The 144,179-nt window shown below is 45.2% G+C and overlaps 3 protein-coding genes across 3 annotated transcripts; all 3 read right to left on the minus strand.

The window, feature by feature from the left end:
- Positions 1-639: 639 nt before the first annotated feature.
- On the minus strand, positions 640-19,653 carry TRUB1 (TruB pseudouridine synthase family member 1). Its single transcript, XM_056530066.1, has 8 exons — positions 19,494-19,653; positions 12,820-12,912; positions 10,193-10,248; positions 5,873-5,954; positions 3,312-3,384; positions 2,960-3,099; positions 2,481-2,537; positions 640-1,488 (listed from the first exon to the last, which is right to left on the minus strand). The coding sequence occupies exons 1-8, from the start codon at positions 19,609-19,611 to the stop codon at positions 1,289-1,291; spliced, it is 819 nt and encodes a 272-aa protein (XP_056386041.1). The 5' UTR covers positions 19,612-19,653; the 3' UTR covers positions 640-1,288.
- Positions 19,654-33,037: 13,384 nt separating this feature from the next.
- On the minus strand, positions 33,038-36,346 carry LOC130282009 (protein spinster homolog 1-like). The gene is made up of 2 exons (XM_056529834.1): positions 36,264-36,346; positions 33,038-34,635 (listed from the first exon to the last, which is right to left on the minus strand). The coding sequence occupies exon 2, from the start codon at positions 34,608-34,610 to the stop codon at positions 33,096-33,098; it is 1,515 nt and encodes a 504-aa protein (XP_056385809.1). The 5' UTR covers positions 34,611-34,635; positions 36,264-36,346; the 3' UTR covers positions 33,038-33,095.
- Positions 36,347-55,665: 19,319 nt separating this feature from the next.
- Positions 55,666-120,444, minus strand: FHIP2A (FHF complex subunit HOOK interacting protein 2A). Its single transcript, XM_056530898.1, has 17 exons — positions 120,205-120,444; positions 102,472-102,550; positions 99,270-99,439; positions 97,585-97,689; positions 91,468-91,590; positions 89,933-90,202; positions 89,646-89,842; positions 87,790-87,904; positions 86,456-86,532; positions 86,076-86,268; positions 78,188-78,357; positions 77,767-77,907; positions 76,198-76,288; positions 70,610-70,753; positions 65,558-65,698; positions 59,815-59,918; positions 55,666-56,823 (listed from the first exon to the last, which is right to left on the minus strand). The coding sequence occupies exons 1-17, from the start codon at positions 120,247-120,249 to the stop codon at positions 56,718-56,720; spliced, it is 2,271 nt and encodes a 756-aa protein (XP_056386873.1). The 5' UTR covers positions 120,250-120,444; the 3' UTR covers positions 55,666-56,717.
- Between the last annotated feature and the right edge of the window lie 23,735 nt (positions 120,445-144,179).

Consider the following 144,179-nt stretch of genomic DNA (forward strand, 5'->3'; position numbering starts at 1 on the left):
CTTTAAATGAATGAGTTGCAGGCCGCCGACGCTTTAAATGAATGAGTTGCAGGCCGCCGACACTTTAAATGAATGAGTTGCAGGCCGCCGACACTTTAAATGAATGAGTTGCAGGCCGCCGATGCTTTAAATGAATGATTTGTGGGCCGCCGATGCTTTAAATGAATGAGTTGCAGGCCGCCGACACTTTAAATGAATGAGTTGCAGGCCGCCGACGCTTTAAATGAATGAGTTGCAGGCCGCCGACACTTTAAATGAATGAGTTGCAGGCCGCCGACACTTTAAATGAATGAGTTGCAGGCCGCCGACACTTTAAATGAATGAGTTGCAGGCCGCCGACACTTTAAATGAATGAGTTGCGGGCCGCCGATGCTTTAAATGAATGATTTGTGGGCCGCCGATGCTTTAAATGAATGATTTGTGGGCCGCCGATGCTTTAAATGAATGAGTTGTGGGCCGCCGATGCTTTAAATGAATGAGTTGTGGGCCGCCGATGCTTTAAATGAATGATTTGTGGGCCGCCGATGCTTTAAATGAATGAGTTGTGGGCCGCCGATGCTTTAAATGAATGAGTTGCAGGCCGCCGATGCTTTAAATGAATGATTTGTGGGCCGCCGATGCTTTAAATGAATGAGTTGTGGGCCGCCGATGCTTTAAATGAATGAGTTGTGGGCCGCCGATGCTTTAAATGAATGAGTTGTGGGCCGCCGATGCTTTAAATGAATGAGTTGCGGGCCGCCAATGCTTTAAATGAATGAGGCGCGGGAAACGATTAAGTTGCAAGCTGGAAGTTGTCACCTCCCCCTGCAAGTGCTAAAAGCCACAACTCGTTCATTTAAAGTGCCAGCGGCCCGCAACGTAACCATTTAAGGCACCGGTGGCCCGCAACTCGTTCATTTAAAGCGCCGGCGGCCCACAACTCACACATTTAAAGCGGCGGCAGGCCCACAACTCGCACATTTAAAGCTCCGCAGCCCACAACCTAATCATTTAATGCACCGGCGGCCCGTAACGTAATCATTTAAAGCGCCGGCGGCCGGAAACTCGTTCATTTAATGCGCCACAGAGCGCAACTTAATCATTTAAAGCGCCGGCAGCCCGCAACTTAATCATTTAAAGCGGCGCAGCCTTTAAATGAATGAGGGGGGGGGGGGGGGGTGTTGTTTAGAGAAGCGGACTAGTGATTTGCATTTTTGGTCATACCGCCCAGCACTGTATACCGTATATCTGTGCGTCGGAGAGGAATATGGAGGCGACGCTCAGGACGCATTATTCTCATGTGATGACCTCAGGACTGGTCAGGGGCCGCACCGTCCTCCTGGGTCTTCAGTCGCTTGGACTCTTGCTCAGCCGGCAGGGCGTGCGTCTGCAGAGCCTGGGCGACATGTTCGATGTCCCAGCGCTCCGCCCTCAGGGTGCTCTCATCCAGTACGAACGGCCCCTGCTTGGTGCGGATCAGATCGTTCACACTGGCGCAGCTGGATAAAGCTGTGAAGAGATGGTGAGAATTCTTATACACACGGGTTTGTGATCAATCTCCCCCAATGTCACTAAATGACACCTCACAGAATACACGGCACATAAGAACCTTGTAACCTTATATGACTATGGGTAAAGACTCTGCCCGCCCTGCATGACAGGGAGCTGGGGGGGAAAGACTGCACTGGAGGAAAGAGAATGCACAGGCGGAGGAAAGAGACTGTGCAGGAGGAAAGAGACTGCGCAGGAGGAGGAAGAAAGAGACTGCACATGAGGAAAGAGACTGCGCAGGAGGAGGAAGAAGAGACTGTGCAGGAGGAAAGAGACTGCGCAGGAGGAGGAAGAAAGAGACTGCACATGAGGAAAGACTGCGCAGGAGGAAGAAGAAAGAGACTGCACAGGAGGAGGAGGAGGAAAGAGACTGCGCAGGAGGAGGAAAGAGACTGCGCAGGAGGAGGAAGAAGGGACTACACAGGAGGAAAGAGACTGCACAGGAGGAAAGACTGCACAGGAGGAGGAGGAAGAAGAGACTGCACAGGAGGATGAAGAAGAGACTGCACAGGAGGAAAGAGACTGCACACAGTGACTGGGCAGGAGGAAAAGAGAGCACACAGGGACTGTACAGGAGAAATACTGCACACGGTGACTGCACAGCTGGAAGGGACTACACATAGTGGCTGCACAGGAGGAAGAGACTACACATAGTGGCTGCACAGGAGGAAGAGACTGCACATAGTGGCTGCACAGGAGGAAGAGACTGCACATAGTGGCTGCACAGGAGGAAGAGACTGCACATAGTGGCTGCACAGGAGGAAGAGACTGCACATAGTGGCTGCACAGGAGGAAGAGACTGCACATGAGGAGGAAGAGACTGCACATAGTGGCTGCACAGGAGGAAGAGACTACACATAGTGACTGCACAAGAGAAAGAGACAGCACATAGCAGCTGCACAGGGAAGATAAAAAAAAATTAAAATCACAAAAAAGGAAACTGCTGTTACCTTCTCCGATGTCTCTGATCAGACTCCGGACATAAAAGCCGCCTCCACACTCCACGTCTGTGACAGAAGGAACAGAGGGGAAATAATCAGACATCTCACAGGACACCCCAATATCTTAAAGGGGTACTCCAGCATTTACCAACTTATTTATAAGTGTCTGATAACAGGGAGGGGGGGGGGGGGGGAAGGTCTGACATCTGGGACCCCCTGTGATTTCCATAACGGGGCCCTGAGAGCGTGGTCCACACTCTCCATGCATTCTCTTTGGGGGATACATGAGCTCTCGCCTATCCTGACAATAGGGGATAAGTTGTTAAACGTTGGAGTACCCCTATATACACAAGTGCACAACATACAGCCCTTTCATGATGGCAGAATATGTAACACGTCACTGATATGTACATGATGGAGAGTGGGGCTGGGGTGGGGTTGGGGTTCCTCACTTTAGGGAAAGACCAATGTAGGGACTGAACATGTACCAAGGGTAAATAGAGGAGGCTGGAAATCGGTCAGCGACAGCTTGTGGACGACCACCGGCCGCGCCGGCTTAGCTTCCACCTCCGCCCCCTCTCTGACCAGACACGACAGCCTCTTCCCGTTCTTCTTCAAGGCTGAGAAGCTGAAAGAGAAGACAATTAACCCTTTGTGTTACAGGCTCCAGCTGACATCATAGTTTCCCAAACAGAGTGCCTCCAGCTGTTGCAAAACTACAACTTCCAGCATGCCCGGACAGCCTTTGGCTGTCCGGGCATGCTGGGAGTTGTAGTTTTGCAACAGCTGGAGGCACCCTGGTTGGGAAACGCTGTGATACATAGTGATGGCGTGACTTACAGCGGGGGAACCTGCAGGATGTTCCCGGTAAAGGTTTTGAGCGCATTTTCCATGTCTTCTCTAGTGATGTGATCTGAGCAAGAGACAAGAAAACACTGTTTAGACTGAGGGGGGTCGTAGGGCATTGCTCCCAGTTATCAGCCATTTAAAGGGGTACTCCCGTGGAAAACTTTTTTTTTTTTTTTTTTAATCAACTGGTGCCAGAAAGTTAAACAGATTCGTAAATTACTTCTATTAAAAAAAATCTTAATCCTTCCAGTACTTATTAGCTGCTGAATACTACAGAGGAAATTATTTTCTTTTTGGAACACAGAGCTCTCTGCTGACATCATGACCACAGTGCTCTCTGCTGACATCTCTGTCCATTTTAGGAACTGACCAGAGAGCAGCATATGTTTTCTGTGGGGATTTTCTCCTACTCTGGACAGTTCCTAAAATGGACAGAGGTGTCAGCAGAGAGCTCTGTGTTCCAAAAAGAAAAGAATTTCCTCTGGAGTATTCAGCAGCTAATAAGTACAGGAAGGATTAAGATTATTTAATAGAAGTTATTTACAAATCTGTTTAACTTTCTGGCACCAGTTGATTTTTTTTTTTTTTTTTTAAGTTTTCCCCTTGTTTTTCCCAACAGGGGTGCCTCCAACTACAACTCCCAGCATGCCTGGACAGCCTTTGGCTGTCCGGGCAAGCTGTGGGTTGATCTTTTTCAAAAACTCAACACCCCCCTATTGGGACACACTGGTCTACTGTTTCAGCTAAAAGGGTTGTTTAGGATTAGAAAAGACATGGCTGCCTTCTTCCAAACCACAGCGCCACTCCTGACTACAGGTTCTGTGAAGTATTGCAGCTCAGATCCATTGACTTGAGATGAGCTGCAATACCAAACATGGCCTGCACAGGGGTGGCGCTGTTATTGCAGAAAAAAACAGCAAATCCGCAGCTGATGACGTCATTATCACTCTGGGGGCTATAGGAAATAACCATGAGCATACATAACATAATGGCGGACTGCATCGCCATGACAGACCCCATGGATCCCTTTAACCGCTTCCCGCTACAGGACATATGCATACATCCTGCGCGGGCTCCCGCAATATAACGCGGGGTCATATCGGGTCGGTCCCGGCGGCCATCAATGGCCGGGACCCGAGGCTCATACCGGATGTCACCGATCAGGGTGATGGGCGGTATTAACCCTTCAGACGCGGCAATCAACTTTGATCTAAAGTGAAAGCTAATCAGTGCTCAGTGGGCTGTTCGGGACCACCGCGGTAAAATCGCGGCATCCTGAACAGCCTGCAGGACACTAGGAGGATCCCTACCTGCCTCCTGCATGTCTGATCGCCGAATGACTGCTCTGTGCCTGAGATCCAGGCAGGAGCAGTCGAGCGGCGATAACACTGATCAATGCCATGTTAATGCATGGCAGTGAACAGTGTAAGAGATCAGTGTGTGCAGTGTTATAGTCTCCTATGGGAGCTATAACATTGCAAAAAAAAAGTGAAAGTAAAGTGTTAATAAATGTGATTTAACCCCTTCCCTAAAAAAAAAGTCAGAATCACCCCCCATTTCCCATAAAAAAAATATATAAAATGTAAAGAATAAATATAAACATGTGGTATCGCCGTGTGCGTAAATGTCCGAACTATAAAAATATATCATTACTTAAACCGCACGGTCTATAGTGTACACGTAAAAAAATTTAAAATAGTGCATTTTTGGTCACTTTTTATACCATAAAAAATAAATAAAAAGCGATCAAAAAGTCCGATCAAAACAAAAATGGTACCGCTAAAAACATCAGATCACGGCGCAAAAAATGAGCCCTCATACCGCCCTATACCGGAAAAATAAAAAAGTTATAGGGGTCAGGATATGACAATTTTAAACGTATACATTTTCCTGCATGTAGTTATGATTTTTTTCCAGAAGTACGACAAAATCAAACCTATATAAGTAGGGGATCATTTTAACCGTATGGACCTACAGAATAATGATAAGGTGTCATTTTTACCAATAAATGTACTGCGTAGAAACAGAAGCTTTTTCTTCAATTTTGTCACACAATTATTTTTTTTTCCATTTCGCCGTGGATTTTTAGGTGGAAAATTGAAAGTGTTATGATTCTTAAAAGGTATGGAGGAAAAAAACAAAAGTGCAAAAATGGAAAAACACTATGTCCTTAAGGGGTTAAAGGGATACTCCGGTGGAAACCAATTTTTTTTTTTTTTCTTAAATCAACTGGTGCCAGAAAGTTATACAGATTTGTTAAATTACTTCTATTAAAAAAGTCTTAATCCTTCCAGTACTTATCAGCTGCTGTATGCTCCACAGAAAGTTGTATAGATCTTTCCAGTCTGACCACAGTGCTCTCTGCTGACACCTCTGTTCTTGTAAGGAACTGTCCAGAGCAGGAGAGGTTTGCTATGGGGATTTGCTTGTACTCTGGACAGGTGTCAGCAGAGAGCACTGTGGTCAGACAGAAAATAACTACACAACTTCCTGTGGAGCATACAGCAGCTGCTGCTGATTTGCAGTGTGAGATGAATAGCGAAAGGATTTACCATACGGCTTCTCTTGCGTCACGGTCCCAGATGCGTCCAGGGTGTCCGTGGCTCTTCCCAGCTGCCCAGTGGTGGTGTACTTCTGCCGGTGACAACAAAAAAGTATATACTCAGTTTATACAGTAATATTTACTAGGGTGCATCCAGCTGGTGAAAAACTACAACTCCCAGCATGCCCAGACACAAGACACTTATCCTATTCATATCAATGGTGCACCTCCTATCCCCTAAGTCAGTGTTTCCCAACGAGGGTGCCTCCAGATGTTGCAAAACTACAACTCCCAGCGTGCCCAGACAGCCAAAGGCTGTCCGGGCATGCTGGGAGTTGTAGTTTTGCAACACCTGGAGGCACCTTGGTTGGGAAACACTGCCCTAAGTCCATGCGGCCTGCTTTAAACCATATCTCTTTATTGTCCTGGCGGAGCCATGGCACTCCGGGCTGTAACCACTCCTACTCCGGGTGATTGACAGCTTGGACATGGCCCCCATCACCGTTCTATTCCCTGAAGTCTCACAAGCCCAGAAGCGGATTCATTCACCAGGATAGCGCTGTTTCTGGGCCTGCGCATGATTTCAGGGCAGATCGTGAAGTTGGCGGTGACCGGGCTGTCAATCACACTAAAGTAGGAGTGTATAGTGCAAACAAGTAGTGCTGTCTGCTCTGCACCAACAACCTCCAATACACACCTGCGAAATCGGACCCGCCGGTCCCGCCCCGGCTTCACAAAAGTAATCCAAAAGAGAAAAGATGTCCGGCGCTGGAAATGCACTTATAAACTTGCTTTATTTGCTTGACAGGAGTCACAGTACAGGTAAGGAACGTCTGACGAGTTTCGCACTCACAGGTGCTTAATCGTAGACTCTATGATTCTACGATTAAGCACCTGTGAGTGTGAAACCAGTCAGACGTTCCTTACCTGTACTGTGACTCCTGTCAAGCAAATAAAGCAAGTTTTGAAGTGCACAGTACAGGTAAGGAACATCTGACGGGTTTCGCACTCACAGGTGCTTAATTGTAGAATTGTAGAGTCTACGATTAAGCACCTGTGAGTGCGAAACGCGTCAGCGTTTCTTACCTGTACTGTGACTCCTGTCAAGCAAATAAAGCAAGTTTTGAAGTGCACAGTACAGGTAAGGAACATCTGACGGGTTTCACACTCACAGGTGTTTAATTGTAGAATCGTAGAGTCTACGATTAAGCTCCTGTGAGTGCGAAACGCGTTAGAGGTTCCTTACCTGTACTGTGACTCCTGTCAAGCAAATAAAGCAAGTTTTTAAGTGCATTTCCAGCGCCGGACACCTTTTCTCTTGTTAAAGTAGGATTGGTTACAGCCCGGAGTGCCATGACTACCCCAGGATGAAGAACGCCCGTGGACTACTTACACCTGATTTATATACAGACAATCTATAAACTTATTTTCTCCAGGATCGCTGCCGCGCAAAATCTGATGACATGTTCCCTTTAAAATCGTTACGTAGTTTACTGCAGGTATGTAGATTTAAAGGGGTACGCCCGTGTAAAACTTTTTTTTTTTTTTTTTAAATCAACTGGTGCCAGAAAGTTAAACAGATTTGTAAATCACTTCTGTTAAAAATCTTAATCCTTCCAGTACTTTATAGGGGCTGTATACTAAAGAGAAATCCAAAAAGAAAATAATTTCCTGAGCGCAAGTTTTCAGCTGCCCCTGCCGTATGCGGTCCCGTATGGGACAAAACGTGATGTGAACCCAGCCTTACTTGCGTAAAGCAGTGGCAGGTACCTTGGGTCGCTTGCTGCTTCCTTGAGCAACTCCTGTTCTCCTATTAGACTGGTCAATTTATCGTATTAAATGGACACAAATTTTTTGATATTCCCCTCTTTATGGTAAATAAAAAATATTTCTAATGTACTTTGTCTAAATTTTTTTTTGTTTTCTATGTTTTATTTGTGTTTAAAAAAGCTGCCACTAGGTGTCTCGTTACTTGTCCAGAGCACATTTCCCCCCTATCTCTTACACAGACTTTGGACTCCTGCTGGCCTGGCAGAAGTCCAAACTCAGGAAATGCTGAGGGAGTGGGGGGTGCAACCTTATCCAATCATAGCTCATTGAACTTCGTTGAACACTGAACTTCTCTGGGCTGTGTGTAGCAGAGTGAGGGAGGAAGTTCTCCCCTGTCTGGCTTCAGATGATAACAATCTAAAAAGAAGTCCTATATACTGTGGTCTAAATAAAATTGGGGAAAACCCAAAACAACCACTAAAAAACCTATAAATACGCCACTACAGCGTATAGGGTAAACCCACCAAGAATAAAAATGTATATAATAAAATAAATAAAAAATATATATTAATCTGATAAATCAATAACCATCAAGTTTGAATAAATATAGTTTTATTTTACAAAAAATGCATATATCATACACAAGCAGAAAAGATTGATAATAATATATAGCTATATAGCATACATAAAAATATAATCATTAGCGCAATTTGATAATGTGTATTATTTAAAAAATGTATTAAATTATTAAATAATTTATATATATATATATATATATATATATATATATATATATGTAAATAAATGAACTTAAAAAATGCAAAAGATGGCAGGGACGGGAAAAGGATGTAAAAAAGAAAGGCGTAAATGTCGGGGTCAACTGATCACCAATGGATCATAAAAACACCTGTTGCTATAAAATACGTACAATGTGACACTCTATTAAAAGCATAAAAAATGTGTTTAACCTTGGAAATATAAGTATGCATAAAGTGCAATGTGCAACACAGAAATATAAGTGTGTACAATGGATGTAAAAAAGCAGTGCAAGAAAACAAAAAATAAGGTGCTAAAAGTGAAGGTGTCAGAATGTAAATACTTGACCCCACATGTAAAAAGAAGGTAGGTTCCACGTCCCTGCAATCACCTCCAACGCGTTTCACCGTGACCGGCTTTATCAAGGAGTATGAAGTATACTCCTTGTATAGTCCTTGATAAAGCCGGTCACGGTGAAACGCGTTGGAGGTGATTGCAGGGACGTGGAACCTACCTTCTTTTTACATGTGGGGTCAAGTATTTACATTCTGACACCTTCACTTTTAGCACCTTATTTTTTGTTTTCTTGCACTGCTTTTTTACATCCATTGTACACACTTATATTTCTGTGTTGCACATTGCACTTTATGCATACTTATATTTCCAAGGTTAAACACATTTTTTATGCTTTTAATAGAGTGTCACATTGTACGTATTTTATAGCAACAGGTGTTTTTATGATCCATTGGTGATCAGTTGACCCCGACATTTACGCCTTTCTTTTTTACATCCTTTTCCCGTCCCTGCCATCTTTTGCATTTTTTAAGTTCATTTATTTACATATATATATATATATATATATATAAAATTATTTAATAATTTAATAAATTTTTTAAATAATTATACACATTATCAAATTGCGCTAATGATTATATTTTTATGTATGCTATATAGCTATATATTATTATCAATTTTTTCTGCCGTTGGCTGTCCGGGCATGCCGGGAGTTGTAGTTTTGCAACATCTGGAGGTCCGCAGGTTGAAGACCACTGGTATAGGAGGTAATACTCACGTGTCCCCGCCGCTCCGGGCCGTCACCGCTGCCCTGGATGTCGCCCTCCATCGCTGTCCCCGTGTCCCCGGGGTGTCCCCGTAGCTCCGGAATGTCTCTGCTGCCCGGTATCCTCGCTCTCCGTCGCCGCCATCACGTCGCTACGCACGCCGCTCCTATTGGATGACGGGACGGCGTGCACGACGACGTGATGACGACGAAGGAGAGCGCCGGCCATGCAGGGGATCCCGGCACGGAGCAAACACCGAGGAGGCAGGTAAGGTCCCTCCCGGTGTCCTGTAAGCTGTTCGGGATGCCGCGATTTCACCGCGGTGGTCCCGAACAGCCCGACTGAGCAGCCGGGTTAGTGTCACTTTCCCTTCAGACGCGGCGGTCAGCTTTGATCGCCGCGTCTGAAGTGTTAATACAGGGCATCACCGCGATCGGTGATGTCCTGTATTGGCCGCGGGTCTCGGCCGTTGATGGCCGCAGGGACCACCGCCATAGGACAGGGTTTTAATGTGTATTTGCCTTATAAGACGCATCAACTTTTCCCCCCCCAGTTTTGGGGAAGAAAAAGTGCATCATATACAGCGAAAAATACGGTAGTTCCTGTCTGATTTTTTGTAAAATGTTTATTTTGGAAAATCTTTCATTTAAATAAAAAATTAATAAAAGTGGCAATAAAACAAACAAAACAAAAGCGTTATGTATTACGGTGTGGAGTGGAGGACAAGACGCACAGGCGCATACCTTACTCCCGGTCAGCATCGCTCCCAACATCTTGGTGCCGTCCCCGATACCGACCACTGGATGGAAATCAGCAGAGTTCATGGAAAAAGAGAGAAAATAAAGAGTACGGGGTCAGTCACATGGCTCTATATCGCCCCCCCCCCCCCCCCCCCCCCCCCCATGACCAGTCAATCTTGGGACGTTGTCGTGAACTGGAATAGATCTAGTCTACAGGACACGATGAGAATTCCTGGTAATAAGGAGCCGCTGTCTGCAACTCATCCCTGCACCTCCACAGAGAATGAAAGGAGAGCGCGCTGACTCTAGAAATTTCCGCAGTGTGAATAGTGCAGAAGAATCCCCCTGAAAAACAATGCGAGGCTGCTGCACTGGAATTTCCAAGCGGAATTAGGCTTGTAAAAACTGTAGTGGCCATTTGATCATATGACGATTTGATCATATGTCAGGGCCATCGCATGTCGGGGGGGGTTCCTGCATATTAAAAAATAATCTGCAGTTCCCATTCTGGCCACTAGGCCTAAAGCTAAGTTGAGAACCAACCAACTTGTGACAGGTGAGACCAGTGTATAGAAAAGACAATATATGATGTTCACAGCTCAGCCTCCCCCTCCCTGTAGAATGGCTTCTGAAGAGGTCACAGATCACACCCAAACACCTTTCCCATTTTTATCAATTGAACAGCTCCTCTCTATTGTCGCCTATGTCCAAGGTTCTTGCTGTAAGGCGTATCTCTGAATGCTCTTAAAAACAGCTCAGGCAAGATGGCCGCTCCTTTAACCCCTTAAGGACCAGGCCAATTTTATTTTTGCATTTTCGTTTTTTCTTCCTCGCCTTCTAAAATCCATAAATCTTTTATATTTCCATCTACAGACACATATAAGGGCTTGTTTTTTGCGCGACCAATTGTACTTTGTAATGAAACCTCTCATTTTACCATGATTTTGGAGGGTTCCGATTCCACGCTGTACACTTTAGGGTAAAAATGACATGTGTTCTTTATTCTGTGGGTCAATACGATTAAAATGATACCCATGGCTAGATAATTTTATATTTTTGTACCGCTTAAAAAAAATCTAAAACTTTTTGTACAAAATCAGTAATCTAAAATCGCCCTATTTTGATCACCTATAACTTTTTAATTTTTCCGTATATAGGGCGGTATGAGGGCTCATTTTTTGCGCCGTCATCTGTACTTTTTATCGATACCAAATTTGCATATATAAAACTTTTATATAATTTTTTTATAAATATTTTTTTGAATAAAATGTGACAAAAAAAAAGCAGCATTTTTGGACTTTTTCTAATTTTTTACGTTTACGCCGTTCACCATACGGGATCATTGACATTATATTTTGATAGTTCGGACAATTACGCACGCGACAATACTAAATATGTGTATTAAAAAAATGTACGCTTTTTGGGGATAAAATGGGAAAAACTGACAATTTTCATTTTTATTGGGGTAGGGGATTTTTCACTTTTTTTTTTTTACTTTTTATTTTAAAAATTTTCAACTTTTTTATTTTTTTTAACACTTTTTATATCCCCATAGGGGACTGTCTATAGCAATCCTTTGATTGCTAATACTGTTCAGTGCTATGCATAGGACATAGCACTGATCAGTGTTATCAGTCATCTTCTGCTTTGGTCTGCTCGATCTCAGACCAGAGCAGGAGATGCCGGGAGATGGACGGAGGCAGGTGAGGGGACCTCCGGCCGCCATTACAGATGATCAGATCGCCATGGCAGCGCTGCGGGCGATGCGATCATCTATTTTATCATGCGCATTGCCGCAGATGCCGTTACCTGTACAGATCACGGCATCTGTAGGGTTAATGGAGGACATCCGCGCGATCGCGGATGTCAGCCATTACCGGCGGGTCCCCGGCTGCTGATAGCAGCCAGAACCTGCCGTGTATGCCGCGAGCACCACTCCGATGCTCGCGGTCATACACAGGACGTAAATGTACGTCCTGGTGTGCGAAGTCCCGCCAAACCAGGACGTACATTTATGTCCGTGGTCTTTAGGGGTTAATAATGTACATGTACCTCCATGTTCGCTGCTGCACATCGTCTGCTTCACAGCAACCCAACCCAATGAGAAGATCTCCAGGATGGTGCCCCCCACCTCCTATATTAGTGGTCTTCAAACTGTGGACCTCCAGCTGTTGCAGAACTACAAATCCCAGCATGCCCGGACAGCCAACGGCTGTCCGGGCATGCTGGGATTTGTAGTTCTGCAACAGCTGAAGAGAGACATTCTGTTTTGTTCACTTATATAGTATTATGAGATATTGTTCATTATTAGAGTTAAGCACGAATATTCGTAATGCGCAGTTTTATCGCGAATATCGGCACTTCGCGATTTCGCAAATTTTTTGAATATAGTGCTATATATTCGTAATGACGAATATTCATTTTTTTTCACATGCAAATTTTTATGAATTTGTCAATATTCGCCAATATATTCACAAAATATCGCGAATTCGAATATGGCCCCTGCCGCTCATCACTATTCATTATCTCCCTCTGGGGGGCGCCCTGGTGATAGATCCATCACTTTTGATACCCCACAATGCGGACAGGATCCTGATTGGGCTGCTTTACCCTGTGAGAGCACAGATTACCCAGCAGTCCGGACGCCGAGCTGTCCAGGGTCCCTCCATGGCCGATTTTCAGCGTCTGCTTCTTCCTCTTCTTAAATTCTTTCAACCCCGCTTCTATAAAAAGGAACACGAATAAGTCATCAAATACCCAGTGCAAATCCCTTACACCCAATCAGATACACCCCATGGCAGAAACGTATTACACTGGGTGGTGCGCTAGGTACAGTTAAAGGGGTATTCAAGGAAAAAACTTTTTTTATATATATATATATATCAACTGGCTCCAGAAAGTTAAAACAGATTTGTAAATTACTTCTATTAAAAAAAAATCTTAATCCTTTCAGTACTGACGAGCTGTTGAAGTTGAGTTGTTCTTTCCTGTCTAAGTGCTCTCTGATGACACCTGTCTCGGGAACCGTCCAGAGTAGAAGCAAATCCCCATAGCAAACCTCTTCTACTCTGTGCAGTTCCCGAGACAGACAGAGGTGTCAGCAGAGAGCACTGTTGCCAGACAGAAAACAACAACTGAACTTCAGCAGCTGATAATTATTGGAAGGATTAAGATTTTTTTAATAGAAGTAATTTACAAATCTGTTTAACGTTCTGGAGCCAGTTGATATAAAAGAAAAGTTTTTTTTCCTGGAATACCCCTTTAAAGGAGAACTCCAGCCAAATGAAATTACCTTTTATATAGCTGAACAAGATAAAGTTCTATATCTTTGCAATGTGAAGTGTAATCTTTGCTGAGCACATACCCTGTTTCTCTCCAGACAGGAAGTCCAGGAGATCTTATCCCACTGATCCTCAGCTGACAACTTTAGGGTATGTTCACATGGACAGATCCGCAGCGTATTTTAAAGGGGTACTCCGGTGGTCAATGTGTTTTTGTCATCTTAACTTAACCTTGTTGTTATTTGTCCTTTGTGTCTTGGTTGCTATTTTTCAATTCTCTGGTGTTTTTTTTTTGTCTGCAAGTTGATTTTTTTTTAGCTTTTGCCGTTTCCTTTTTGTTGCTGGGCTCCAAACTACAAATCCCAGCAGGCCACATGCCCTGTTTTTTTCATTTGGGGCGTGTACTTTGCTTCCGTTTGGTTTCCACCCACCTTACTGTTTGTCCGCCCCAGTACTTCCCCTTTGTTTTTTGGTGACGCCTAGTACTGCCCATCTGTTTAGCATTCTGTCTCTCACGTGGCTAGGTGTTTGGTTGCCCTGTCAGTGTTTGCTTATGTTTGTGGGGTATTGACCAATCAGGAGTGTCTTTTGCACATGACACACACACACATGCAAACACACACACACGTACGCACGCACACATCAGTTTTTCATCGGTAAGTATCAGCTGTCTGCAGACTTCTGCAGCCGGGAGTACTACTACTACTCCCATCATGGAACAGACTCCGTTCCATGATGGAAGTAGTAGTTCTGTGGGACTCCTGGCTGTGGGAGTCTGCAGGCGGCTGGGAGGCTACATTAGTGTTTGTACTACTACCCCCTTCATGGAATAGAGTCTGTTCCATGTTGGGGGTAGTAGTACAGGCGATAAGGAATTGATCGCACCTCAGAAATGAGACCCGGTGCGGATCAGCAGTTATAAAGCAGGAGAGTGTATACTTTTTCATTTTTAAATCCCCACCGGGAACCCTGAATGACCAGCACCGAGGAGCCATTCAGGGCTCCCGGCGGGGTTTTTGAACTCAGGGGTGTGGAAATTTAATAAAAAACTACTTGTTCACGGGACTAAAACGGAGCAAAATCTTCTTGTCCCTCATGACGATCCACTTGTCCGGACCAATTTTCGCTCTCGTTTTTTCCTCCTCGCCCTATAATAGCCATAACTACCTACTATAATGATACCTTTTAATTTTTCAATAACATAAGCTCCGAACAAAAAATTTTTTTTTTTATATATATATGAAATCGGTGAAGTGAAATTGAAATAGTAATAAATAATTTCGCAGATTTGGTGGTTTTCTTTTCTACGCCATTTACCTTGTGCTTAAGATAACATGTTGTTTTGATACTTTAGGTCGCCTGATTACAGTAATACCAGATTTGTATAGTTTACGTCTTGTTTTACTAATTTTAAAAAATTCTGAACTTTTTCGAATTTTTTGACTACTGTAGCTTTTTATTTTATTTATTTTTTCGCATACCAGGCTGTATGAGGGCTCATTTTTTGCGCCATAATCTGTTTTTTGTATCGATACCATTTTGGTATTGATCTGACTTTTTAATCGCGTTCTAACTTTTTTTTTCTGGGATATTATAAAAATAGCAATTCTGTGGTTTGGTAATTTTTTTTTACATTTACGTCATTCACCGTACGGGATATATAATGTTATATTTTAATAGTTCATACAATTGCGCACGCAGTGATACTAAATATGATACATGTTTTTATATAGGAAAAGGGGGTAATTTGAACTTTTAACATGGAAGGGGTTAATGTGTGTCAAACTTTTATTAAAACTTTTTTTTTTGTTCTGTTTTATACTTTATTAGACTTTTAGGAGGAATCATTAGATTCCTCAAGCAGATCAATAGAGTTCTATTGAACTCCATTGATCTGTGTGCTCTGCGATCCATTCATAGAGCCTGGTCCAGCTAGGATCTATCAATGACAGAGCCGGGACAGGAGGGAACAGAGGTAAGCCCTCCGGCTACCTCTATAGTGGATCTCAACTCCCCCCCCCCCCCCCACAATCCACCCCAATAGCACACCAGGGAGCATTCACATGTCCCTTTAGACGCCGCTGTCAGCTTTGACAGCGGTGACCTAAAGGGTTAATAGCCTGCCGCGGCAATCGTTGCATGCTGGCTATTAGCGGCGGCCGCCAGCTACTGAGAACAGCCAGGGGCTGCAGAGTATGGAGCGGGCAGCCCTCTAAGAGCCGGAAAAATTAACCTGCCCGGCAATACATGTCCTGGGCGTCGGGTGATAGGAATTCCACATCCCTGGAACTACTACTGTATTAACCCCAAATTTATGCCCCCATGCATATTTATAATAAATTACTGGCCCCAGTGTGCAAAATAAGTTTATTCCCCCCCGTGTCCTTATGCCCGTTTCCTTATTCCCCCCGTCCTTATCTGTGAGAGCTCACCGCCGGGACCAGAGCGCACCGTGTCCATATCATCATCCTTATCTCCCGCTGCCTGATGCTCCTCATCTTCTTGGAGCAGGGCAGCAGCAGGGATATGTCGGCCGTCACGCCCCCTCCCATAGACTTGCATTGAGGGGGCGGGGCGTGATGTCACACACGGCGGAGTTGTGACATCACGATACTCCGTCCCCATGGTCGGGAGGCATTACACTGAAAGCCTCCAGCGCTTCCTGCCGTGCTTACAGGTGGGTGCTGCATGCTAGATTGCGGGGGTCCCCAGCGATCAGACATCTTATCCCCTATCCTTTGGATAGGAGATAAGATGCCTTGGGGCCGGAGTACCCCTTTAACCACTTTTGGCTGGATATTTCCTTTTAAAGGGGTACTCTGTTTGAAACATCTTATCTCCTATCCAAAGGGTAGTGGATAAGATTTTAGATTGCGGGGGCCCTGCCGCTGGGGACCCCCGCAATCTCCGGGCCGGCAGAGTCGGCGTCCGGAACATGGAGCGCTTGCAGCCTCCGTGTTCGTGACGTCACACCACACCCCCTCCATTCATGTCTATGGGAAGGAGTGTGACAGCTAGTACATATCCATCAAACCTCCTCCCATAGACGTGGGTGATAAAAATGCTGTCCCTGCAGTGTCTCTATGAGGAGTCCAAAAACAGGAAGTGAGGGTAGGACATGCAGGGATCTGTGCAGACTCCTGACTTGTCAATCCTCCTGATGTATGAGCCGGGGGCATGTTATAGAGCCTCAGTACACACTGTCCTGCTTTTTCGTAGTGCACAAATCCCTGCTCGTCCTCCCTCACTTCCTGTATTTGGACTCCTCATAGAGACACACGTGCAATAGCTGCAGGGACAAAAATATACACATTTTTATAACCAATGAATATTACAAATATGCACATAATGGTACATTACATCTACATTCTATAAAAGGTATTTGTTGACGACAGGTACACTTTAACTGTTTAAATGCTATGATCGAGCGCAAACCTGGTGGTCAGATTGTACCAACCATGATGTAATCGAGGGGCACCGAATGATACAGCCCGTCTATGGCAGAGTGTACTAGTAGAGCACCGATAACATAGATCAAACAAATGCATTCATTTATATAAGCCAGTGTTTTCCAAACAGGGAGCCCCCAGCTGTTGCAAAACTACAACTCCCAGCATGCTGGGAGTTGTAGTTTTGCAACAGCTTGAAGCACCTTAAAGGGGTAGTCCAGAGGTGAAAAACTTATCCCCTATCCTAAGGATAGAGGATAAGTTTGAGATCGCAGGGGGTCCGACCGCTGGGGCCCCCTGCGATCTCTCTGTACGGGGGCCAGGCTCTCCGGCCAGATAGCGGGTGTCGACCCCCGCACGAAGCGGCGGCTGACACGCCCCCTCAATACATCGCTATGGCAGAGCCGGAGATTGCCGAAGGCAGCACTCCGGCTCTGCCATAGAGTTGTATTCGTGCGGGCTGTCGGGGCCCCGTACAGGAGATCGCGGGGGGGCCCCAGAGGTCGGACCCCGCGATCTGCAACTTATCCCCTATCCTTAGGATAGGGGATAAGTTGTTCACCACTTGTTCACTACTGGACTATTCTTTTAAAGGGGTACTCCGGTGGAAAACTTTTTTTTGGGGAGCGGAGTACCACTTTAATCCTTCCAGTAATTATTAGCTGCTGAATACTACAGAGGAGATTCTTTTCGGAACACAGAGCTCTCTGCTGACATCATGACCACAGTGCTCTCTGCTGACATCTCTGTCCATAGTAGGAGAAAATCCCCATAGAAAACATGTGCTGCTCTGGACAGTTCCTAAAATGGACAGAGATATCAGCAGAGAGCACTGTGTTGCGATAAGAAAATAATTTCCTCTGTAGTATTCAGCAGCTAATAAGTACTGGAAGGATTAAGATTTTTTAACCTCTTAACGACGCAGGACGTATATTTACGTCCTGCGCCGGCTCCCGCGATATGAAGCAGGATCGCGCCGCGATCCCGCATCATATTGCATCGGTCCCGGCGCTCATCAACGGCCGGGACCCGCGGCTAATACCACACATCGCTGTATTAACCCTTTAGAAGCGGCGGTCAAAGCTGACCGCCGCTTCTAAAGTGAAAGTGAAAGTGACCCAGCTGCTCGGGCTGTTCGGGACCGCCGCGGTGAAATCGCGGCGTCCCGGACAGCTGACCGGACACCGGGAGGGCCCTTATCTGCCTCCTCGGTGTCCGATCGACGAATGACTGCTCCGTGCCTGAGATCCAGGCATGAGAAGTCAAGCGCCGATAACACTGATCACAGGCGTGTTAATACACGCCAGTGATCAGCATAGGAGATCAGTGTGTGCAGTGTTATAGGTCCCTATGGGACCTATAACACTGCAAAAAAAAATGTAAAAAAAAATGTGTTAATAAAGGTCATTTAACCCCTTCCCTAATAAAAGTTTGAATCACCCCCCTTTTCCCATAAAAAAAATAAAAGTGTAAAAAAAAATAAAAATAAACATATGTGGTATCGCCGCGTGCGTAAATGTCCGAACTATAAAAATATATCATTAATTAAGCCGTACGATCAATGGCGTACGCGCAAAAAAATTCCTAAGTCCAAAAAAGCGTATTTTTGGTCACTTTTTATACCATTAAAAAATGAATAAAAAGTGATCAAAAAGTCCGATCAAAACAAAAATCATACCGATAAAAACTTCAGATCACCGCGCAAAAAATGAGTCCTCAGACCGCCCTGTACGTGGAAAAATAACAAAGTTATAGGGGTCAGAAGATGACATTTTTAAACATATAAATTTTCCTGCATGTAGTTATGATTTTTTCCAGAAGTCCGACAAAATCAAACCTATATAAGTAGGGGATCATTTTAACCGTATGGACCTACAGAATAATGATAAGGGGTAATTTTTACCAAAAAATGTACTGCGTAGAAACGGAAGCCCCCAAAAGTTACAAAATGGCATTTTTTCTTCGATTTTGTCGCACAATGATTTTTTTTTCTGTTTCGCCGTGCATTTTTGGGTAAAATGACTAATGTCACTGCAAAGTAGAATTGGCGACGCAAAAAAAAAAAAGCCATAATATGGATTTTTAGGTGGAAAATTGAAAGGGTTATGATTTTTAAAAGGTAAGGAGGAAAAAACGAAAGTGCAAAAACGGAAAAACCCTGAGTCCTTAAGGGGTTCATAGAAGTCATTTACAAATCTGTTTAACTTTCTAGCACCAGTTAATTTAAAAAAAAAAAAGTTTTCCACCGGAGTACCTCTTTAATAAAATGGCAGCAGTGTTAGAAAACTAAGCCTAAACACATTATAATCCCATTAAAATAACCAGCTGCCATCTTTCCATGTAAAACACACTACAGCCATTCAAATGGCTGCGTTGCCCATGGCAACCAATAAGCTGGCAGCTTTCGTTTTCCCAGCACAGGCCAGGATAATGAAAGCAGTGATCTGATTGGCCGCTGCGTGTCACGCGTCGACGTTACGTAAACACGTCCAGACATGGCGCCCTGCGTGGGTAGAGAGCGGAGTTAGGCGCTACCCATCCCGTCCGCTGCTTCCCCACTCCCCGGGCTCTGACCTCTCAGCAGGCGGCTCTTCAGGTCATTGAGGGCCTGGGCTGACGTCACTCCCGGGGGTTTGTACACCGGGAACAGACCGTTCAGTGACAACAGCCTAGAAGCTTTCTCCGCAGCCATGCCCGTTCCTGACAGGCGCCGGCAATGACGTCATCACCCGGCGACACTGGGGGAATTCTGGGAAATGTAGTTGTGAAGTAGATTCCACGTGTATGGTGTTTACAGATGTTTGAAACGTCCTATATACAGCTAGGACACAAATATATTATCTCTCTGTGCATTTTAACCCCTGAGGACGCAGCTAAAATCAATTTTTAAGTGTTTTTCCCTCATCATCTTCTAAGGGCCATAATACTTTTATTATTATTACATTTAAAGACCCATATAAGGGCTTGTTTTTTGCGCCACCAATTGTACTTTGCTTCCACATGACTCATTTTTACCATAACATATTATTTTTAGGTAAAAATTGATAAATATAAATGCACATTTGTGTTTTTTTTTACCCAGTGCACTATAAGGTAAACGTGACACGTTTTTTTTTTATCCTGTATGTCCATACGATTAAAACAATAGCAATTTATATAGGTTTTATTTTATTACTTTTCCCCCCAAAAAAGAAAAAGAATATATGATTTACTTCGTCTTCTTCTGCACCCCATAACTTTTTATTTTTCCGTATACGAGGATTTAATGATCTGTAATGTTTCGGGACTTTTTTAATCTCTTTATTTTTTTATGAAATATGATAACTAAAAATCAGCAATTCTGTTTTTTTTTTTTTTTTTTTTCAGTTTACGCCGTTCTCCGTGCAAGATTGTTAACATAAAATGTAATAGTTTGTTCATGTGGCAATACTATATTGGGGAGATTTATCAAAACCTGTGCAGAGGAAGAGTGGTGTAGTTGCCCATAGCAACCAATCAGATTGCTTCTTTCATTTTCCACAGGCCTCTTTAGAGGCCTGTGGAAAATGAAAGAAGCAATCTGATTGGTTGCTATGGGCAACTGCACCACTCTTCCTCTGCACAGGTTTTGATAAATCTCCCCCTATATGTTTCTATTTTGACATATTTTTTTTTTTAAACACTTTTCTTATTGAAGAATGGGAATTTTATTAGGGCTTATTTATATATTTTTTAATATTCACTGTCAGATTCAAATACTGTTTATGATGTTGTACATCTTGGTAATACATTAACCTAACACTTCATTAAAAATATGTATCTACTGTTTATAGAAATCATGGCTTATTAAAAAAAAAAAAAAAAAAAAAAAAAAAAAAAAAGACCACTAGAGGTCCCCATACTATCCAAAACATAATCCTGTCCGGCTGCAGCACCATCTTTGTCTCAGCTGAAGCACAGGCTGGGGCAAAGTCCAGGAAGTTATGGGTGGGACTAGCGCTCCTCTGTGCTCACTCCTGTCCTATCAGACCGCAGAATGAAAACAGAGAGGAGGGGGTTACAGAGCAGCCGGCAGTGATTGGATGAAGAGACACAGCACAGCAGACTCAGGGAGGAAATTAATTCATGGTGAGTGAGGGCGGGCTCAGTACTTAGCTTGGACACGCCCCTTTCTGAGCAGTGGATGTCAGAGCAGCATAACAGAGGGATTTTTGAGCCAAATACAGGAGACAGACACATAATAAACATGTAAAGAATCTGCATGATCTGGTGCGTACTATATAGAAGTATTTATTTCTGTAATATGGCAGGTACGCTTTATATAAGTGTTATTATTTTAGGCAAGGTATATAAATACTATATATATACTGATCCCATAGAGATAGCAGCAGTATACAGATAGAGCTGGAGTAGAGGTGTATAGCTACTATATATCCAGATCCCATAGAGAAAGCAGCAGCAGTATACAGATATAGCTGGAGGGGAAGTGTATAACTACTATATATCCTGATCTCAGAGATATCAACAGCAGTATACAGATAGAGGTGCAGTGGTATAACTACTACATATCCTGATCCCATAGAGATAGCAGCAGTATACAGATAGAGCTGGAGCAGAGGTGTATAACTATTATATATCCTGATCTCAGAGATACCAACAGCAGTATACAGATAGAGGTGGATGGAGGTGTATAACTACTATATATCCTGATCCCATAGAGATAGCAGCAGTATACAGATAGAGCTGGAGGGTAGTAGTATAACTACTATATATCCTGATCCCATAGGCATCACCACAGCCTATTCCCTGGAAAATCTACGGACTAAATTAGGACCGGCCACCGAAGGGGGAGAAGACAGCGCGGCAGAGAGCAACGGAGAGGTCCAGGTGGCTGCAGGCCAGGTCTGGCAGGAGCTAAGGATGTAGGAGAGCCAGGCTGCTGGATCATAAGAAGGAGAGCATGGAGGAACACTGGAGAATAGGTGAGGGAGCATGGAGGAACACTGGAGAATAAGTGAGGGAGCATGGAGGGACACTGGAGAATAGGTGAGGGAGCATGGAGGAACACTGGAGAATAGGTGAGGCAGCATGGAGGAACACTGGAGAATAGGTGAGGGAGCATGGAGGAACACTGGAGAATAGGTGAGGCAGCATGGAGGAACACTGGAGAATAGGTGAGGGAGCATGGAGTAACACTGGAGAATAGGTGAGGCAGCATGGAGGAACACTGGAGAATAGGTGAGGGAGCATGGAGGAACACTGGAGAATAAGTGAGGGAGCATGGAGGGACACTGGAGAATAGGTGAGGGAGCATGGAGGAACACTGGAGAATAGGTGAGGCAGCATGGAGGAACACTGGAGAATAGGTGAGGGAGCATGGAGGAACACTGGAGAATAGGTGAGGCAGCATGGAGGAACACTGGAGAATAGGTGAGGGAGCATGGAGTAACACTGGAGAATAGGTGAGGCAGCATGGAGGAACACTGGAGAATAGGTGAGGGAGGATAGAGGGACACTGGAGAATAGGTGAGGCAGCATGGAGGAACACTGGAGAATAGGTGAGGGAGCATGGAGGAACACTGGAGAATAGGTGAGGCAGCATGGAGGAACACTGGAGAATAGGCGAGGGAGCATGGAGGAACACTGGAGAATAGGTGAGGCAGCATGGAGGAACACTGGAGAATAGGTGAGGCAGCATGGAGGAACACTGGAGAATAGGTGAGGCAGCATGGAGGAACACTGGAGAATCGGTGAGGGAGCATGGAGGAACACTGGGGAATAGGTGAGGCAGCATGGAGGAACACTGGAGAATAGGTGAGACAGCGTGGAGGAACACTGGAGAATAGGTGAGGCAGCATGGAGGGACACTGGAGAATAGGTGAGGGAGCATGGAGGGACACTGGAGAATAGGTGAGGTAGCATGGAGGAACACTGGAGAATAGGTGAGGGAGGATGGAGGAAAACTGGAGAATAGGTGAGGCTGTATGGAGGAATACTTGAGAATAGGTGAGGGAGCATGGAGGAACACTGGAGAATAGGTGAGGGAGCACGGAGGGACACTGGAGAATAGGTGAGGGAGCATGGAGGAACACTGGAGAATAGGTGAGGGAGCATGGAGGAACACTGGAGAATAGGTGAGGGAGCATGGAGGGACACTGGAGAATAGGTGAGGCAGCATGGAGGAACACCGGAGAATAGGTGAGGGAGCATGGAGGAACACTGGAGAATAGGTGAGGGAGCATGGAGTAACACTGGAGAATAGGTGAGGCAGCATGGAGGAACACTGGAGAATAGGTGAGTCAGCATGGTGGAAAACTGGAGAATAGGTGAGGGAGCATGGAGGGACACTGGAGAATAGGTGAGGCAGCATGGAGGAACACTGGAGAATAGGTGAGGGAGCATGGAGGAACACTGGAGAATAGGTGAGGCAGCATGGAGGAACACTGGAGAATAGGTGAGGGAGGATAGAGGGACACTGGAGAATAGGTGAGGCAGCATGGAGGGACACTGGAGAATAGGTGAGGCAGCATGGAGGGACACTGGAGAATAGGTGAGGCAGCATGGAGGAACACTGGAGAATAAGTGAGGGAGCATGGAGGGACACTGGAGAATAGGTGAGGGAGCATGGAGGAACACTGGAGAATAGGTCAGGGAGCATGGAGGAACACTGGAGAATAGGTGAGGCAGCATGGAGGAACACTGGAGAATAGGTGAGGGAGCATGGAGTAACACTGGAGAATAGGTGAGGCAGCATGGAGGAACACTGGAGAATAGGTGAGGGAGGATAGAGGGACACTGGAGAATAGGTGAGGCAGCATGGAGGAACACTGGAGAATAGGTGAGGGAGCATGGAGGAACACTGGAGAATAGGTGAGGCAGCATGGAGGAACACTGGAGAATAGGCGAGGGAGCATGGAGGAACACTGGAGAATAGGTGAGGCAGCATGGAGGAACACTGGAGAATAGGTGAGGCAGCATGGAGGAACACTGGAGAATAGGTGAGGCAGCATGGAGGAACACTGGAGAATCGGTGAGGGAGCATGGAGGAACACTGGGGAATAGGTGAGGCAGCATGGAGGAACACTGGAGAATAGGTGAGACAGCATGGAGGGACACTGGAGAATAGGTGAGGGAGCATGGAGGAACACTGGAGAATAGGTGAGGGAGCATGGAGGAACACTGGAGAATAGGTGAGGCAGCATGGAGGGACACTGGAGAATAGGTGAGGGAGCATGGAGGGACACTGGAGAATAGGTGAGGTAGCATGGAGGAACACTGGAGAATAGGTGAGGGAGGATGGAGGAAAACTGGAGAATAGGTGAGGCTGTATGGAGGAATACTTGAGAATAGGTGAGGGAGCATGGAGGAACACTGGAGAATAGGTGAGGGAGCACGGAGGGACACTGGAGAATAGGTGAGGGAGCATGGAGGAACACTGGAGAATAGGTGAGGGAGCATGGAGGAACACTGGAGAATAGGTGAGGGAGCATGGAGGGACACTGGAGAATAGGTGAGGCAGCATGGAGGAACACCGGAGAATAGGTGAGGGAGCATGGAGGAACACTGGAGAATAGGTGAGGGAGCATGGAGTAACACTGGAGAATAGGTGAGGCAGCATGGAGGAACACTGGAGAATAGGTGAGTCAGCATGGTGGAAAACTGGAGAATAGGTGAGGGAGCATGGAGGGACACTGGAGAATAGGTGAGGCAGCATGGAGGAACACTGGAGAATAGGTGAGGGAGCATGGAGGAACACTGGAGAATAGGTGAGGCAGCATGGAGGAACACTGGAGAATAGGTGAGGGAGGATAGAGGGACACTGGAGAATAGGTGAGGCAGCATGGAGGAACACTGGAGAATAGGTGAGGCAGCATGGAGGAACACTGGAGAATAGGTGAGGGAGCATGGAGGAACACTGGAGAATAGGTGAGGCAGCATGGAGGAACACTGGAGAATAGGTGAGGGAGCATGGAGGAACACTGGAGAATAGGTGAGGCAGCATGGAGGAACACTGGAGAATAGGTGAGGCAGCATGGAGGAACACTGGAGAATAGGTGAGGGAGCATGGAGGAACACTGGAGAATAGGTGAGGGAGCATGGAGGAACACTGGAGAATAGCTGAGGCAGCATGGAGGAACACTGGAGAATAGGTGAGGGAGCATGGAGGAACACTGGAGAATAGGTGAGGCAGCATGGAAGAACACTGGAGAATAGGTGAGGGAGGATGGAGGAACACTGGAGAATAGGTGAGGGAGCATGGAGGAACACTGGAGAATAGGTGAGGCAGCATGGAGGAACACTGGAGAATAGGTGAGGGAGCATGGAGGAACACTGGAGAATAGGTGAGGGAGCATGGAGGAACACTGGAGAATAGGTGAGGCAGCATGGAGGAACACTGGAGAATAGGTGAGGGAGCATGGAGGAACACTGGAGAATAGGTGATGGAGCATGGAGGAACACTGGAGAATAGGTGAGGGAGCATGGAGGAACACTGGAGAATAGGTGAGGGAGCATGGAGGAACACTGGAGAATAGGTGAGGGAGCATGGAGGAACACTGGAGAATAGGTGAGGCAGCATGGAGGAACACTGGAGAATAGGTGAGGGAGCATGGAGGAACACTGGAGAATAGGTGAGGGAGCATGGAGGAACACTGGAGAATAGGTGAGGGAGCATGGAGGAACACTGGAGAATAGGTGAGGCAGCATGGAGGGACACTGGAGAATAGGTGAGGCAGCATGGAGGGACACTGGAGAATAGGTGAGGCAGCATGGAGGAACACTGGAGAATAGGTGAGGCAGCATGGAGGAACACTGGAGAATAGGTGAGGCAGCATGGAGGAACACTGGAGAATAGGTGAGGGAGCATGGAGGAACACTGGAGAATAGGTGAGGGAGCATGGAGGAACACTGGAGAATAGGTGAGGCAGCATGGAGGAACACTGGAGAATAGGTGAGGGAGCATGGAGGAACACTGGAGAATAGGTGAGGCAGCATGGAGGAACACTGGAGAATAGGTGAGGCAGCATGGAGGAACACTGGAGAATCGGTGAGGGAGCATGGAGGAACACTGGGGAATTGGTGAGGCAGCATGGAGGAACACTGGAGAATAGGTGAGACAGCATGGAGGAACACTGGAGAATAGGTGAGGCAGCATGGAGGGACACTGGAGAATAGGTGAGGGAGCATGGAGGGACACTGGAGAATAGGTGAGGTAGCATGGAGGAACACTGGAGAATAGGTGAGGGAGGATGGAGGAACACTGGAGAATAGGTGAGGGAGGATGGAGGAACACTGGAGAATAGGTGAGGCTGTATGGAGGAACACTTGAGAATAGGTGAGGGAGCATGGAGGAACACTGGAGAATAGGTGAGGGAGCACGGAGGGACACTGGAGAATAGGTGAGGGAGCATGGAGGAACACTGGAGAATAGGTGAGGGAGCATGGAGGAACACTGGAGAATAGGTGAGGGAGCATGGAGGGACACTGGAGAATAGGTGAGGTAGCATGGAGGAACACTGGAGAATAGGTGAGGGAGGATGGAGGAACACTGGAGAATAGGTGAGGGAGCATGGAGGGACACTGGAGAATAGGTGAGGTAGCATGGAGGAACACTGGAGAATAGGTGAGGCTGTATGGAGGAACACTTGAGAATAGGTGAGGGAGCATGGAGGAACACTGGAGAATAGGTGAGGGAGCACGGAGGGACACTGGAGAATAGGTGAGGGAGCATGGAGGAACACTGGAGAATAGGTGAGGGAGCATGGAGGAACACTGGAGAATAGGTGAGGGAGCATGGAGGGACACTGGAGAATAGGTGAGGCAGCATGGAGGAACACCGGAGAATAGGTGAGGGAGCATGGAGGAACACCGGGGAATAGGTGAGGGAGCATGGAGTAACACTGGAGAATAGGTGAGGCAGCATGGAGGAACACTGGAGAATAGGTGAGGCAGCATGGTGGAAAACTGGAGAATAGGTGAGGGAGCATGGAGGAACACTGGAGAATAGGTGAGGCTGCATGGAGGAACACTGGAGAATAGGTGAGGGAGCATGGAGGAACACTGGAGAATAGGTGAGGGAGCATGGAGTAACACTGGAGAATAGGTGAGGCAGCATGGAGGAACACTGGAGAATAGGTGAGGCAGCATGGAGGAACACTGGAGAATAGGTGAGGGAGCATGGAGGGACAATGGAAAATTGGTGAGAGAGGATGGAGGGACACTAGAGAATAGGTGAGGCTGCATGGAGGAACACTGGAGAATAGGTGAGGCAGCATGGAGGAACACTGGAGAATAGGTGAGGGAGCACAGAGGGACACTGGAGAATAGGTGAGGCAGCATGGATGAACACTGGAGAATAGGTGAGGGAGCATGGAGGGACACTGGAGAATAGGTGAGGCAGCATGGAGAAACACTGGAGAATAGGTGAGGCAGCATGGAGGAACACTGGAGAATAGGTGAGGCTGCATGGAGGAACACTGGAGAATAGGTGAGGCAGCATGGAGAAACACTGGAGAATAGGTGAGGCAGCATGGAGGAACACTGGAGAATAGGTGAGGGAGGATGGAGGAACACTGGAGAATAGGTGAGGGAGGATGGAGGGACACTGGAGAATAGGTGAGGCAGCATTGAGGAACACTGGAGAATAGGTGAGGGAGCATGGAGGGACACTGGAAAATAGGTGAGGGAGCATGGAGGAACACTGGAGAATAGGTGAGGCAGCATGGAGGAACACTGGAGAATAGGTGAGGGAGCATGGAGGAACACTGGAGAATAGGTGAGGGAGCATGGAGGAACACTGGAGAATAGGTGAGGCAGCATGGAGGAACACTGGAGAATAGGTGAGGGGAGTTTTTTTTAAAATAAATTATATTTTTTCAATGTGTTGTGTTTTTTATAATTGAATTTTCAGGCTTAGTAGTGGAAGGCGTCTGATAGACAGAATCCATTACTAAGCCGGGGCTTAGCGTTTGCCCCCAATTATTACCCTGGTACTCACCGCCACAGGGGTGCCGGGAAGAGCCGGTATCAAAAGGTCAAAAATGGCGTGTGTCATTGCAGTGTCAAAAATGGCGCTCCTGGGCCTAGGCGGTAACAGGCTGGCGTTATTTATGCTGGGGAGGGTCAGTAACAATGGTCCTCGCCAACCCTGGTAACATCAGGCTGTTGCTGCTTGGTTGGTATCTGGCTGATACTGAAAAAATGAGGGAACCACACACTTTTTTTTTTATTTATTTATAAAAAAAAAAAAAACGCATAGGGTTCCCCCTATTTTCAGTATCAGCCAGATGCCAACCAAGCAGCAACAGCCTGATGTTACCAGGGTTGGCGAGGACCATTGTTACTGGCCCTCCCCAGCATAAATAACGCCAGCCTGTTACCGCCTAGGCCCAGGAGCGCCATTTTTGACGCTCCGGGCCTGTAGGTACTGGCTCTTCCCGGCACCCCTGTGGCGGTGGGTACCGGGGTAATAATTGGGAGTTAGCGCTAGCTGATTTTGGCATAGCATTGATCAGTGTCTGCAATCACAAGATTGCAAGTAGTAGTCCCCATAGCAGTGTTTCCCAAACAGGGTGCCTCCAGCTGTTGCAAAACCCCAACTCCCAATTATGCAACTGGAGACAAACTGTTTGGAAAACACTGCCCTATGGGGACTAAAAAAATGTAAAAAAAAAAAAGGAAAAATAAAAGGTAATCAATGTTAATAAGCCAATAAGTTTAATAAGTTTAATAAGTTTAACCCACCCACTTTTTTCCATTTGGGCTATGTGAAGGCTCATCTTTTGCGCCGTGATCTGTTGTCTTTATCACTACAACTTTTGTTTTGATGGGACTTTTTGATCGTTGTTTTGTAATTTTTTTTATGGAATGCAAAGTATAAATATGCAATTTTGGACTTTGATATTTTTTTATGTATAAGCCAATACCACATATGTTTATGTTTAAAGAGGAACTCTGGTGGAAATCATTTTTTTTCATATCAACTGGTGCCAGAAAATTAAAGAGATTTGTAAATTACTTCTACTAAACAAATATTAATCCTTCCAGTACTTATCAGCTGCTGTATGCTCCAAAGGAATTTGTGTAATTATTTTCTGTCTGACCACAGTGCTCTCTCCTGCCACCTCTGTCCATGTCAGGAACTGTCCAGAGTAGAAGCAAATCCCCATAGCAAAACTATCCTGCTCTGGACAGTTCCCGACATGGACAGAGGTATCAGCAGAGAGCACTGTGGTCAGACCGAAAAGAACAACTCAACTTCCTCTGGAGCATACAGCAGCTGATAAGTACTGGAACGATTAAGATTTTTTAAATAGAAGTAATTTACAAATCTGTTTAATTTACTGGAACCAGTTTATTTAGATTTTTTTTCCCACCTGAGTACCCCTTTAATTTTCTTTACATATATTTTTTTTTTATGGAAAAAGGGAGGTGATTCAAACTTTTATTAGGTAAGGGGTTGATTCACTTTATTAACTTTTTTTTACACTATTTGGATTGCATACACTGTTCAATGCTATGCCATAGCATAGCATTGATCAGTGTTATTGGTGCTCTGCTGCTTCCACCTGCCATGGCTGGAGCATCAGATCATTGATCGGACGGCCAGGAGGCAGGTAAGGGCCCTCCCACCATCCTCTCAGATGACCGGGACACCGCGGTTTTACCCCAATGGTCCACATTGGCTCTGCTGAGCTGTCAGGACTGTATTACTTTTATTTCAAAGTTGATTGCGGTGTCTAAGGGGTTAATGCTGGGCATCACCGCAATCGGTGATGTCCAGCATTAGACACGGGTCTTAGCGGCTGTTAGCCGCCGGGACCACCCCACTATGACACAGGGTCAGCTCCTGAGCCTGTGTCATGTAAGAGGAGCGGGCGCAAGGTGTACAGGTTCGCCCCGCGTCTTATGGAGTTAAAATTCAACATTAATGAAACCACACGGTCAATGGCGTAAATGTTAAAAAAAATATATATTAAAAAGTGGTAAAAAAAAAAGTCCCATAAAAACAAAAATGGCACCGATAAAAACTGCAGATCACAGAGCAAAAAATGAGCCTCAAACATCCCTTGATGTAGAAAAATAAGTATTATGGGGTCAGAAGAGCACAATTTTAATCATACACATTTATTTTTTCACAAAAAGATAACTTTTTTAGGTAGTACATAAAATCAGAATAAAGAATAAAGATAATGTCATTTTTTATCAAAAAGTGCACTGCCTGGAATCCACCCCCCCCCCCCAAAAAAAAAAAAAAAGTTGCTAAATTGCCTTTTTTCCAATTTCTCCGCCAAATTATATTGTTAAAAATTATCTTTTGTTTCACTTTAGATTTATTTGGTCTTAAAATGAGAGATGTCATTAAAAAGTATAAAAGTGTTCTGGCTATGAGAAGGTGAGGAGGAAAAAACTACACCCCTCCTCCCTTCCTCCTCCCACCTATGTGGCTGTGCTGCACCATAGAGCAACGCAACAACACCGGAACGGGTGGAGACTACACTAGACCGGGCAGGTACTCCACCGCTAGACATTATCTCCTATACAAAGGATAGGGAATAACATGTCTGATCATGGGGGTCCGGCTGCTGGGGACACCTGCGATCTCCACCGCAGCCCCCCAGTCATCCGGTGGACGGAGCGAATTCCACTCCATGCCAGATCACTGGCGATCACAGCCACCACACCCCCTCCATTCATGTCTATGGGAGGAGGCGTGACGGCTGTGTACTAGGGGCCGGCTACTCCTAGATCAGACATCCCTGATTCTTTGGAGAGGAGATAACATGTCTAGGGGCAGAGGACCCCTTTAAGCTAATTTCTCCCCATTTCATATCCAGATGGCGATATAAAGTAGGGGGATTGGACATTAAATAGGGGGAATTTCACCATTTGTTTATAATGTCGAAATCACAATATTTACCCCCATAAACAGAATCACACATATCGTGCAGCCCTAATACACACACATACACACATATACACAAACACATATACACACAAACACATACACACATATACACACAAACACATACACACATATACACACATACACATACACACATATACACACATACACATACACACATGTACATACACAAACACATACACACATATACACACATACACATACACACATATACACACAAACACATACACACATATACACAAACACATATACACACATGTACATACAAACACATACACACATGTACATACAAACACATACACACATGTACATACAAACACATACACACATGTACATACACAAACACATATACACAAACACATATACACACAAACACATATACACACAAACACATACACACATGTACATACACAAACACATATACACAAACACATATACACAAACACATATACACAAACACATACACACATATACACATGCACATATACACAAACACATACACACATGTACATACACAAACACATACACACATATACACACAAACACATACACACATACACATATACATACATATACACACAAACACATACACATATACATACATATACACACAAACACATACACATACACACATACATACATATACACACAAACACATACACACATATACATACACATACACACATATACATACAAACACATACACACATATACACACAAACACATACACACATGTACATACACAAACACATATACACACAAACACATACACACATGTACACACAAACACATACACACATGTACATACAAACACATACACACATGTACATACACAAACACATATACACAAACACATATACACAAACACATATACACAAACACATACACACATATACACATGCACATATACACAAACACATACACACATGTACATACACAAACACATATACACACAAACACATACACACATATACACACAAACACATACACACATGTACATACAAACACATACACACATGTACATACACAAACACATATACACACAAACACATACACACATGTACATACACAAACACATATACACAAACACATATACACAAACACATATACACAAACACATACACACATATACACATGCACATATACACAAACACATACACACATGTACATACACAAACACATATACACACAAACACATACACACATATACACACAAACACATACACACATGTACATACAAACACATACACACATGTACATACACAAACACATATACACACAAACACATACACACATGTACATACACAAACACATATACACAAACACATATACACAAACACATATACACAAACACATATACACAAACACATACACACATATACACATGCACATATACACAAACACATACACACATGTACATACACAAACACATACACACATGTACATACACAAACACATACACACATATACACACAAACACATACACACATACACATATACATACATATACACACAAACACATACACATATACATACATATACACACAAACACATACACACATACATACATATACACACAAACACATACACACATATACATACACATACACACATATACGTACAAACACATACACACATATACACACAAACACATACACACATGTACACACAAACACAAACACATACACACATGTACATACACAAACACATATACACAAACACATATACACACAAACACATATACACACAAACACATACACACATATACACACAAACACATACACACATGTACATACACAAACACATATACACAAACACATATACACAAACACTTATACACAAACACATACACACATATACACATGCACATATACACAAACACATACACACATGTACATACACAAACACATACACACATATACACACAAACACACACACACATACACATATACATACATATACACACAAACACATACACATACACACATACATACACATGCACACAAACACATACACACATATACATTCGCACATATACACAAACACATACACACATGTACATACACACTCATATATATATCCCTCTTGTTATTAATAGTCTGTTTAAGGTCTTGGGAGGAGATTTACATTGTTCTTTTGGGGTTTGGACACAGTTGGGTCGGTAGAGAAAATTTTTAAGGGGTAAAGTGGAACATAGAACAAATGCAGCAATTTTTTTCTTCATTTTTTTTTTTAATGAAGTAAACGAGATAAAGGTTAGCAATGACTTTTCCTCAGTCTGAAGCGCGGTCCTCATCGGCAGGAAGCAGTGAGGAGGAGGAGGATGACGGAGGTTCTGATTCCATCTCTGCTTCTTTTTCGTCCCTCTCTATATATAGGGCCGTGGCCATGAAGAAGGCCCCTCCGATGACTGCCATTATGGTGGAGGTCATGAGGGCATACTCCAGGCTGCGGTATTTCAGAAGAGGGGATTTGGCATATCCTCGTTCGTAGGTGTCAGATATCAGGCCGATGAGGTACGGGCTGCCGGCGTCACCTAGGAGGTGATAGATTGTCATCTGCACGGCCAGAGCTGAAGATCTCCTCCACGGAGTTACTACTTTTAGTATAATGTCAGATATGAGGGTGAAATTTACTGACAGAAGCGTCTCTCCGATGAAGATGAAGATGTTGGTGGCAACGAGGCTGATGTTGCCAAAAGTCAATGCCAACAGAAGAAAAGGGGCGGAGAGCATCATCGCGCAGCCACACACAAGCGGGTCGGCCCGTGGGTTGGATTTGCGATATCTTTTACTTATCTCCGACCCTGCTACAACTCCCAGAATGCCGGAAACGACTGTAACCACACCAAATATTAGGATGTCGTGATAGTCACATGGTTCAGTGCGGCAAGGGTCCTTCTCTTGTAGGAGTGTTCGTGCGTGGGTCAGGTATGACGGACCCCATACACCTATGGCTCCCACTATGAAGGATACAGCCGTCGATCCCATGGTGGTTAACATGAAGCTTCGATTTTTAAATAGTTTTTTCAGATCTGTCGCCCATTTGGCAAACTTCTGGGATTTGTTGTTCTTCTTCCCGTTTGTAGTCGTTCTTGGAAGCTCCTTTGTGACCAAAATCATCAAAGCCACAGCTATGAGGCCCAGGCCAGGGGTGACCCGAAACGCCCAGTGCCAATCGCCCCTTGCTGCATCAGTCACTTTGGGCCCGATGATGTATCCTAGTCCGCAGCCTACAGGTATGACGGAGTAAAACACGTTCAGCATGCGGGTCCGCTGGTCACTTGTAAAAAGGTCTGCAATGATGGAGGGGGCGATGGTGCAGAAAGTTGCCTCTCCGGCTCCCACCAGTCCACTCGTCAGCAGGAAGAGCAGGAAGTACCCGTCAGGGATGAATGACAGGGTAAGTGTCATGCTCAGCCAAACGATGACTCCTGCGCAAACAGTATATTTCTTATTACAGTGGTCGCCCAAATATCCGGCAATTGGTGCGACCAGCACGTAGCTTCCAATGAACAATGTATTCAATAAGCCGGACAGACTAGCATTGGTGTCATATGCTTTCTGTATATAAGGCAGCACCCCCGCCACGCTGGAGCGATTTGCATAGATGAGCAAATTAACAAAGGCGAGGATCACTACGGTGATGATGGAACGTGCGGTGGACATCACGCTTAGAGATGGCAGGTTCTGCCTCTCAGGGATATCGCCCTTTTCTACATCCATATCACTATGGTCCTCCATTGCTTCTTCCTCCTCCTTCAGCAATGGGTCTTGTAGAGAGGCCATGGTCACAGGTCAGAGCCTGAAAACACTAGAGAGAGAGAGATAAGTGAACACATTAGACAACATGTCATCATTCCTGTCATTATACAATAGATCCTTCATACAGAGCAGAAATGTCCAGCACAGAACCACAAGATAACACTAAGACCATCGCAGCCTCAGAAGAAGACGCTTCTCTATAAGTGTTTTATATGGAGACGTCTTCCCTGAGGTCACCAATGTCTGATAACCCTGAACCTGTCCGGTCCTAGTAATATCTGATAACCCTGAACCTGTCCGGTCCTAGTAATATCTGATAACCCTGAACCTGTCCGGTCCTAGTAATATCAGATAACCCTGAACCTGTCCGGTCCTAGTAATATCTAATAACCCTGAACCTGTCCGGTCCTAGTAATATCTAATAACCCTGAACCTGTCCGATCCCAGTAATATCTGATAACCCTGAACCTGTCCGGTCCTAGTAATATCTGATAACCCTGAACCCGTCCGGTCCTAGTAATATCTGATAACCCTGAACCCGTCCGGTCCTAGTAATATCTGATAACCCTGAACCTGTCCGGTCCTAGTAATATCTGATAACCCTGAACCTGTCCGGTCCTAGTAATATCAGATAACCCTGAACCTGTCCAGTCCTAGTAATATCTGATAACCCTGAACCTGTCCGGTCCTAGTAATATCTGATAATCCTGAACCTGTCCGGTCCTAGTAATATCTGATAACCCTGAACCTGTCCGGTCCTAGTAATATCTGATAACCCTGAACCTGTCCGGTCCTAGTAATATCTGATAACCCTGAACCTGTCCGGTCCTAGTAATATCTGATAACCCTGAACCTGTCCGGTCCTAGTAATATCTGATAACCCTGAACCTGTCCGGTCCTAGTAATATCTGATAACCCTGAACCTGTCCGGTCCTAGTAATATCTGATAACTCTGAACCTGTCCGGTCCTAGTAATATCTGATAACCCTGAACCTGTCCGGTCCTATTAATATCTGATAACCCTGAACCTGTCCGGTCCTAGTAATGGCGGATTATAAGGGCTTTGCTGTATGGTCATTGGGCCATGGGAAGTTCATACTGTAGATACAATTGGGCTATCCTGCTATATACATTTACTATTAATGAACCTACCCCACCTCATTGGGATCTATCCTGCTATATACATTTACTAATAATGAACCTACCCCACCTCATTGGGATCTATCCGTCCCCCTATATGACTTTCTGCCACTAGTTGATTTGAACATTTCCCCTTTCGGAGTACCCGGAGTATTTCTATTGTTAGTACACACAGAATACTATTATATACTATTATATTTCTGCCCTAATCTTTCTGTCATTCTTTTACTTCACCACCAAATCTTTCTCATAGATTTATATCTTTTAGAACTTCATGAATTAGGACTCATTTTCTTTGGGGCTTTTTTGGGCACAATTGCATTTTAGCACTGCTCTGGTCATGATACTATCTGTGCGTTTTATTATGTTTAATGCCTGAGCCAAGTATTGTCACAATATTATGAGGAATATAACTTTTCTTATTTCTTTTGGAAATTCATTTCTTGTTTTTTTTTTGCTAAAAAAAAAAAAACAACAAAAAAACCCTGACAAACAAAAAGCCCTGTGTATATATGAATAGAAGAGGCTGAGACTTACCTTGTGGTTCTCTCTTCAGACAAGGAACGGTCAAAATCTCGAATTCTCTATCGCAAATAGAAACTCTCTAAGAAACACTTTGCACCTCAGGTTGTGAATGCAAAACACACTGAAGAGACTGCAGCCGGCGCGCACCTCCTTGTACAGCTTACGGTGACATCATCACAAGCATGTGTGACATCACAGGGTTCTAAACCATCTTCAGGTATGTGTATATATATATATAGTAAATGTGAGGAGCCGTATTAGTCCAGTGATGCAGATTGTAATAACCTTTTTTATTGGACTAACAGAATGTTGTAGAGAAGCTTTCGGGATTCCTCCCTGATAATTTATCAAGTCCTTTGATCATTAGTCCTTGACTATTGGACTTGATATAGGGCGGAATCCTGAAAGCTTCTCTACAACATTCTGTTAGTCCAATAAAAAGGTATTAGAAGATACTGCACATTTTTGTTGATTTGTGTATATATATATATATATATATATAGTTCCAAGGAAAATGCTGCGGCACTCAAGGGATGGTGAAAAAATGAAAACTATTTATTCATCCCAAATGTGGAAAAAGCAACGTTTTGAGGGTCTCACACATCATTATGAAGCCCCTTGATAATGATGGTGTGAGACCATCGAAACGTCGCTCTTTCCACATTTGGGATGAATAAATAGTTTTCATTTTTTCCCCATACCTTGAGTGCCGCAGCATTTTCCTTGGAAATATATATATATCAAGTACATAAAAACATCTTTTAGAAAAATATTACTCCAGGCCTGCCTTGTATATCCCCGTACTTCAGTGTCTTCTTAGTTTATGTATTTTAATCTTTTGACGTTTTAACCCCACTAGGACCAAGGGTATCCTGGGACCACCCCCCCCCCCCCCATGTCAGCGATCGCGATCTGCGAAGATCCCGGGTAAAACGGGTCTCCAGTGACCCGGTGACCAGGAAAATAAGGAGGATCGGGGCTGACAAGACAGCACTATTCCCCCTGAAGGGATAGGAGTGAGGTGGTAGGGGTGCCACCCCTCCTTTCCCTGCTATTGGTCAGTCAGAAGCGACCAACCAATAGCAGATCAGGGGAAGGGGTTAAAGTTCGGTCCTGCTCTGCCCACCTACGGTAGTCCCGGAAGAGCGGGGGAACTGTAAGGTCCCATACTGAAAGCGGGCGGCGGCCGGCGATCCTGCTACTAACGGAAGCTAGTAAGTGAGTTGTTGCCTTGCAACATCTGGAGGGCCACAGTTTGGAGACCACTATACAGTGGTCTCTTATCTGCAGCCCTCCAGATGTTGCAAAACTAAAACTCCCAGCATACCCAGACAGCCGTTTGCTGTTTGGTTATGCTGGTATTTGTAGTTTTGCAAGATTTAGAGGTACAGTTTGGAGATCACTGTGCCGTGGCATCTAAACTGTGGCCCTCTAGATCTTGCAAAACTACAACTCCCAGCATGCATGAACAGCAAACGGCTGTCTCGGCATGCTAGGAGTTGTAGTTGCGTGCCTCCAGCTGTTGCATAACTACAACTCCCAGCATCAGTACATGCTGGGAGTTGTAGTTTTGCAACAGCTGGAGGCACACTGGTTGGAAAATACTGAGTTAGGTAACAGAACCTAACTCGGGTTTTCCAACCAGTGCCTCCAGCTGCTGCAAAACTACAACTCCCAGCATGCATAGTCTGTCAGGGTACATTCACACAGGCGGGTTTACAGTGAGTTTCCTGCTTCAAGTTTAAGCTGTGGCAAATTTCCCGTCACAGCTCAAACTGCTAGCGGGAAACTCACCATAAACCCCCGCCCGTGAGAATGTACCCTAAAAACACTACACTACACTAACAAAAATTAAAGGGTAAAACACTACCTGTACACCCCCTTACACTGTCCCCCCCAATAAAAATGAAAAACGTCTCGTACAGCAGTGTTTCCAAAATAGAGCCTCCAGCTGTTGAAAACTGACTGTCCAGGCATGCTGGAAGTATAGCAACAGCTGGAGGCACCCTGTTTGGGAATCACTGGTGTAGAATACCCCAATGTCCACCCTTATGCAAATCCCTAATTTAGGCCTCAAATGCACATGGCGCTCTCTCACTTCAGAGCCCTGTCGCATTTCAAGGAAACAGTTTAGGGTCACATATGGGGTATTTCCGTTTTTGGGAGCAACTGTGTTACAAAGTTTGGGGGGCTTTTTCTCCTTTTACCCCATATAGAAAGGAAAAGTTGGGTTCTACACCAGCCTGTTGGTGTAAAAAAAAAAAAAAAATTTACACTAACATGCTGGTGTAGCCCCATACTTTTCCTTTTCACAAGGAAAAAAAGACCCCAAAATTTGTAACACAATTTCTCATGAGTGCGGACATACCCCATATGTGGACGTAAAATGCTCTGCAGGAACACAACAGGGCTCAGAAGTGAGAGAGCACTATGTACATTTGAGACCCAAATTGGTGATTGCACAGGGGTGGCTGACATAAACGCAAAAAAATAAATACCCACATGTGACCCTTTTTTGGAAACTACACCCCTCACGGAACTTAACAAGGGGTATAGTGAGACGTAACACCCCACAGGTGTTTGACAAATTTTTCTTAAAGTTGGATGTGAAAAAAAATATATATATTTCACTACAATGCCGGTGTTAACCTAAATTTTTCATTTTCACAGAGAAAATAGGAAAAAAGCTCAATGTCGCTCCTTCTCATCTGAACATTGTAGTTCGCCCGCAGAGCACTTTACATCCACGTATGGGGTATTTCCATACTCAGAAGAAATGTTTTACAAATTTTGGGGGGCATTTTCTCCTATTACCCCTTGTAAAAATCTCCAAAAGTCATCAAATTACAGATTAAACATTCTTATAATATGTCAACAAAAGTTAGATTTTATTTCCATCATTTACACTTTCAAAATAACAGAAAACTAAAAAATGGCATCTGCAAAAGTTTGAGCACCCTACAGTGTTAATATCTTGTACTGCCCCCTTTGGCAAGTATCACAGCTTGTAAACGCTTTTTGTAGCCAGCCAAGAGCCTTTCAATTCTTGTTTGAGGTATCTTTGCCCATTCTTCCTTACAAAAGTCTTCCAGTTCTTTGAGATTTCTGGGCTGTCTGTCATGCACTGCTCTTTTAAGGTCTATCCATAGATTTTCAATTATGTTGAGGTCAGGAGATTGTGAAGGCCATGGCAAAACCTTCAGTTTACGCCTCTTGATGTAATCCCCTGTGGATTTCGAGGTGTGTTTAGGATCATTATCCATTTGTAAAAGCCATCCTCACTTTAACTTCAGCTTTTTCACAGATTGCTTTAAAATTTGCTGAAATTTTATTGAATCCATTTTTCCTTCTACTCGTGAGATGTTCCCTGTGCCACTGTCTGCAATACAACCCCAAAGCATGATTGATCCACCCCCATGCTTAACAGTTGCACAGAGGTTCTTTTCATTAAATTCTGTTCCCCTTCTTCTCCAAACGTACCTTTGCTCATTCCAGCCAAAAAGTTCAATTTTAACCTCATCGGTCCACAGAACTTATTTCCAAAATGCATCAGGCTTATCTATATGTTCATTTGCAAAGTTCAAACGCTGATTTTTGTGGTGAGGATGTAGAAGAGGTTTTCTTCTGATGACTCTTCCACGAAGACCATATTTGTACAAGTATCTCTTTATAGTGGAATAGTGTACCACAACTCCAGTGTCTGCCAGATCTTTCTGGAGGGATTGTGCAGTCAAACGTGGGATTTGAATTGTTTTTCTCACAATCCTGCGAGCTGTTCTGTCTGATACTTTTCTTGGTCTTCCAGATCTTACTTTAACTTCCACTGTTCCTGATGACTGCCATTTATTAATTACATTCCAAACAGAGGATATTGACATCTGAAAACGTTTTTCTATCTTCTTATAGCCTTCTCCAGATTTGTGAGCGTCAACTATTTTCAGTTTCAGATTTCTAGACAACTGCTTAGAAGAACCCATGGTGCTGATTGTTGGGGCAAGGTCATGGCAGCATGGAGGAACACTGGAGAATAGGTGATGCAGCATGGAGGGACACATGAGAATAGGTGAGGGAGGATAGAGAGACACTGGAGAATAGGTGAGGGAGCATGGAGGAGCACTTGAGAATAGGTGAGGGAGGATAGAGGGACACTGGAGAATAGGTGAGGGAGCATGGAGGAACACTGGAGAATAGGTGAGGCAGCATGGAGGAACACTGGAGAATAGGTGAGGGAGGATAGAGGGACACTGGAGAATAGGTGAGGGAGCCTGGAGGAACACTGGAGAATAGGTGAGGGAGCATGGAGGAACACTGGAGAATAGGTGAGGGAGCATGGAGGAACACTGGAGAATAGGTGAGGGAGCATGGAGGGACACTGGAGAATAGGTGAGGCAGCATGGAGGAACACTGGAGAATAGGTGAGGGAGCATGGAGGGACACTGGAGAATAGGTGAGGAAGCATGGAGGAACACTGGAGAATAGGTGAGGCAGCATGGAGGGACACTGGAGAATAGGTGCGGCAGCATGGAGGAACACTGGAGAATAGGTGAGGGAGCATGGAGGGACACTGGAGAATAGGTGAGGGAGCATGGAGGGACACTGGAAAATAGGTGAGGGAGGATGGAGGGACACTGGAGAATAGGTGAGGGAGCACGGAGGAACACTTGAGAATAGGTGAGGGAGCACGGAGGAACACTGGAGAATAGGTGAGGGAGCACGGAGGGACACTGGAGAATAGGTGAGGGAGCATGGAGGAACACTGGAGAATAGGTGAGGCAGCATGGAGGAACACTGGAGAATAGGTGAGGCAGCATGGAGGAACACTGGAGAATAGGTGAGGGAGCATGGAGGGACACTGGAGAATAGGTGAGGAAGCATGGAGGAACACTGGAGAATAGGTGAGGCAGCATGGAGGGACACTGGAGAATAGGTGAGGGAGCATGGAGGAACACTGGAGAATAGGTGAGGGAGCATGGAGGAACACTGGAGAATAGGTGAGGCAGCATGGAGGAACACTGGAGAATAGGTGAGGGAGCATGGGGGGACACTGGAGAATAGGTGAGGGAGGATGGAGGAACACTGGAGAATAGGTGAGGCTGCATGGAGGAACACTGGAGAATAGGTGAGGGAGCATGGGGGGACACTGGAGAATAGGTGAGGGAGGATGGAGGAACACTGGAGAATAGGTGAGGGAGCATGGAGGAACACTTGAGAATAGGTGAGGGAGCATGGAGGAACACTGGAGAATAGGTGAGGGAGCACGGAGGGACACTGGAGAATAGGTGAGGGAGCATGGAGGAACACTGGAGAATAGGTGAGGGAGCATGGAGGAACACTGGAGAATAGGTGAGGCAGCATGGAGGAACACTGGAGAATAGGTGAGGGAGCATGGGGGGACACTGGAGAATAGGTGAGGGAGGATGGAGGAACACTGGAGAATAGGTGAGGCTGCATGGAGGAACACTGGAGAATAGGTGAGGGAGCATGGGGGGACACTGGAGAATAGGTGAGGGAGCATGGGGGGACACTGGAGAATAGGTGAGGGAGGATGGAGGAACACTGGAGAATAGGTGAGGCTGCATGGAGGAACACTGGAGAATAGGTGAGGGAGCATGGAGGAACACTGGAGAATAGGTGAGGGAGCATGGGGGGACACTGGAGAATAGGTGAGGGAGGATGGAGGAACACTGGAGAATAGGTGAGGCTGCATGGAGGAACACTGGAGAATAGGTGAGGGAGCATGGGGGGACACTGGAGAATAGGTGAGGGAGGATGGAGGAACACTGGAGAATAGGTGAGGCTGCATGGAGGAACACTGGAGAATAGGTGAGGCAGCATGGAGGAACACTGGAGAATAGGTGAGGGAGCATGGAGGAACACTGGAGAATAGGTGAGGGAGGATGGAGGAACACTGGAGAATAGGTGAGGCAGCATGGAGGAACACTGGAGAATAGGTGAGGCAGCATGGAGGAACACTGGAGAATAGGTGAGGGAGCATGGAGGAACACTGGAGAATAGGTGAGGCAGCATGGAGGGACACTGGAGAATAGGTGAGGGAGGATGGAGGAACACTGGAGAATAGGTGAGGGAGCATGGAGGAACACTGGAGAAGAGGTGAGGCAGCATGGAAGGACACTGGAGAATAGGTGAGGGAGCATGGAGGAACACTGGAGAATAGGTGAGGGAGCATGGAGGAACACTGGAGAATAGGTGAGGCAGCATGGAGGAACACTGGAGAATAGGTGAGGCAGCACGGAGGAACACTGGAGAATAGGTGAGGGAGCATGGAGGAACACTGGAGAATAGGTGAGGCAGCATGGAGGAACACTGGAGAATAGGTGAGGGAGCATGGAGGAACACTGGAGAATAGGTGAGGGAGCATGGAGGAACACTGGAGAATAGGTGAGGGAGCATGGAGGGACACTGGAGAATAGGTGAGGGAGCATGGAGGAACACTGGAGAATAGGTGAGGGAGCATGGAGGAACACTGGAGAATAGGTGAGGGAGCATGGAGGAACACTGGAGAATAGCTGAGGGAGCATGGAGGAACACTGGAGAATAGGTGAGGGAGCATGGAGGAACACTGGAGAATAGGTGAGGGAGCATGGAGGGACACTGGAGAATAGGTAAGGGAGCATGGAGGGACACTGGAGAATAGGTGAGGGAGCATGGAGGGACACTGGAGAATAGGTGAGGGAGCATGGAGGAACACTGGAGAATAGGTGAGGGAGCATGGAGGAACACTGGAGAATAGGTGAGGCAGCATGGAGGAACACTGGAGAATAGGTGAGGCAGCATGGAGGAACACTGGAGAATAGGTGAGGCAGCATGGAGGAACACTGGAGAATAGGTGAGGCAGCATGGAGGAACACTGGAGAATAGGTGAGGGAGCATGGAGGGACACTGGAGAATAGGTGAGGGAGCATGGAGGAACACTGAAGAATAGGTGAGGGAGCATGGAGGAACACTGGAGAATAGGTAAGGCAGCATGGAGGAACACTGGAGAATAGGTGAGGCAGCATGGAGGAACACTGCAGAATAGGTGAGGCAGCATGGAGGAACACTGGAGAATAGGTGAGGGAGCATGGAGGAACACTGGAGAATAGCTGAGGGAGCATGGAGGAACACTGGAGAAGAGGTGAGGCAGCATGGAAGGACACTGGAGAATAGGTGAGGGAGCATGGAGGAACACTGGAGAATAGGTGAGGGAGCATGACGGAACACTGGAGAATAGGTGAGGGAGCATGGAGGAACACTGGAGAATAGGTGAGGGAGCATGGAGGAACACTGGAGAATAGGTGAGGCAGCATGGAGGAACACTGGAGAATAGGTGAGGCAGCATGGAGGAACACTGGAGAATAGGTGAGGGAGGATAGAGGGACACTGGAGAATAGGTGAGGGAGCACGGAGGAACACTGGAGAATAGGTGAGGGAGCATGGAGGAACACTGGAGAATAGGTGAGGGAGCATGGAGGAACACTGGAGAATAGGTGAGGGAGCATGGAGGAACACTGGAGAATAGGTGAGGGAGCATGGAGGGACACTGGAGAATAGGTGAGGGAGCATGGAGGAACACTGGAGAATAGGTGAGGGAGCATGGAGGAACACTGGAGAATAGGTGAGGGAGCATGGAGGGACACTGGAGAATAGGTAAGGGAGCATGGAGGGACACTGGAGAATAGGTGAGGGAGCATGGAGGGACACTGGAGAATAGGTGAGGGAGCATGGAGGAACACTGGAGAATAGGTGAGGGAGCATGGAGGAACACTGGAGAATAGGTGAGGCAGCATGGAGGAACACTGGAGAATAGGTGAGGGAGCATGGAGGGACACAAGAATAGGTGAGGCAGCATGGAGGAACACTGGAGAATAGGTGAGGGAGCATGGAGGAACACTGGAGAATAGGTGAGGCAGCATGGAAGAACACTGGAGAATAGGTGAGGCAGCATGGAGGAACACTGGAGAATAGGTGAGGGAGCATGGAGGAACACTGGAGAATAGGTGAGGGAGCATGGAGGAACACTGGAGAATAGCTGAGGCAGCATGGAGGAACACTGGAGAATAGGTGAGGGAGCATGGAGGAACACTGGAGAATAGGTGAGGCAGCATGGAAGAACACTGGAGAATAGGTGAGGGAGGATGGAGGAACACTGGAGAATAGGTGAGGGAGCATGGAGGAACACTGGAGAATAGGTGAGGCAGCATGGAGGAACACTGGAGAATAGGTGAGGGAGCAAGGAGGAACACTGGAGAATAGGTGAGGGAGCATGGAGGAACACTGGAGAATAGGTGAGGCAGCATGGAGGAACACTGGAGAATAGGTGAGGGAGCATGGAGGAACACTGGAGAATAGGTGATGGAGCATGGAGGAACACTGGAGAATAGGTGAGGGAGCATGGAGGAACACTGGAGAATAGGTGAGGGAGCATGGAGGAACACTGGAGAATAGGTGAGGGAGCATGGAGGAACACTGGAGAATAGGTGAGGCAGCATGGAGGAACACTGGAGAATAGGTGAGGGAGCATGGAGGAACACTGGAGAATAGGTGAGGGAGCATGGAGGAACACTGAAGAATAGGTGAGGGAGCATGGAGGAACACTGGAGAATAGGTAAGGCAGCATGGAGGAACACTGGAGAATAGGTGAGGCAGCATGGAGGAACACTGCAGAATAGGTGAGGCAGCATGGAGGAACACTGGAGAATAGGTGAGGGAGCATGGAGGAACACTGGAGAATAGCTGAGGGAGCATGGAGGAACACTGGAGAATAGGTGATGGAGCATGGAGGAACACTGGAGAATAGGTGAGGGAGCATGGAGGAACACTGGAGAATAGGTGAGGGAGCATGGAGGAACACTGGAGAATAGGTGAGGGAGCATGGAGGAACACTGGAGAATAGGTGAGGCAGCATGGAGGAACACTGGAGAATAGGTGAGGGAGCATGGAGGAACACTGGAGAATAGGTGAGGGAGCATGGAGGAACACTGAAGAATAGGTGAGGGAGCATGGAGGAACACTGGAGAATAGGTAAGGCAGCATGGAGGAACACTGGAGAATAGGTGAGGCAGCATGGAGGAACACTGCAGAATAGGTGAGGCAGCATGGAGGAACACTGGAGAATAGGTGAGGGAGCATGGAGGAACACTGGAGAATAGCTGAGGGAGCATGGAGGAACACTGGAGAAGAGGTGAGGCAGCATGGAAGGACACTGGAGAATAGGTGAGGGAGCATGGAGGAACACTGGAGAATAGGTGAGGGAGCATGGAGGAACACTGGAGAATAGGTGAGGGAGCATGGAGGAACACTGGAGAATAGGTGAGGGAGCATGGAGGAACACTGGAGAATAGGTGAGGGAGCATGGAGGGACACTGGAGAATAGGTGAGGGAGCATGGAGGAACACTGGAGAATAGGTGAGGGAGCATGGAGGAACACTGGAGAATAGGTGAGGGAGCATGGAGGGACACTGGAGAATAGGTAAGGGAGCATGGAGGGACACTGGAGAATAGGTGAGGGAGCATGGAGGGACACTGGAGAATAGGTGAGGGAGCATGGAGGAACACTGGAGAATAGGTGAGGGAGCATGGAGGAACACTGGAGAATAGGTGAGGCAGCATGGAGGAACACTGGAGAATAGGTGAGGGAGCATGGAGGGACACAAGAATAGGTGAGGCAGCATGGAGGAACACTGGAGAATAGGTGAGGGAGCATGGAGGAACACTGGAGAATAGGTGAGGCAGCATGGAAGAACACTGGAGAATAGGTGAGGCAGCATGGAGGAACACTGGAGAATAGGTGAGGGAGCATGGAGGAACACTGGAGAATAGGTGAGGGAGCATGGAGGAACACTGGAGAATAGCTGAGGCAGCATGGAGGAACACTGGAGAATAGGTGAGGGAGCATGGAGGAACACTGGAGAATAGGTGAGGCAGCATGGAAGAACACTGGAGAATAGGTGAGGGAGGATGGAGGAACACTGGAGAATAGGTGAGGGAGCATGGAGGAACACTGGAGAATAGGTGAGGCAGCATGGAGGAACACTGGAGAATAGGTGAGGGAGCAAGGAGGAACACTGGAGAATAGGTGAGGGAGCATGGAGGAACACTGGAGAATAGGTGAGGCAGCATGGAGGAACACTGGAGAATAGGTGAGGGAGCATGGAGGAACACTGGAGAATAGGTGATGGAGCATGGAGGAACACTGGAGAATAGGTGAGGGAGCATGGAGGAACACTGGAGAATAGGTGAGGGAGCATGGAGGAACACTGGAGAATAGGTGAGGGAGCATGGAGGAACACTGGAGAATAGGTGAGGCAGCATGGAGGAACACTGGAGAATAGGTGAGGGAGCATGGAGGAACACTGGAGAATAGGTGAGGGAGCATGGAGGAACACTGGAGAATAGGTGAGGGAGCATGGAGGAACACTGGAGAATAGGTGAGGCAGCATGGAGGGACACTGGAGAATAGGTGAGGCAGCATGGAGGGACACTGGAGAATAGGTGAGGCAGCATGGAGGAACACTGGAGAATAGGTGAGGCAGCATGGAGGAACACTGGAGAATAGGTGAGGCAGCATGGAGGAACACTGGAGAATAGGTGAGGGAGCATGGAGGTACACTGGAGAATAGGTGAGGGAGCATGGAGGAACACTGGAGAATAGGTGAGGCAGCATGGAGGAACACTGGAGAATAGGTGAGGGAGCATGGAGGAACACTGGAGAATAGGTGAGGCAGCATGGAGGAACACTGGAGAATAGGTGAGGCAGCATGGAGGAACACTGGAGAATCGGTGAGGGAGCATGGAGGAACACTGGAGAATAGGTGAGACAGCATGGAGGAACACTGGAGAATAGGTGAGGCAGCATGGAGGGACACTGGAGAATAGGTGAGGGAGCATGGAGGGACACTGGAGAATAGGTGAGGTAGCATGGAGGAACACTGGAGAATAGGTGAGGGAGGATGGAGGAACACTGGAGAATAGGTGAGGAAGGATGGAGGAACACTGGAGAATAGGTGAGGCTGTATGGAGGAACACTTGAGAATAGGTGAGGGAGCATGGAGGAACACTGGAGAATAGGTGAGGGAGCACGGAGGGACACTGGAGAATAGGTGAGGGAGCATGGAGGAACACTGGAGAATAGGTGAGGGAGCATGGAGGAACACTGGAGAATAGGTGAGGGAGCATGGAGGGACACTGGAGAATAGGTGAGGGAGCATGGAGGAACACTGGAGAATAGGTGAGGGAGGATGGAGGAACACTGGAGAATAGGTGAGGGAGCATGGAGGGACACTGGAGAATAAGTGAGGTAGCATGGAGGAACACTGGAGAATAGGTGAGGCTGTATGGAGGAACACTTGAGAATAGGTGAGGGAGCATGGAGGAACACTGGAGAATAGGTGAGGGAGCACGGAGGGACACTGGAGAATAGGTGAGGGAGCATGGAGGAACACTGGAGAATAGGTGAGGGAGCATGGAGGAACACTGGAGAATAGGTGAGGGAGCATGGAGGGACACTGGAGAATAGGTGAGGCAGCATGGAGGAACACCGGAGAATAGGTGAGGGAGCATGGAGGAACACTGGAGAATAGGTGAGGGAGCATGGAGTAACACTGGAGAATAGGTGAGGCAGCATGGAGGAACACTGGAGAATAGGTGAGGCAGCATGGTGGAAAACTGGAGAATAGGTGAGGGAGCATGGAGGAACACTGGAGAATAGGTGAGGCTGCATGGAGGAACACTGGAGAATAGGTGAGGGAGCATGGAGGAACACTGGAGAATAGGTGAGGGAGCATGGAGTAACACTGGAGAATAGGTGAGGCAGCATGGAGGAACACTGGAGAATAGGTGAGGCAGCATGGAGGAACACTGGAGAATAGGTGAGGGAGCATGGAGGGACAATGGAAAATTGGTGAGAGAGGATGGAGGGACACTGGAGAATAGGTGAGGCTGCATGGAGGAACACTGGAGAATAGGTGAGGCAGCATGGAGGAACACTGGAGAATAGGTGAGGGAGCACAGAGGGACACTGGAGAATAGGTGAGGCAGCATGGATGAACACTGGAGAATAGGTGAGGGAGCATGGAGGGACACTGGAGAATAGGTGAGGCTGCATGGAGGAACACTGGAGAATAGGTGAGGCAGCATGGAGAAACACTGGAGAATAGGTGAGGCAGCATGGAGGAACACTGGAGAATAGGTGAGGGAGGATGGAGGAACACTGGAGAATAGGTGAGGGAGGATGGAGGGACACTGGAGAATAGGTGAGGCAGCATTGAGGAACACTGGAGAATAGGTGAGGGAGCATGGAGGGACACTGGAAAATAGGTGAGGGAGCATGGATGAACACTGGAGAATAGGTGAGGGAGCATGGAGGGACACTGGAGAATAGGTGAGGCTGCATGGAGGAACACTGGAGAATAGGTGAGGCAGCATGGAGAAACACTGGAGAATAGGTGAGGCAGCATGGAGGAACACTGGAGAATAGGTGAGGCAGCATGGAGAAACACTGGAGAATAGGTGAGGCAGCATGGAGGAACACTGGAGAATAGGTGAGGGAGGATGGAGGAACACTGGAGAATAGGTGAGGGAGCATGGAGGAACACTGGAGAATAGGTGAGGGAGGATGGAGGAACACTGGAGAATAGGTGAGGCAGCATGGAGGAACACTGGAGAATAGGTGAGGCAGCATGGAGGAACACTGGAGAATAGGTGAGGGAGCATGGAGGAACACTGGAGAATAGGTGAGGCAGCATGGAGGGACACTGGAGAATAGGTGAGGGAGGATGGAGGAACACTGGAGAATAGGTGAGGGAGCATGGAGGAACACTGGAGAAGAGGTGAGGCAGCATGGAAGGACACTGGAGAATAGGTGAGGGAGCATGGAGGAACACTGGAGAATAGGTGAGGGAGCATGGAGGAACACTGGAGAATAGGTGAGGCAGCATGGAGGAACACTGGAGAATAGGTGAGGCAGCACGGAGGAACACTGGAGAATAGGTGAGGGAGCATGGAGGAACACTGGAGAATAGGTGAGGCAGCATGGAGGAACACTGGAGAATAGGTGAGGGAGCATGGAGGAACACTGGAGAATAGGTGAGGGAGCATGGAGGAACACTGGAGAATAGGTGAGGGAGCATGGAGGGACACTGGAGAATAGGTGAGGGAGCATGGAGGAACACTGGAGAATAGGTGAGGGAGCATGGAGGAACACTGGAGAATAGGTGAGGGAGCATGGAGGAACACTGGAGAATAGCTGAGGGAGCATGGAGGAACACTGGAGAATAGGTGAGGGAGCATGGAGGAACACTGGAGAATAGGTGAGGGAGCATGGAGGGACACTGGAGAATAGGTAAGGGAGCATGGAGGGACACTGGAGAATAGGTGAGGGAGCATGGAGGGACACTGGAGAATAGGTGAGGGAGCATGGAGGAACACTGGAGAATAGGTGAGGGAGCATGGAGGAACACTGGAGAATAGGTGAGGCAGCATGGAGGAACACTGGAGAATAGGTGAGGCAGCATGGAGGAACACTGGAGAATAGGTGAGGCAGCATGGAGGAACACTGGAGAATAGGTGAGGCAGCATGGAGGAACACTGGAGAATAGGTGAGGGAGCATGGAGGGACACTGGAGAATAGGTGAGGGAGCATGGAGGAACACTGAAGAATAGGTGAGGGAGCATGGAGGAACACTGGAGAATAGGTAAGGCAGCATGGAGGAACACTGGAGAATAGGTGAGGCAGCATGGAGGAACACTGCAGAATAGGTGAGGCAGCATGGAGGAACACTGGAGAATAGGTGAGGGAGCATGGAGGAACACTGGAGAATAGCTGAGGGAGCATGGAGGAACACTGGAGAAGAGGTGAGGCAGCATGGAAGGACACTGGAGAATAGGTGAGGGAGCATGGAGGAACACTGGAGAATAGGTGAGGGAGCATGACGGAACACTGGAGAATAGGTGAGGGAGCATGGAGGAACACTGGAGAATAGGTGAGGGAGCATGGAGGAACACTGGAGAATAGGTGAGGCAGCATGGAGGAACACTGGAGAATAGGTGAGGCAGCATGGAGGAACACTGGAGAATAGGTGAGGGAGGATAGAGGGACACTGGAGAATAGGTGAGGGAGCACGGAGGAACACTGGAGAATAGGTGAGGGAGCATGGAGGAACACTGGAGAATAGGTGAGGGAGCATGGAGGAACACTGGAGAATAGGTGAGGGAGCATGGAGGAACACTGGAGAATAGGTGAGGGAGCATGGAGGGACACTGGAGAATAGGTGAGGGAGCATGGAGGAACACTGGAGAATAGGTGAGGGAGCATGGAGGAACACTGGAGAATAGGTGAGGGAGCATGGAGGGACACTGGAGAATAGGTAAGGGAGCATGGAGGGACACTGGAGAATAGGTGAGGGAGCATGGAGGGACACTGGAGAATAGGTGAGGGAGCATGGAGGAACACTGGAGAATAGGTGAGGGAGCATGGAGGAACACTGGAGAATAGGTGAGGCAGCATGGAGGAACACTGGAGAATAGGTGAGGGAGCATGGAGGGACACAAGAATAGGTGAGGCAGCATGGAGGAACACTGGAGAATAGGTGAGGGAGCATGGAGGAACACTGGAGAATAGGTGAGGCAGCATGGAAGAACACTGGAGAATAGGTGAGGCAGCACGGAGGAACACTGGAGAATAGGTGAAGGAGCATGGAGGAACACTGGAGAATAGGTGAGGCAGCATGGAGGAACACTGGAGAATAGGTGAGGCAGCATGGAGGAACACTGGAGAATAGGTGAGGCAGCATGGAAGAACACTGGAGAATAGGTGAGGCAGCATGGAGGAACATTGGAGAATAGGTGAGGGAGCATAGAGGAACACTGGAGAATAGGTGAGGCAGCAGCTGAGAGAAGGCAACGGCAGAAGAAAAAGTGCAGGCACTAAAGAGGTGGGAAGGATTGTGGGGATGATAAAATAGCCACCTGAAGGGCTCCCACTGTCTAGCACCACAGACCCCAGAACTGGACTTCTCCAATGTCTTTGGGCACACACAGTCACCCCGCACAGATAGTGGGGTACCAGCTCTCCAGCTGTGGATTAAAGGGGTATTCCAGGAAAAAAAAAAATTGATATATCAACTGGCTATTAAAAAATCTTAATCCTTTCAATAATTATCAGCTGCTGAAGTTGAGTTGTTCTTTTCTGTCTGGCAACAGTGCTCTCTGCTGACATCTCTGCTTGTCTCTGGAACTGCACAGAGTAGAAGAGGATTGCTATGGGGATTTGCTTCTAATATGGATGGTTCCCGAGACACACGTCATCAGAGAGCACTTAGACAGAAAAGAGCAACTCAACTTCAGCAGCTCATAAGTACTGAAAGGATTAAGATTTTTTTCATAGAAGTAATTTACAAATCTGTTTAACTTTCTGGAGCCAGTTGCTATATAAAAAAAAGTTCTTCCCTGGATAAACCCTTTAAGTAGTCCGGAATGAGTGACCGGTGTAGAAGAAAGTAGGTAAGAATACCTAGTTTCCTGCCGCCCTCAGGCGCAATTCCATCTAGTGTGGCAGCCGACACCGACAACCCACTGATCACCTAGAGGAGAAGGAAGCAAAACCAAACCAAAATATATCTCGGCTGTTGCACCCCAGACATCCGGGGCACCGAGCAAAATTCACTCTGTGCCGGATGACTGGCGATGCAGCGAAGGCTCGTGATGTCACGGCCACGCCCCCTCAATACAAGTCTATGGGAGGGGGCATGACTGCTGTCACGCCCCCTCCCATAGACCTGCATTGAGGGGGCATGGCCGTAACGTCACGAGCGGTTGTGACGTCACGAGCCTCTGGCGCTGCACCCGATGCTCTAAATGAATTGTGGGTGCAGCAGGGAGATCGCAGGGGTCTCCGGCGATGGGACCCCGCGGTCAGATGTCTAGGGGCGGAGTACCTCTTTAAGGCTTGGCTTTAACCCCTTAATGACAATGGACGTAAATGTATGTCATGGTGACGTGGTACTTAATGCACCATGACGTACATTTACGTGCCGCCATGACCCCATGCTCGGGTCATGCGCGGCAGGTCCCGGCTGCTATCAGCAGCCAGGGACCTGCCGGTAATGGCGGACATCCGCAATTGCGCTGAGTCTGATGTCCTCCATTAACTCCTCAGATGCCATCATCAATACAGATCACGGCATCTGCGGCAGTTTGAATGGATGATCGGATCGCCCGCAGCGCTGCCGCGGGGGATCCGATCATCCAGCATAGCGGCCGGAGGTCCCCTCAGCTGGCTCCGGCCGTCTCCCGGTCTGCGATCGAGCAAACCAGGGCAGAAGATGACCGATAATACTGATCAGTGCTGTGTCCTATACATAGCACTGAACAGTAATAGCAATCAAATGATTGCTATAAATAGTCCCCTATGGGGACATAAAAAGTGTAAAAAATAACATAAAAAATAAAAAAAGTAAAATGCCCGTTTTCCCACTTTACCCCCAAAAAGCATAACAAAATATATAATACACATATTAGCTATCGCCGCGTGCGTACAAGTCTGAACTATTAAAATATATTGTTAATTATCCCTTACGGTGAACGGCGTAAACGTAAAAAAATTGCTGCTTTTTTGTCACATTTTATTCCCAAAAAAAAATAAATGAATAAAAAAGTAAAACCTAAGCAAAAGTTATACTGATAAAAACTACAGATCATGTCGCAAAAAATGAGCCCTCATATCACCCCATATACGGAAAAATGAGAACGTTATATGTGGTCAAAATAGGGCGATTTCAAACATACTAATTTTGTTAAAATGGTTTGAGATTTTTTATAAGCGGAACAATTATAGAAAAGCCTATAACATGGGGATCATATTCATCGTATTGACCGACAGAATAAAGAAAACAGGTAATTTTTACCGTAAAGTGTACGGCGTGAAAACAAAACCTTCCAAAATTTGCTAAATTGCGTTTTTCTTTTCAATTTCCCTCATAAATAATATTTGATTGGTTGCGCCGTACATTTTATGGTAAAATAAGTGATTTCATTATAAAGTACAATTGGTGACGCAAAAAACATCCCTCATATGGGTCTATGGATGGAAATATAAAAGAGTTATGATTTTTAGTTGGCGAGGAGGAAAAAACAGAAATGCAAAAATAAAATGGGCCTGGTCCTTAAAGGGTTACTCCGGTGAAAACCTTTTTTCTTTTAAATCAACTGGTGCCAGAAAGTTAAACAGATTTGTAAATTACTTCTATTAAAAAATCTTAATCCTTCCTGTACTTATTAGCTGCTGAATACTACAGAGGAAATTCTTTTATTTTTGGAATTCTCTCTGATGACATCACGAGCACAGTGCTCTCTGCTGACGTTATTATAATAATAATAATAACTATTTATTTATTGTTTTCCTTAGTGGGATTTGAACCCAAGGCCCCAGCACTGCAAGGCAGCAGTGCTAACCACTGAGCCACCATGCTGCCCTTAGCATACATCTGCTATGCACAGTTGCTAAAATGGACAGAGATGTCAGCAGAGAGCACTGTGCTCGTGATGTCATCAGTGTTCCAAAAAGAAAGGAATTTCCTCTGTAGAATTCAGCAGCTAATAAGTACTGGAAGGATTAAGATTTTTTAATAGAAGTCATTTACAAATATATGTTTAACTTTCTGGCACCAGTTGATTTAAAAGAAAAAAGGTTTTCACCGGAGTACCCCTTTAAGGGGTATTCCAGGAAAAAAAATTTTTTTTAGATTAACTGGCTCCAGAAAGTTAAACAGATTTGTAAATTACTTCTATTAAAAAATCTTAATCCTTCCAGTACTTATAAGCTGCTGAATTCTACAGAGGAAATTCCTTTCTTTTTGGAACACTGATGACATCACGAGCACAGTGCTCTCTGCTCCAATAATTATCAGCTGCTGAAGTTGAGTTGTTCTTTTCTGTCTGGCAACAGTGCTCTCTGCTGACATCTCTGCTTGTCTCGGGAACTGCACAGAGTAGAAGAGGTTTGCTATGGGGATTTGTTTCTACTCTGGACAGTTCGAGAGACAGGTGTCATCAGAGAGCACCTAGACAGAAAAGAACAACTCAACTTCAGCAGCTCATAAGTAACGAAAGGATTAAGATTTTTTCATTAGAAGTCATTTACAAATCTGTTTAACTTTCTGGAGCCAGTTGATTTTTATATATATATTGCAGTCTTTTCATATGTATATGGATTTTAACTCACTATTGAGCACTTGTGCAATATGTATATTATAGTGGTTTTAATTACCCTATATCTTAAATGTACTTTTTACACTGTATTCACACTAATTGGCTTGATTGATTTGTTTGTTCATTTACATATAAATACTTTGTATGGTCACCATTTTGTTGCTTGACAAAGGCTGCACTGGCAGCAGAAACGTTGCTAACTTGTGTTATCATGGAATAAACCACTGCTTATACTTTTGAACTTTCCGTGTGCTGCGGTATCCTTCCTAGAGAGATATATATATATATATATATATATGCAAATCATAGAATGGTATGATTTGCATCTGCATCACTGGACTAATACGGCTACTCAAATTTACTATAATATATATATATATATATATATATATATATATATATATATATATATATTAAGTTTTTTCCTGGTTAACCCCTTTAATTCCTCTAGATCTTAACTGCAGGTTAATAGATTGTTAAGCATTTCAGCTGTACATTTGTTTTTATTGTCACATTATGGTGCATTTAAGTTTTTGAATACAGGATAAGACCGTTTTCCCGCTTCTGTCACGGACGCAGGTTCCTCATTGTCGGTCTACTGAACTGACACAGAAGCCTCGTGTCACATCTATGACGCTGTCAGGTTCGAGTCGTTAAAGGGGTACTCCGGTGAAAAACTTTTTTTTTTTTTTTTTTAAATCAACTGGTGCCAGAAAGTTAAACAGATTTGTAAATTACTTCTATTAAAAAATCTTAATCCTTCCTGTACTTATTAGCTGCTAAATACTACAGCGGAAATAATTTTCTTTTTGGAACACAGAGCTCTCTGCCGACATCACGAGCACAGTGCTCTCTGCTGACATCTCTGTCCATTTTAAGAACTGTCCAGAGCAGCATATGTTTTCTATGGGGATTTCCTTTTACTCTGGACAGTTCCTAAAATGGACAGAGATGTCAGCAGAAAGCACTGTGCTCGTGATGTCGGCAGAGAGCTCTGTGTTCCAAAAAGAAAAGAATTTCCACTGTAGTATTCAGCAGCTAATAAGTACAGGAAGGATTAAGATATTTTAATAGAAGTAATTTACAAATCTGTTTAACTTTCTGGCACCAGTTGATTTAAAAAAAAATAAAAAATAAAAAAATAAAAAAGTTTTTTTCACCGGAGTACCCCTTTAAGACGTTCAGGCCGGAAGATGCCATCTGTGATGTGAATCGCGTAAATGAAAATGACCGGGAGGCATCTTGGTAATGACTTTATATGCGCGTATAATACAATTTATACAGTACATATATACAGAAAGCAAATATACCGATAAGATAATTGACATCCGGTCAGGAAATATATTATTTTCTTACAAGCTTTAGGTCTGTAATACTAACATTTGCTGCACAAATATTAAAAAAAAAGAAAGAAAAATAAAATAAAATAAAACGCAAAAAAATATAAAAAAAAACATTTAAAAAGATAATGGGGCGAATGTAGCAGCACGTGAAGCAGTGAAAGCACAACAGCACATTACACAAGAGCGCGTGTGTCTCATGGGGCGATGGCGGGCGACGTGCACGGACCGGACATAATCCACTGTATCAGACCTTGCTCCTCAGACAAAGCCAATAAAGTTTTTTGAGTTTTTTTTCCCCAATAATAAAATGAAGATAAGAGTTTTAAAATGTGTTGTCTTCCATATTTTGATCCTAAATCCAAAAGGAGGAGGAGGAGGAGGGGGGTTCGTTCTGAGCCCCCAGGTGATGATCGGACAGGTCGTAAGATGATGGTGGGGTCGGCCGCTCCGTGCTGCTGATAAACACTGACTATGTCATCGCTGAAATGTTTTCTGGTAAAATACTTTCATGTTTTGTTGTTGTTTTTTATGTAAACATTATCCAAATGGGTAGACTCCGCCCACTGCTTGTATGACATCATCGTCAGCCGTTTGCGGTTTGTGTCTTTTTTTTTTTCTTTTAAATAAAACGCATGCATAATTCAGACATCCTGCGGGAAAATCCCAGATGATTAAAATGTTCTGTAGAACACAAAAGTAACGAAGAACAGGAAGTAAATCGGCGACTAAATCGGCGACTAACATCCCCCCCCCCCCCCCCCCCCTGTGCGTGCAGCTTCGGCCCGGAGAAATCGCCTCCAAGTTCACTGTCTGATTTCCCTTCTTTCCGAGATAAAGTCCTTGCCCAAACATAAAAACGAAATTAAATAAGTAAAATTTGGTCTCGTAGATTGAGAAGTGTCAGGTCAGAGGTCAGAGGTCAGGGTGTGGTGGAGCTGTGGAACTTGACGAAGGCGATGGCCGCCAGTTCTTTGCAGAATTCCTCGAGCACAATGACCCCCTCTAACAACGTCATGTGGTCAACACTGTGGGGAGAAGAGACGCAGGAAATGTGACATAACGATGAGGATACAAGTACATTACAGCCCCAACCCAACTTTTCCTGGCTCCTGAATAGCAAATATCTTATTCTGGACTGTCAGAAGTGAACATTTCCTCTCGAGACTGTAATGGTGGCCATTAGAGATGAGCGAACTTACAGTAAATTCGATTCGTCACGAACTTCTCGGCTCGGCAGTTGATGACTTTTCCTGCATAAATTGGTTCAGCTTTCCGGTGCTCCGGTGGGCTGGAAAAGGTGGATACAGTCCTAGGAGACTCTTTCCTAGGACTGTATCCATCTTTTCCAGCCCACCGGAGCACCTGAAGGCTGAACTAATTTATGCAGGAAAAGTCATCAACTGCCGAGCCGAGAAGTTCGTGACGAATCAAATTTACTGTAAGTTCGCTCATCTCTAGTGGCCATACTGGTCATCAACTTTCTCAGACAACCAAATTTAAAGGGGTATTCCAGGAAAAAAACTTTATATATTTTTTTTTTTTTAAATCAACTGGCTCCAGAAAGTTAAACAGATTTGTAAATTACTTCTATAAAAAAAAATCTTAATCTTTTCAGTACTTATGAGCTTCTGAAGTTAAGGTTGTTCTTTTCTGTCTGAGTGATCTCTGATGACACCTGTCTTGGGAACCGCCCAGTTTAGAACAGGTTTGCTATGGGGATTTGCTTCTAAACTGGGGCGGTTCCCGAGACAGGTGTCATCAGAGATCACTCAGACAGAAAAGAACAACCTTAACTTCAGAAGCTCATAAGTACTGAAAGGATTAAGATTTTTTTTATAGAAGTAATTTACAAATCTGTTTAACTTTCTGGAGCCAGTTGATATATAAAAAAAAAGTTTTTTCCTGGAATACCCCTTTAAAGGGGTATTCAGGCTTTATACATCTTATCCCCTAAAGCAGTGGTCTCCAACCTGCGGACCTCCAGATGTTGCAAAACTACAATTCCCAGCATGCCCGGACAGCCGTTGGCTGTCCGGGCATGCTGGGAGTTGTAGTTTTGCAACATCTGGAGGTCCGCAGGTTGGAGACCACTGCCCTAAAGGAAAGGGGATAAGATGTATGATAGGGTTAGGTATAAGGCTATCCTTCATATAAGATAGGGATAGGTATAAGGCTATCCTTCATATAAGATAGAGATAGGTATAAGGCTATCCTTAATATAAGATAGGGATAGGTATAAGGCTATCCTTCATATAAGATAGGGATAGGTATAAGGCTATCCTTCATATAAGATAGAGATAGGTATAAGGCTATCCTTCATATAAGATAGGGATAGGTATAAGGCTATCCTTCATATAAGATAGAGATAGGTATAAGGCTATCCTTCATATAAGATAGGGATAGGTATAAGGCTATCCTTCATATAAGATAGGGATAGGTATAAGGCTATCCTTCATATAAGATAGAGATAGGTATAAGGCTATCCTTCATATAAGATAGAGATAGGTATAAGGCTATCCTTCATATAAGATAGAGAAAGGCATAAGGCTATCTTCATATAAGATAGGGATAGACATTAGGCTATCCTTCATATAAGATAGAGATAGGTATAAGGCTATCCTTCATATAAGATAGTGATAGGTATAAGGCTATCCTTCATATAAGAGAGGGATAGGTATAAGGCTATCCTTCATATAAGATAGAGATAGGTATAAGGCTATCCTTCATATAAGAGAGGGATAGGCATAAGGCTATCCTTAATATAAGATAGGGATAAGCATAAGGCTATACTTCATATAAGATAGATATAGGCATAAGGCTATCCTTCATATAAGATAGGGATAGGTATAAGGCTATCCTTCATATAAGATAGAGATAGGTATAAGGCTATCCTTCATATAAGATAGGGATAGGTATAAGGCTATCCTTCATATAAGATAGGGATAGGTATAAGGCTATCCTTCATATAAGAGAGGGATAGGCATAAGGCTATCCTTCATATAAGATAGAGATAGGTATAAGGCTATCCTTCATATAAGATAGAGATAGGTATAAGGCTATCCTTCATATAAGATAGAGATAGGTATAAGGCTATCCTTCATATAAGATAGAGATAGGTATAAGGCTATCCTTCATATAAGATAGAGATAGGTATAAGGCTATCCTTCATATAAGATAGAGATAGGTATAAGGCTATCCTTCAAATAAGATAGAGATAGATATAAGGCTATCCTTCATATAAGATAGAGATAGGTATAAGGCTATCCTTCATATAAGATAGAGATAGGTATAAGGCTATCCTTCATATAAGATAGAGATAGGTATAAGGCTATCCTTCATATAAGATAGAGATAGATATAAGGCTATCCTTCATATAAGATAGAGATAGGTATAAGGCTATCCTTCATATAAGATAGAGATAGGTTTAAGGCTATCCTTCATATAAGATAGAGATAGGTATAAGGCTATCCTTCATATAAGATAGAGATAGGTATAAGGCTATCCTTCATATAAGATAGAGATAGGCATAAGGCTATCCTTCATATAAGATAGAGATGGGCATAAGGCTATCCTTCATATAAGATAGGGATAGGTATAAGGCTATCCTTCATATAAGATAGGGATAGGTATAAGGCCATCCTTCATATAAGATAGGGATAGGCATAAGGCTATCCTTCATATAAGATAGGGATAGGTATAAGGCTATCCTTCATATAAGATAGGGATAGGTATAAGGCTATCCTTCATATAAGATAGAGATAGGTATAAGGCTATCCTTCATATAAGATAGAGATAGGCATAAGGCTATCCTTCATATAAGAAAGGACCAGGGACTATTGATAGGATTCAGATTATTGGGCAGACAAGATGGGCCAAATGGTTCTTATCTGCCGACACATTCTATGTTTCTATAGGGGTGGAGTTCCCCTTTAGGGGTTGATAATTACTGCAGCTTTTCATACTTTCGGTCTGATATAAGAAGACGATGAGGTGTCAATATGTCAGTGTGAACTTACATTGGACCATCCGGCTCCAGCCCCAGTAATCTCCTCCTTACAAGCAGAAGTTTAGGGTTAAAATCTGGGATCCGCTGAATTCTCACCATGAGATCTCCCACCACCTGGAAAGGAAATACATCCACATAATGAGTACAGAGCCCGGTGTTCTCTTTTATTACATCTAGATTTACTGCCAATATTCTATCTGTTTGCTGGGAAAGCTGAATGACAACTAAGGACATTGTATAGTCCTGAACAGCAATCTGTCTGGGCATAAAACAATAGGGGAGAAGGACTAAACACTGTTCTGGGAGGACTAAACATTGAGGATTCTAAGAAAGCTGGGTTATATGTATTAAAGGGGTACTCCGCCCCTAGATATCTCATTCCCTGATTGGGGAGATCTTCCTGCTGCACCCGGCGTACATTTAGAGCGTTGGGTGCAGCTCCGGAGGCTCATGACGTCATGGCCACGCCCCCTCAATGCAAGACTATGGGACCCTCCAATACATTTGCATTGAGGGGGGCGTGGCCGTGACATCACGAGTGGGGCGTGACCGTGACATCATGAGCCTCCTCCCCGCATCGCCAGTTGTCCGGATGTCCGGGGTGCCACAGCTGAGATCGCAGGGGTCCCCAGTGGCAGGACCCCCGCGATCAGACATCTTATCCCCTATCCTTTCGATAGAGGATAAGATACCTAGGGGCGGAGTACCCCTTTAATGATTTCTCCGCTTTCGGAGCCTGATAGATGAGCACAAGAACATCAACATCTTACATACTGTGGGTAAAGCTTGAACACATGATAACTAACCAACAGCACAAAAGGGGATTAAAGGGGTACTCCGCCCCTAGACACCTTATTCCCTATCCACAGGATAAGAGATAAGTGGCTGATTGTGGGGGTCCGGCTGCTGGGATCTCCGCTCAGTGCCGGATTACTGGTGACCACAGCCCGAAGCTGAGGCCTATATGCCCCCTCCCCTCCATATATCTCTGAGGGAAATACCCGAACGCTGTATTTCCATCTCTCCCATAGACATGAATGGAGGGGGAGTGACAACCATGTGACAACCATGTGACAACCATGGCCGCCCTAGCACAGCCGGCGTTCAGAACATCATCTTGGAGAACCTGGCAGTCGGACCCCACGGAATCAGACATCTTATCCCCTATACCAGTGTTTCCCAACCAGGTTGCCTCCAGCTGTTGCAAAACTACAACTCAATTTAGCCAAATAACAAAAACGGCAAAACAATACGTGCCGTATGTAGGTCCCGGGGGTACCAATATATAGCCAAAAACAAAGAGACCCACAATACTAATATTATTTCAAAAAGTATAACAATCTTTATTAGACAATAAAAAACAGTTTTAAAAAATTAGTAAAAGGCAGAGGATGACCCTACGCAGGAGACAACAGGTGCCAGTGGACCTGGTATGGGTAATGTAGGTATTCAGTCAAGAGTATACATAATATAAGGCTGGCGTAGCTGCATGCTTATAATATCGTAACAATAGATATAATATCTAACATACATTGAGGTAACATAGGAAGCAGCAATGCAATATAACAAACATAAATAGGAAATACCTAAAAAAGACTACCTGTCATATACCCAAAGGCCAGGAGCACCAAGCACCAACACCCCAACGCACGTTTCGCGTATGGGCTTCGTCAGGGGGCGTGTGACACGCCCCCTGACGAAGCCCATACGCGAAACGTGCGTTATACTTTTTGAAATAATATTAGTATTGTGGGTCTCTTTGTTTTTGGCTATAAAACTACAACTCCCAGCATGCCCGGACAGCCGAATGTGCTAGGCTTAAGAGCGGCTGTGGTTGTCACACCCCCTCCATTCATGTCTATGGGAGAGATGGAGTTTTGTGTTTTTTTACATGGGAGTCAATGGGAACCGTACAGAACTGTATGTGTGTACGGTTCCATAAGTTTTTTTTGACTTTGCACAGTTTTTTTCTTGGAATTTCAATCAAACAAGTGAAACTTTATTCATAATGGAGTGAAAAGTTAAAAACGTATACATATTTTTTCTTAGAAATCGGATGCAGCCGGACATCATTTTTCCAACCGTATACGGATTAAAATTTGTACACGTTTTGATACAGTTTAGTCCGGTTTTGAGGAATCCGTTTTTTTAATCAAAAACCTGATACAGGAACTGTATAGCAAAAACGTGGTGTGGACCCGGCCTAACACTGCAGCAGCACTAAAAATGGTTCTTGGAAAATGTTCCTAAATCTTTATCTATGGGAAACTGCAGTGCAGTAATGTGGGTAGATAAAAAGACAATGAAGTGTTTGCTGCATTGCTGTTATTCTTCATGTGGCTGGAAGGACGGGCCCGGCTCTGGGAGATGCATTGGATTTAATGGGTGCAATCCCCTGCAGCTTTACCCAGCAATAACAGCTGATCACCAGTAGGTGGAGTACTCCTGTGCACGAGCATCTGCATAAAAGGGGGTTGTCCTGTGTGTCCTGCTTTTGCTGGTAAAACCTTGTCCCACAATGTACAGTACTATGATTAGAGCTGCACGATTTAGGGAGGAAATGTGCGACTGCAATTATAGAAGTAAATTTAGCAATTTCAGTGTGCAATAGCAAAATAATTCCCCAATTTCATGACCCCCCCCCCCCCCCATTTTATTTCTATCCCCAAATTTCACATAAATGCCCCATTTCACGTCCAAAACCCCATGTGACATCTTTCCCCCTCCATGTCATCTGTCCGTCTCCCCCCTCCATGTCACATCCGCCCCTCCACCCATGTGACATCTGCCCACCCTCCCCTCCATGTCACATCTCCCTCATTAAAGGGGAATTTTTTTTTTTAAATGAACTGGTGTCAGAAAGTTATACAGATTTGTAAATTACTTCCATTAAAACATCATTATCCTTTCAGTACTTATTAGCAGCTGTATGCTACGGAGAAAATTATTTTCTTTTTGAATTTCTTTCTTGTCTAGTCCACAGTGCTCTCTGCTGACACCTCTGTCCGTGTCAGGAACTGTCCAGAGCAGCATAGGTTTGCTATGGGGATTTTCTCCTGCTTTGGACAGTTCCTGATACGGGCATCAGGTGTCAGCAGAGAGCACTGAGGACAAGACAAAAAAGAAATTCCAAAAGAAAATAATTTCCTCTCTAGCATACAGCTGCTAATAAGTACTGGAAGGGTAAAGATTTTATTAATAGTAATTTAATAAGTAATTTACAAATCTGTTAAACTTTCTGGCACCAGTTGATAAAAAAAAAAAAATATATATATATATATATATATATATATATATACACACACATATAAAAAAAATGTTTGCCACCGGAGTACCCCTTTAATGTTGTGGGGGAAACAAAAGAAAAAACAAAACTAAAAACTAATACTCACCTAGTACCGGTCTGCAGCAGATCCCATTCTCTTCCATGTAATCCGGTGTCTTATGGGACTTACAGGACCTTCCTCCAATCACTGGCCTGACACATGGCACCACTGTGGCCACTGATTGGCTGAACGGGAAAGGTCCTGGAACCAGCTGGTTGTCAGGAGCACAGAGAAGACAACGGGACCGCACGGAGGAGAACTGGATCTGCGGCAAACCTATGGGGACCGGGGTTAAGTAAACATTGAGTTTTTTGAGTTTCCCCCTGTTATTACTTAGGACAGCTGTTCCCAACCAGGGTGCCCCCAGCTGTTGCAAAACTACAACTCCCAGCATGCCCGGACAGCCTTTGGCTGTCCGGGCATGCTGGGATTTGTAGTTTTGCAACAGCAGGAGGCACCCTGGTTGGGACACACTGACTTAGCATTTTAATTTCATCGGCAGCCCAGACCCTGAGGTGTTTGCGTTATGGTACCAGGCCGCCGCTGCAGGTAAACACAATTTTTCCTGGGGGGGGGGGCGTATCGACATTTCGCAATTTACAAAAATTGCAATGCGATTGTGATATATCGTGCATCATCCTAACTCATCATCCTAACTCTCCCTAATCCCCATCTGTCCCTGACTCTGTCTAAGGCTGCATTCACACCACATTTTTGCCATACAGTTCCCGTATCAGGTTTTTGATGAAAAACTGATTCCTCAAAACCTGACAAAACTGTATCAAAAACGTGTGTACAAATTTCAACCCGTATACAGTTAAAAACTGTATAAGGTTTAAAAAAAAATGATGTCAGGTTGCATCCGTTTTTTTAAGAAAAAAAAAAAGTATACATTTTTAACTTTTCACTCCATTTTGAATAAAGTTTCACTTGTTTGATTGAAATTCCAAGAAAAAAAACTGTGCAAAGTCAAAAACCGGATGGTGAAAACCGGATGGAACTGTACGCACATACGGTTCTGTACGGTTCCCATTGACTCCCATGTTAAAAAAAACAAAAACCTATACGGTTTGATACAGTTTTTCACCTGGACCAAAAACCGTGGTAGGCTACGGTTTTGGGTATGGGGAAAAAAAACTGACAAAACCGTACAGGATGCAAAACGGATACAACCTGATGCATCTTTTGGCGTACGGTTTTCAACGGAGAGTCAATGCATACGGTTTTCAATACGGTTCCGTACGGTTTTCACATTGAAAATGTATGCGGGAACTGTATTGCAAAAACATGGTGTGAATGCAGCCTAACACTATCCCTGTCCTTTATTTTTAATAAAACCCCCTATAAACACCTCTTTTGAGCTATCTTCGGTAGCCTGGTGTTTGTGAGGGGCGGAAGTAGGCGTGGCCCAGCAGGCGCGACGTCATCTGATGCCCGCCGGGGCTCAGAGACCCGATATGTAAGACCTGATACAATAAGAAGAGCAGCACTCCACTGACTCAGCACCAGCAGAGTCAGGAGCGCGCCCCTCTGAAGTGCGAGCACCACGCTCGCTCCTGCCCATCTGATTGACAGGCGGGAGCTGTGCCGAGTACTGGCTGCAGAGAGATTTCAGACTCATGCTCTGAGTCCGAAATGCTTGCGGCCAGGGCTGCGAGGGAGACCCCTAGTGGGGGATTTTTCAAAGTAAAAATACACATGAAAAGAAGAAAACATTTATTAATAAAACCAATTCTAAAAGTGTTCATTAGGGTTTCATCTGTATATATGATATATATATATATTAAAAAAAAATTTTTTTAATGAGAGGTACACTTTAAAGGGGTACTCCAATGGTGCCAGAAAGTTAAACACATTTGTAAATTACTTCTATCAAAAAATCTTAATCCTTCCAGAACTTGATCCACAGGAAGTTCTTTTCTTTTTTAATTTACTTTCTGCCTGACCACAGTGCTCTCTGCTGGTACCTCTGTCCATTTTAGGAACTGTCCAGAGCAAGGATAGGTTTTCTATGGGGATTGACTCCTACTCTGGACAATTCCTAAAATGGACAGAGGTGTTAGCAGAGAGCACTGTGGTCAGGCAGAAAGTAAATTCAAAAAGAAAAGAACTTCCTGTGGATCATAACAGCAGCTGTTAAGTACTGGAAGGATTAAGATTTTTTAATAGAAACTGTCCAGAGTAGGAGAAAATCCCCATAGAAAACATATGCTGCTCTGGACAGTTCCTAAAATGGACAGAGATGTCAGCAGAGAGCACTGTGCTCGTGATGTCAGCAGAGAGCTCTGTGTTCCAAAAAGGAAAGAATTTCCTCTGTAGTATTCAGCAGCTGATAAGTACTGGAAGGATTAAGATTTTTTAATAGAAGTAATTTACAAATATGTTTAACTTTCTGGTACTCCTTTAATCATGTAGTAAAGAACTCACCCTGACGATGACTGAAAACAGGGACCGACACCCAGGGGCCAGGTTGACATAAGGGTCCAAAAGGAATTCATGTATATGAGGGTGAGGGAAGAGAGAAAGCTTGGAGAGCACAGATGTCACTTGTAAGTTCACGTCGTAAGGCTGCGGAGAGAATCGCCATCAGTTAATTAAAGGCAATTAATAAAAAGCATATAAACTCTCTAAATATATAGTGAACATAGGGAGGCAAATAATTCAGAGCGCCCCTTATTATCATGTTACAATTCCATGTCTGTGTTCTGTCCAATCTGGATCAGAGTGCCCAGAGCTGGTGATACCTCTGAAATTAGGCATATTAAAAGGGGTTATCTAGGAAAAACTTTTATATAGCAACTGGCTCCAGAAAGTTAAACAGATTTGTAAAATACTTCTATTAAAAAAATCTTAATCCTTTCAGTACTTATGAGCTGCTGAAGTTGAGTTGTTCTGTCGAAGTGCTCTCTGATGAAACCTGTCTTGGGAACTGTCCAAAGTAGAAGCAAATCCCCATAGCAAACCTCTTCTCCTCTGTGCAGTTCCCGAGACAAGCAGAGATGTCAGCAGAGAGCACTGTTGTCGGACAGAAAAGAACAACTCAACTTCAGCAGCTGATAATTATTGGAAGGATTAAGATTTTTTTAATAGAAGTAATTTACAAATCTGTTTACCTTTCGGGAGCCAGTTGATATAAAAAAAAAAAAAAAAGTTTTTCCCTGGATAACCCCTTACAAGCTGCACAGTACCAACACTGTGGTGCCATCTTATCAAAATCATACGCTGCAATTCACAATGTGTATTGTTAGCACAGCGAAAAGATCCACACCAAATTATCCATAATATCGTGACACATAATAAAGCAGTGTTTCCAAACCAGTGTGCCTCCAGCTGTTGCAAAACTACAACTCCCAGCATGCTTGGACAGCCAAAGGCTGGAGGCATTGTATGGTTGTTTGAGGGAGAAGGCATTGTCTGTGTGTGTGTGTGGGAGAGGCTGGAGGCATTGTCTGTGTGTGTGTGTGTGTGGGGGAGAGGCTGGAGGCATTGTCTGTGTGTGGGAGAGGCTGGAGGCATTGTCTGTGTGAGAGGCTGGAGGCATTGTATGGTTGTTTGAGGGAAAAGGCATTGTGTGTGTGTGTGGGGGGGGGGGGGGGGAGAGGCTGGAGGCATTGTCTGTGTGTGTGTGTGTGTGAGAGGCTGGAGGCATTGTCTGTGTGTGGGGGAGAGGCTGGAAGCATTGTCTGTGTGTGTGTATGTGTGTGTGTGAGAGGCTGGAGGCATTGTCTGTGTGTGTGTGTGAGAGGCTGGAGGCATTGTCTGTGTGTGTGTGTGTGTGTAAGAGAGGCTGGAGGCATTGTCTGTGTGAGAGGCTGGAGGCATTGTATGGTTGTTTGAGGGAGAAGGCATTGTCTGTGTGTGTGTGTGGGAGAGGCTGGAGGCATTGTCTGTGTGTGTGTGTGTGGGAGAGGCTGGAGGCATTGTCTGTGTGTGTGGGAGAGGCCGGAGGCATTGTCTGTGTGTGTGGGAGAGGCTGGAGGCATTGTCTGTGTGTGTGTGTGTGAGAGGCTGGAGGCATTGTCTGTGTGTGTGTGTGTGTGTGAGAGGCTGGAAGCACTGTCTGTGTGTGTGTGTGTGAGAGAGGCTGGAGGCATTATCTGTGTGTGTGTGAGGCTGGAGGCATTGTCTGTGTGTGTGTGTGTGTGTGTGTGTGAGAGGCTGGAGGCATTGTCTGTGTGTGTGAGGCTGGAGGCACTGTCTGTGTGTGTGTGTGTGAGAGAGGCTGGAGGCATTGTCTGTGTGTGTGTGAGGCTGGAGGCATTGTCTGTGTGTGTGTGTGTGAGAGGCTGGAGGCATTGTCTGTGTGAGAGGCTGGAGGCATTGTCTGTGTGTGTGTGTGTGTGAGAGGCTGGAGGCACTGTCTGCGTGTGTGTGTGTGTGAGGCTGGAGGCACTGTCTGTGTGTGTGTGTGTGTGTGTGAGAGAGGCTGGAGGCATTGTCTGTGTGTGTGTGAGGCTGGAGGCATTGTCTGTGTGTGTGTGAGGCTGGAGGCATTGTCTGTGTGTGTGTGTGTGTGTGTGTGTGAGAGGCTGGAGGCATTGTCTGTGTGTGTGTGTGTGTGTGAGGCTGGAGGCACTGTCTGTGTGTGTGTGTGTGTGTGTGTGTGTGAGAGAGGCTGGAGGCATTGTCTGTGTGTGTGTGAGGCTGGAGGCACTGTCTGTGTGTGTGTGTGTGAGAGAGGCTGGAGGCATTGTCTGTGTGTGTGTGAGGCTGGAGGCATTGTCTGTGTGTGTGTGTGTGAGAGGCTGGAGGCATTGTCTGTGTGAGAGGCTGGAGGCATTGTATGGTTGTTTGAGGGAGAAGGCATTGTCTGTGTGTGTGTGTGGGAGAGGCTGGAGGCATTGTCTGTGTGTGTGGGAGAGGCTGGAGGCATTGTCTGTGTGTGTGTGTGTGAGAGGCTGGAGGCATTGTCTGTGTGTGTGTGTGTGTGAGAGGCTGGAGGCATTGTCTGTGTGTGTGTGTGTGTGAGAGAGAGGCTGGAGGCATTGTCTGTGTGTGTGTGTGTGTGAGAGGCTGGAGGCATTGTGTGTGTGTGTGAGAGAGAGAGGCTGGAGGCATTATCTGTGTGTGTGGGAGAGGCTGGAGGCATTGTCTGTGTGTGTCTGGGAGATGCTAGTGGCATTGTCTGTGTGTGTGTGAGAAAGAGGGTGTGGAGGCATTCGGGGGGAGGCTGGAGGTATGGTGTGTGCGTGTGTGCGGAAGGGAGTTGGAGGCATTTGGGGGGGCAGGCTCAAGGTATTGTGTGTGGGAGAGAAGTTGGAGGCACTTGGGGGGGGGTGCTGGAGGCAGTGTGTGTGTGTGGGAGATAGGATAGAGGCATTGTGTGTGTGGGAGAGAGGTTAGATGCATTGGGGATGGGGCTGGAGGCATTATAAGTGTGAGGCTGGAGGCATTGTCTGTGTGTGTGTGTGTGTGTGTGTAGAAGAGGCTTTAGGCACGTGTATGTGACGGGGGGGGGGGGGGGAGGGGTCAAGGCTGGAGGCATTTGTGGGGAAAAGGGAGGATAATGCTGGAAAAGTGCGGAGCCTAATATATGTTTGTGTTGCAGGTTCTGTGGTGAAGAATTGTGACTGGAAGAAACCATAATGACGGTGCGGGCCAGACGGAGAAGAAAAGGGAAAAGTGAACGACTCCGATCAGAGAAGACGCCATCTGTGAGTCCTGCATATAGCAGCACCGTAATCTACATAGCTAACAGATATATAGGTGTTGTGTATTGTTTCCTTTTAGCCATTTTTTGTCGTGTGTCGAAAGTTATTCGGTAGGGGTGCCTCGCCAAAAAGGTTGGGAACCACTGGTCTAAGCAATCTTAAAGCATACTGGTGCCAGTAAAATTAAGATTGCTAAGACGATCGAAACGCGTCACTGCTGTCCTGGTCCGTGTGTGTTGCTGCACTGAAATAAATATTCCTGCATTCGAGCTGCTGCACTGGATATCTTTTTATTTCTTCTATTATCTTCCGCACTGTCCAAGCTGATCCGTGACGCGGCAGGCGTTTTAAGGGGTTTGGTTTGCTGTTTCACCCTAATACTAGTAACGTAATATAAGTGTCATCTGACTACAGTGTTTCCCAACCAATGTGCCTCCAGCTGTTGCAAAACTACAACTCCCAGCATGCTTGGACAGCCAAAGGCTGGAGGCATTGTATGGTTGTTTGAGGGAGAAGGCATTGTCTGTGTGTGTGTGGGAGAGGCTGGAGGCAATTGTCTGTGTGTGTGTGTGTGGGGGAGAGGCTGGAGGCATTGTCTGTGTGTGTGTGTGGGGGAGAGGCTGGAGGCATTGTCTGTGTGTGTGTGTGTGTGTGTGGGAGAGGCTGGAGGCATTGTCTGTGTGAGAGGCTGGAGGCATTGTCTGTGTGTGTGTGTGGGGGAGAGGCTGGAGGCATTGTCTGTGTGTGTGTGTGTGGGGGAGAGGCTGGAGGCATTGTCTGTGTGTGTGTGTGTGTGTGTGTGTGGGAGAGGCTGGAGGCATTGTCTGTGTGTGTGTGTGGGGGAGAGGCTGGAGGCATTGTCTGTGTGTGTGTGTGTGGGAGAGGCTGGAGGCATTGTCTGTGTGTGTGTGTGTGTGTGTGGGAGAGGCTGGAGGCATTGTCTGTGTGAGAGGCTGGAGGCATTGTATGGTTGTTTGAGGGAAAAGGCATTGTGTGTGTGTGTGTGTGGGAGAGGCTGGAGGCATTGTCTGTGTGTGTGTGTGTGTGTGGGGGAGAGGCTGGAGGCATTGTCTGTGTGTGTGTGAGAGGCTGGAGGCATTGTGTGTGTGTGGGGGAGAGGCTGGAAGCATTGTCTGTGTGTGTGTGTGTGTGTGTGTGTGTGAGAGGCTGGAGGCATTGTCTGTGTGTGTGTGTGTGTGTGTGTGTGAGAGGCTGGAGGCATTGTCTGTGTGTGTAAGAGAGGCTGGAGGCATTGTCTGTGTGTGTGTGTGTGTGTGTGAGAGAGGCATGCTGGGAGTTGTAGTTTTGCAAGGGTTGGATGCACCCTGGTTGGGAAACACTGTCTTTCTATAACCTGAAGGTGGAGGTGTCAATATATTGTACATTAAAGGGGTATTCCAGGAAAAAACTTTTTTCCTTATATCTACTGGCTCCAGAAAGTTAAACAGTTTTGTAAATTACTTCTATTAAAAAAAAATCTTAATCCTTTCAATAATTATCAGCTGCTGAAGTTGAGTTGTTCTTTTCTGTCTGGCAACAGTGCTCTCTGCTGACCTCTCTGCTTGTCTCGGGAACTGCACAGAGTAGAAGAGGTTTGCTATGGGGATTTGCTTCTAAACTGGGCGGTTCCCGAGACACGTGTCATCAGAGAGCACTTAGATAGAAAAGAACTTCAGCAGCTCATAAGTACTGAAAGGATTACGATTTTTTTTTATAGAAGTAATTTACAAATCTGTTTAACTTTCTGGAGCCCGTTGATATATAAAAAAAAACCTTTTTTTCCTGGATAACCCCTTTAAGTAGTAAAGAAAACAATACTGCAGTTTACCTGATCCAGTATACGGCCCATTCTGTCAAAAAGAACTTTCAGGAAATGTCCTTCGAAGAACGGAGCTTCTAAATTGCACTTCTCAATGGGTTTTGCTGTGCCGGGCCAATCCCAGCGCAGGCAGATTGCACAGTAATCCCGGAACTAGGAAAAGAACAAGAAGCTGTGAGACATTTCCTAAACCTGGACACAAACAAGTAGAAGAGTGAAAATGGTCAGAAAGGGGAGAAACATTTCTTGTCATGTTACAATAATTACAATAAAAGACAATAATTACAATTTAGAGATGAGCGAACTTACAGTAAATTCGATTCGTCACGAACTTCTCGGCTCGGCAGTCGATGGCTTTTCCTGCATAAATTAGTTCAGCTTTCAAGTGCTCCGGTGGGCTGGAAAAGGTGGATACAGTCCTAGGAGACTCTTTCCTAGGACTGTATCCACCTTTTCCAGCCCACGGGAGCACCTGAAAGCTGAACTAATTCATGCAGGAAAAGTCATCAACTGCCGAGCCGAGAAGTTCGTGACGAATCGAATTTACTGTAAGTTCGCTCATCTCTAATTACAATAAAAGACAATAATTACAGTAAAAGACAATAATTACAATAAAAGGCTGGTCCAGTTTTCACAGCACTTGGAATTATGTTAACCCCTTAAGGCATTTTTCCGTTTTTGCACTTTCGTTTTTTTCCTCTTTTTACCTTTTAAAAATCAAAACACCTTTAAATTTTGCACCTAAAAATCCATATGATGCTTATTCTTTGCGCCACCAATTCTACTTTGCAGTGACATCAGTCATTTTACCCAAAAATCTACGGCAAAGCGGGAAAGAAAAAATCATTGTGCGACAAAATGGAAGAAAAAACGCCATTTTGTAACTTTTGGGGGCTTCCGTTTCTACGCAGTGCATATTTCGGTAAAAATTACACCTTATCTTTATTCTGTAGGTCCATACGGTTAAAATGATCCCCTACTTATATAGGTTGGATTTTGTCGGACTTCTGGAAAAAATCATAACTACATGCAGGAAAATGTATAATTTTAAAATTGTCATTTTCTGACCCTATAACTTTTATATTTTTCCATTTACGGGGCTGTATGAGGGTTAATTTTTTGCGCCGTAATCAGAAGTTTTTATTGGTATCATTTTTGTTTTGATCAGACTTTTTGATCGCTTTTTTTTATGTTATAAAAAGTGACCAGAAATACACTATTTTGGACTGTGGAATTTTTTCGCGCGTACGCCATTGACCGTGCAGTTTTGACTGCTTTGCATTGATCAGTGTTATCAGTGGTTGATTGTTCAAGCCTGGATTTCAGGCTTGCAGCAATCAATCGCCATTAGGACATGCAGGAGGCAGGTAAGGCACCCTCCTGCTGCGTCCTAGCTGATCGGGACATAACGATTTTATTGCGATGTCCCGATCAGCCCAACTGAGCTGCCGGGGTACTTTTACTTTCACTTTTAGACGCGGCGATCAACTTTGATCGCCGCGTCTAAAGAGTTAATGCTGGATATCTGCCGGAACGGCTATGTCCAGCACTTGCCACGGGTCCTGGCAGCTGATTGCATCCGGGACCATGCAGGTATGATGCGAGCTCAGCTCCTGAGCTCGCTTCATAACCCTCCGGTGCCGCAGCGCCGTATAAACCCGGCATTCTGCGGCAAGGGGTTAAAGGGATCCTCCGGTAAAAAGATCTTATGTCCTATCCAATACATACATATATACCTGAAAAAGATAGTGGTCACCCCATAATGGAATACCTTATGCCATATTAGTATAGAAAAAAGTCCAAAATAGTGTATTTTTGGTCACTTTTTATATCATGAATTGAATATGAATTCATGAAATGAATACAATGCGATCAAAAAGTCCGATCAAAACAAAAATGGTACTGCTAAAAACGTCAGATCACGGCGCAAAATATGAGCCCTAATATCGCCCCGTACACGGAAAAATAAATATGTTATAGGGGTCAGAAGATGACAATTTTAAACGTATTAATTTCCGTGCATGTATTTATGATTTTTTTCATATGTAATTCAAAATCAAACCTATATAAGTAGGGAATCATTTTAATTGTATGGACCTACAGAATAATGATAATGTGTAATTTTTACAGAAAAATGTACTATGTAGAAACGGAAGCCCCCAAAATTACAAAATGGTCGCACAATGAATTATATTTATGTTTCGCCGTAGATTTTTGGGTAAAATAATTGATGTCATTACAAAGCAGAATTGGTAGCGCAAAAAATAAAAGGTAAAGAGGGAAAAACGAAAGTGGAAAAACGCTTGGTCCTTAAGGGGTTAAAGTCACAAGTGGCATGAAAAATGAATAACCATTGCCATTGCAAAGATGTCGGAAAAAGGGGAAAATTCAGGAAATGTTGCGCAATCCACCAAACGGAAAGTGATTTGGTAATTACACAAATCTTTTTTCATCCAAGCATAACGTGTTTCAGGGCTCAGGAGCCCCTTTGTCAGGTGAGATATCATAAACACCATCTGCCCTGATGAAAGGGCTCCTAAGCCCTGAAACATGTTGTGCCTTGGATGGTACATTAAAAGATTTGTGTCATTAACCAAATGCCATTCCGCTTGGTGAGGGCAATGAAGGGAATGCTCCTTCCTCCACAGTGAACTGCATTCAGTGTGAGCAACATAAACAAGGGAATTAAGAGCCATAAAATAATTAAAACCAGCAATTAAGAACAGGGACAGGATCAGCACCAGTTAAAAAGCCTGGAGGAAAAAATGTTTACATTTATTTTTTATTTTTAATAAATCTTGTGACAGGTAGACTCATTTTTTTTAACCACTTAAGGAATCAGACCATTTTGGTCTTAAAGGGGTACTCCCACCCTAGACATCTTATCCCCTATCCAACGGATAGGGGATAAGAAGTCTGACCGCGGGGGTCCTGCCGCTGGGGACCCCCGCAATGTTGCATGCGGCACCCACCTGTTTATTGTCCGGGAGCGCTGGAGGGTCTCGGTCGCAACCACTGGAACGGAAGTACGTGACGTCAGGACTCCGCCCCCGTGTGACGTCACACCCCGTCCCCTCAATGCAAGTATATGGGACCGAGACCCTCCAGCGCTAACAGGTGGGTGCCGCATGCAACATTGCGGGGGGTCCCCAGCCCGCGGTCAGACATCTTATCCCCTATCCTTTGGGGATGTCTAGGGTGGGAGTACCCCTTTAACCCCTTAAGGACCGGGGTTTTTTCCGTTTTTGCATTTTCGTTTTTTGCTCCTTGCCTTTAAAAAATCATAACTCTTTCAATTTTGCACCTAAAAATCCATGTGATGGCAATTCTACTTTGTAATGACATCAGTAATTTTGCCCAAAAATCTACTGTGAAACGGAAAAAAAAATCATTGTGCGACAAAATTGAAAAAAAAACCGCAGTTTTGTAACTTTTGGGGGCTTCCGTTTCAACATAGTACATTTTTCAGTAAAAATGACACCTTATCTTTATTCTGTAGGTCCATACGATTAAAATGATACCCTACTTATATAGGTTTGATTTTGTCGGACTTCTGGAAAAAATCATAACTACATGCAGGAAAATTAATACGTTTAAAATTGTCATCTTCTGACCCCTATAACTTTTTTAATTTTTTAATTTTTTGCGCCGTGATCTGAAGTTTTTAACGGTACCATTTTTGCATTGATAGGACTTATTGATCACTTTTTATTCATTTTTAAATGATATAAAAAGTGACCAAAAATGCACTATTTTGGACTTTGGAATTTTTTTTTGCGCACGCCATTGACCGAGCGGTTTAATTAATTATATATTTTTATAATTCGGACATTTCCGCACGCGGTGATACCACATATGTTTATTTTTATTTACACTGTGTTTTTTTTTTTTAATGGGAAAAGGGGGGTGATTCAAACTTTTAATAGGGGAGGAGTTAAATTATCTTTATTCTTCACTTTTTTTTTGCAGTGTTATAGCTCCCATAGGAACCTATAACACTGCACATACTGATCTCTTATACTGATCATTGTTATCCCATAGGAACCTATAACACTGCACACACTGATCTCTTATACTGATCATTGTTATCCCATAGGGACCTATAACACTGCACACACTGATCTCTTATACTGATCATTGTTATCCCATAGGGACCTATAACACTGCACACACTGATCTCTTATACTGATCATTGTTATCCCATAGGGACCTATAACACTGCACACACTGATCTCTTATACTGATCATTGTTATCCCATAGGAACCTATAACACTGCACACACTGATCTCTTATACTGATCATTGTTATCCCATAGGGACCTATAACACTGCACACACTGATCTCTTATACTGATCATTGTTATCCCATAGGGACCTATAACACTGCACACACTGATCTCTTATACTGATCATTGTTATCCCATAGGGCCTATAACACTGCACACACTGATCTCTTATACTGATCATTGTTATCCCATAGGGACCTATAACACTGCACACACTGATCTTTATAATTGATCACTGGTTTCTCATAGGAAACCAGTGATCGATGATTCTGCCGCTTGACTGCTCATGCCTGGATCTCAGGCACTGAGCAGTCATTCGGCGATCAGTCAGCGAGGAGGCAGGTAGGGGCCCTCCCGCTGTCCTGTAAGCTGTTCGGGATGCCGCGATTTTGCCGTGGCTATCCCGAACAGCCCACTGAATTAACCGGCAGCTTTTACTTTCACTTTTAGCCGCGCGGCTCAGCTCTGAGCGGCTAAAGGGTTAATAGCGCGCGGCGCCGCGATCGGCGCTGCGCACTATTAGCGGCGGGTCCCGGCTTCACTATGACGCCGGGCCCGCCGTGATATGATGCGGGGTTATATCACGGAAGCAGGACCAAGGACGTACCTGTACGTCCTTGGTCCTTAAGGGGTTAAGGATCCGGACAATTTTTCATTTTTGCACTTTCATTTTTTCCTCCTCCACTTTTAAACATCATAAGGATTTCAATTTTGCACCTACAGACCAATACATAATAAAGTACACACTGCATCATTAGGGTTAAGGGAGTACTCAGGGATGTTAAAAATTGTTTCCCATACTGCCGACAGTAAAAAACATAAAGGGATACATACCTGGCGCCGCTCCCCCGATGCCTCCAGTAACACATTTCAGCCTCCGCCGCGATCCTCTTCCTGGTTGCCGGAGGTCGGCGAGTCATACTGCACTCCGCCAATCACCGCCGCAGCGAAGTCCTGCCTCGGCCGGCGATAGGCTGAGCAGCACTGTAACCTTTTCGGCCCCGGCACCAGTTTTGGGGACCGTAAATGTCACCGTACCGCTCAGCCTATAGGCTGAAGTATGCACAATAAGGCAAGTAGTATATATACATATATATTTTTTAAAAAAACAATGACATGGTAGGAGGGAATACAACAAAAATAAAATAAAAAAAGAAACTCAGTATTGAAACTCAGTATTAATGAATTGAACTGAGTTTTAATACCGCACACAACCTGATGACTGGGGTGGCGCTGTTTCTGGAATAAATTAGTTCTCTTTTTTGTATTCCTGGACAACCTCTTCAAGCTTTATTTATGCCAAATCCCTACCTGTCGATGGGCATCTCTGAGGTAGGTGTCATAGCCGGTGCCTTCTACTTGATATGAAGATTTTGCTTCATCAGGAACCAGACAGAGGAAACTACAAATACCCAAAAATAAATGCTGTAAGCTTTAGAAAGGTATATTCTGAATAAGCATCAAGACTAGAGCTATACGACCACAGAACGCTGCAATAATATAGTGGTTCAATCATATGATAAAGGGAAAAAGTTACAAACAATATTTAGCAATAAAAAATTTTTATTTTACCACAACGATCGGTTGCCATGTAGACCTGGCCTACAGGTGGGCCACATTCCCAAAATTAGGTACAGGAGAGAAGGGCAGCACTCCACCATTACTTCTCTATTATACCAGTAGTGTATTCATGTTGGGTAAAAGTTAGGGTGCGTTTACACTTCAAGGTCAAATTGGGATATTGACACAAATGATGGCAAAAATAATGTAAAAAAATATATATCTTATTACTGTGATTTTTGACCTACGAACTCACCCTTAAAAGGGTACTCATTTTTTTTAAATCAACTGGTGCCAGAAAGTTAAACAAATTTGTAAATGACTTCTATTTAAAAATCTTAATCCTTTCAGTACTTATTAGCAGCTGTATGCTACAGAGGAAATGCTTTTCTTTAAAAAAAAAATGTTTTGTCTTATCCACAGTGCTCTCTGCTGACACCTCGGTCCATATCAGGAACTGTCCAAAGCAGGAGAAAATCTCCATAGCCAACCTAATGCTGCTCTGGACAATTCCTGACATGGACAGAAAAAAACGGCACATGCAGTATTTTTTCTTCAGTCAAAAAACGGATACAGTAATTGAAGTCTATGGAAAACGGATGGGAAACTTTTTTTATTTTTTTGATGAACTGGTGCCAGAAAGTTAAACAGATTTGTAAATTAATTCTCTTTAAAAATCTTAATCCTTTCAGTACTTATTAGCAGCTGTACGCTACAGAGGAAATTCTTTTTGAATTTCTTTTTTGTCTTGTCCACAGCGCTCTCTGCTAACACCTGAACTGTCCAAAGCAGGAGAGGTTTGCTATGGAGATTTTCTCCTGCTCTGGACAGTTCCTGATATGGACAGAGGTGTCAGCAGAGAGCATTGTGAACAAGACAAAAAAAAATAAATAAAAAAATAAATAAAAAAATTATAATTTCCGCTGTAGTATTCAGCAGCTAATAAGTACTGGAAGAGTAAAGATTTTTTTTTTTTTCTCATTGAAGTAATTTACAAATCTGTTTAACTTTTTGGCACCAGTTGATTTAAAAAAAATAAAATAAAAATAAAAAAAATAATAAAAATAAATAGGTTTTCCACCGGAGTACCCCTTTAATTTAATAAGTCTTTCACAGTTAAAAAGTGGAAGAAAATGATGTTTAATTTCATAACTATGTAGAACAGAGCGGAACATTACACTATTCTGCCGAAAAAATAAATAAATAAATAAAAAACATAAAATCGGATAGAATAGAACAATGAAACCAATGTGATCAGAGCCTAAAGCATTTTGTTCATACAGAGAAAAATCTATATATTCCATTACTTCCTGGACTCACCTGTTGACGATTTTGTGCACTTCGGTTTTACCGTCGGTTCTCTGGTGATCCGGTGTGATGGGAGGAGACGCGCTCAACCACTCTTTAGATAGAGCATTGTCTGGAGACATGTCTGTAAATATCGGATCTTCTTCAAGATCTCTGTGTAAGGAGGTAACAGTAAGTGAGACTAGGGATCCCTGCACACAGGAGCGGAAGTGCTTACACGCATCATAACCGTGTTTCCCAACCAGGGTGCCTCCAGCTGTTGCAAAACTACAACTTCCAGCATGCCCGGACAGCCGTTGGCTGTCCGGGCATGCTGGGAGTTGTAGTTTTGCAACAGCTGGAGGTGCGCTCGTTTGGAAACACTGGCCTACAAGCTCATGCTGGGAGTTGTAGTTTTGCACCCTGGTTGGCATCCAATGCATCATATACATACACTGCTCCTGGGATCTGCCCATTCTCCACTATGTCCTTGTCCTCTGGGCAGGGCGGCTTGTACTCTGTATAGTTCCTCTCCTCCAGGTTTCGCAGGATCAGGTTATAAAGGATGTGCTCGTTTGGTTTCTGAAGTAGATGCTCGAACAGCCGCAGTGTCATAATACTGATCTGTGGGCACAGAGATCACTATAAGCAAGACTCGGGGCGTGTTCACATTTGCTTTTGGTTTATTTATGATACACAAAGTTGCCCATAAATCACATAGAAAAATATATAAAAAAAAAAAAAAAAAAAAAAAATGATTTCTAAATCTCATTTACATTAAAGGGTACCTTTCATCCCAAAAAAAAAAAAAAACTTTTGATATATTATAGATTAATGTATGCAAAATAACTTTCCAATTGCATGTTATTAAAAAATATGCTTCTTTCTATTTAATTTTCCACTTTGAAAAAATGACCACTCGGGGTCTCCCTACCAGTCCTGGCCGCAAGCCCTTTTTATAGATTTCAGACTCATGCTGGATTCCTAAATCGCAGGCAGGACACAGACAAGCTCAGCACTGCTCCCAGTATGTTGATTGGCAGCCCCATTTCAGAAATATAACGTCCTTTGACAATCGCAGTACTCGCCATCAGAGGGGGTCGGGACGTATTTATACTGTGTATCATGCAGCGATTGCAGAGGAAGTGGTGAGGACTGTGGGTGGATGTCACACATTTTAAATAAAGATGGCATCTCTGCATGCTCAGGAGATTCCTGTTCATTAAATATGGATGCCCAACAGAAGTCCAAAATCAGGAAATGCAGTCTGGAGGGCTGAGGTGGATGTGTGCAGCCTTAGCCAATCATAGCTCATCTCACACTGAACTGCTCTGGGCTGTGTGTAGCAAATTGAGGGAGGAAGTTCTCCCCTGTACAGCTTCAGATGATGTCACGCCTGCTGGGGAACGCCCCTTCCCAGTCTGTGAATCTGACTAAGACCGAGCAGAACATACAGAGCAATATCAAGGTTGAAAACTAAAAAGTAATAAAAATAAAGGCAGGGGGGTGGTTTATCATGATGGAACAGTGACCTGGGAGGATTACAGGTACTCTTTTAAAAAAAAAACAAAAAAAAAAACTTTGACATGTCAAAAGTTTGTATAGGTCAAGCTCTCCGTGCTCAGACCTCCGCCAATCAGAACAAGTGGAGATAAGTGCGCACTAGTGCGTTTGGGATATTTTTGTCACCCGAAGATGGGGCTGGCCGGTATGACCAAATATGTGTATCACAGTATTTCTCATTCAGCTCCATTGGGGGACACAGGAACCGTGGGTATATCTTGCTGCCACTAGGAGGCTGCCACTAGGCATACAAAAAAGAAGTCGGCCCCTCCCATCAGGGTATATACCCCACCTACTGCCTTAGAGACACTCAGTTTTAGCTTCGTGTCATAGGAGGCAACACGGGCCTGGATTGCTCCAGGCCTGGTCTATTTATTATTTTTTAGAGTTAAGAGTTTAGCATTCTTTCTTCTTTTTTCTAGGTAGGGGCGACAGGAGAATGGCGCTGCCTGTTTCCCGTAAAATGTAGAAACAGACATACGACTGGGAATTGCACTTAAAAAGTTCTTTATCTCAATATTCATTCATATACAAACTTGCAACGAGATATACAGAACATAATCACCCAGTGCTCAATGAACTGTTCAGAGATCAATCCACTCGGTGTCTTCAGAACTCTCCATCCGAGACTTGCTGCTTGTTGGACGTTATGTTCCTGGCCATGTGGATGCTAATTCTGAGGGGGTGTGGAAAAGCTCGCCAACATGCGAGCTGCTGGACGTTTCATATTCGGCATTAGAGATGAGCGAACTTACAGTAAATTCGATTCGTCACGAACTTCTCGGCTTGGCGGTTGCTGACTTTTCCTGCATAAATTAGTTCAGCTTTCCGGTGCTCCGGTGGGCTGGAAAAGGTGGATACAGTCCTAGGAAAGAGTCTCCTAGGACTGTATCCACCTTTTCCAGCCCACGGGAGCACCTGAAAGCTTAACTAATTTATGCAGGAAAAGTCATCAACTGCTGAGCCGAGAAGTTTGTGACGAATCGAATTTACTGTAAGTTCGCTCATCTCTATTCGGCATATTGGGGGCGGCATATTCGGCCGGGAGCCAGGCCGCTACTTTAGCCCGCGGCTTTGGCCTGGTCCCGGCCGAGTGTAGCTTCGCCCCGTGGCCGGCCTCTGCTATTATTCTCCGGCAGCCGTTCCCTCGGAGGGCGACGACTGCCGGCTCCACTGTCGGGGCGAAGTGTTCGGCCGGGAGCCAGGCCGAAGCCGCGAGCTAAATTAGCGGCCTGGCTCCTGGCCGAACACTTCGCCCCGAGTGTAATTCCGCCCCGCGGGCGGCGGTCTTGGCTAAATTCGCTACGGCAGCCGTCCCAGTTCATGGGTTTTTTATCCTGACTCATCTCCTGAAAACAGGCGCCGCTCGTGCTCCAGATCCCCCGCTCCTAGGCAGCGTTCCCGGTCACGCGACCGCTCTCCTAGGGGCCGTTCCCCGAACCGCCATTCTAGATCCCGGTCACCTAGATCGGGAGCCTCCACTAACCGTTCCCGATCTCCGGGTGAATTGGCAGACTCTGACCCTCATTCGGATTCTGAAGAGCTGCCCTCCATGTCTGACTTGGTGGACGGCCTGGTGTCTTCAGTCAGGGACACTTTCCATCTACAGGACCCTGGACCTTTGGACCCTGCTTCTGAAGTTTCTTTTGCCCGTACTCCCCGTTCTCCAAAGTTTTTCCATCCTCTTAAGGAGTTTGATGTACTTCTGGAGACCACGCTTACAAGGCACTAAACGGTTAAAGACTTTGTGTCCATTCCCTCAGGACCTTATCTCTAAATGGACTGTTCCACCATCTGTGGACCCCCCAGTCTCCTGTTTATCCAAATCCACCACTCTACCATTGTCGGATGCCGCTTCCTTTAAGGATCCCGCAGACAAGCGGGTCGAGAATTTGGCCAAATACGCATTTGAAGCGGTGGGATCCTCCCTGCTCCCAGCCTTCTCTTCAACCTGGGTCGCGAAGGCTTTAGCGGTGTGGGCTTCTCATCTTCGTCAAGGGCTGTTGTCCGGGGCCTCCCCGGGTGATCTGGCTGAGATTGCTCGTCAGGTGTCGGACGCAGGCGAATATTTATGCCAGGTTTCGTTGGAGTCTGCTCGCTGTGCGGCTGTCGCGTCTGGCAATCTAGTCGCCATTCGTCGTTCCATGTGGATAAAAGCTTGGAACGCTGATTCGGCTTCCAAGAAATCTCTGACGGCAATGGCCTTTACTGGCGGACGCCTTTTTGGGAAACGGCTAGACGACATCATTTCAGAGGCTACGGGCGGTAAAAGTTCTTTGCTTCCCCAGAACAAAGTTCGCCGCACTGCGGCTCGTGTGGGGTTTCGTAAGTCAACCTCCTTTCGGTTCTTTCGTTCCCTGGGTCAAGTGCGCCAGGAGAAAACCTTCCTCGACCTGAAGGGGCGCCCCCACCTGGGACTCCGTCTTGGGTGGGCGGTCGCTTACTTTTTCGGAACGTCTGGTTGGCACAAGTCCAGGACTCTTGGGTTCGGGACGTCATCTCCGACGATTACCGTATCGAGTTTGCTTCTTTTCCCCGGGATCGTTTTTTTCGGTCCCGGCCTCCTCGCTCACCTACTTTGGCCGCGGGTTTTCATTCTGCCATTCGCACTCTGCTGCAACAGGATGTCATTGTGCCCGTTCCACATCAAGACCGTTTCAGGGGTTTCTATTCAAACCTCTTCGTTGTGCCCAAGAAGGAGGGTTCAGTCCGTCCGATTTTAGACCTGAAACTCCTCAACCAACATCTTCGGCTTCGCCACTTCTGTATGGAGTCGCTACGGTTGATCGTGACATCCATGGATCAGGGCGAATTCCTGTCTTCAGTGGACATTCGGGATGCGCATCTACACATTCCGATTTTTCCTACTCATCAATGTTTCCTTCGCTTTGCCGTTCCGCAGGGTCACTTTCAATTTGTGGCTCTGCCCTTCGGTCTGGCCACAGCCCCCCGGGTTTTTTTTTTTACCAAAGTCCTGGCGGCTGTCATGGCCATTCTCAGGTCCCGGAGGGTGTCTGTCCTTCCTTACCTGGACGACCTGCTTATCAAGGCCCTGTCCCGGATCCAGAACGAGGAGAGTCTCCACATCACCCTGCTGACTCTGACCAGCTTCGGGTGGCTGATCAACGAGGAGAAATCCAACCTTTCTCCCTCCCGGTCTCTAGTCTTTCTGGGCCTCCGGTTCGATACCGGGAGTGCCCTACTGTCCAGCGTTCGTCACTAGAGGCGCCCGCATCCAGTGTCCATTCGTACATGCATGGCAGTGCTGGGCAGAAGGGTGGCGGCCATAACAGCGGTTCGGTTTGCACAGTTCCGTTGCCGTCCGCTTCAGTGGACTGTTCTGTCCCTGTGGGACGGATCCCCCCTGTCCTTGGATCACCGGATCTGTCTGCCCACCTCGGCTCGCCAGTCTCTTCTTTGGTGGCTCTACTCTCCCCTCCTTCAGAGCGGCCGCTCGTTTCTACCGTTGCACTGGCTGGTTCTGCGAGCCTCGGTTGGGGGGGGGCGTTCTCCTGTACAGGACGGTCCAGGGCCGATGGTCACCTCGGGAAGCCAGGCTTCATATCAATGTCCTGGAGATCCAGGCGATATTCCTCTGTCTCCGGCACTGGGAGTCTCTTCTTCGGGATCGCCCGGTTCGCATTCAGTCGGACAACGCCACGGGGGCACTCGCAGCAGTGCCGCCATGGCGTCAAAAATCTTGACCTGGGCGGAACGCATGGTTCTCTCCATATCAGCGATCCACATCCCGGGGGTGGAAAACTGGGAAGCGGACTTAATAAGTCGCTCCTCTCCCGATCCCGGGGAGTGGTCCCTTCACCCAGAGGAATTCGAGTCCATTTGCCGTCGTTGAGGGGTTCCGGACATGGACCTCTTTGCGTCCCGCTTAAACCGGCAGGTTCCAAGCTTCGTGGCAAAGTCCAGAGATCCTCTGGCGCTGGCCGCGGACGCCCTCGTCATCCCCTGGTCTCGGTTCACTCTTCCGTACCTGTTTCCGCCAATTCCCCTCCTTCCCCAAGTGCTCAGGAAACTCAAGGCGGAAGGCGTATCGGCCATCCTAGTGGCTCCGGATTGGCCCCGCCGATCTTGGTACGCCGACGTGGTTCGGCTCATGGCGGACGTTCCCTTTCGGCTGCCAGATCACCTCGATCTTCTTTCTCAGGGTTCTCTTTGCCACCCCAATTCACAGCCGCTGCGTTTGACGGCGTGGCAGTTGAAACAGCGGTATTGAAGGCTCGCGGTTTCTCACCTGGGGTTATTCGCACTATGCTCAGGGCACCTAAGCCATCCTCGGCGAGGATCTACCATAGGACTTGGCGGGCTTATTTTCGGTGGTGTGAGGCCCGCTCTCTTTCTCCGGTTCGTTTTTCTCTACCGAACCTTCTGGCGTTTCTGCAGTCGGGTCTTGAATCGCACCTGGCTCTTAGTTCTCTCAAGGGTCAAGTGTCGGCGCTGTCTATTCTTTTTCAGCTGCCTCTAGCTTCCGACTCATCGGTTCACACTTTCCTCCAGGGAGTAGCTCACAAGATTCCTCCCTACAGGTCTCCTACTCCCCCTTGGGACTTGAATTTGGTCCTGAGTGCCTTGCAATCCGTTCCGTTCGAGCCTATCCACGATATTTCTCTTTGTTTCCTTTCTTGGAAGGTCGCCTATTTGATAGCGGTGACCTCGATCCGTCGGGTATCGGAATTGGCAGCTCTTTCTTGTCAACCTCCCTTCCTGATTCTTTATCAAGACAAGGCGGTACTTCGGCCAGTTCCTTCTTTTCAAACGAAGGTGGTTTCGTCCTTTCATCTGAACGAAGATATCGTTCTTCCTTCCTTCTGCCCTGCTCCGTCTCATCCTAAGGAGTGTTCTCTCCACAATTTGGATGTGGTCCGAGCCTTACGAGTTTACCTCAAGGCCACCTCTTCTTTCCGGCGGTCGGAGTCGCTGTTTGTCCTTCCGGAGGGCCGACACAAAGGTTTGCCGGCTTCTAAGGCCACCATCTCCAGGTGGATCTGGTCCGCCATTTCTGAAGCATATCGTTCCAAGGGGAAGGATCCTCCCTTTCGGGTTACAGCTCACTCCACTCGCTCTGTGGGGGCCTCTTGGGCTGTCTTTAACAGGGCTTCGGCCCTACAGGTGTGTAAGGCGGCTACTTGGTCTTCGGTGCACACGTTCACCAAGTTTTACCAAGTGCACACTTCTGCATCCGCCGACGCCTCTTTGGGGCATAAGGTTTTGCAGGCAGCGGTGGCTCTGCCGTCCGCTTGATTCTGGGTTACATGGTTCCCACCCCGGGGACTGCTTTGGTATGTCCCACGGTTCCCGTGTCCCCCAATGGAGCTGAATGAGAAAAGGAGATTTTTTACACTTAACGTAAAATCTTTTTCTCAGTGGCTCCATTGGGGGACACAGCTCCCACCCTGTATTGTTAGTTGTGGTCCGAGAGTGGTCGCCTGTCAGTCTGTTGGTTCGTTGTTTTGAGGACTCTGTATTTTTTCCCTCAGGACTCTGCATTTTTTCGGTTCTTCCTATTGCTTTGGGACTAAAACTGAGTGTCTCTAAGGCAGTAGGTGGGGTATATACCCTGCTGGGAGGGGCAGACTTCTTTTTTGTATGCCTAGTGTCAGCAAGATATGCCCACGGTTCCTCTGTCCCCCAATGGAGCCTCTGAGAAAAAGATTTTACGGTAAGTGTAAAAAATCTCCTTTTTTTAAACTTTTGGCAGTTCCACGGTATATAACGGCATTTCCTAGCTCCCCCCCCCCCCATATTAACTGTCAGCCCACATCCCCATCGGGGTAAATACTCACATATCACCCGCATGCGCTGCCCTCCTCGTCCTTTTTGTTGCGGCTGCTGGCACTCTATACTGTGCGGTATCCCTATTCCCTATGCCCAGGATGAAAAAGGTAAACAAAATAAACTTTAAACGCACCTACGTCTGCCTTACGCTGGGGACGGGAACGTCGGAGAACTGTCAACCTATCACCGGTCGCAGCAATGTTCCGCCTCCGCCGGTGATAGGCTGAGCCCACTGTCATGTAAGAAGCCGGCTTCTTACATGACAGTGGGCTCAGCCTATCACTGGCCGAGGTGGAACATCGCTGCGGCCGGTGATAGGCTGACAGCTGTCCGACGTTCCCGTCCCCAGGAAACAAGTGAGGCCGGTACCGGACCAACGGGAGGGGAGTTAAAGTTTATTTTGTTTATTTTTTGCAGCCAGAGCATAGGGATACCACACAGTATAGAGCAGTGGTCTCCAACCTGCCGACCTCCAGATGTTGCAAAACTACAACTCCCAGCATGCCAGGACAGCCAACGGCTGTCCGGGCATGCTGAGAGTTGTAGTTTTGCATCAACTGGAGGTCTGCAGGTTGGAGACCACTGGTATAGAGCGTCGGTGCTGGCGGACGCAACAAACAGGACGAGGAGGGCAGCGCATGCGGGTGACATGTGAGTAGTACCCTGATGGGGACAGCGCTGGGCTAATAATTAATTGGGGGGGGGGCAGAACAGCGTTCACAGATCACATAGAATTAGTTCCCAGATGTGGGGACAGCGCAGCGCTGGGCTGATTCATTCATTCCCGAGGGGGAGGGGCCCTACCGTTATTGCGGTATGGGTTAAAATTCATATCGTGCAGCACAAAAATGTTGGTATTCAGTTTCAACCGGTATACCGCCCAGCCCTACCCGAAGATATTTTATTATCATCCTTAGCCCAAAGGTGTTATCCATGAGACCTACAGAACGATCACCTAAAGAAGCGGAGAAGGTAGAGGCGGGCCGTACCTCGTCTGATATGTGGTTGCAATGTTCTATAAGGCGATGGCGTAACGGGAACCTCTGAATGTCGCTGAGGGTCTCTGGCTCCCGCTGCTCTCCGAGAAGGAAGAACACAATCTCCTCCATCAGGGCTTCGGATGTGACCTGCCGCACCATTCTATGAAGGAGGGAGGTGGCTGTCAGGATTCCGATCTCGGAACTGAAAAAGTGGAAGAGACAAGAATCCAACAGAAGGATTTAAGAATGTGACATAAAGGCAAGAAAGATGCACTTATTAAAGGGGTACTCCCGTGAAAAACATTTTATTTATTTATTTTTTTTTAAATCAACTGGTGCAGGAAAGTTAAACAGATTTGTAAATCACTTCTATTAAAAAAGACACTTACGTCTGCATGAGCTGCGGCTCCATCACATTCACCAGGAACCTCTCCCGCACTGACCGAGCCATAGTGGTTGCTGCCATCTTAAAAGAAATAAACACTTAAAAATTACCCATTTTATATTATAGTAATATATAGTCTTATTGATCACATATCTAATTATCTTTTTATTTTATTTATTTTTTAAATATTTTTCTTGTGTGTGTGTGTATAATGATGGGTTCACACTGTGTTTGTATGTTAAAGGGGTACTCCGCTGCTAAGTGTTTGGAACAAACTGTTCCGAACGCTGGAGCTGGGAGCTCGTGACGTCCTAACCCCGCCCCCTCATGAAGTCACACCCCGCCCCCTCAATGCAAGTCTATGGGAGGGGGCGTGATGGCTGTCACGCCCCCTCCCATAGACTTGCATTGAGGGGGTGGGGCGTGACATCATAAGGGGGGCTATGACATCACAAGCTCCTGGCGCCGCCTCCAGCGCTTGTAACGGTTTGATCCAAACGCTGAGCAGCGGAGTACCCCTTTAACATACGTTGTACACTATTGAAAAGGATAAAAATGTATACAATAGGGTAGGGTCACGTGTCCGACCTATGATGTGGATTTATTTTCTCTTTTTTTTTTTTGTACTCTATTTCTACTACTATAATGAATCTAAAAATTTTAACTAGGGATCGACCGATATCGATTTTTTAGGGCCGATACCGAAAATCTGTGGAGGTTGGGGCCGATAGGCGCCCGCCCCCCGCGACACCGCTGCAGATCATTGATTTACAGCGGGCGCTTTAAATCAATGAACTGCAGTGGCTTTTGCGGTGCCATAGACCACCGCCGTCACCCGCTTCTCTCCCCCTTGCCTGTCCGGGGGTCATCCTGAGTCCTATCACCGCCACCGCGCCCCCCACCGCCGCACCGCGCCCCCCCATCCCCTGTTTTATAATTACCTGTTCCTGGGGCCCGTGGTCCACTCTACATCTTGCTCCGGCGGCGTCCTCCTGAGCTATCACTGTGTGCACTGACGGTGACGTTGCATTGAGGACGTCACTCGTCAGTGCGCACAGCGTAACGCAGGACGCAGCAGGAGCCAGAAGTAGCGTGGACCCTGGCCCCCGGGAACAGGTAATTATAAAACTGGGGATGGGGGAGGCAATGGGGCCGGGGTGGTGCGGTGGGTGGTGCGGTGCGGTGGGTGGTGCGGCGCGATGCGGTGGGGGCGGTGCATTATCGGCAAGGTAATTGCCGATACAGATATCGCCCAAAATAGTGAATAATGGCCGATAATATCGGCCAAACCCATAATCGGTCGATCCCTAATTATAACTAAATGATTAAGCATCTCACCCTGTGCGCTTCTTTAATGAGCTGATCACAATAATCAAACCAGGACAGAAAAGAGATCAGAGCCCTTTTCCCGGGGAAGGCCGAGGCGTCCTCCTTAACATTGTATAAATCCAACCTGCACAGAACAAAGGGCGCAAATTCAGTTCATTATTTCACGTTAATGCATTTCCAACAAAACTAAAGCATTATTCAATCGAGAGAATACAGAAATGAGATGAAAGGTCTGGACTAAAGAGGAGCGAATATACAGTACGAATCACCAATGCAAAGTTCCAAGCATCTGAGGTCGATTAGATTTGTCTACAAAATGTAGTTCCACTTCCCAAGGGTTCTGGTTCCCTGGAAGTAATATAAGACTCTTGTACAAGACTTCTTCAGTAATTGTAAAAGCCCTTGGAAAGCAGAACCACTTTTTCGAGACAGAACAAACAGGCCGCCGATGCTCGAGATTTGGCTTTAACCCTTTAAGGACACAGCCCTTTTTCACCTTAAGGACTGAGCCCTTTTTCGCAATTCTGACCACCGTCGCTTTACGAATTAATAACTCGAAAATGCTTTTACCGAATATTCTGATTCTGAGACAGTTTTTTCGTGACATATTCTACTTTATTTTGGTGGTAAATTTTCGGCGTTACTTGCATCCTTTTTTGGTGAAAAATCCCAAAATTTCATGAAAATTTTGAAAATTTCGCATTTTTCGAACTTTGAAGCTCTCTGCTTGTAAGGAAAATGGATATTCCCGATAAATTTTATTTTTATTCACAAATACAATATGTCCACTTTATGTTGGCATCATAAAATGGACATATTTTTGCTTTTTGAAAAAAATTAGAGGGCTTCAAAGTAGAGCAGCAATTTTCAAAAATGTCATGAAAATTGCTAAATCTGAAGGGACAGATATTAAAGAACTGGAACTCCCAGCATGCCTGGGCAGTCTTGGCATGCTGAGAGTTGTACTTTGGCAACATCTGGAGGGCTACCGTTTGGGCACCACTTTAACAGTGGTCTCCAAACTGTGACCCTCCAGATGTTGCAAAACTACAACTCGCTGCATGCCCAGACAGCCTTTGGCTATCTGGGCATGCTGGGAGTTGCAGTCTGGCCTTCCTAGTGGTTGTCACAGTAAAGATCACTTTACTGCCACTTTCATCCCCAGATTTGTAAATGACTTCTATTAAAAAATCTTAATCCTTCCAGTACTTTAGGGGCTGTATACTACAGAGGAAATGCTTTTCTTTTTGGTTTTCTCTTCTGTCACGACCACAGTGACCTCTGCTGTCCATTTTAGGAACTGTCCAGAGCAGGAGAAAATCCCCATAGCAAACATATGCTGCTCTGAACAGTTCCTAAAATGGACAGCAGAGGTCAGCAGAGGGCACTGTGGTCGTGACATAAGAGAAATCCAAAAAGAAAAGCATTTCCTCTGCAGTATACAGACGCTAATAAGTACTGGAAGGATTAAGATTTTTTTTAATAGAAGTAATTTACAAATCTGTTTCTTTCTGGCACCAGTTGATTTAAAAATACGTTTTCCACGGGAGTACCCCTTTAAACGAATGCCGGGTGCAGCAGGGAGAGCGTGGGGGTCCCCAGCAGCGGGATCTCCGCGATCAGACATCTTATCCCCTATTCTTTGGATTGGGGATAAGATGTCTAGGGGTGGAGTACCCCTTTAAAAATTCATACCGTACATTCATTCATTCAACTGGCCAACTCAACAGCAGGGACCACCACCTTCTAATAGGTTATATAGGTTTGGTGCTAAACAATAACTGGGTGCTAAATAAATTTTTATCATGCACTGAGAGACATCTAAGGACATTTGGAAGTATTTCCAGAAAAGAAAAGGTTCTTACCCCCAGTTGATCCCCTCTACAGTTTCGATGTCTAGGGGGTCGATGGACTGTGGAAGAGCGCGGTAGAGGGAGGTCAGCCGGTCAGTCAGCAGCTCGCACAGGGCAGTGTTCTGCATAAGGCACTTGGCAGCCGCTGGCTCCGGCAAACTCACCAGCAACATTAACCCTTCACAGGCTTTGACTGCTATCCGGCCATCCTGGAAGAGATAACACAAGGAGTTTACATGCTGAATTCCGTCCCATCCGCAGCACGGCCAGATCTACAGAAATCACAAGGCAAAACTCACCGGGCTCTTTGTCAGGTTTAATAAAGAATTGACCAGATTATAGTCTTGTAGGATGTGATTAGAGGACGGCCCGGGGGGTGCGCAGGCTTCAGGCTTATCTGTGGGGGCAGTATTAGGGAGGACAGGATTCGCCTGCATCGCCCCATTGCTGGCTGCCCCTGGAGGCTGAGCCTGCCCCGTGTCATTAGCCACAAACTCCTCTGTGCTGCCCCCAGAAACTGCCCCCAGGTTATTGGACGATCCAGCACAATCAAAGGTCTTCAGTTTGCTCTAAAAAGATAAAGAAAGCAGAAATTAAAAGAACAGAACTGATCTCGGATCTATGTGCAGCAATAGCAATGACCAGGAGACCCCTTATGTAAGGATTCCCAATATATGACTAATGTGCCTTCATTAGTCATATATTGATTTTATGCAGTTGTAGTGGTATGAAATGTTTGGAGGACAAAAAAAATAAAATACATTTTGTGTTACTCACCTATAAAATATTTTTTTGGGGAGGGGACACAAAACATGGGATATGGGCTGGTGCCACCAAGCAAGGCCAATACCTATCCCAGTGTTTCCCAACCAGGGTGTCTCCAGCTGTTGCAAAACTACAACTCCCAGCATGCCCGGAAAGCCGTTGGCTTGACATTTATGTTGCTTTATAATTCCTTATTTTCAGCCAATGTTCCTCTTGTTCAGCATTTATTTGTACTTTATATTCCAGTCTGGCAGCGTTTCTCTTGTGCATTGTGTTTCACATATGTACTTACCTGTTCATCTATTATTATTTAGGTCACTTTTGTATTTACCTGATCTCTAACACTCAGTTTAACCATTTATGTGCTATACTCCCCTCTATTTCTTCAGTATGTGTACCCTGTTTTAACCAATATTTGTTCAGTATTGTTTTTGTATGTTTTTTATAACATGTTTTTAAAGGGATTATCCAGGATAAAACTTTTTTATATATATATATATATATATATATATATATATATATATATATATATACATATATATATATATATATATATATATATATATATATAATCAACTGGCTCCAGAAAGTTAAACAGATTTGTAAATTACTTCTATTAAAAAATCTTGATCCTTTCAGTACTTATGAGCTTCTGAAGTTGAGTTGTTCTTTTCTGTCTAAGTGCTCTCTGATGACACGTGTCTTGGGAACCGCCCAGTTTAGAAGAGGTTTGCTATGGGGATTTTCTTCTAAACTGGGCGCTTCCCGAGACAGGTGTCATCAGAGAGCACTTAGACAGAAAAGAACAACCTTAACTTCAGAAGCTCATAAGTACTGAAAGGATTAAGATTTTTTAATAGAAGTAATTTACAAATCTGTTTAACTTTCTGGAGCCAGTTGATATATAAAAAAAAAATGTTTTTTCCTGGATAACCCCTTTAATAAAGATTATTATTACCGTTACCATATATGGCCTCATTGTTTGGTGAGAGTATTGTTAGTGGCCTATGGTTATCTACTATACAGTGCCCAATTTTTTTTTTGCTGATAACTCTACTACACAACTTACCTCTAGAAAAAAGTTGACAAGATACGGATCTTGTTTCAGTTTGGCGCACACGATACACAAGAACTGGATTTCTTCGTTCTCGGTTGGATTCGCTAGGACTTCTCCGCACAGTCTGATAAGTTTCTGTTGCAAAGGCAAAATAATAAAGACATCTGTACACGGGATTCACCGTATGCATCTACTCTGTGCTAAGGCCAAATCTCCTACTGCAGCAATCTCCGAATTGTGGACCCCCAGCTGTTGCAAAACTACAGCTACCAGCATGCCCGGACAGCCAACGGCTGTCCGGGCATGCTGTGAGCTGTAGTTTTGCAACAGCTGGGGGGTCCACAATTCGGAGACCACTGTCCTAGAGACACAAGTTTTTATTTAATTATTTATTTTATTTTTTTAAAATGTTTTATTGATTTTTAACATATACACAAAAACACACAAGAAAGGGATAACAAAAATGCAGCAAAACCAAACGAAAAAGGGAAAAGAACAGAAGGAGAGAGAAGGGTTAATAATCTATTCCTTATCAAGGTTATTAATTATTTTAATAGTTTATTAGGTAATCAAATGATTCACTTGTCCAGTCTCTTGCGGTTTTGGGTTTTGCCCCTTCTATCATTATTTTTCCCTCTCCCCCAAAGAACAGAACGTATTCAAATTTTCCTATAATGGCTTAACCTCAAGCCATTTACCCCAAGCAGAGTAGAAATAATTTAAAAAGGAGATTTTTTTTTTTTACACTTACCGTAAAATCTTTTTCTCAGAAGCTCCATTGGGGGACACAGGAACCGTGGGTATATCTTGCTGCCACTAGGCACAACAAAAAAAAAAAAAAAGGGTCGGCTCCTCCCAGCAGGGTATATCCCACCTACTCATTCAGCTCCATTGGGGGACACAGGAACCGTGGGACATACCAAAGCAGTCCCCGGGGCGGGAAAAATAATGCAACCCGGAATCAAGCGGACGACAGAGCCACCGCTGCCTGCAAAACCTTACGCCCCAAAGAGGCGTTGGCGGATGCAGAAGTGTGCACTTGGTAGAACTTGGTGAACGTGTGCACCGAAGATCAAGTGGCCGCCTTACACACCTGTAGGGCCGAAGACCTGTTAAAGACCGCCCAAGAGGCCCCCACAGAGCGAGTGGAGTGAGCCGTAACCCGAAAGGGAGGATCCTTCCCCTTGGAATGACATGCTTCAGAAATGGCAGACCGGATCCACCTGGAGATGGTGGCCTTAGAAGCCGGCAAACCTTTGTGTCGGCCCTCCGGAAGGACAAACAGCGACTCCGACCGTCGCATGGAAGAGGTGGCCTTGAGGTAAACTCGCAAGGCCCGGACCAAATCCAGATTGTGGAGAGAATGCTACCTGGGATGAGACTGAGCAGGGCAGAAGGAAGGAGGAACGATATCCTCGTTCAGATGAAAGGACGAAACCACCTTCGGTTGATAAGAAGGAACTGGCCGAAGTACTGCCTTGTCTTGATGAAGAATCAGGAAGGGAGGTTGACAAGAAAGAGCTGCCAATTCAGACACCAGTCAGATCGAGGTCACAGCTACCAAAAAGGAGACTTTCCAAGAAAGGAAACAAAGAGAAATGTCGCGGATAGGCTCAAACGGAACGGACTGCAAGGCACTCAGGACCAAATTCAAGTCCCAAGGGGGAGTAGGAGACCTGTAGGGAGGACTCTCGTGAGCTACTCCCTGGAGGAAGGTGCGAACAGACGAGTTGGAAGCTAGAGGTCGCTGAAAAAAATAGACAGCGCCGATACTTGACCCTTAAGAGAACTAAGAGCCAAACGCGTTTCAAGACCCGACTGCAGAAACGCCAGAAGGTTCGGCAGAGAAAAACGAAGCGGAGAAAGAGGGCGGTCCTCACACCACTGAAAATAGGCCCGCCAAGTCCTATGATAAATCCTAGTCGAGGACGGCTTACGCGCCCTGAGCATAGTGCGAATAACCCCAGGGGAGAAACCGCAAGCCTTCAACAACGCGGTTTCAACCGCCATTCCGTCAAACGCAGCGGCTGTGAATTGGGGTGGCAAAGAGGACCCTGAGAAAGAAGATCAAGGCGATCTGGCAGCCGAAAGGGAACGTCCGCCACAAGCCGTACCACGTCTGCGTACCAAGAGCGATGGGGCCAATCCGGAGCCGCAAGGATGGCCGAGACGCCTTCTGCCTTGAGTTTCCTGAGCACCCGGGGGAGGAGAGAAAGAGGCGGAAACAGATACGGGAGAGTGAACCGAGACCAGGGGATGACGAGGGCGTCCGCGGCCAGAGCCAGAGGATCTCTGGACTTTGCCATGAAGGTTGGAACCTGCCGGTTTAAGCGGGACGCAAAGAGGTCCACGTCCGGAATCCCCCAGCGATGGCAAATGGCCTCGAACACCTCCGGGTGAAGGGACCACTCCCCGGGATTGGGAGAGGAGCGACTAATAAAGTCCGCCTCCCAGTTATCCACCCCCGGGATGTGAATCACTGATATGGCGGTTTACATACGCTACGGCCCTGGCGTTGTCCGACTGAATGCGAACTGGGCGACCCTGGAGAAGGGACTCCCAGTGACGGAGACAAAGGAAAATTGCCCGGATCTCTAGGACATTGATAGGAAGCCTGGCTTCCTGAGGGGACCACCGGCCCTGTCCCGTCCGGTCCATGAGAACACCCCCCCAACCGAGAAGGCTCGCATCCGTCGTCAGTACCAGCCAGTTCAACGGTAGAAACGAGCGGCCGTTCAGAAGGAGAGGAGAGCGGAGCCACCAAAGAAGTGACTGGCGAGTCGAGGTGGGCAGACGGATCCGGTGATCCAAGGACAGGGGGGATCCGTCCGAGATGGACAGAATGGCCCACTGAAGCGGGCGGCAACGGAACTGTGCAAACGGAACCGCCACCATGGCCACCACCATTCTGCCCAGTACGGCCATGCAGGAACGAATGGACACTGGATGATGGCGTCTGAAGTGACGAACACCGGAGATTCCACGCGTGCGCTAGCATGGGAGAGGCTGAAAAACGCCTGCCGTGCCCGCGCTGCCTCCGGATAGGCCGAACATGCCCTCCTCTTGCGTGAGCTGCACTCAATTGAGCGCGAAATTAGGGGGCGGGGCTACGTGTGGCTGGGACCAGGCCAAAGCCGCCGACTAAAGTAGCGGCATGGCCCCGGCCGGACGCCCTGAAATGCCGCCCTGAGGTATGAGAAGCCGGCAGCCGTCTCCCAACTGTGGGGACGGCTGCCGAAGAAACTTATAGCCGGACTAAAGTAGCGAGCAGGTCCCAGGTCGGACACCCGCAAATGCCGCCCAGAGGAAGGAGAAAGCCGGCAGCGGTCTCCCAAGTGTGGGGACGGCTGCCGGAAGATACAAACATGCCGCAGTAGCGGCCAGATATTGCACAGTAGAAAACAGCCGCAGGCCCCCAAAAGTGCCCCCTCCCGCAGGCCCCACTAAAAAAGGCCCCTCCAAAAGTTTTAATAAAGGGTAGTCCATCATTAACCCCTGAGGGGCCCCAGGGTGGGGATGAGGTGGGTGAGTGGGGGTGCTGGGGGGAGAAGGAGCATACTTACCTAACTATAGAGATATACTTACCTCCCTAGAAGTCTTCTCCCCAGAAGTCTTCACCAGTCTAGGCCAACTGCATCATGCCAGGCTTCAATAAACGGGGCGGCGAGAGGCAATAGGTGACCCGGACCCCAGGTACAACCAGGTGTTGGCCGGTGGTGAGGAAGGGTTAACGGACCATACTCTATGGAACCGTGCCCTTCAGTCGCATGCGGGGAAATCAGGCAGAGCCATGCTCCTGTCACCCCTACCTAGAAAAAACTAAAAAGGAGAAAAAAAATCTAAACTCTAACACTAGAAAAAAATAAAATAGACCAGGTCTGGAGAAACCCAGACCTGTGCTGCCTCCTAGGACACTAAGCTAAAACTGAGTGTCTCTAAGTCAGTAGGTGGGATATATCCTGCTGGGAGGAGCCGACCCTTTTTTGTTATGCCTAGTGTCAGCCTCCTAGTCGCCAGTATATCCTTATATGAAGGACACACCAGAGCCCGCACACCAACGCCAAGGTTTCTCAAATGGCACGGGACCTAACGCTAACCTACATGTGCGTGATAAGCAAAACCACATGTTTTTTGTTGTTGTTTAAATTTTATACTTAGAGGTGTGTAAACTCCATATGTAATGCGCCAGGAACATTTTCCAGGCAGCATGAAGGTAGCACCTGTGAGGCCATGCACCTATATTAGGCAATTTGGGTGGGGATTGCAGCTTTCCTCCCTCCTCCCATTGTATGTGTGTTTAGCCACGCTGGAGGGTACCTGGGAGGACTCTGTGATTCGACCTAATGTGGCCGTATTTGCACACTGGCCCCTGTTTTGCTTATCACGCACAGGTAGGTTAGCGTTATGTCCTGTGCTATTTGAGAAACCTTGGCGTTGGTGTGCGGGCTCTGGTGTGTCCTTCATATAAGGATACACTGGCGAATGTCTCAATTTTAACATCAGTGTTGAGGGATAGCCAATGTCATTGTATACATCTACCACAGTAGTGCACCTATATTCCTGTATTGTGCAGTTCTTAAAATGGACAGAGATGTCAGTAGAGAGCACTGTGCTCGTGATGTCAGCAGACAGCTCTGTGTTCCAAAAAGAAAATAATTTCCTCTGTAGTATTCAGCAGCTAATAAGTACTGGAAGGATTAAGATTTTTTAATAGAAGTAACTTACAAATCTGTAGCTTTCTGGCACCAGTTTATTAAAAAACAACAAAAAAAAAAACGCTTTCCACCGGAGTACCCCTTTAAACAATTAGAGTGAGTTTCGTTGATGATATGTTTTACATTGGGGAGTTCTTTAGTTTTCCACTTGCCTGCTATTTTTGATTTAGCGACAGAGAGGAAATGCACTAGTATAGTTTTAATTTATATATTTTCGTCCCTTATACCCATATGCAACAAGGCTGTTTCTTGTCCCCATTGACATGATACATTTATGGTAGTACATAGCAGTGTAAAGATCTGATCCCATAATTGTTTAAAGGGGTGCTCTGGTGGAAATCTTATTATTTTTTTTTTTTTTTTTTAAATCAACTGGTGCCAGAAAGTTAAACAGATTTGTAAATTACTTCTATTAAAAAATCGTCATCCTTCCAGTACTTTTTAGGGGATGTATACTACAGAGGAAATGCTTTTCTTTTTGGATTTCTCTTTTGTTACGAGCACATTGCTCTCTGCTGTCCATTTTAGGAATTGTCCAGAGCAGGAGAAAATCCCCATAGCAAACATATGCTGCTCTGAACAGTTCCTAAAATGGACAGCAGAGAGCACTGTGGTCATGACAGAAGAGAAATCCAAAAAGAAAAGCATTTTCTCTGTAGTATACAGACGCTAATAAGTACTGGAAGGATTAAGATTATTTTAATAGAAGTAATTTACAAATCTGTTTCTTTCTGGCACCAGATTTAAAAATAAAAGTTTTCCACTGGAGTACCCCTTTAATGGCATCACACTCCCACAATATGTGCAGAAGATGATGAAGTGACACAAGTCTTTTTTATATTGGTTAGGCTGGGTTCACACCACGTATTGTTAAATACGGTTCCCGTATACGGCTGGGAGGAGGAGGGGAGGCTTAATCGCGGCGCCCGCACTCAGCCATATTCGGGAACCGTATTTAATGTATGTCTATGAGCCGACCGGAGTGAACCTCTGCTTCGTTTTCGGCCGTATGCGGTTTCCCGACCGCAGGCAAAAATGTGGTCGACCGCGTTTTTGCCTACGGTCAGGAAACCGCATACGGCCGAAAACGAAGCAGAGGTTCACTCCGGTCGGCTCATAGACATACATTAAATACGGTTCCCGAATATGGCTGAGTGCGGGCGCCGCGATTAAGCCTCCCCTCCTCCTCCCAGCCGTATACGGGAACCGTATTTAACAAAACGTGGTGTGAACCCAGCCTTAGATATTTTTACAATCCATTTTGAGCTACATTTCATAAATGGAGGAGAGTGACCTGTAGCTCCAGGCATAAATGTGGCCTAAACCACCATATATATATATATATATATATATATATATATATATATATATACACACACATATACACATTAGATCAGGGTGGGTCTCCACTTACCTGGACGGGGCGGTGCACATTGATATGGGGGAGCAGGGGCTGCTTAATCCTTCCTAAAAGCTTTGTATAGAAAACCAGCACCTGCTGCTTCATACCTGGAGGACACTGGGAGACAGAACAACACATTGTAAACACTAACAAACACCCAAATCCTATTATGTAACCAGCTGACTAAACCAGCTCATTAATATTTATGGTGAGGAATTAAATTCACTAAACTGAACAACTTTTTTTTTTTTTAGTTATGTGTTACTATAGTTTTTTTCAATAGTTTGCACCAAGACTGACAACGCAGCAAAGAAACCCTGAAAGGAAGCGCCGTGTCCTAAAATATTTACTAAGGGTTTTCCTACAGTTTTTGTTGCAAATTGTCTCATAATGGCGCAATAGAATGCAAAGAGGCGCAAATCAATATCCAACCAAATACACTAAATAGACAAATAGATTGACAGAATGTAAAAGCAAAACTCTAATGTGTAGGGATTTTGAAAATTGTCAAATTACAATGGTCTCAGGTTACAATATTTTCGGTCTTTTTTGGACAATTGTAACTTGAAACAATACTCAACACAAAAGGACAGTCCAGATCTGTGAAACGTGTGAATGGCCGGAGGAACTGACCAATCAGAATGGACAATACATTGGTAAAACACCTGTATTACTGAAGTGTATGCACCGACAGGTGTCTGGTAGCGCCCCCTACAGTACAGGGAGGTATTACATGTTCTATACTACTATTTACCTGTATTACTGAAGTGTATGCACTGACTGGTGTCTTGTAGCGCCCCCAACAGTACAGAGAGGTATTACATGTTCTGTACTCTTTACCTGTATTGCTGAAGTGTATGCACTGACTGGTGTCTGGTAGCGCCCCCTACAGTACAGGGAGGTATTACATGTTCTGTACTCTTTACCTGTAGTACTGAAGTGTATGCACTGACTGGTGTCTGGTAGCGCCCCCTACAGTACAGGGAGGTGTTACATGTTCTGTACTACTCTTTACCTGTATTACTGAAGTGTATGCACTGACTGGTGTCTGGTAGCGCCCCCTACAGTACAGGGAGGTATTACATGTTCTGTACTCTTTACCTGTATTACTGAAGTGTATACACTGACTCGTGTCTGATAGCACCCCCTACAGTACAGGGAGGTATTACATGTTCTGTACTACTCTTTACCTGTATTACTGAAGTGTATGCACTGACTGGTGTCTGGTAGCGCCCCCTACAGTACAGGGAGGTATTACATGTTCTGTACTCTTTACCTGTATTACTGAAGAGCATGCACTGACTGGTGTCTGGTAGCGCCCCCTACAGTACAGGTAGGTATAACATGTTCTGTACTCTTTACCTGTAGTACTGAAGTGTATGCACTGACTGTTGTCTGGTAGCGCCCCCTACAGTACAGGGAGGTATTACATGTTCTGTACTCTTTACCTGTATTACTGAAGTGCATGCACTGACTGGTGTCTGGTAGCGCCCCCTACAGTACAGGTAGGTATAAAATGTTCTGTACTCTTTACCTGTAGTACTGAAGTGTATGCACTGACTGGTGTCTGGTAGCGCCCCCTACAGTACAGGGAGGTATTACATGTTACCTGTATTACTGACAGGTGCCTGGTTCAGCCCTGGCCTCAGGGTAATACATCCTCCACTATAACAGACACATAATGGAGATGGACTTACATCTGCCTTCCCCAGTGTGTACAGGGTCTCCAGAACTTTATGATGTAGTAGATATTCCATACAAGGCCCCGTCTCTCCTGACTCGCGCTCATCTTCTTCTTGCACCAGAATATCCAGCATCTGCTCCAGATGGGATGGGATGTTGGTGTCTGTCACAGGAGCTTTGTCATCTGATCCAAAGGATGACATAAAACAATAGATTATAAAAAAAAAAGGTTAATTCCTCTGTTATCTGCTACAAAACACTGAGAACCGAAGCAAAATCTATACAACCATTATTAAAGCGCAACTGTCATGAAATCCGGGTGCAATGACCTGCGCGCAGCCTTTGTACTGTGTGCAGGTGGGGGGTATAGCAATGTTTTTACCTAATATTTGGCGGCTTTCATGACCACAAAAAATGCTTTTGATCAAAGCCACTGAGGGTCGGATAGGCGAGGCGCGAGGTACGCGATGCCCAGCCGCCGCCACGCCCACCCCCTGTATGTCAGCGCTGGGACCGCTGTGTGATTGACAAACAGGTCCCAGCGCATGCGCCCTTCAGCTCATCTAATGTGCGCTCCCCCCCCCCATCTACCACCTCAGTGCGCCTGCGCAGTGCTATGTGCAGCGAGCGTGCTTCCTCTCTGCCCCTAGTATCGGGAACTGTCCTGCTTGCGCGTGCGTCTCCACCAGAGAGAAGATAATGGGCACGAGTATAATAACCAGCCAAAAAAGGTGAGCTGAAGGGCGCATGCGCTGGGACCTGTGTGTCAATCACACAGCAGTCCCAGCACCGACATACAGGGGGTGGGCGTGGCAACACTTACCTCGCGCCACGGCTATCCGACCGTCAGTGTCTTTCATCGAAATATTAAAAGGAGTTATCCAGGAAAAAACTTATTTTTACAAATCAACTGGCTCCAAAAAGTTAAACAGATTTGTAAATTACTTCTATTAAAAAAAAATCTTAATCCTTTCAGTACTTGAGCTGCTGAAGTTGAGTTGTTCTTTTCTGTCTATGTCCTCTCTGATGACACGTGTCTCGGGAACTGTCCAGAGTAGAAGCAAATCCCCATAGCAAACCTCTTCTACTCTGTGCAGTTCCCGAGACAAGCAGAGATGTCAGCAGAGAGCACTGTTGCCAGACAGAAAAGAACAACTCAACTTCAGCAGCTGATAATTATTGGAAGGATTAAGATTTTTTTTAATAGAAGTAATTTACAAATCTGTTTAACTTTCTGGAGCCACTTCATATATTTAAAAAATAAATAAATAAATAAATACATTTAACCCCTTAAGGACCAAGGACGTACCGGTACGTCCTTGGTCCTGCTCTTCTGATATAACGCGGGGTTACACAGTAACCCCGCGTCATATCATGGCGGGCCCGGCGTCATAGTGAAGCCGGGACCCGCCTCTAATAGCGCGCAGCGCCGCGCGCGGCGCCGCGCGCTATTAACCCTTTAGCCGCGCGCTCAAAGCTGAGCCGCGCGGCTAAAAGTGAAAGTTCCCGGCTAGCTCAGTCGGGCTGTTCGGGATAGCCACGGCTAATCGCGGCATCCCGAACAGCTGACAGGACAGCGGGAGGGCCCCTACCTGCCTCCTCGCTGTCCGATCGCCGAATGACTGCTCAGTGCCTGAGATCCAGGCATGAGCAGTCATCCGGCAGAATCGTTGATCACTGGTTTCTTATGAGAAACCAGTGATCAATGATGAAGATCAGTGTGTGCAGTGTTATAGGTCCCTATGGGATAACAATGATCAGTGTGTGCAGTGTTATAGGTCCCTATGGGACCTATAACACTGCAAAAAAAAAGTGAAAAAAAAAAGTGAATAAAGATCATTTAACTCCTCCCCTATTAAAAGTTTGAATCACCCCCCTTTTCCAATAAAAAAAAAAACACAGTGTAAATAAAAATAAAAATAAACATATGTGGTATCACCGCGTGCGGAAATGTCCGAATTATAAAAATATATCATTAATTAAACCCCTCGGTCAATGGCGTGCGCGCAAAAAAATTCCAAAGTCCAAAATAGTGCATTTTTGGTCACTTTTTATATCATTTAAAAATGAATAAAAAGCGATCAATGAGTCCTATCAATGCAAATGGATGGTACCGTTAAAAACTTCAGATCACGGCGCAAAAAATGAGCCCTCATACCGCCCCATACACGGAAAAATAAAAAAGTTCTAGGGGTCAGAAGATGACAATTTTAAACGTATTAATTTTCCTGCATGTAGTTATGATTTTTTCCAGAAGTCCGACAAAATCAAACCTATATAAGTAGGGTATCATTTTAATCGTATGGACCTACAGAATAATGATAAGGTGTCATTTGTACCGAAAAATGTACAACGTAGAAACGGAAGCCCCCAAAAGTTACAAAACAGCGTTTTTTTTTCAATTTTGTCGCACAATGATTTTTTTTCCCGCTTCACCATAGATTTTTGGGCAAAATGACTGACGTCATTACAAAGTAGAATTGGTGGCGCAAAAAATAAGCCATCATATGGATTTTTAGGTGTAAATTTGAAAGAGTTATGATTTTTTAAAGGCAAGGAGCAAAAAACGAAAATGCAAAAACGGAAAAACCTCCGGTCCTTAAGGGGTTAAAAAAAAAGTTTTTCCCTGGAATACCCCTTTAAGTAAAAACATTGCTATACCCACAGTACAATGGCTGTGTGCAGGCTATTGCACCCAGATTTCATGACAGTAGACAATTTTACGTTGGGACCCAGAAAGGATACAGAAGGGCAGGGAGGGCCTAAAGTAGTGTTTCCCAAACAGTGTACCTTCAGCTGTTGCAAAACTACCACTCCCAGCATGCCCGGACAGCCAACGGCTGTCCGGGTATGCTGGGAGTGGTAGTTTTGCAACAGCTGAAGGTACACTGGTTGGGAAACACTGGTCTTATGAAAGTCAACTATGTTCTATAGCAGAGTTTCCAAACTAGGGAGCCTCCAGCTGTTGCAAAACTACAACTCCCAGCATGCCTGGACAGCCGAAGTTTTGCTACAGCTGAAGCCACACTGCCATACAACAACATCATAGGGCCACTGTTCTAATGAGGTTTTCTTTCCTTTCAGACAGCGGTCACCACTACAGGGCCCCCCAATACAATGTTCGTGTGGTTCTAATGGGGCACATAGACAATGGTCTCCTTGATTCTGCTGCAGCGCAGACAACAAACCCAACAACACGGAGGAGCGTTCACTTACCGGACGCCTCTATGTAATAGTGGGTGATGGCTTTCCAATGATACACGAAGTCTTCTTGTAACGGCAGAGAAGGAGCCAACTGCATGAATAAGAACAAAACGTATAAGATGGGTGTTATGTAAGTATACAACAAATAAGGAAGAAAGCATTAAGTCCCCTTCTTAAAGGGGTACTCCGCCCCTAGACATCTTATCCCCTATCCAAAGGATAGGGGATAAGATGTCAGATCGCCGCAGTCCCGCTGCTGGGGACCCCGGGGATCGCCGCTGCGGCACCCCACCATCATTACTGCACTGAGCGAGATCGCTCTGCACGTAATGACGGGCGATACAGGGGACGGAGCATCGTTATGTCATGGCTCCAGCCCCTCGTGACGTCACGGCCCGCCCCCGTCAATACAAGTCTATGGGAGGGGGCGTGGCGGTCGTCATGCTCCCTGCCATAGACTTGCATTAAGGGGACGGGACGTGATGTCATGAGGGGCGGAGCCATGACATCACGCTGCCTCCGGCCCCTGTATCGCCCGTCATTACGCAAAGAGCCAACTCGCTCTGTGCAGTAATGATGGCGGGGTGCCGCAGCGGCGATCCCCGGGGGTCCCCAGCAGCGGGACCGTGGCGATCTGACATCTTATCCCCTATCCTTTGGATAGGGGGTAAGATGCCAGGGGTGGAGTACCCCTTTAAAGGGGTACTCCGCTGCTCAGCGATCGGAACAAACCTTCCCAAACGCTGTAGCCGAGCGCTCGACGTCATAGCCCCACCCCTTGTGACGTCACGCCCCCTCAATGCAAGTCTATGGGAGGGGGGCGTGACAGTCGTCACGCCCCCTCCCATAGACTTGCATTGAGGGGGCGGGTTGTGATGTCACAAGGGGGCAGGGTTAGGACGTCACGAGCTATCGGCTCTGGCATTCGGAACAGTTTGTTCCAAACGCTGAGCAGCGGAGTACCCCTTTAATTATTTCTCCCCCTTTTCCTAGGACACGACCAGTACTTATGAGCTGCTGAAGTTGAGTTGTTCCTTTCTGTCTAAGTGCTCTCTGATGACACCTGTCTCGGGAACTGCACAGAGTAGAAGCAAATCCCCATAGCAAACCTCTTCTACTCTGTGCAGTTCCCGAGACAGACAGAGGTGTCAGCAGAGAGCACTGTTGTCAGACAGAAAAGAACTCCGCTTCAGCAGCTGATAATTATTGGAAGGATTAAGATTTTTTTTATATAAGTAATTTACAAATCTGTGTAACTTTCTGGAGCCAGAAATGTTTTCCTGGAATACCCCATTAAATTTTAACGTCCGGTTTTTCACCGGACCAAAAATGAGTGCATGCACCGTAAAAAATAGCGGACATTAGTAAAAACCGACATGCTTGAAGTTGAGTTGTTGTTTTCTGTCTGACCACAGTGCTCTCTGCTGACATCTCTGCTTGTCTCGGGAACTGCAGAGAGTAGAAGAGGTTTGCTATGGGGGTTTGCTTCTAAACTGGGCGGTTCCCGAGACAGGTGTCATCAGAGAGCATCTTAGACAGAAAAGAACAACTCAACTTCAGCAGCTCATAAGTACTGAAAGGATTAAGATTTTTTTAATAGAAGTAATTTACAAATCTGTTTAACTTTCTGGAGCCAGTTGATTGGTTCCATTGTGATGTCTTTCACACGGGATTACGGAATACACTGTAACAGATTTTATACAGAGATATCTGTCATATTCTAAGGCTGCGTTCACACGGCCGTCTGTCCCCGTTTTTTTTATCCCCGTTTCGGTTCCGTTCTTGCAGGCTGTAAACGGATTCAAAACGGTTTAAAAAAAAATCCAATTCATGTCAATGGGATTTTTTTTACAATCCATTTGCACCTATTTGCGCTCATTTCCGTTCTTTTTACCGCAGAAAAAAACGGCACATGTGGTATTTTTTCTTCCGTCCAAAAAACGGAAGAAGAAATGGATACAGTAAATTTAACATTGAAGTCTATGGAAAACAGATGAGCCTTTAATGTCATCCGTTTGCATCCCGTTTTTGATTGTTTTTTTTACTTTTGAGCTCAGAATAAAGAAAAAAAATTTTTTGGGTTTATTATCTGTACAAAAACGGTTCCAAATGGATACAAATAGATAACATCCATTTGCATTTGTTGTTTTTTTTTTTTAGTCCGTTTTTTAAATTTTGACGGGAGAAGAACAGGACGGGTCTAGACGGCCGTGTGAACGCAGCCTAAGATGTTCTAGAAAGTGTTATCTATTACATTGTGTTGAGGGTTATTCTGTGTTGTTTGATGCACTGTGTTGTTGTGCAGTGTATTTGTTACATTGTGTTGTGGGTTATTCTGTGTTGTTTGGTGCACTGTGTTGTTGTGCAGTGTATTTGTTACATTGTGTTGTGGGTTATTCTGTGTTGTTTGATGCACTGTGTTGTTGTACAGTGTATTTGTTACATTGTGTTGTGGGTTATTCTGTGTTGTTTGATGCACTGTGTTGTTGTGCAGTGTATTTGTTACATTGTGTTGTGGGTTATTCTGTGTTGTTTGGTGCACTGTGTTGTTGTGCAGTGTATTTGTTACATTGTGTTGTGGGTTATTCTGTGTTGTTTGATGCACTGTGTTGTTGTACAGTGTATTTGTTACATTGTGTTATGGGTTATTCTGTGTTTGTTGCACTGTGTTGTTGTGCAGTGTATTTGTTACATTGTGTTGTGGATTATTCTGTGTTTGTTGCACTGTGTTGTTGTGCAGTGTATTTGTTACATTGTGTTATGGGTTATTCTGTGTTGTTTGATGCACTGTGTTGTTGTGCAGTGTATTTGTTACATTGTGTTGTGGGTTATTCTGCGTTTGATGCACTGTGTTGTTGTGCAGTGTATTTGTTACATCTAGTTGTGGGTTATTCTGTGTTGTTTGATGCACTGTGTTGTTGTGCAGTGTATTTGTTACATTGTGTTTTGGATTATTCTGTGTTTGATGCACTGTGTTGTTGTGCAGTGTATTTGTTACATTGTGTTGTGGGTTATTCTGTGTTTGATGCACTGTGTTGTTGTGCAGTGTATTTGTTACATTGTGTTGTGGGTTATTCTGTGTTGTTTGATGCACTGTGTTGTTGTGCAGTGTATTTGTTACATTGTGTTGTGGGTTATTCTGTGTTGTTTGATGCACTGTGTTGTTGTGCAGTGTATTTGTTACATTGTGTTGTGGGTTATTCTGTGTTTGTTGCACTGTATTGTTGTGCAGTGTATTTGTTACATTGTCTTGTGGGTTATTCTGTGTTGTTTGATGCACTGTGTTGTTGTGCAGTGTATTTGTTACATTGTGTTTTGGATTATTCTGTGTTTGATGCACTGTGTTGTTGTGCAGTGTATTTGTTACATTGTGTTGTGGGTTATTCTGTGTTTGATGCACTGTGTTGTTGTGCAGTGTATTTGTTACATTGTGTTGTGGGTTATTCTGTGTTGTTTGATGCACTGTGTTGTTGTGCAGTGTATTTGTTACATTGTGTTGTGGGTTATTCTGTGTTGTTTGATGCACTGTGTTGTTGTGCAGTGTATTTGTTACATTGTGTTGTGGGTTATTCTGTGTTTGTTGCACTGTATTGTTGTGCAGTGTATTTGTTACATTGTGTTGTGGGTTATTCTGTGTTGTTTGATGCACTGTGTTGTTGTACAGTGTATTTGTTACATTGTGTTGTGGATTATTCTGTGTTGTTTGTTGCACTGTGTTGTTGTGCAGTGTATTTGTTACATTGTGTTGTGGGTTATTCTGTGTTGTTTGCTGCACTGTGTTGTTGTGCAGTGTATTTGTTACATTGTGTTGTGGGTTATTCTGTGTTGTTTGTTGCACTGTGTTGTTGTGCAGTGTATTTGTTACATTGTGTTGTGGGTTATTCTGTGTTGTTTGATGCACTGTGTTGTTGTACAGTGTATTTGTTACATTGTGTTGTGGGTTATTCTGTGTTTGATGCACTGTGTTGTTGTGCAGTGTATTTTTTCCATTGTGTTGTGGGTTATTCTGTGTTGTTTGATGCACTGTGTTGTTGTGCAGTGTATTTGTTACATTGTGTTGTGGGTTATTCTGTGTTGTTTAATGCACTGTGTTGTTGTGCAGTGTATTTGTTACATTGTGTTGTGGGTTATTCTGTGTTGTTTGATGCACTGTGTTGTTGTGCAGTGTATTTATTACATTGTGTTGTGGGTTATTCTGTGTTGTTTGATGCACTGTGTTGTTGTGCAGTGTATTTGTTACATTGTGTTGTGGGTTATTCTGTGGTTGGTGCACTGTGTTGTTGTGCAGTGTATTTGTTACATTGTGTTGTGGGTTATTCTGTGTTGTTTGATGCACTGTGTTGTTGTGCAGTGTATTTGTTACATTGTGTTGTGGATTATTCTGTGTTTGATGCACTGTGTTGTTGTACAGTGTAATTGTTACATTGTGTTGTGGGTTATTCTGTGTTTGTTGCACTGTGTTGTTGTACTGTGTATTTGTTACATTGTGTTGTGGGTTATTCTGTGTTGTTTGATGCACTGTGTTGTTGTGCAGTGTATTTATTACATTGTGTTGTGGGTTATTCTGTGTTGTTTGATGCACTGTGTTGTTGTGCAGTGTATTTGTTACATTGTGTTGTGGGTTATTCTGTGTTGTTTGATGCACTGTGTTGTTGTGCAGTGTATTTGTTACATTGTGTTGTGGGTTATTCTGTGTTGTTTGATGCACTGTGTTGTTGTGCAGTGTATTTGTTACATTGTGTTGTGGATTATTCTGTGTTTGATGCACTGTGTTGTTGTACAGTGTAATTGTTACATTGTGTTGTGCGTTATTCTGTGTTTGTTGCACTGTGTTGTTGTACTGTGTATTTGTTACATTGTGTTGTGGGTTATTCTGTGTTGTTTGATGTACTGTGTATTTGTTACATTGTGTTGTGGGTTATTCTGTGTTGTTTGATGCACTGCGTTGTTGTGCAGTGTATTTGTTACATTGTGTTGTGGGTTATTCTGTGTTGTTTGATGCACTGTGTTGTTGTACAGTGTATTTGTTACATTGTGTTGTGGGTTATTCTGTGTTGTTTGTTGCACTGTGTTGTTGTGCAGTGTATTTGTTACATTGTGTTGTGGGTTATTCTGTGTTGTTTGTTGCACTGTGTTGTTGTGCAGTGTATTTGTCACATTGTGTTGAGGGTTATTCTGTGTTGTTTGATGCACTGCGTTGTTGTGCAGTGTATTTGTTACATTGTGTTGTGGGTTATTCTGTGTTGTTGTGCAGTGTATTTGTTACATTGTGTTGTGGGTTATTCTGTGTTTGTTGCACTGTGTTGTTGTGCAGTGTATTTGTTACATTGTGTTGTGGGTTATTCTGTGTTGTTTGATGCACTGTGTTGTTGTACAGTGTATTTGTTACATTGTGTTGTGGATTATTCTGTGTTGTTTGTTGCACTGTGTTGTTGTGCAGTGTATTTGTTACATTGTGTTGTGGGTTATTCTGTGTTGTTTGATGCACTGTGTTGTTGTGCAGTGTATTTGTTACATTGTGTTGTGGGTTATTCTGTGTTGTTTGTTGCACTGTGTTGTTGTGCAGTGTATTTGTTACATTGTGTTGTGGGTTATTCTGTGTTGTTTGATGCACTGTGTTGTTGTACAGTGTATTTGTTACATTGTGTTGTGGATTATTCTGTGTTGTTTGTTGCACTGTGTTGTTGTGCAGTGTATTTGTTACATTGTGTTGTGGGTTATTCTGTGTTGTTTGATGCACTGTGTTGTTGTGCAGTGTATTTGTTACATTGTGTTGTGGGTTATTCTGTGTTGTTTGATGCACTGTGTTGTTGTGCAGTGTATTTGTTACATTGTGTTGTGGGTTATTCTGTGTTGTTTGTTGCACTGTGTTGTTGTGCAGTGTATTTGTTACATTGTGTTGTGGGTTATTCTGTGTTTGATGCACTGTGTTGTTGTACAGTGTATTTGTTACATTGTGTTGTGGGTTATTCTGTGTTGTTTGTTGCACTGTGTTGTTGTGCAGTGTAATTGTTACATTGTGTTGTGGGTTATTCTGTGTTGTTTGATGCACTGTGATGTTGTACAGTGTATTTGTTAGATTGTGTTGTGGATTATTCTGTGTTGTTTGATGTACTGTGTTGTTGTACAGTGTATTTGTTACATTGAGTTGTGGGTTATTCTGTGTTTGATGCACTGTGTTGTTGTGCAGTGTATTTTTTCCATTGTGTTGTGGGTTATTCTGTGTTGTTTGTTGCACTGTGTTGTTGTGCAGTGTATTTGTTACATTGTGTTGTGGGTTATTCTGTGTTGTTTGGTGCACTGTGTTGTTGTGCAGTGTATTTGTTACATTGTGTTGTGGGTTATTCTGTGTTGTTTGATGCACTGTGTTGTTGTACAGTGTATTTGTTACATTGTGTTGTGGATTATTCTGTGTTGTTTGATGCACTGTGTTGTTGTGCAGTGTATTTGTTACATTGTGTTGTGGATTATTCTGTGTTTGATGCACTGTGTTGTTGTACTGTGTATTTGTTACATTGTGTTGTGGGTTATTCTGTGTTGTTTGATGCACTGTGTTGTTGTGCAGTGTATTTGTTACATTGTGTTGTGGATTATTCTGTGTTTGATGCACTGTGTTGTTGTACAGTGTATTTGTTACATTGTGTTGTGGGTTATTCTGTGTTTGTTGCACTGTGTTGTTGTACTGTGTATTTGTTACATTGTGTTGTGGGTTATTCTGTGTTGTTTGATGCACTGTGTTGTTGTACAGTGTATTTGTTACATTGTGTTGTGGGTTATTCTGTGTTGTTTGATGTACTGTGTATTTGTTACATTGTGTTGTGGGTTATTCTGTGTTGTTTGATGCACTGCGTTGTTGTGCAGTGTATTTGTTACATTGTGTTGTGGGTTATTCTGTGTTGTTTGATGCACTGTGTTGTTGTACAGTGTATTTGTTACATTGTGTTGTGGGTTATTCTGTGTTTGTTGCACTGTGTTGTTGTGCAGTGTATTTGTTACATTGTGTTGTGGGTTATTCTGTGTTGTTTGATGCACTGTGTTGTTGTGCAGTGTATTTGTTACATTGTGTTGTGGGTTATTCTGTGTTGTTTGTTGCACTGTGTTGTTGTGCAGTGTATTTGTTACATTGTGTTGTGGGTTATTCTGTGTTGTTTGATGCACTGTGTTGTTGTGCAGTGTATTTGTTACATTGTGTTGTGGATTATTCTGTGTTGTTTGATGCACTGTGTTGTTGTGCAGTGTATTTGTTACATTGTGTTGTGGGTTATTCTGTGTTGTTTGTTGCACTGTGTTGTTGTGCAGTGTATTTGTTACATTGTGTTGTGGGTTATTCTGTGTTGTTTGTTGCACTGTGTTGTTGTGCAGTGTTTATTTGTCACATTGTGTTGAGGGTTATTCTGTGTTGTTTGATGCACTGTGTTGTTGTACAGTGTATTTGTTACATTGTGTTGCGGGTTAATCTGTGTTGTTTGATGCACTGTGTTGTTGTGCAGTGTATTTGTTACATTGTGTTGTGGATTATTCTGTGTTGTTTGTTGCACTGTGTTGTTGTACAGTGTATTTGTTACATTGTGTTGTGGGTTATTCTGTGTTGTTTGATGCACTGTGTTGTTGTACAGTGTATTTGTTACATTGTGTTGTGGGTTATTCTGTGTTGTTTGTTGCACTGTGTTGTTGTACAGTGTATTTGTTACATTGTCTTGTGGGTTATTCTGTGTTGTTTGATGCACTGTGTTGTTGTGCAGTGTATTTGTTACATTGTGTTGTGGGTTATTCTGTGTTGTTTGGTCCACTGTGTTGTTGTGCAGTGTATTTGTTACATTGTGTTGTGGGTTATTCTGTGTTGTTTGATGCACTGTGTTGTTGTACAGTGTATTTGTTACATTGTGTTGTGGGTTATTCTGTGTTGTTTGATGCACTGTGTTGTTGTACAGTGTATTTGTTACATTGAGTTGTGGGTTATTCTGTGTTGTTTGATGCACTGTGTTGTTGTACAGTGTATTTGTTACATTCATTTGTGGGTTATTCTGTGTTTGATGCACTGTGTTGTTGTGCAGTGTATTTTTTCCATTGTGTTGTGGGTTATTCTGTGTTGTTTGATGCACTGTGTTGTTGTGCAGTGTATTTGTTACATTGTGTTGTGGGTTATTCTGTGTTTGGTGCACTGTGTTGTTGTGCAGTGTATGTTACATTGAGTTGTGGGTTATTCTGTGTTGTTTGTTGCACTGTGTTGTTGTACAGTGTATTTGTTACATTGTGTTCTGGGTTATTCTGTGTTGTTTGGTGCACTGTGTTGTTGTGCAGTGTATTTGTTACATTGTGTTGTGGGTTATTCTGTGTTGTTTGATGCACTGTGTTGTTGTACAGTGTATTTGTTACATTGTGTTGTGGGTTATTCTGTGTTGTTTGTTGCACTGTGTTGTTGTACAGTGTATTTGTTACATTGTGTTGTGGGTTATTCTGTGTTGTTTGTAGCACTGTGTTGTTGTACAGTGTATTTGTTACATTGTGTTGTGGGTTATTCTGTGTTGTTTGTTGCACTGTGTTGTTGTACAGTGTATTTGTTACATTGTGTTGTGGGTTATTCTGTGTTGTTTGATGCACTGTGTTGTTGTGCAGTGTCTTTGTTACATTGTGTTGTGGGTTATTCTGTGTTGTTTGATGCACTGTGTTGTTGTGCAGTGTCTTTGTTACATTGTGTTGTGGGTTATTCTGTGTTGTTTGATGCACTGTGTTGTTGTGCAGTGTCTTTGTTACATTGTGTTATCAAGCATTGTTGTAACTTTGTAATGTCCTGTTACATTCTGTGCTGTCGTCTATAAAGTGCGTTGTTTCCTGCATTGTGCTGTGGTGTATATACAGTGTTGTCATATATGTAGTGTGTTGTATTGTGCAGTCATGTACACAGTGTGATGTTTGCTACATTGTGTTGTGTATGGAGGATGTTGTCTATTGTATTGTGCTTCTGTGTATACAGCGTGTTGTCTTTTACACTGTGCAGTCGAGTATACAGTGTTTTATCTGTCTGTGTGTTTTTCATGTATATGTGTTGTCTATTATATTGTGCTGCTGTGTATAGTGTGTTGTCTGGTACATTGTGTTGTGTATACATTGTGTTGTCTGTTACAGGGTGTACTCCAGTGTTTCCCAACCAGGGTGCCTCCAGCTGTTGCAAAACTACAACTCCCAGCATGCCCGGACAACCGGGAAACACTGGTGTACTCTGTTATCTTGTGTTATTTGTTACATTGTGTTGGGTTGTCCTCTACATGCTGTTGCTGTGTGTATACATTATGCTGCTCTGTATACATTGTGTTGTCTATTACATTGTGTTGTTGGTTGTCCTCTATATACTGTGCTGTGTATACATTGTGTTGTCCTCTATATACTGTGCTGTGTGTATACATTGTATTGTCCTCTATATACTGTGCTGTGTATACATTTTGTTGTCCTCTATATACTGTGCTGTGTATACATTTTGTTGTCCTCTATATACTGTGTGTATACATTTTGTTGTCTTCTATATACTGTGTGTATACATTGTGTTGTCCTCTATATACTGTGTGTATACATTGTATTGTCCTCTATATACTGTGCTGTGTGTATACATTTTGTTGCCCTCTATATACTGTGTGTATACATTGTGTTGTCCTCTATATACTGTGCTGTGTGTATACATTGTGTTGTCCTCTATATACTGTGTATACATTGTGTTGTCCTCTATATACTGTGCTGTGTGTATACATTGTGTTGTCCTCTATATACTGTGTATACATTGTGTTGTCCTCTATATACTGTGCTGTGTGTATACATTGTGTTGTCCTCTATATACTGTGCTGTGTGTATACATTGTGTTGTCCTCTATATACTGTGTATACATTGTGTTGTCCTCTATATACTGTGCTGTGTGTATACATTGTGTTGTCCTCTATATACTGTGCTGTGTGTATACATTGTATTGTCCTCTATATACTGTGTATACATTGTGTTGTCCTCTATATACTGTGCTGTGTATACATTTTGTTGTCCTCTATATACTGTGTGTATACATTGTGTTGTCCTCTATATACTGTGTGTATACATTGTGTAGATGTGTATATACTGTGCTGTGTGTATACATTGTGTTGTCCTCTATATACTGTATGTATACATTGTGTTGTCCTCTATATACTGTGTGTATACATTGTGTAGATGTGTATATACTGTGCTGTGTGTATACATTGTGTTGTCCTCTATATACTGTATGTATACATTGTGTTGTCCTCTATATACTGTGTGTATACATTGTGTAGATGTGTATATACTGTGCTGTGTGTATACATTGTGTTGTCCTCTATATACTGTATGTATACATTGTGTTGTCCTCTATATACTGTGTGTATACATTGTGTTGTCCTCTATATACTGTGTGTATACATTGTGTAGATGTGTATATACTGTGCTGTGTGTATACATTGTGTTGTCCTCTATATACTGTGTATACATTGTGTTGTCCTCTATATACTGTGTGTATACATTGTGTAGATGTGTATATACTGTGCTGTGTGTATACATTGTGTTGTCCTCTATATACTGTGTGTATACATTGTGTTGATGTGTATATACTGTGCTGTGTGTATACATTGTGCTGTCCTCTATATACTGTGATGTGTATACATTGTGTTGTCCTCTATATACTGTGTGTATACATTGTGTTGTCCTCTATATACTGTGCTGTGTATACATTGTGTTGTCCTCTATATACTGTGTGTATACATTGTGTAGATGTGTATATACTGTGCTGTGTGTACATTGTGTTGTCCTCTATATACTGTGTGTATACATTGTGTAGATGTGTATATACTGTGCTGTGTGTATACATTGTGTTGTCCTCTATATACTGTGCTGAGTGTATACATTGTGTTGTCCTCTATATACTGTGCTGTGTGTATACATTGTGTTGTCCTCTATATACTGTGTGTATACATTGTGTAGATGTGTATATACTGTGCTGTGTGTATACATTGTGTTGTCCTCTATATACTGTGCTGTGTGTATACATTGTGTTGTCCTCTATATACTGTGCTGTGTGTATACATTGTGTTGTCCTCTATATACTGTGTGTATACATTGTGTTGTTCTCTATATACTGTGCAGTGTGTATACATTGTGTTGTCCTCTATATACTGTGCTGTGTGTATACATTGTGTTGTCCTCTATATACTGTGTGTATACATTGTGTAGATGTGTATATACTGTGCTGTGTATACATTGTGTTGTCCTCTATATACTGTGTATACATTGTGTTGTCCTCTATATACTGTGTGTATACATTGTGCTGATGTGTATATACTGTGTGTATACATTGTGTTGTCCTCTATATACTGTGTGTATACATTGTGTTGATGTGTATATACTGTGCAGTGTGTATACATTGTGTTGATATGTGTATATACTGTGCTGTGTGTATACATTGTGTTGTCCTCTATATACTGTGTGTATACATTGTGTTGATATGTGTATATACTGTGCAGTGTGTATACATTGTGTTGATGTGTATATACTGTGCTGTGTGTATACATTGTGTTGATGTGTATATACTGTGCAGTGTGTATACATTGTGTTGATATGTGTATATACTGTGCAGTGTGTATACATTGTGTTGTCCTCTATATACTGTGCTGTGTGTATACATTGTGTTGTCCTCTATATACTGTGTATACATTGTGTTGTCCTCTATATACTGTGCTGTGTGTATACATTGTGTTGTCCTCTATATACTGTGTGTATACATTGTGTTGATGTGTATATACTGTGCAGTGTGTATACATTGTGTTGATGTGTATATACTGTGCTGTGTGTATACATTGTGTTGTCCTCTATATACTGTGTGTATACATTGTGTTGATGTGTATATACTGTGCAGTGTGTATACATTGTGTTGATGTGTATATACTGTGTGTATACATTGTGTTGATGTGTATATACTGTGCTTTGTGTATACATTGTGTTGATATGTGTATATACTGTGCAGTGTGTATACATTGTGTTGATACATTGTGTTGTCCTCTATATACTGTGTGTATACATTGTGTTGATGTGTATATACTGTGCTGTGTGTATACATTGTGTTGTCCTCTATATACTGTGTGTATACATTGTGTTGATGTGTATATACTGTGCAGTGTGTATACATTGTGTTGTCCTCTATATACTGTGTATACATTGTGTTGTCCTCTATATACTGTGCTGTGTGTATACATTGTGTTGTCCTCTATATACTGTGCTGTGTGTATACATTGTGTTGTCCTCTATATACTGTGTGTATACATTGTGTTGATATGTGTATATACTGTGCTGTGTGTATACATTGTGTTGTCCTCTATATACTGTGTGTATACATTGTGTTGTCCTCTATATACTGTGTATACATTGTGTTGTCCTCTATATACTGTGCTGTGTGTATACATTGTGTTGTCCTCTATATACTGTGTATACATTGTGTTGTCCTCTATATACTGTGCAGTGTGTATACATTGTGTTGTCCTCTATATACTGTGTATACATTGTGTTGTCCTCTATATACTGTGCTGTGTGTATACATTGTGTTGTCCTCTATATACTGTGCTGTGTGTATACATTGTGTTGTCCTCTATATACTGTGTGTATACATTGTGTTGATATGTGTATATACTGTGCTGTGTGTATACATTGTGTTGTCCTCTATATACTGTGTGTATACATTGTGTTGTCCTCTATATACTGTGTGTATACATTGTGTTGTCCTCTATATACTGTGCTGTGTGTATACATTGTGTTGTCCTCTATATACTGTGTGTATACATTGTGTTGTCCTCTATATACTGTGTGTATACATTGTGTTGATGTGTATATACTGTGCAGTGTGTATACATTGTGTTGATGTGTATATACTGTGCTTTGTGTATACATTGTGTTGTCCTCTATATACTGTGTGTATACATTGTGTTGATGTGTATATACTGTGCTGTGTATACATTGTGTTGTCCTCTATATACTGTGCAGTGTGTATACATTGTGTTGTCCTCTATATACTGTGTATACATTGTGTTGTCCTCTATATACTGTGTGTATACATTGTGTTGATGTGTATATACTGTGCTGTGTATACATTGTGTTGTCCTCTATATACTGTGCTGTGTGTATACATTGTGTTGTCCTCTATATACTGTGTATACATTGTGTTGTCCTCTATATACTGTGCTGTGTGTATACATTGTGTTGTCCTCTATATACTGTGCTGTGTGTATAAATTGTGTTGTCCTCTATATACTGTGTGTATACATTGTGTTGATATGTGTATATACTGTGCTGTGTGTATACATTGTGTTGATGTGTATATACTGTGCTGTGTGTATACATTGTGTTGATGTGTATATACTGTGCTGTGTGTATACATTGTGTTGTCCTCTATATACTGTGCTGTGTGTATACATTGTGTTGTCCTCTATATACTGTGCTGTGTGTATACATTGTGTTGTCCTCTATATACTGTGTATACATTGTGTTGTCCTCTATATACTGTGTGTATACATTGTGTTGTCCTCTATATACTGTGCTGTGTGTATACATTGTGTTGTCCTCTATATACTGTGTGTATACATTGTGTTGTCCTCTATATACTGTGTGTATACATTGTGTTGTCCTCTATATACTGTATGTATACATTGTGTTGTCCTCTATATACTGTGCTGTGTGTATACATTGTGTTGTCCTCTATATACTGTGTGTATACATTGTGTTGTCCTCTATATACTGTGTGTATACATTGTGTTGATGTGTATATACTGTGCAGTGTGTATACATTGTGTTGATGTGTATATACTGTGCTTTGTGTATACATTGTGTTGTCCTCTATATACTGTGTGTATACATTGTGTTGATGTGTATATACTGTGCTGTGTATACATTGTGTTGTCCTCTATATACTGTGCAGTGTGTATACATTGTGTTGTCCTCTATATACTGTGTATACATTGTGTTGTCCTCTATATACTGTGTGTATACATTGTGTTGTCCTCTATATACTGTGTGTATACATTGTGTTGTCCTCTATATACTGTGTGTATACATTGTGTTGTCCTCTATATACTGTGTGTATACATTGTGTTGTCCTCTATATACTGTGCTGTGTGTATACATTGTGTTGTCCTCTATATACTGTGTGTATACATTGTGTTGATGTGTATATACGGTGCAGTGTGTATACATTGTGTTGATGTGTATATACTGTGCTGTGTGTATACATTGTGTTGATGTGTATATACTGTGCTGTGTGTATACATTGTGTTGTCCTCTATATACTGTGCTGTGTGTATACATTGTGTTGTCCTCTATATACTGTGCTGTGTGTATACATTGTGTTGTCCTCTATATACTGTGCTGTGTGTATACATTGTGTTGTCCTCTATATACTGTGTGTATACATTGTGTTGTTCTCTATATACTGTGCAGTGTGTATACATTGTGTTGTCCTCTATATACTGTGCTGTGTGTATACATTGTGTTGTCCTCTATATACTGTGTGTATACATTGTGTTGTCCTCTATATACTGTGTGTATACATTGTGTAGATGTGTATATACTGTGCTGTGTATACATTGTGTTGTCCTCTATATACTGTGTATACATTGTGTTGTCCTCTATATACTGTGTGTATACATTGTGCTGATGTGTATATACTGTGTGTATACATTGTGTTGTCCTCTATATACTGTGTGTATACATTGTGTTGATGTGTATATACTGTGCAGTGTGTATACATTGTGTTGATATGTGTATATACTGTGCTGTGTGTATACATTGTGTTGTCCTCTATATACTGTGTGTATACATTGTGTTGATATGTGTATATACTGTGCAGTGTGTATACATTGTGTTGATGTGTATATACTGTGCTGTGTGTATACATTGTGTTGATGTGTATATACTGTGCAGTGTGTATACATTGTGTTGATATGTGTATATACTGTGCAGTGTGTATACATTGTGTTGTCCTCTATATACTGTGCTGTGTGTATACATTGTGTTGTCCTCTATATACTGTGTATACATTGTGTTGTCCTCTATATACTGTGCTGTGTGTATACATTGTGTTGTCCTCTATATACTGTGTGTATACATTGTGTTGATGTGTATATACTGTGCAGTGTGTATACATTGTGTTGATGTGTATATACTGTGCTGTGTGTATACATTGTGTTGTCCTCTATATACTGTGTGTATACATTGTGTTGATGTGTATATACTGTGCAGTGTGTATACATTGTGTTGATGTGTATATACTGTGTGTATACATTGTGTTGATGTGTATATACTGTGCTTTGTGTATACATTGTGTTGATATGTGTATATACTGTGCAGTGTGTATACATTGTGTTGATACATTGTGTTGTCCTCTATATACTGTGTGTATACATTGTGTTGATGTGTATATACTGTGCTGTGTGTATACATTGTGTTGTCCTCTATATACTGTGTGTATACATTGTGTTGATGTGTATATACTGTGCAGTGTGTATACATTGTGTTGTCCTCTATATACTGTGTATACATTGTGTTGTCCTCTATATACTGTGCTGTGTGTATACATTGTGTTGTCCTCTATATACTGTGTGTATACATTGTGTTGATATGTGTATATACTGTGCTGTGTGTATACATTGTGTTGTCCTCTATATACTGTGTGTATACATTGTGTTGTCCTCTATATACTGTGTATACATTGTGTTGTCCTCTATATACTGTGCTGTGTGTATACATTGTGTTGTCCTCTATATACTGTGTATACATTGTGTTGTCCTCTATATACTGTGCAGTGTGTATACATTGTGTTGTCCTCTATATACTGTGTATACATTGTGTTGTCCTCTATATACTGTGCTGTGTGTATACATTGTGTTGTCCTCTATATACTGTGCTGTGTGTATACATTGTGTTGTCCTCTATATACTGTGTGTATACATTGTGTTGATATGTGTATATACTGTGCTGTGTGTATACATTGTGTTGTCCTCTATATACTGTGTGTATACATTGTGTTGTCCTCTATATACTGTATGTATACATTGTGTTGTCCTCTATATACTGTGCTGTGTGTATACATTGTGTTGTCCTCTATATACTGTGTGTATACATTGTGTTGTCCTCTATATACTGTGTGTATACATTGTGTTGATGTGTATATACTGTGCAGTGTGTATACATTGTGTTGATGTGTATATACTGTGCTTTGTGTATACATTGTGTTGTCCTCTATATACTGTGTGTATACATTGTGTTGATGTGTATATACTGTGCTGTGTATACATTGTGTTGTCCTCTATATACTGTGCAGTGTGTATACATTGTGTTGTCCTCTATATACTGTGTATACATTGTGTTGTCCTCTATATACTGTGTGTATACATTGTGTTGATGTGTATATACTGTGCTGTGTATACATTGTGTTGTCCTCTATATACTGTGCTGTGTGTATACATTGTGTTGTCCTCTATATACTGTGTATACATTGTGTTGTCCTCTATATACTGTGCTGTGTGTATACATTGTGTTGTCCTCTATATACTGTGCTGTGTGTATAAATTGTGTTGTCCTCTATATACTGTGTGTATACATTGTGTTGATATGTGTATATACTGTGCTGTGTGTATACATTGTGTTGATGTGTATATACTGTGCTGTGTGTATACATTGTGTTGATGTGTATATACTGTGCTGTGTGTATACATTGTGTTGTCCTCTATATACTGTGCTGTGTGTATACATTGTGTTGTCCTCTATATACTGTGCTGTGTGTATACATTGTGTTGTCCTCTATATACTGTGTATACATTGTGTTGTCCTCTATATACTGTGTGTATACATTGTGTTGTCCTCTATATACTGTGTGTATACATTGTGTTGTCCTCTATATACTGTGCTGTGTGTATACATTGTGTTGTCCTCTATATACTGTGTGTATACATTGTGTTGTCCTCTATATACTGTGCTGTGTGTATACATTGTGTTGTCCTCTATATACTGTGTGTATACATTGTGTTGATGTGTATATACTGTGCAGTGTGTATACATTGTGTTGATGTGTATATACTGTGCTGTGTGTATACATTGTGTTGATGTGTATATACTGTGCTTTGTGTATACATTGTGTTGTCCTCTATATACTGTGTGTATACATTGTGTTGTCCTCTATATACTGTGTGTATACATTGTGTTGTCCTCTATATACTGTGTATACATTGTGTTGTCCTCTATATACTGTGCTGTGTGTATACATTGTGTTGTCCTCTATATACTGTGCTGTGTGTATACATTGTGTTGATGTGTATATACTGTGCAGTGTGTATACATTGTGTTGATGTGTATATACTGTGCTGTGTGTATACATTGTGTTGATGTGTATATACTGTGCTTTGTGTATACATTGTGTTGTCCTCTATATACTGTGTATACATTGTGTTGATGTGTATATACTGTGCTTTGTGTATACATTGTATATATTGTGTGTCCTGCTGGGATCCCAGTGTTAGAGAAGCAGCTGCCATTGGCTCCGGCCTCAGTTCCGGCCACATCATCCCTCAGTGTCGCCCCCTGGGCGTCTCCTTTCTCCCCGGAGTGCTGCTCTGTTTCCCGGGCCCACCCTCACGAGAGTCCCCGGCCTGCGGCCTATGTGGCTGGAGGTCGGGCCGGATCCCCGGGCTGTAGTAGCGGAGCCGCCCCGTCACTCACCGCCTCCACCGCCTGCTGCAGGATGGACGTGAACTTAGAAAACATCTTCTCCCTCTGCTGCTGCAGCTTCTCCCGGGAGGACCTGGAGAAATCCGAGATCTTCTGCCTCCGCCGCTCCAGAATGCAGCCTGCCCCGACACACAACACCGACAACACAACACACACACACACCGACACAACGGGGCCGCGACAACACTACACACCGGGGAGGACACTACTGCCCCTGCCGGGGATACACGGAACTACACACCAGGATACACACTACTGCCCCTGCCGGGGATACACAGAACTACACACCGGGATACACACTACTGCCCCTGCCGGGGATACACGGAACTACACACCAGGATACACACTACTGCCCCTGCCGGGGATACACGGAACTACACACCAGGATACACACTACTGCCCCTGCCGGGGATACAACGGAACTACACACCGGGGAGACACTACTGCCCCTGCCGGGGATACACGGAACTACACACCGGGATACACACTACTGCCCCTGCCGGGGATACACGGAACTACACACCGGGATACACACTACTGCCCCTGCCGGGGATACACAGAACTACACACCGGGATACACACTACTGCCCCTGCCGGGGATACACAGAACTACACACCGGGATACACACTACTGCCCCTGCCGGGGATACAACGGAACTACACACCGGGGAGACACTACTGCCCCTGCCGGGGATACAACGGAACTACACACCGGGGAGACACTACTGCCCCTGCCGGGGATACACGGAACTACACACCGGGATACACACTACTGCCCCTGCCGGGGATACACGGAACTACACACCAGGATACACACTACTGCCCCTGCCGGGGATACACGGAACTACACACCAGGATACACACTACTGCCCCTGCCGGGGACACAGAGAACTACACACCGGGATACACACTACTGCCCCTGCCGGGGATACAACGGAACTACACACCGGGGAGGACACTACTGCCCCTGCCGGGGATACACGGAACTACACACCGGGATACACACTACTGCCCCTGCCGGGGATACACAGAACTACACACCGGGATACACACTACTGCCCCTGCCGGGGATACACAGAACTACACACCGGGATACACACTACTGCCCCTGCCGGGGATACACGGAACTACACACCAGGATACACACTACTGCCCCTGCCGGGGACACACAGAACTACACACCGGGGAGACACTACTGCCCCTGCCGGGGACACACAGAACTACACACCGGGGAGACACTACTGCCCCTGCCGGGGACACAGAGAACTACACACCGGGGAGACACTACTGCCCCTGCCGGGGATACACAGAACTACACACCGGGGAGACACTACTGCCCCTGCCGGGGATACACAGAACTACACACCGGGGAGGACACTACTGCCCCTGCCGGACACACACAGAACTACACACCGGGGAGACACTACTGCCCCTGCCGGGGATACACGGAACTACACACCGGGGAGACACTACTGCCCCTGCCGGACACACAGAACTACACACCGGGGAGACACTACTGCCCCTGCCGGGGACACACAGAACTACACACCGGGATACACACTACTGCCCCTGCCGGACACACAGAACTACACACCGGGGAGACATTACTGCCCCTGCCGGGGATACACAGAACTACACACCGGGGAGGACACTACTGCCCCTGCCGGGGACACACAGAACTACACACCGGGGAGACACTACTGCCCCTGCCGGGGATACACGGAACTACACACCGGGGAGACACTACTGCCCCTGCCGGGGACACACAGAACTACACACCGGGGAGGACACTACTGCCCCTGCCGGGGACACACAGAACTACACACTGGGGAGACACTACTGCCCCTGCCGGGGATACACAGAACTACACACCGGGGAGGACACTACTGCCCCTGCCGGGGACACACGGAACTACACACCAGGATACACACTACTGCCCCTGCCGGGGACACACAGAACTACACACCGGGGAGACACTACTGCCCCTGCCGGGCACACTCACAACTACACACCGGGATACACACTACTGCCCCTGCCGGACACACAGAACTACACACCGGGGAGACATTACTGCCCCTGCCGGGCACACTCACAACTACACACCGGGATACACACTACTGCCCCTGCCGGACACACAGAACTACACACCGGGGAGACACTACTGCCCCTGCCGGGGATACACGGAACTACACACCGGGGAGGACACTACTGCCCCTGCCGGACACACAGAACTACACACTGGGGAGGACACTACTGCCCCTGCCGGACACACAGAACTACACACCGGGATACACACTACTGCCCCTGCCGGGGATACACAGAACTACACACCGGGGAGACACTACTGCCCCTGCCGGGGATACACAGAACTACACACCGGGATACACACTACTGCCCCTGCCGGGGACACACAGAACTACACACCGGGGAGACACTACTGCCCCTGCCGGGGATACACAGAACTACACACCGGGATACACACTACTGCCCCTGCCGGGGATACACAGAACTACACACCGGGATACACACTACTGCCCCTGCCGGGGATACACGGAACTACACACCGGGGAGACACTACTGCCCCTGCCGGGGATACACAGAACTACACATCGGGGAGACACTACTGCCCCTGCCGGGCACACTCACAACTACACACCGGGGAGACATTACTGCCCCTGCCGGGCACACTCACAACTACACACCGGGGAGACACTACTGCCCCTGCCGGACACACACAGAACTACACACCGGGGAGACACTACTGCCCCTGCCGGGGATACACAGAACTACACACCGGGATACACACTACTGCCCCTGCCGGGGATACACAGAACTACACACCGGGATACACACTACTGCCCCTGCCGGGGATACACGGAACTACACACCGGGATACACACTAATTGCCCCTGCCGGGGATACACAGAACTACACACCGGGGAGACACTACTGCCCCTGCCGGGGATACACAGAACTACACACCGGGGAGACACTACTGCCCCTGCCGGACACACACAGAACTACACACCGGGGAGACACTACTGCCCCTGCCGGGGATACACAGAACTACACACCGGGGAGACACTACTGCCCCTGCCGGGGATACACGGAACTACACACCGGGGAGGACACTACTGCCCCTGCCGGGGACACACAGAACTACACACCGGGGAGGACACTACTGCCCCTGCCGGGGATACACGGAACTACACACCGGGATACACACTACTGCCCCTGCCGGGGATACACAGAACTACACATCGGGGAGACACTACTGCCCCTGCCGGGCACACTCACAACTACACACCGGGGAGACATTACTGCCCCTGCCGGGCACACTCACAACTACACACCGGGATACACACTACTGCCCCTGCCGGACACACAGAACTACACACCGGGGAGACACTACTGCCCCTGCCGGGCACACTCACAACTACACACCGGGGAGACATTACTGCCCCTGCCGGGGATACACAGAACTACACACCGGGATACACACTACTGCCCCTGCCGGACACACAGAACTACACACCGGGGAGACACTACTGCCCCTGCCGGACGCACTCACAACTACACACCGGGGAGACATTACTGCCCCTGCCGGGGATACACAGAACTACACACCGGGATACACACTACTGCCCCTGCCGGGGATACACGGAACTACACACCAGGATACACACTACTGCCCCTGCCGGGGATACACAGAACTACACACCGGGGAGACACTACTGCCCCTGCCGGGCACACTCACAACTACACACCGGGGAGACATTACTGCCCCTGCCGGGCACACTCACAACTACACACCGGGATACACACTACTGCCCCTGCCGGACACACAGAACTACACACCGGGGAGACACTACTGCCCCTGCCGGACGCACTCACAACTACACACCGGGGAGACATTACTGCCCCTGCCGGGGATACACAGAACTACACACCGGGATACACACTACTGCCCCTGCCGGGGATACACGGAACTACACACCAGGATACACACTACTGCCCCTGCCGGGGATACACAGAACTACACACCGGGGAGACACTACTGCCCCTGCCGGGGATACACAGAACTACACACCAGGATACACACTACTGCCCCTGCCGGGGACACACAGAACTACACACCGGGGAGACACTACTGCCCCTGCCGGGGATACACGGAACTACACACCGGGGAGGACACTACTGCCCCTGCCGGGGATACACGGAACTACACACCGGGATACACACTACTGCCCCTGCCGGGGATACACAGAACTACACATCGGGGAGACACTACTGCCCCTGCCGGGGATACACAGAACTACACACCGGGATACACACTACTGCCCCTGCCGGGGATACACAGAACTACACATCGGGGAGACACTACTGCCCCTGCCGGGGATACACAGAACTACACACCGGGGAGACATTACTGCCCCTGCCGGGGATACACAGAACTACACACCGGGATACACACTACTGCCCCTGCCGGACACACTCACAAGTACACACCGGGGAGACATTACTGCCCCTGCCGGGCACACTCACAACTACACACCGGGATACACACTACTGCCCCTGCCGGACACACTCACAACTACACAACACAGAGGCAGCACTGGGATATACACTGTAGCCCACATTTACACCCTCATTATATATGTAACAGAACAGATTAAAGTAAACAAGTGAGATGGAAATATTTATTTTTTCATTTAGTTTCCTAACAATTCTGCACAATAATAGTTGTCTAATAATTGTGCACAAACCATATATAATCTATATAATAGATTAACCTCACTTAACCCCTTAAAGACCCAGCCCATTTATACCTTAACCCCTTAATGACGCAGGGTATTTTCCATTTTTGCACTTTCATTTTTTCCTCATCAGATTCTAAAAATCATAACCCTTTCAATTTTGCACATAAAATTCCATATTATGGCTTATTTTTTGCGTCACCAATTCTACTTTGCAGTGAGATTAGTCATTTTACCCAAAAATCCAAGGCGAAACAAAAAAAAAAAATCATTGTGCGACAAAACTGAAGAAAAACGCAATTTTGTAACTTTTGGGGGCTTCCATTTCTACGCAGTGCATATTTCGGTAAAAATGACACCTTATAATTATTCTGTAGCTCTATACGGTTAACATGATCCCCTACTTATATAGGTTTGATTTTGTCGCACTTCTGGAAAAAATTATAACTACATGCAGGAAAATTTATACGTTTAAAAATGTCATCTTCTGACCCCTATAACTTTTTATTTTTCCACGTACAGGGCGGTATGAGGACTCATTTTTTGCGCCATGATCTGAAGTTTTTATCGGTACAATTTTTGTATTGATCAGACTTTTTGATTGCTTTTTATTCACTTTTTTTTATGGTATAAAAAAGTGACCAAAAATACGCTATTTTGGATTTTGATTTCTTTTTACGTGTACACTATAGACCGTGCGGTTTAATTAATGATATATTTTTAAAGATCAGACATTTACGCACGCGGCGATATCACATATGTTTATTTTTATTTGCACTGTTTTATTTTTTTTATTGGGAAAGAGGGGGGTGATTCAAACTTTTATTATGGAAGGGGTTAAATGACCTTTATTAACACTTTATTAACACTTTATAGGTCCATAGGGACCTATAACACTGCACACACTGATCTTCTACACAGATCACTGCTTGGCAACAGCCGGGCATTGATCAGTGTTATCGGCGCTTGACTGCTCATGCCTGGATCTCAGGCACGGAGCAGTCATTCAGCGATCGGACAGCGAGGAGGCAGGTAGGGATCCTCCAGCTGTTCAGAAAGCTGTTCGGGACACCGCATTTTCTTAATAGCGGTCCCTAACAGCTCCACTGAGTTAACCGGCACAGTTTACTTTCACTTTAGATGCGGCGAGCAACTTTGATCGCCGTGTCTGAAGGGTTAATACCGGCATCACTGCAATCGGTGATGTCCGGTATTAGCCGCGGTCCACGGCCGTTGATGGCCGCTGGGACCAACGCGATATGACGCGGGGTCAGCGCATATGCATACGTCATATAGCGGGAAGGGGTTAAGGACCCGGCCATTTTTTGCACATCTGACCACTGTTACTTCAAGCATTAATAACTCTGGAATCCTTTTACCTTTCATTCTGATTCCGAGAATGTTTTTTCGTGACATATTCTACTTTATGTTAGTGGTAAATTTTGTCGATACTTGTATCATTTCTTGGTGAAAAATCCCAAAATTTAATAAAAATAAAGTTGAGATGTTTTTACTTTTGGAAGACACCAGAGGGCTTCAAAGTTCCACAGCAATTTCGGCCCCATTCTTACTGGATCGGGGGACGAGACAGGGGTGCCCGCTTTCTCCTTTCTGATTTGCGCTAGTGTTAGAACCGTTGGCGGCGGTCATACGGAGGGACCCGGATATATGTGGCATCCCCAGGGGGTCTATTAGTGGAAAAGTTTTCCCTCTCTGCAGATGATCCTCTGGTGTATATGGCAGATGCGGAGGGCTCCTTACTGTCCCTTATGGACTTGCTTATCCGCTTTGGTGCAATCTTGGGCCTACAGGTTAATTGGGATAAGTCCTCCCTGATGGCGCTTTCCTCTGGGGTTCCCCTGCCGCCTTCTCTTCCGGCTGGGGTGCAGGTGGTCCCTCGTTTTCGATATTTGGGAGTGGAGGTTACTCCGTCCCTGTTAGACTATATGCCTCTTAACTTGGAGCCATTACTGCCCCCCACTGTGGAGCGACTGCTCACATGGTCTACCCTCCCCCTCTCCCTGGCAGGCAGGATCAATATCTTTAAAATGATTTACCTCCCTAAGTTTCTATATCTTTTTCACCTGTCCCCTGTTATTCCCCCCAAGAGGTACTTTAACGTGATGTGCAGTGCTCTGGGATCCTTCTATTGGCAGGGAAGGCCTCCCAGACTCGGTCGGGCCCTGCTCCAGTCCCCCAAGCGGCGAGGAGGCTTGGCTGACCCTGATGTGTACAACTATTTTCTTGCCTCTCAGTTGGTCTATGCCGCGTGGTGGATCCACCTGGATCTGTCAACTCGGCGACTTATGGGATCATATGAAGCTCTGACCAATACGCTCTACAGGTATCACCCTGGCTTCTCCTTCCCTTCTCCTCTGTTGACTGTGGCTAAAGTTTGGTCCGTGGTGTCAGGTATATTTCCACTGCCTCTGGGATCTCCTAGGGCATCCTTGTGGGGGAACATTCATCTGTCTCACCTGCATGGGTTACAGGGGGCCAGTTTTTGGGGTACTCATGGAGTCAAATTTGTGACCCACCTGTTCCAGGAGGACCAGGTTTTCCTGTCCTGTGAATAGATGAGGGAGTGCTATGGCATCCCCGGGTCTGCTATGTTTAACCCCTTAAGGACCAGGCCATTTTACACCTTAGGACCAGAGCGTTTTTTGCACATCTGACCACTGTCCCTTTAAACATTAATAACTCTGGAATGCTTTTAGTTATCATTCTGATTCTGAGATTGTTTTTTCGTGACATATTCTACTTTAACATGGTGGTAAATTTTTGTGGTAACTTGCATCCTTTTTTGGTGAAAAATCCCAAAATTTGATGAAAAAATTGAAAATTTAGCTTTTTTCTAACTTTGAAGCTCTCTGCTTGTAAGGAAAATGGATATTCCAAATTAAAATTTTTTTTCACATTTCCAATATGTCTACTTTATGTTTGCATCATAAAATTTATGAGTTTTTACTTTTGGAAGACACCAGAGGGCTTCAAAGTTCAGCAGCAATTTTTAAATTTTTCACAAAATTTTCAAACTCACTATTTTTCAGGGACCAGTTCAGGTTTGAAGTGGATTTGAAGGGTCTTCATATTAGAAATACCCCATAAATGACCCCATTATAAAAACTACACCCCCCAAAGTATTCAAAATGACATTCAGTAAGTGTGTTAACCCTTTAGGTGTTTCACAGGAATAGCAGCAAAGTGAAGAAGAAAATTCACAATCTTAATTTTTTACACTTGCATGTTCTTGTAGACCCAATTTTTGAATTTTTACAAGGGGTAAAAGGAGAAAATTTATACTTATATTTGTAGCCCAATTTCTCTCGAGTAAACACATACCTCATATGTCTATGTAAATTGTTCGGCGGGCGCAGTAGAGGGCTCAGAAGGGTAGGAGCGACAAGGGGATTTTGGAGAGTACGTTTTTCTGAAATGGTTTTTGGGGGGCATGTTGCATTTAGGAAGCCCCTATTGTGCCAGAACAACAAAAAAAAACACATGGCATACCATTTTGGAAACTAGACCCCTTGAGGAAAGTAACAAGGAATAAAGTGAGCCTTAATACCCCACAGGGGTTTCACAACTTTTGCATATGTAAAAAAAAATATATAATTTTTTCACTAAAATGTGTGTTTCCCCCCAAATTTCAAATTTTTGCAAGGGTTAATAGCAGAAAATACCCCCCAAAATTTGTAACCCCATCTCTTCTGAGTATGGAGGTACCCCATAAGTTGACCTGAAGTGCACTACGGGCGAGCTACAATGCTCAGAAGAGAAGGAGTCATATTTGGCTTTTTGAGAGCAAATTTTGCTCGGGGGGCATGTTGCATTTAGGAAGCCCCTATGGTGCCAGAACAACAAAAAAAAACACATGGCATACCATTTTGGAAACTAGACCCCTTGAGGAAAGTAACAAGGAATAAAGTGAGCCTTAATACCCCACAGGGGTTTCACAACTTTTGCATATGTAAAAAAAAGATATAATTTTTTCACTAAAATGTGTGTTTCCCCCCAAATTTCACATTTTTGCAAGGGTTAATAGCAGAAAATACCCCCCAAAATTTGTAACCCCATCTCTTCTGAGTATGGAGGTACCCCATAAGTTGACCTGAAGTGCACTACGGGCGAGCTACAATGCTCAGAAGAGAAGGAGTCATATTTGGCTTTTTGAGAGCAAATTTTGCTCGGGGGGCATGTCGCATTTAGGAAGCCCCTATGGTGCCAGAACAACAAAAAAAAAACACATGGCATACCATTTTGGAAACTAGACCCCTTGAGGAAAGTAACAAGGAATAAAGTGAGCCTTAATACCCCACAGGGGTTTCACAACTTTTGCATATGTAAAAAAAATATATAATTTTTTCACTAAAATGTGTGCTTCCCCCCAAATTTCACATTTTTGCAAGGGTTAATAGCAGAAAATACCCCCCAAAATTTGTAACCCCATCTCTTCTGAGTATGGAGGTACCCCATAAGTTGACCTGAAGTGCACTACGGGTGAACTACAATGCTCAGAAGAGAAGGAGTCATATTTGGCTTTTTGAGAGCAAATTTTGCTCGGGGGGCATGTCACATTTAGGAAGCCCCTATGGTGCCAGGACAGCAAAAAAAAAACACATGGCATACTATTTCGGAAACTACATCCCTCAAGAAACATAACAAGGGGTACAGTGAGTCTTCACACCCCACAGGTGTTTGATAAATATTCATGAAGTGGGATGTGAAAATGAAAAATTGGATTTTTTTTACACTAAAATGCTGGGGTTACACCAAATTTTTCATTTTCACAAGTGGTAAAAGGAGAAAATGTCACCGTAAGTTTGTAAATACATTTCTTTGGAGTAAGGACATACCTCAAGTCTGGGCGTAAACAGCTTGCACACTGGTCTGAGAGGAGCAGGTCGCATTCAGGGGCCTTGAGCTTCTGCGTTGCGGCCTAAGGAGCCAGAACAGTGGGACCCCCCCTCAAGGGGCATTACATGGGGTAAATAACTGGGGTACACTAAATAACTAAAATGGGGTACAGTGGGACATAAAATTATAAAACAGGTTTTGATCCCAGAATGATGACCCAGAGCATAGCCAAAACTAAAAAATATGCCCACCCCAAACCCTATGCTCTGAATCATCATTCTGGGAATGTGCCGTCCCTAACCTGTTGCCACAAATGCGCACCCCGCTCAGGTGGAGAGAGAGCGCTGCGCATTTGAGGCAACAAAAAAAGTCCCCGATGATAGTGACTCAGTAACCCATGACCCAGAGAAAAAAAATACCCCCAGAGGTCTCATCAGTTTTTTGTTTTTTTTTTAGATGAGTTTTTTTGGGCAATTTAGTGGTTTTATGGTGTTAAAATTTGGAATGTATTCTGGACATGGTACATTGGGGTCAAATTATGGAAAATTAAAATGAAAAGGGAAAATTTAGTACTCCATGGAAGTGTGATACTCCCTGAAGCAGTTTTTAATGCAGAGGCCCGGATGATCGGGGCAAGTGTCACACTGAGTGGTGGTGTCTTTCCGAATCCCCCTCCTGTTACACACTCTGCATTTTTTCTGGGATCGTCCCTTCTTTCCAGTATGGGGGACTTCACCTGGAAAGTGTTGGCCTGGGACGATCCTGGCACCTATAACTCCAGTTCCTTGGGAAGTCCGGCCTGCTCTTTCCCGGTCGCCAAAGATCAGGACCTTTAGGACTTCTTCTTGTAACTGGAGGAATGTCCCTGTGTTGCCAGCGTACTGGGACAGTACAAAAGAGTTGTACATGGCAACCTGTACCATGTAGACCGCAACTTTTTTGTACCATACCCGTGTTTTGCGCATGGCCATGTATGGCTTAAGGACTTGATCTGAGAGATCAACTCCCCCCATATACCGATTGTAGTCTAGAATACAATCGGGCTTGAGGACCGGTCCCACGGTACCTCGCACAGGGACAGGGGTGCTGCCGTTCCCATGAATAGTGGTGAGTATAAGGACATCCCTCTTATCCTTATACCTGACCAACAACAGGTTTTCATGGGTAAGGGCACGGGACTCACCCTTGGGCATAGGTGTCTGCAGAAAATTTATAGGGAGGCCTCTCTGGTTCTTCCACACGGTCCCACAAGCGGACGTGGATCTGGCGGCGAGGGATGTGAAGAGAGGGATGCTGGTATAAAAGTTGTCCACGTACACGTGGTAACCCTTATCCAGCAAAGGGTGCACAAGCTCCCAAACGATTTTCCCGCTAACACCCAGAGTGGGGGAACAATCTGGGGGTTCAATACGGGAATCTCGTCCCTCATATACTCTAAACTTGTAAGTGTACCCGGAGGTACTCTCACAAAGTTTATAGAGCTTCACGCCATACCGCGCCCGCTTCGAGGGAATATACTGGCGGAAGATGAGTCTCCCCTTAAAACTGATAAGAGACTCATCAACAGAGAGGTCCCTGAGCGGTACGTAGGCCTCCAAAAATTTGGCCCCAAAGTGATCGATGACCGGCCTCACTTTGTAAAGCCGGTCATGGGCGGGATCACCTCGGGGCGGACATGCCGCATTATCTGCATAATGCAGGCATTTCCGAATCGCCTCGTACCGCCTCCGTGCCATGACCATACTGTAAAGCGGGGTCTGGTATAGGATGTCCCCGCTCCAGTACTGTCTGACACTTGGTTTTTTGACCAGGCCCATATGCAGCAAGAGGCCCCAAAATGTCCTCATCTCTGCTGCATCAATGGCGTACCATTCATTGGGCCTGGCCAAAACAGAATCAGGGTGGTGGGCGATGAACTGCCTGGCGTACAGATTCGTCTGCTCCACCATTAGATTGACAAAACTGTCACTGAAAAAATAACTGAAATAGTCAATTTCAGTGAATCCAGAATTGTCAATCCGGATTCCGGAGTCGCCAACAAACTCCGGAACCCGTGGCTGATAAGCCTCTGGGTGTCTCCAGACAGGTTCACCGGAAGGGGCTCTGGTAAACTTGTCTGGGGGGTCGGACTCCTAGTACGAGCAGCATCACCACTCGCACTAGTGCCGGCCACTGGGCCACTATCATGGGGGGTGCCGGCCAATAGCAGCGATCCTGGGGGGGTGACGACATCGCCACCTCCCCATAGATACAGAGGGTGATAGGGGGTGTATCCTACACCCCCGATCACCTTGTATCTCCGGGTCAGCGGGTCACACGTGACCCACATCACCGGAATCGCCGGTGAATTAACTTGCGATTTTCGGCGATCGCCTACATGGGGGGGTCTGATGACCCCCCTGGGCATTGGCGCGGGGTGCCTGCTGATTGATATCAGCAGTCACCCCGGTCCGGTCACCGCCCGGCGCGCGGCAGGGACCGAAATTCCCACGGGCGTACAGGTACGCCCTTGGTCCTTAAGTACCAGGGAGCAAAGGCGTACCTGTACGCCCTTGGTCCTTAAGGGGTTAAGTATTTTCAGCTTCAACGTGCGGTCCAGGCGCAGCTTGGCTCCCTGATGTTTACCCCCGCCTTCTCCGAGGTGGAGCTTCTCTTGAGCACCACGGATCTCTAAACCTCTCACCCAGTCCTATGCCCTTCTCCAGTCGTTAGGGCCCTGTCCCTTTTCCTTGGCCTTTTCTAAATGGGTGGCTGATATCCCGGACTTCAGTTTTGAAGTGGATTTGAAGGGCCTTCATATTAGAAATACCCCCCAAATTACCCCATTATAAAAACTGCACCCCTCAAAGTATCCAAAATGACATTCAGTAAGTGTTTTAACCCTTTAGGTGTTTCACAGGAATAGCAGCAAAGTGAAGGAGAAAATTCAAAATCTTCATTTTTTACACTCGCATGTTCTTGTACACCCAGTTTTTGAATTTTTACAAGAGGTAATAGGAGAAAAAGCCCCCCAAAATTTGTAACCCAATTTCTCTTGAGTAAAGAGATACCTCATATGTGTATGTCAAGTGATCGGCGGGCGCAGTAAAGGGCTCAGAAGGGAAGGAGTGGCAATGGGATTTTGGAGAGTGAATTTTGCTGAAATGGTTTTTGGGGGGCATGTCACATTTAGGAAGCCCTATGGTGCCAGAACAGCAGAAAACCCCACATGGTATACCATTTTAGAAACTACACCCCTCAAGGCACTTAACAAGGGGTCCAGTTAGCCTTAACACTTCAAAGGTGTCTGACGACTTTTCGTTGAAATCAATGGTGTAAATGAAAAAAAAAATTCTTTCACTGAAGTGCAGTTTTTTCCCGAAATTTACAATTTTTACAAAGGGTAATGGGAGAAAATGCCCCCCAAAATTTGTAACCTGATCCCTTCTGAGTATGGAAATACCCCATGTTAGGACGTAAAATGCTCTGCGGGCGAACTACAATGCTCAGAAGAGAAGGAGTCACATTTGGCTTTTGGAAAGCAAATGGTTTTTAGGGGAGGAACAGTGCCAGAACAGCAAAAAATACCCACATGGCATACTATTTTGGAAACTACACCCCTTAAAGAACGTAACAAGGGGTACAGTGAGCCTTAACACCTCACTGGTGTTTGACGACTTTTTGTTAAAGTTTGATGTGTAAATAAAAAAAAAATGTTTTCACTAAAATGCAGATTTTTCCCTAAATTTTACATTTTTACAAGGGTTAATAGGAGAAAATGACCCCCAAAATTTGTAACCAAATTTCTTCTGAGAATGGAAATACCCCATGTGTGGACGTCAAGTACTCTGCTGGCGAATTACAATGCTCAGAAGAGAAGGAGCGCCATTGAGCTTTTGCAAAGGCAATTAGTTTGGAATGGAAGTCGGGGGCCATGTGCGTTTACAAAGCCCCCCGTGGTGCCAGAACAGTGGACCCCCCACATGTGACCCCATTTTGGAAACTACACCCCTACAGAATTTAATAAGGGGTGCAGTGAGTATTTACACCCCACTGGCGTTTGACAGATCTTTGGAACAGTGGGCTGTGCAAATGAAAAATAAAATCTGTCAGACACCTGTGGGGCGTAAATGCTCACTGTACCCCTTATTACATTACATGAGGGGTGTAGTTTCCAAAATGGGGTCAGGTGGGAGGGGTCCATTGTTCTAGCACTATGGGGGCTTTGTAAACACGCGTGGCCTTCAATTCCGGACAAATTTTCTCTTCAAAATCCCAATGGCGCTCCCTCTCTTCAGAGCACTTTACATCCACATATGGGGTATGTTCTTACTCAGAAGAAAGGGGGTTACAAATTTTGGGGGGCTTTTTTCCTATTTTCCCTTGTGAAGATGAAAAATTTAGGGTAACTACAGCATTTTAGTGAATTTTTTTTATTTTTTTTTATTTTCCCATCCAACTTTAATGAAAATTCATCAAACACCAGTGGGGTGTTAAAGCTCACTATACCCCTTGTCACGTTCCGTGAGGGGAGTAGTTTCCAAAATGGGGTCACATGTGGGTATTTTTGTTTTTTTGCATTTATGTCAGAACCGCTGTAAAATCGGCCACCCCTGTGCAAATCACCAATTTAGGCCTCAAATGTACATAGTGCGCTCTGACTCCTGAGCCTTGTTGTGCGCCCGCAGAGCATTTTACACCCACATATGGGTTATTTCCGTACTCAGGAGAAATTGCATTACAAATTTTGGGGGTCTTTTTTTCCTTTTACCGCTGGTGAAAATAAAAAGTATGGGGCAACACCAGCATGTCAGTGTAAAACGTTTTCTTTTTTTACACTAACAGGCTGCTGTAGCCCCCAACGTTTCCTTTTCATAAAAGGTAAAAGGAGAAAAAGCTCCCCAAAATTTGTAGTGCAATTTCTCCCGAGTATGGAAATACCCCATATGTGGCCCTAATGTTTCCTTGAAATATGACAGGGCTCCGAAGTGAGAGAGCGCCATGCGCATATGAGGACTACATTAGGGATTGCATAGGGATGGACATAGAGGTATTCTACGCCAGTGATTCCCAAACAGGGTGCCTCCAGCTGTTTCTAAACACCCAGCATGCCTGGACAGTCAGTGACTGTCAAGAAATGCTGGGAGTTGATGTTTTGCAACAGCTGTAGGCTCCGTTTTGGAAACACTGCCGTACAATACGTTTTTCATTTTTATTGGGGGGACAGTGTAAGAGGTGTATATGTAGTGTTTTACCCTTTATTATGTGTAGTGTAGTGTTTTTAGGGTACAGTCACACTGGCGGGTTATGGTGAGTTTACCGCTAGGAGTTTGTGCTGCGGTGAAAAATTTGCCACAGCCCAAACTTGAAGCAGGAAACTTACTGTAAACCTGCCTGTGTGTATGTACCCTGTACGTTCACATGGGGGGGGGGGGGGGGTGGCAAACCTCCAGCTGTTTCAAAACTGCAACTCCAAGCATTACCGCCCGGCATGTGGCGGGGACCGAAATTCCCACGGGCGTATGGATACCTCCTGGGTCCTTAAGTACCAGGAAGCCAGGGCGTATCCATACACCCTAGGTCCTTAAGGGGTTAAAGGGGTTCTCCGGAGGAAAAGTAATTTTCTTTTTCAAATCAACTGGTGTCAGAAAGTTAAAACAGATTTGTAAATTACTTCTATTTAAAAATCTTAATTCACAGTGCTCTCTGCTGCCACCTCTGTCCTGTCAGGAACTGTCCAGAGTAGGAGCAAATCCCCATGGCAAACCTCTCCTGCTCACAACAGTTCCTGACATGGACAGAGGTGTCATCAGAGAGCACTGTAATCAAACAGAAAAGAACTACACTACTTTCTTTGGAGCATAAAACAGCTGATAAGTGCTGGAGGGGTTAAGATTTGGCACCAGTTGATTTGAAAAAAATAGTTTTTCACCAGAGTTTCCCTTTAATTTTTTAGATTTGCAGAGATCACTTTAGATGCCTCATAACTCCTGTAAAGAGTACCTTTCACCGAACTAAACTTTTAATATATTGTTCCTTATGTAATTATAAGACACTTTGCTATTTACTTGCTGTTAAAATTCTCATCCTTTATATGTTTTTAATGTGATTGAAAAAAAAACAACCACTAGGTGGCTCTGTTCTGTTCCCTGCGCAAGTCAAACAGTTAGTTTGGTCTTCTCCCAGCCTGGCAGGAGACCAAACTCAGGAAGTGCATGCAGGGCACAGCTCTCGCAGGCTTCAGTGATGTCATGCCTGCTGGGGAACGCCCACTTTCTCCTGCCAGGAGCTCACACAATGTGAGCAAGGGAAAAGGTATGATACACAGCTTTTTAAAGCTCAGATTTTTTTTTTTTTAAGGGCAGGAGGGGTGTTAGGAGTAGTTAGGGAATATAATCTGAGTTAGTTTAGAAAATATGGCTTGATGAAAGGTTCTCTTTAAAGTGTGGGATGTCCAGAATGTTTTGCTAGAGGTTGTATATGTCATTTTCTCACTTTGTGTTTGAGCTTGAGACCAATGTAAATATGAGTAAATCCAACAGTGACACCTGCAGGCAAAATGAAGAATGACAAGAAGAATGTACACCACATTATCTTCTGCCCCCTGTCAAAAAATCAGGAAGGATCAACTCACATTTTATAATACTGGGGTCACAAGAAAACTGTATAAGAAAACTGATATAATGTGCATTAATTCCTGGTATATACTGTATATAATTATATGTACAGCTGGAATAAGTTATATATCTCCTGTATATAGTGATATGGACCATGCTGGTATAACCTGGGTATATACTGTATATAATTATATATGTACAGCTGGTATAGGTTATATATCTCCTGTATATAGTGATATGGGCCATGCTGGTATAACCTGGGTATATACTGTATATAATATATATGTACAGCTGGTATAAGTTAGATATCTCCTGTATATAGTGATATGGACCATGCTGGTATAACCTGGTATATACTGTATATAATTATATATGTACAGCTGGAATAAGTTATATATCTCTTGTATATAGTGATATGGACCATGCTGGTATAACCTGGGTATATACTGTATATAATTATATATGTACAGCTGGTATAAGTTATATATATCCTGTATATAGTGATATGGACCATGCTGGTATAACCTGGGTATATACTGTATATAATTATATATGTACAGCTGGTATAAGTTATATATCTCCTGTATATAATGATATGGACCATGCTGGTATAACCTGGTATATACTGTATATAATATATATGTACAGCTGGTATAAGTTATATATCTCCTGTATATAGTGATATGGACCATGCTGGTATAACCTGGGTATATACTGTATATAATTATATGTACAGCTGGAATAAGTTATATATCTCCTGTATATAGTGATATGGACCATGCTGGTATAACCTGGGTATATACTGTATATAATATATATGTACAGCTGGTATAAGTTATATATCTCCTGTATATAGTGATATGGACCATGCTGGTATAACCTGGTATATATACTGTAAATAATTATATATGTACAGCTGGTATAAGTTATATATCTCCTGTATATAGTGATATGGACCATGCTGGTATAACCTGGTATATACTGTATATAATGATATATGTACAGCTGGTATAAGTTATATATCTCCTGTATATAGTGATATGGACCATGCTGGTATAACCTGGTATATATACTGTAAATAATTATATATGTACAGCTGGTATAAGTTATATATCTCCTGTATATAGTGATATGGACCATGCTGGTATAACCTGGGTATATACTGTATATAATTATATATGTACAGCAGGTATAAGTTATATATCTCCTGTATATAGTGATATGGACCATGTATAACCTGGGTATATACTGTATATAATTATATATGTACAGCTGGTATAAGTTATATATCTCCTGTATATAGTGATATGGACCATGCTGGTATAACCTGGGTATATACTGTATATAATTATATATGTACAGCTGGTATAAGTTATATATCTCCTGTATATAGTGATATGGACCATGCTGGTATAACCTGGTATATACTGTATATAATGATATATGTACAGCTGGTATAAGTTATATATCTCCTGTATATAGTGATATGGACCATGCTGGTATAACCTGGGTATATACTGTATATAATTATATATGTACAGCTGGTATAAGTTATATATCTCCTGTATATAGTGATATGGACCATGCTGGTATAACCTGGGTATATACTGTATATAATTATATATGTACAGCAGGTATAAGTTATATATCTTCTGTATATAGTGATATGGACCATACTGGTATAACCTGGTATATACTGTATATAATATATATGTACAGCTGGTATAAGTTATATATCTCCTGTATATAGTGATATGGACCATGCTGGTATAACCTGATATATACTGTATATAATTATATATGTACAGCTGGTATAAGTTATATATCTCCTGTATATAGTGATATGGAACATGCTGGTAGAACCTGGATATATACTGTATATAATTATATATGTACAGCTGGTATAAGTTATATATCTCCTGTATATAGTGATATGGAGCATGTATAACCTGGGTATATACTGTATATAATTATATATGTACAGCTGGTATAAGTTATATATCTCCTGTATATAGTGATATGGACCATGCTGGTATAACCTGGGTGTCATGACGAGCGCTCCGGTCTCTGCCTCTGGACCGGAGCGCTCGCCTCCTGCTGCAGCCATGCGCGCCCCCGGTTCTTCACCCTGGTGTCCATCGTGTCCCTGTGGTCTCCGGCGGGGATGTGGGTCGCATTGCGGCTCGTCCCCGCACGCGATCCGCACCCCAGTCTAATTTACCTCTCCCCGCTCCTGTGTACACCGGCCACGTGTCCTGGCGCGTGCCCCTGCTCTCTGGGGCACGCGTGTGCGAGCTATCTTAAGTTTAAAGGGCCAGCGCACCAATGATTGGTGCCTGGCCCAAATGGTTAATTAAGGGCCAAATATAAAAGTACCCTGCCCCTTCCTACCCTTGCCGGATCTTTGTGCCCTTGTGCCTCTGAGAAAGCGTTCCCTGTAGCCTAGTATTGCCTTGCCTGTTGCTGAACCCGTTGCTACCGTCTACTCGCCTTTGAACCCTTGCCGCCTGCCCTGACCTCTACTACGTCCGACTACGCTCTTGCCTGCTCCCTGTGTACCACGCCTTATCAGCTGCCAGAGAGGTCGTGTTGTTACTGGGGGACACGACCTGGTAGTTACCGCCGCAGCAAGTCCATCCCGCTTTGCGGCGGGCTCTGTTGAAGACCAGTAACTGCTTAGAACCGATCCCTCAGTACGACCCACGCCATCGCCTCTCTAGTCTAGAGGATCCACTACCTGTCCTGCCGGTTCGTGACAGTAAGATCCGGCCATGGATCCCGCTGATGTTCCCCTGCCAAGCCTAGTGGACCTCACCTCCATTGTGGCCCAGCAGGGTCAACAGCTGGCTCAACTGACCGCTATGATGCAGCAGCTTCTGCCTTCTCAGCAACAGCCAGCCCCTCCGTCTGCATCATCTACTTCACCTCCGCCTGCTGTAACCACCGGATCCAGAATCTGTTTGTCCCTGCCTGACAAGTATGACGGAGATCCGAAGCAGTGCCGTGGGTTCGTGTCGCAGTGCTCTCTACACCTCGAGCTACTGTCCGACCAATTCCCTTCTGAGCGAGCCAAGGTAGCCTTTATCCTCAGTTTGCTGTCCGGGAAGGCCCTGGCCTGGGCTACTCCGCTATGGGACCGTGCTGATCCAGCCACCTCTTCCGTCCAGAGCTTCTGCCAGGAGCTCAGGAATGTTTTTGAGGAACCTGCCCGGGTTACCTCCGAAGAGACTGCCTTATTAAACTTGACCCAAGGAAGTTCTACCGTGGGTGACTATGCCATTCAGTTCCGCACCCTAGCTTCTGAACTGAACTGGAACAATGAAGCCCTTCGTGCCAACTTCAAGAAGGGACTTAACAGCGAGATTAAGGACGTTCTGGCTGCACGTGAGCTACCTTCCACCCTTAGTGACCTCATCTTGCTGGCCACTAGGATAGACAAGTGTTTCACCGAGAGACATGAGGAACTCCTCCTGGAAAAGGAAAAGGCTCGTCCTAGACGCTACCCTCGTCTGGCTCCTGTTTTTCTGCGTCCACCTCAACCCGTTACTGGGCCTCCCGCAGTGGAAGCCATGCAGGTGGATCGGTCACGCCTGACTCCGCAAGAACGAAGCCATCGCAGAGACGAGAACCTGTGTCTGTACTGTGCCAGTACCGAGCACTTCCTTAGAGATTGTCCTCTACGTCCACCGCGTTCGGGAAACGCTCGCACCTAGTAAACGTGGGAGAGGCGTTGCTAGGTGTGGACTCTTCCTCTCCACGCCTCATCATACCCGTGCAGTTGTCCCTCTCTTCCAAGTCCTCTTTCTCTGCTGCTGCCTTCTTGGATTCCGGTTCAGCTGGCAACTTCATCCACGCCTCCTTGGTAGACAAGTACCGTATTCCAATAGTCCGTCTACCCAAGCCGCTCTTCATCTCTACTGTTAACAGAGAGAGACTCTCTGCCACGGTGCAGTACCGCACCCAGCCTCTGCAGATGGGCATTGGGATATTTCATACAGAGCCTTTGGACTTCTTTGTCCTTCCCTTCTGCTCTTCCAAACTCCTCCTGGGCCGGCCGTGGCTTCAACGTCATTCTCCTGTCCTGAATTGGTCCACCGGGGAGATCTTGCGTTGGGGTTCCTCCTGTTCTGACCGTTGTCTCAAGTCTGTACTTGTCAAACAGAACCCACAAGTTTCTCCGCCTCCTGGCCTGCCCGAGCCATACCACTCCTTTGTGGATGTCTTCTGCAAGAAACAAGCCGAGGTCCTTCCCCCTCACATACCCTATGATTGTCCGATCGACCTCATACCCGGTTCTACTCCACCCCGGGGCAGAATTTATCCTCTCTCACCTCCTGAGACTCTTGCCATGTCTGACTATATACGACAGAACCTACAGAGAGGATTCATAAGAAAGTCTTCTTCCCCTGCCGGAGCAGGATTCTTCTTTGTTACCAAAAAGGACGTTACTCTTCGGCCGTGCATAGACTATCGGGGACTCAATAGCATCACTATCAAGAACCGTTACCCTCTTCCCCTGATTGCAGAACTTTTTGGCCGTCTGCGAGGTGCCAAGTTCTTTACTAAGTTGGATCTTAGAGGGGCCTACAACCTCATTCGGATACGAGAGGGTGATGAATGGAAGACTGCTTTCAATACCCGAGATGGTCATTTTGAGTATCTAGTCATGCCTTTCGGACTCTGTAATGCACCAGCCGTCTTCCAGGAGTTCGTGAACGACATCTTCAGAGACCTGCTCTATACTTGTGTGGTAGTTTACCTGGATGATATCCTAATATTCTCCTCTGATCTGGATCAACACCGTACTCAGGTTCGCCTTGTACTTTCCCGTCTTAGGAAGAATCGTCTTTATGCTAAATTTGAAAAGTGCCTGTTTGATCGTACTAGTCTCCCCTTCCTGGGGTACATCATTTCTGCCAAGGGACTACAGATGGATCCTGACAAGCTTTCTGCAGTCCTGGACTGGCCTCGTCCCTCTGGCCTAAGGGCCATACAGCGATTTCTTGGATTCGCAAACTACTACAGACAATTCATACCACATTACTCTTCCCTTGTGGCACCTATCGTGGCTTTGACCAAAAAGGGAGCTAACCCTAAGACTTGGTCTCCACAGGCCGAGGAGGCCTTTTGCGCTCTCAAATCTGCCTTTGCCTCTGCTTCAGTCCTGCTCAGGCCCGATCCCTCCAAACCTTTCTACCTGGAGGTAGACGCCTCCTCCGTGGGCACCGGAGCTGTGCTCATGCAGAAGATTGAGAAGGGCAAGTTTCCTGTGGTTTTTTCTCTAAAACTTTCTCTCCCGCTGAGAGAAATTATTCCATAGGAGACAGAGAACTACTGGCCATTAAGTTGGCTTTGGAGGAGTGGAGACACTTACTTGAAGGATCTCTACACCCCGTGAACATTTTTACGGACCATAAAAACCTATCCTACCTCCAGTCGGCTCAGAGACTGAACCCCTGTCAAGCCCGCTGGTCTCTATTTTTTGTCAGGTTTGATTTCCTGATCCATTTTCGACGCCTGAGCAAGAACGTCAGAGCCAATGCACTTTCTCGCTCCTCAGATATCTCTGGAGATGAGGTCAAGCCCCAGCACATTGTACCTCCTGAGCGGTTGGTCACCGTGGCTCCTGTGGACTTGCAAAATCTCCCTCCAGGAAAGACCTGCGTTGCCCCTCGTCTCCGTTTGAGAGTACTTAAATGGGGACATTCAACCTTGGTTGCTGGCCATCCTGGAATCCGTAAGACTACACAGTTGATCTCCAGAAGATACTGGTGGCCTTCTATGGAAAAAGATGTGGATGATTTCATCCAGGCTTGCTCTGTCTGTGCCCGAGACAAGACCCCTCGCCAAAAGCCGGCAGGGTTGCTTCAACCCCTTCCAGTTCCTGAATCACCCTGGTCCCATATCGCTATGGACTTTGTGACTGATCTGCCTCCATCCCACGGTAGAACTGTTATCTGGGTGGTCGTGGATCGCTTTTCCAAAATGGCCCACTTTACTGCATTGCGCTCTCTACCTTCTGCACCATTGCTGGATAAACTATTTCTACGCCACATTTTCCGCCTGCATGGACTGCCTTCTCACATAGTGTCCGACAGGGGGTACAATTTGTTTCTAAATTCTGGAGGGCCCTCTGTGGACAACTAAAGATCAAGTTGGACTTTTCATCCTCCTATCATCCCCAGTCCAACGGCCAAGTAGAGAGGATTAACCAAATCCTGGGAGATTACCTCCGACATTTTGTCTCCTCCAGACATGATGATTGGGTCGACCTTCTTCCCTGGGCGGAGTTCTCCTACAACCACAAGGACTCTTCTGCTTCTAATAAGTCACCCTTCTTCGTCGTGTTTGGTCGCCACCCGTTGCCACCCCTGCCCATCTCTACCACTTCTGGAGTACCTGCGGTGGATGATCAGGTACAAGCTTTCACTTCCATCTGGCGTGAGAGGCGTCACTCCCTCTTATTGGCCTCCTCCCGCATGAAAATCCAGGCCGATAAGAGACGTCGGGTCCCTCCTCTCCTCCTCTCTATGCTCCCGGGGATAAAGTCTGGCTTTCCTCAAAATACATTCGTTTCAGGGTACACAGTTATAAATTGGGCCCCCGTTTTCTGGGACCCTGTAAAGTCAAGAGGAGAATTAATCCTGTTTGCTACCAGCTGCATCTCCCCCCTACTCTAAGAATTTCTAATTGCTTCCATGTTTCCCTCTTGAAACAGGCAGTTTTTAATCGCTTCTCCCCTAAGGACATTTCCCCTGCTCCAGTGACCGGGACTTCGGACGTCTTCTCCGTGAGGGAGATCTTGGCTTCTAAGTTTGTCCGAGGGAGAAAATTTTATTTGGTTGACTGGGAGGGCTGCAGCCCCGCAGAAAGATCTTGGGAGCCAGAGGAGAACATCCTGGACTGCAGTCTCATCCTCAAATTCCAGGGTACCAAAAAGAGGGGGAGGCCAAAGGGGGGGGGGGGTACTGTCATGACGAGCGCTCCGGTCTCTGCCTCTGGACCGGAGCGCTCGCCTCCTGCTGCAGCCATGCGCGCCCCGGTTCTTCACCCTGACCAGGGGCGCAGTGTCCCTGTGGTCTCCGGCGGGGATACGGGTCGCGTCGCGGCTCGTCCCCGCATGCGATCCGCATCCCAGTCTCATTTACCTCTCCCCGCTCCTGTGTACACCGGCCACGTGTCCCGGCGCGCGTGTCCCTGCCCTCTGGGGCGCACGAGCTATGTTAAGTTTAAAGGGCCAGCTAACCAATGATTGGTGCCTGGCCCAAATGGTTAATTGAGGCCCAAATATAAAAGTACCCTGCCCCTTCCTGCCCTTGTCGGATCTTTATGCCCTTGTGCCTCTGAGAAAGCGTTCCCTGTAGCCTAGTATTGCCTTGCCTGTTGCCGAACCCGTTGCTACCGTCTACTCAACTTTGAACCCTTGCCGCCTGCCCTGACCTCTGCTACGTCCGACTACGCTTTTGCCTGCTCCCTGTGTACCACGCCTTATCAGCTGCCAGAGAGGTCGAGTTGTTACTGGGGGACACGACCTGGTAGTTACCGCCACAGCAAGTCCATCCCGCTTTGCGGCGGGATCTGTTGAAGACCAGTAACTGCTTAGAACCGATCCCTCAGTACGACCCGCGCCATCGCCTCTCTGGTCTAGAGGATCCACTACCTGTCCTGCCGGTTCGTGACACTGGGTATATACTGTATATAATTATATATGTACAGCTGGTATAAGTTATATATCTCCTGTATATAGTGATATGGA

Source organism: Hyla sarda, chromosome 7, assembly GCF_029499605.1.
Source record: "Hyla sarda isolate aHylSar1 chromosome 7, aHylSar1.hap1, whole genome shotgun sequence".
Classification (NCBI taxonomy): Eukaryota; Metazoa; Chordata; class Amphibia; order Anura; family Hylidae; genus Hyla; species Hyla sarda.

Excerpts from the sequence above, each read along its gene's own strand:
- TRUB1 (XM_056530066.1), bottom strand. The coding sequence starts at position 19,611 with ATGGCTGCGGAGAAAGCTTCTAGGCTGTTGTCACTGAACGGTCTGTTC. Across the intron at positions 10,249-12,819 it reads CTCGGCGTCCGGACTGCTGG|TGGTCGGTATCGGGGACGGC; the intron begins GTAATCTGTGCT and ends ATTTCCATCCAG. Across the intron at positions 3,385-5,872 it reads GACGCAAGAGAAGCCGTATG|ATCACATCACTAGAGAAGAC; the intron begins GTAAATCCTTTC and ends TCTCTTGCTCAG.
- LOC130282009 (XM_056529834.1), bottom strand. The coding sequence starts at position 34,610 with ATGGCCTCTCTACAAGACCCATTGCTGAAGGAGGAGGAAGAAGCAATG.
- FHIP2A (XM_056530898.1), bottom strand. The coding sequence starts at position 120,249 with ATGTTTTCTAAGTTCACGTCCATCCTGCAGCAGGCGGTGGAGGCG. Across the intron at positions 86,533-87,789 it reads TCATTAAAGAAGCGCACAGG|ATGGCAGCAACCACTATGGC; the intron begins GTGAGATGCTTA and ends ATTTCTTTTAAG. Across the intron at positions 76,289-77,766 it reads GTGCACAAAATCGTCAACAG|TTTCCTCTGTCTGGTTCCTG; the intron begins GTGAGTCCAGGA and ends GGGTATTTGTAG.